Genomic DNA, 144179 nt, shown 5'->3' with positions numbered 1-144179 from the left:
GCAGGTTATGCTGGACTGTTTTTTTTTTACACCATGTCCCATTTGAAGCCCCCCTGATGCACCCTTAGAGTAGAAACTCCAAAAAAGTGACCCCAATTTAGAAACTACATGATAGGATGGCAGTATTGTTGGTACTAGTTTAGGGTACATATGATTTTTGGTTGCTCTATATTACACTTTTTGTGAGGCAAGGTAACAAGAAATAGCTGTTTTGGCACAATTTTTATTTTTTGTTTACAACATTCATCTGACAGGTTAGCTCATGTGATATTTTTATAGACCAAGTTGTCACGGATGCGGCGATACCTAATATGTATACATTTTTTTGAAACCCCAAAAAATCATGTTTTAGTGTCTCAATATTCTGAGAGCCATATTTTTTTTCAGTTTTTGGGCAATTATCTTAGGTAGGGTCTCAATTTTTGCGTGATTAGATGACTGTTTGATTGGCACTATTTTGGGGTGCATATGACTTTTTGATCGCTTGCTATTACACTTTTTGTGATGTAAGGTGACAAAAAATAGATTATTTAGCACAGTTTTTATTTAAACTTTTTTACGGTGTTCATCTGGGGGGTTAGGTCATGCAATATTTTTAGAGAGCCGGTCGATACGGACGTGGCGATACCTAATATGTATACTTTTTTTTATTTATGTCAATTTTACACAATAACAGCTTTTTTATAACGAAAAAAAATTATGTTTAGTGTCTCCATATTCTGAGCCATAGTATTCTTATTTTTTTGGTAATTGTCTCAGATAGGGGCTCATTTTTTTCGGGATGAGGTGACGGTTAGATTGGTACTATTTTGGTGGGCAAACACCTTTTTGATCTATAGAAAGAAACTGAATCCAGCTCACCTCTCTGGTATAATGTGTAGTCCCGGCTCCAGAGGCCCTAGGGGAGTGTTCCCTTGGCAGGCTGCAGGTAAATAGTAAAAGACGGGTCCTGGAGACAAGCGGAGTCCTCTTATCACTCTTCTTTATTGTTCATATAAATTTTGACAGACATCATCACCCCCTCATAGCAAGACGTTGACGCGTTTCGGGTAGACACCCTTAATCGTAACGTTATGCCAAGTGTAGCTCCACTATTTAAAAGAGTTGGAATCCACTGCCCCCCAGCTGCGGGGAGGGAGTCTCCAGCTCTATAGGTTGCCACATACAAGAACACACCTCTTCGTTTTCTCAATTGGGTCCACCTTTGATTGTTAGCACACTGTGCAGGTTTGGCAATGGGTAAATTAACCCTAAAGGTACCATTAAATCCAATTCTTTAATCCAAAACCGCACAGTGTGAACATACCATCGCTGGTGGAGAGGTATATAATAATATAAAATACAAATATGTTACATAAAACAAAAACGAACAAAATATGGCCTTCAGCAGTTAAAATAATTATTGTTTGTAACATCAAGCGGAAAACAGTTAAATTGCCAACATTATAGATTTTGGCAGTGTGTACATAAATAAATGAACAAGTCGGTGTTCCCTAAAACACACCGCAAGCGATCATAGAGCGAAACATGTATATAACACTATTCCGTGCCCATACATCAGGACACTATAGGTGTGTCACATGGACACCTAGTCTGGCCATTCCGCAGTGGACAGAAAAACCGCCCTGTGTGGATAGGAACTGGTAGAATGATGAGCAGAGATGTGCACAAAACTAAACTAAACTATCACAGCGTGTTCAACATTTAATAGTTGGACACAACCTTATGTATAAAATCATCATTATTATATCCATTAGATTAGGGTAATATAGGCTATCCACTTGGTTAATATTTCACTGGTATACATAAGTTAGTTCTTTTTTCAAATTCAGACCCGCTGGGACTCTGGTCGCTAACCTAAAAATCCAGAAGGCTTCCCTAAGGAGGATTTTTTTCCGGTGATCACCACCTCTCCTGGGAGCCAGAACTCTCTCAATGGCAAATGCTCTAAAAAATGACACCTTACGTGCATGTTTCTGTATGAAATGTCGTGCCACATTTGAGATATTTAAAATGCCAGGGTTGCTGATGTAGTTTAGGTGTTCAAGAATTCGATTTTTAAACTTGCGGGATGTGCTGCCCACATACATTATATCACAATGAGTACATTTTATAACATAGATAACACCTTCCGTATTGCAATTTATATAGCTGCGGATGGGAAATCTGTGCGTGTGATCTGAATTTTCAAATGTTTTTGTAGGCAGTACATATTCACAAGTTTTACAGGGGTTGCCCCCACATTTGGTGAATCCTTTATAGATGAGCCAATTTTGTTTAAAACTGACTCGTGTGCCAGTGGTGGTGAATAGAGATGGGGACAGCGAGCAGGACAGAGTGGTTGCCTTTCTTGACACAATTCTGCATCCTGATTTAAGGGCTTGATATAAAATGTTGTCCTCATATAATATGGGTAAACATTTATTTATTACAGAGCTAATTGCATTGAATTCGCTACTGTAAGTTAAAGATAGAGTAGGAATTCTGTTCTGGTCGCTGTCCCCACCCCCCACATCGCCAGCAGCACGCCCATTATCAGACCTATCAACTGGCTTTCCAAATAGCATATCTTTCCTTCTTTTTTGTAATGCGAGGTCTCTCCCTCTATTAATCATCCAAGCTGGATAATTCCTATCCTTCAGTCTCTTCTCCACCTTACTGAATTCTTCTTCCAGTCTGTCTTTATCACTGCAATTTCTAACTGTGCGTGTAAACTCACCCACAGGAATTGCTCTTATGGTATGGATGGGATGGTGGCTTTTGGCGTTCAATATGGAGTTGCCAGCCACTTCCTTCCTATACGTGATGGTGTGCACCACCTCATCAGGATCCCCGCGGAGTGCCAAATCAAGGAAATTTATATGTGAAGTATGTGCAGAGCACACAAATTGCAAATTATAGTCATTATTGTTTAGATATGTCTGGAGGTCTGGGACGGCAGACACACCGCCGGCCCATATTATGAGCACGTCATCGATGTATCTGCCGTACCAGACCAAACCAGACATAAACGGGTTGTTAACATTATAGATGTATTTTTCCTCCCAATATGACATTGTTAAATTTGCCAGTGATGGTGAAAATTTGGCTCCCATTGACACGCCGCGGGTCTGCAGGTAGTGCACACCATCAAACATGAAATAGTTGTGTGTTAACAAGTAGCTGTTAAGTGTTATTAATCTGTCCAATGAGATATTGAGTGATGAGCAGAGATGTGTACTTTCCCTTGGTTTGAATTTTGCGCCCACAGGGCACTTTGATATGTTCTCCACCTTGCTGGATATTAATAAGTTTGTACGTAACATGACAGTGTCCCGACACTTTCATGATATCCCCTCTCCCCCTGACCCCCCACTCGACAAGACACATTATAAAGAGGCAAATTCCTTTAAGGATTTATTATTCAAAGAACAAGTGTCATTATGCTGTCTGGTGGGCCTTCAGGAGGAGCAGGGAATTAAAGATTTACCAGCACCACCTGCAAAGTTCCGTACACAAAATAGTAAATTCTATCCGATCATGTCTCGTACAGACAGTATGGATACTTTCCAGGAGGTGCTGGAGAAAGAACTACAGAATATTGAGACAGCAAGTAAGAGTGTCAAACATCGTGGCATTCTTACCCCGTCCCAAGTAAATGCCCTCCAAGAGCTAGAGCATAATGATTCCCTGATTATTAAAATGGCAGATAAAGGGGGAGCGGTGGTCATCATGGACAAAGAAACATACGGCAGTCAACTACGGGAGATGCTGGCTGACACATCCACATACAGTAAATTGCCCAATGATCCGCTACAAGGATATATGAAAAATTATATACTACTACTACAAAAGGGTCAAAATTTGGGCATTTTCAGTGATAGTGAATATAAGTACCTGTGTGTGGATGCCCCAGTCACACCCATTATGCATGCCCTGCCCAAAGTCCACAAAGGTGTCCACCCTCCCCCTCTTCGCCCTATAGTCTCTGGCATGGGCTCCCTAACAGAGCGCCTGGGTAGTTGGCTGGACAATGTTCTCCAGCCACTAGTCAGACGCACACCAGGGTTCCTTAAGGATACGGGAGATGTTCTAAGAGCAATGTTCGAGCTTACATGGGAAGCTAGTTATTGCTGGATTACAGCTGATGTAGTCTCTCTCTACCCTTCTATTCCCCACAGAATTGCTCTGCTGGCGATGGAATATCATCTCCATCGTTATACTGGCTTGGGTTCCATTCACATAGATTTTATATGTGAGTTGACCAGCTACTTGTTAACACACAACTATTTCATGTTTGATGGTGTGCACTACCTGCAGACCCGCGGCGTGTCAATGGGAGCCAAATTTTCACCATCACTGGCAAATTTAACAATGTCATATTGGGAGGAAAAATACATCTATAATGTTAACAACCCGTTTATGTCTGGTTTGGTCTGGTACGGCAGATACATCGATGACGTGCTCATAATATGGGCCGGCGGTGTGTCTGCCGTCCCAGACCTCCAGACATATCTAAACAATAATGACTATAATTTGCAATTTGTGTGCTCTGCACATACTTCACATATAAATTTCCTTGATTTGGCACTCCGCGGGGATCCTGGTGAGGTGGTGCACACCATCACGTATAGGAAGGAAGTGGCTGGCAACTCCATATTGAACGCCAAAAGCCACCATCCCATCCATACCATAAGAGCAATTCCTGTGGGTGAGTTTACACGCACAGTTAGAAATTGCAGTGATAAAGACAGACTGGAAGAAGAATTCAGTAAGGTGGAGAAGAGACTGAAGGATAGGAATTATCCAGCTTGGATGATTAATAGAGGGAGAGACCTCGCATTACAAAAAAGAAGGAAAGATATGCTATTTGGAAAGCCAGTTGATAGGTCTGATAATGGGCGTGCTGCTGGCGATGTGGGGGGTGGGGACAGCGACCAGAACAGAATTCCTACTCTATCTTTAACTTACAGTAGCGAATTCAATGCAATTAGCTCTGTAATAAAAAAATGTTTACCCATATTATATGAGGACAACATTTTATATCAAGCCCTTAAATCAGGATGCAGAATTGTGTCAAGAAAGGCAACCACTCTGTCCTGCTCGCTGTCCCCATCTCTATTCACCACCACTGGCACACGAGTCAGTTGTAAACAAAATTGGCTCATCTATAAAGGATTCACCAAATGTGGGGGCAACCCCTGTAAAACTTGTGAATATGTACTGCCTACAAAAACATTTGAAAATTCAGATCACACGCACAGATTTCCCATCCGCAGCTATATAAATTGCAATACGGAAGGTGTTATCTATGTTATAAAATGTACTCATTGTGATATAATGTATGTGGGCAGCACATCCCGCAAGTTTAAAAATCGAATTCTTGAACACCTAAACTACATCAGCAACCCTGGCATTTTAAATATCTCAAATGTGGCACGACATTTCATACAGAAACATGCACGTAAGGTGTCATTTTTTAGAGCATTTGCCATTGAGAGAGTTCTGGCTCCCAGGAGAGGTGGTGATCACCGGAAAAAAATCCTCCTTAGGGAAGCCTTCTGGATTTTTAGGTTAGCGACCAGAGTCCCAGCGGGTCTGAATTTGAAAAAAGAACTAACTTATGTATACCAGTGAAATATTAACCAAGTGGATAGCCTATATTACCCTAATCTAATGGATATAATAATGACCTTTTTGATCTGTCTGTGAAGGTTCTCATTTATCCAGGTCATGGTATATATCTGTAAAGAATAAATCAAGGCAACTGGACGTACTGTAGATTTCTTGAAAACGCTTCACTCGTTGGAAGAACGAGTGAAACGTTTTCAAGAAATCTACAGTACGTCCAGTTGCCTTGATTTATTCTTTACAGATACCTTTTTGATCGCTTGCTGTTGTGCTTTTTGTGATGTAAGATGACAAAAAAATTGTTTATTTAGCACAGTTTTTATTTTTTATGGTGTTCATCTGAGGGGTTAGGTCATGTGATATGTAGAGCCGGTCGATACGGACGCGGCGATACCTAATATGTATACTTTTTCTATTTTTTCCTATTTTTAACCAATTTTTTTTAAACTTTATTTTGGGGAAAATGAAGTTTTTGTTTATTTTTACTTGAAACTTAATTTTTTGGGGGGGGAAATAAATTTTTTCAACTTTTTTTTTCACTTTTTTTTGGGGGTCTCACTTTGGGACTTGAACTTTTGGGGGTCTAGTCTTTTACAATGCATTCCAATACTTCTGTATTGGAATGCATTGGCTGTATGAGTAATACAGTGAGTATTACTCATACAGCTTCCAGCCTGTGAGATCCAGGGGGCTGGATCTCACAGGCTCGTCACCAGAAGGCAGCGCAATGCCTTCCTTAGGCATTGCGCTGCCTTCCATACCATCGGGTCCCCCCTACAGCCGCATGGGGACCCGATGGCACCGCTGATCGCCGCCGCAAGCCGCAGTTCTGAATTGACCTGCGGTTTGCGGCGATCACCGACACGGAGGGGTCACGGGATCCCCCCCGCGCATTTAGCCAAGGTGCCTGCTCAATGATTTGAGCAGGCACCGGGTTCCGATCACCGCCCACCGGGCGGCGGTGATCGGAAATACACATGACGTACCGGTACATCATGTGTCCTTAAGTACCAGGACAACATGCCGTACCAGTACGTCATGTGTCCTGAAGAGGTTAAAGCAATAAGTGGTATTATGAAAAAATATCTACCGGTGCTAAACATTGATTTTGGCTTCTCTGAAGTCATCAAAGCTAAATCTCTAGCACAGATACTGTCCCCCATCTGTTTGTAGACAGGGCTGGTGGCTCTGCTCAGTCCACCTGGTTACAGTATAATGGCTCCTTCACCCAATGCACATTTGCTGTTCAGCGGTGCAGTTATATGTTCTAAAGCCTTCTTTGGCATGTGTTAGTGGCAAAAAAAAGGCTTATTAGCCGATGTTTCCTATTTATTTGATGTAACAGTATTTGATGTCAGACAGAGAAGTGCTAGGCCCTGCACAGAGGAGTGGCAGAGACCTAAATGTTTCTGGCGCAGACACAGGTGACAGCAGAATAAGGGAGTGTGGCAACAGGAGTCTCAGTGAGAGGCCTGAGCTCCTGGTGTCATCTAGTGGTCGTGTCTTGACCAGAACCCAGCGGTTCTTTAATGGTTGACTCGGTCATCCCAAGTGACATCAGACACCCCCGGCCAAGAGTCGGTGGGTTCATCAGACACAACCCTTAGTTGGCATGGCCCAGGAGCAGGCCCTGTGGCCTCACCTGTACTCAACCTGCCTCTGTCCTTTTCTGCTCCCTCAGCCAAAGAAGTATTATATGCTGTGGGCTCAGCCCCACTATACAGTTTTGTACAGATGTGTGCCCCCTAACAGTAGGTATGCCCAAATTGTGCCCCCTTAAAGTACTTATCCCTTCATAGTGCCCCTCTCACAGTAGTTATGCCCTCTATGAGTAATAATCCCCATTGTGCCTCCTTCACAGTAATAATGTCACTTATTAGTAGTAATGTCCATTGTCCCCCTTCACAGTAATAATGCCCATTGTGCCCCCTTAATAGTATTAATGCCCATTGTGCCCCCTTCACAGTAATAATGCCCTCTGTGTCCCCTCCACAGTAGAAATCCCCATTGTGCCCCCTTAATAGTAGTAATGCCCATTATGCCCCTTCACAGTAATAATGCCCTCTGTGCCCCTTCATAGTAGTAATGCCCATTGTGTCCCCTTCACATTAGCAATGTCCTCTGTGCCCCCTCCAGAGAAGAAATGCCCATTGTGCCGCTTCCATAGTAGAAATGCCCACTGTGCCCACTTCACGTTAGCAATGCCTATTGTGCTCCCTCCGGAGAAGAAATGCCCATTATGCCCCCTCCAGAGTACAAATGCCCATTGTGCCCCTTCCAGAGAAGAAATGCTCATTGCGCCCCCTTCACATTAGCAATGACCATTGTGCCCCCTCTGTGTTAAAAAACTAACAAAAAAACACAGTAACTACTCACCTTGTCCGTTTCCTGAAGCTCACAGTTCTCTCTCCTGCAGGCACAGATCACTCTGCTGCACTCTGTGGGTGGAGCTTATGCAGATTGCCGGGCTGAAGGCTCCACCCACACAGGCCAGCAGCGCGATCCGTGTCTGCATGCTGAATGGTGGAGTGGGGAGAAGTCTTCTTGCTTCACCATTCTGTGCGCCACCGGCCTGAAGGAGGGGAGGAGCGCGGGGAGCTGAGCGGTGAGTGACAGGACCCAGCTCCCTGCGCTTCAGCAATGAGCGCTTCTATCTGTATTGATGGAAGCGCTCATTGCTTATGGCACCTCCTGAGAGTGGCACCCAGGGCGGACCGCCCCCTGCCCCCCCCCCCTTAATACGCCACTTCTGCAGAGCGCTCCTTGAGAAGAAAGCAGAAGCACTGGCAAACTGTGTCTGCCCTCGCCTCGGCTCCCCCACTCTCACCAATCCAGGGACCCATCTTGCTCCAGACTCCTGTCACAGTGCAGGGGCAGGAGCTTTCATTCTTCCCTGTGCGGCGCTCCAGGAAGAAACACAGCTGATCGCACAATCAGCTGTGTTTCTGTCCAGCAGGACAGGGGGCCGCAATCCTTGGCTATGGGGGCTGCAGGTTGTGCTACCCTGGTTTAATAGAACAGGTTCTGTAGACATCTATGTGGAATCAGCTGATGACGGTGTAAAAGGAGTGCGCTTCTTCTTGGCGCTAACATCGACCTGTAAGGTTGTAACACTTGAGTTATTCGGTCAGTTTTGGTCCCGTGACTGCACAAATAAGTGAAGTGTGCAGTGATTCTAAGAGCGACGCCTGTCATCTGCATGTCATACTGACTCACAGTATTATTTCACTACCACAGCAGACTCCCTATGCGTGTCACTGCAAGGCACAGTGTTCTACACCACTATAAAGGCTCTCTGCAGCTAGGAAATAGCCATTCTTTAATGCGATTCACCGCAAATAAATTCGGATCGAACCGAATATTTTTGAAAAATTCGGCGAACCGGCCAAATCGAATTTTGGAGAAATGGCTTATAAGTTTAGAAGCAAATCTTTAAATTTTTCAGAAAATTTCTAAAACCCACTTTCAGGACCAGTTCAGGTCTAAAGTCACTTTGTGAGGCTTACATAATAGAAACCACCCAAAAATGACCCCATTTTACAAACTACACCCCTCAAGGTATTCAAAACAAACTAACCCTTTAGGTGTTCCACAAGAATTAATGGAAAACAGAGAGAAAGTTTCAAAATTTCACTTTTTTGGCAGATTTTCCATTTGAATCCATTTTTTACAGTTACAAAGCAAGGGTTAACAGCCAAACAAAACTCAATATTTATGGCCCTGATTCTGTAATTTACAGAAACACCCCATATGTGGTCGTAAACTGCTGTACGGGCACACGGCAGGGCGCAGAAGTAAAGGAATGCCATATGGTTTTTGGAAGGCAGATTTTGCTGGACACCATGTCCCATTTGAAGCCCCCTTGATGCACCCCTAGAGTAGAAACTACAAAAAGTTACCCCATTTTGGAAACTACGGGATAGGGTGGGAGTTTTGTTGGTACTATTTTAGGTTGCTCTATATTACACTTTTTGTGAAGCAAGGTAACAAGTAATAGCTGTTTTGGCACCATTTTTATTTTTTGTTATTTACAACATTCATCTGACAGGTTAGATCATGTGGTATTTTTATAGAGCAGGTTGTCACGGACGCAACAATACCAAATATGACAACTTTTTGGGGTTATTTGTTTCAGTTTTTGCTAACAAAGCATAAAAAAATAAATAAAGATTCTTTAGTGTCTCCACATTCTGAAAGCCATAGTTTTATTAATTTTTTAGGTGACTGTGCTGTTTAGGGACTATTTTTTTTTCGGATGAGATGACTATGATTGGCACTATTTTGGGGTGTGTATGACTTTTTGATCGCTTGCTATTACACTTTTTGTGATGTAAGGTGACAAAATGGCTTTTTAAATTTTTTTTTTTTTTACGGTGTTCATCTGAGCGGTTAGGTCATGTGATATTTTTATAGTGCAGGTTCTTACGGACACAGCGATACCTAATTTGTCTACTTTTTTTTATTTACTTAAGTTTTACACAATACCAGCATTTTTTAAACAAATAAAAATGATGTTTTAGTGTCTCCATATTCTGAGCCATATTTATTTATTTTTTTGGGCGATTGGCTTAGATAGGGGCTCATTTTTTACGGGATGAGGTGACGGTTAGATTGGTACTATTTTTTTTTTGATCACTTGGTGCGCCACTTTTTGTGATGTAAGGTGACAAAAAAGGTATTTATCGGACAGGGTGGATCATGTGATATATTTATATAGCCGGTCATTACGAACACAGCGATACCTAATGTGTTTTGCTTTTTTTTCTGTTTTTTATTATATAATAAGGGGAAAGGAGCGTTTTTTGTTGTTGTTTTTTTTAACTTTATTAATTTAATTACTTTATTAATCTTTAAAAAAAAAATTGGAAACTTTTTTTTCTTTACTTTATTTCTGATGTTCACTTTTGGGGGTCTGATCCCCTCTGCAATGCATTACAATACATCTGTATTGTAATGCATTGCCTGTTCGTGCACTACAGTGAGTAGTACACAAATATGTTGCCTAGGAGACCGGGCCTGAGGATGGATCTCCTCGGCGCCTGTAGAAGGCAGTTCCCGCTGCTGTGCAAGACATTGGGCTGCCTTCTGAGACATTGAGTCTCCGCTCCCTCAAACCGGTAGCGGCATAGAAGGGGTTAATACGCAGCGGTCGCCGATACGGGGGGGGGGGGTCACAGGACCCCCCTCAGCATTGACCCAGGGTCCCTTGCGGCGGTGATCGGAAATACACAGGGCGTACAGGTACGCCCTGTGTCCTTAAGTGCCAGGACATCAGGGCGTACCTGTAATAGGTTAAGAGGCATGTGCCACTTAACATATTTGGTACATCTTAGGCCAGTGTATTTTTTCTGACTTTATTAAATAAAGCAGTTTATTTTTTCATTTTGGAGACATTAACTACTTTTATGTATTTGGTATAAAAGCGCCAAAGTAAAATGTCTGCAGGAAGTTATGGAGTACAGCCCCCACCTCCAAAACCCTTGGCATTGTATGAAGCTGTATACAGTCTTGTGTGTGTAGTGTATATACAATGGTAGGCTTCTCACCATGCAAACCAAGCAAATGTTTGAGGCCCTAGAGAGCATGGTCTCCCTGCTGACCACAATGGAGATCAGTAGCTGAAGTTCCCAGGCCGCACTGCTTGCAGGCCAACAGGGTGAAACTTAGTGTCTGATGGAGGCAGAACTTAGTGATACAACAGGGGCCCCCAGACATACAGGTAACTCCAATAGTGTAACCAGCATCAGACTAAAGTCCTTGGGCCCACCAGAGGAAATTTTTTTTAGGTCATTTTTGGTTTCTTTTGGATGTTTTTTGACCTGTTGGATTCACAGCAATGCCATGGCTTACAGTAATTTTTATTAAACCCCTGAATTCAGCACGTCTTTGGTTTTCTCAGAAAAGCAGAAACCACTTACTGAGTTGTGCGAGTGACCAATTCCTCACCAAAATCCTCATACAAAGAGAAGAACAATAGCTGCACAGGAAGTTCACCTATACTAATAACATAGGGGCACATTTATTAAGACCGGATTCCTTGCTGTCTTACATTTAGACCATTTTCTACGCCTACACCAGTTGGAGAAAATGATGAATGAGACAGGCCCCTTCCCCACCATGCCCCCTTTTTTAGACCTGGCATGCGCGTGGAGAAGTCTGCGCCAGAAATATACCCAATTTAAGCGTATTTCGGTTTAATTAATGACCCCCATAGTTTGTAAAGCTGAAAAAAAAAATCTGTCCATCTAGTTCAGCCAATTATTCTGCAAGTTGATCCAGAGGAAGACAAGAAAACCCCATGAGGTTTTTTATTTAAAACAAATGTATTACTGCAGCATGGGTTACTAGTGCACCTGGGTGCTATACGCAAGGTTATGGTTGGGTGAGGGTTTATATACCTTTTGTAGAACCTCTCCAAAACCAATTCATGGCAAGATTTTTTTCGCTTCAGTCCCCAGGGGCTCAAATACAATATCACCCCACAGTATCCGAAAAAAACAAAACTAAATAGCAAACATTAGAAACTTGCAAAGTACAGATCAGGAAGTACTGGGAACTTATAGTGGCCCCATGTTGTAGGCAGGTCAAAATTGACAGAAGACCGTGCAGCCTAAGTAGGCAAGACCAAAATAAATAGGCAGGGAAAACAGAAGTATGGGGACGCCGGTCTCCTGTACCTTTGCTAATCTGTTCTTGGCAGCCTTTGAGGAAAAACACATTTTCACAGTTGCCAATCCATATGTTAAACATATCGGGATATTTCTTAGATACATCAATGATGTCTTCATTATAGGGGCTGGTGATAAGAATTTGTTCAACTCCTTTGTAAAACATCTTAATAATATCAACGACATGAACATGTGATTCACTAGTAGAATAGAGCAGCAAGAATTCGAGTTTTTAGATGTCCTAGTCAGTATGAAGCGCGGCAGTCTAGACACCACAGTATATAGGAAACCCACTTCTACAAATGCTCTATTACACTTTAAGAGTTTTCATCCCCCACATGTGCTGACTGCAGTTCCTTATGGCCAATTTTTGCGGTTAACAAGAATAATCACAAATACAGAAGTGTGAGAACAATGTAGAGAGACCTAAAGGTACGATTATTACAAAGAGGATATCCAGCGCAAATCATTGATAAAGCTTCTCAAAAAGCGCATACACAAAGGAAAAATGGCCTGACATCACGCAAGAAAAAGAAAAATATGATTGGAGAACAGTCTCCGAAAAACGCTAGAGCGGTGTTTACATTTGAATATTCTGCTATGACTATGACAGCGATTCTGAACAATTGGCATATGCTGCAAAGAGATCGTCTCTTGAGAGATAAAACGCAGAATATGCCAATTGTGAGCTTTAGGCGTAGTAAAACTATAGGAGATGTAGTCACTAATAGCATTTTGTCAGCTTGCAAACCAATTGGCTGGAGAGATGGGGGCCAAGGGGAAACTTTAGATGTGGACACTGCTCTATGTGTGATTCTGTGTGCAGAGGTGCATCCATTCATGTAGGAGGTATACAGCACGCAGTAAGAGAATTTTTTACTGTAACACTCATTATGTTGTATGTGTTATTCTCTGCCCATGTGGCCAATTTTATATAGGCAAAACCTATAGGCCCCTATATATTAGTTTCAGGGAACATAAGAAATCAATTGAAACTGGTATCGGAGCGACCGCCTCATTGAACATATACACTGTGCACATCAGGGAGATGAAAAGGTTTGAAAAAGTGTTGGCATAGAAGTAGTTAAACTACCCATGAGAGGAGGAGATAGGAAGCGTAAACAATTAGGCCCCTTTCACACGGGCGTTGCAGATTGGGGCCGGATGCGTTCAGGGAAAATGGTGCGATTTTGACACTAAAACAAGTCAGTTTTCACTGCGATTGCGTTCCATGTTTGCGTTTTTTCCGCGCGGGTGCAAAACATTGTAATGCTTTTTGCACGCGCGTGAGAAAAATCGGCATGTTTGGTACCCAGACCCGAACCCAGATTTCTTCACAAAAGTTTGGGTTTGGGTTAGGTGTAGTGTAGATTTTATTATTTTCCCTTATAACATGATTATAAGGGAAAATAATAGCATTCTGAATACAGAATGCATAGTACAATAGCGCTGGAGGGGGTTAAAAAAATAATAATAATTTAACTCACCTTAATCCACTTGATCGCGTAGCCCGGCATCTCTTCTATCTTCTTCTTTGAGGAATAGGACCTTTGATGACGTCACTGTGCTCATCACATGGTCCATCACATGATCTTTTACCATGGTGATGGATCACGTGATGGACCATGTGATGAGCGCAGTGACGTCATCAAAGGTCCTTTTCCTGTGCACAGCAAAGAAGAAGACAGAAGAGATTCCGGCTGCGCGATCAAGTGGATTAAGGTGAGTTAAATTATTATTATTTTTTTTTAACCCCTCCAGCCCTATTGTACTATGCATTCTGTATTAAGAATGCTATTATTTTCCCTTATAACCATGTTAGAAGGGAAAATAATAATGATCGGGTCCCCATCCCGACCATCTCCTAGCAACCATGCGTGAAAATCGCACCGTATCCGCACTTGCTTGCGGATGCTTGCGATTTTCACGCAGCCCCATTCACTTCTATGGGGCCTGCGTTGCGTATATAGAACATGCTGTGATTTTCACGCAACGCACAAGTGATGCGTAAAAATCACCGATCTTGTGCACAGCCCCATAGAAATGAATGGGTCCGGATTCAGTGCGGGTGCAATGCGTTCACATCACGCATTGCACCCGCACAGAAAACTAGCTCGTGTGAAAGGGGCCTTACAAAAAGAGGCTGAATGGATCATTAAAACGAATGCAATGGGACCATTGGGTCTGAATGATAAGAACGACCTGGCTGTCTTTATATAATGTTGTTTTTTAACATTGTATGTATTTGTGTTTGATACATTGACATGTAATTGTCTCCCCTGTTGACTGGTCACGTGGAGGAGCGAGTGTGGCATTTACTGCGCCCCTCAGCCACGTCACAGGAGGCTTGACAAAGCACTGTTTAGTGCAACGGCTGTTGCCTTGGATTGCTGTGCGGTGACCCGCATCTATTATGGTTTTTACCCAGAATAAAAGCTACTATCAATACAACAAATGGTGAGTGACGCTTTTACTTCATAATCTTCTTTTTGTGATTGCAATCAATATTTTCAATAGCAGAGCACCACCATAGTATTGCGTGAACAGCCGTGGCAAGTGTGAATCCGGTCAGAAGCTATACTGCACGGTGCAGTGCCGACTATGTTTCTCTTCTTCGGAAAACAGAAGTAGGTTGGGGCTTGCATTACCACAGTGCAGCACAAAATACCACCCCAGCAGAACGAAATATCAAAATGCAGCACAAAATACTACTTTAGCAGAACCAAATATCACAGTGCAGCACAAAATACTGCCTCCTTGAGCACAGTACTCAACCGCATCACTATCCCATCCTGAGGACAGTGATACAGTTTAGTTCAGTGCCCACATTAATTAATGCTGAGTGCATCAGATCGTTACATATGTACCTGGCCAACAGCCATGAGGAGGGCTTGGCTAGCCCACTTTGGCCCACTGGAAAATAGGGGGGCCAGCCATAGTGTACATAGACCAGCGTTGTATATGTATGGCGCACCGGGATGTGACTTGCCATCCAGCGCCGTACATGTATGACGCTCTGATCAGGTGGGTGCGCCCTTTCAATTAGCAGCAGGGGCCTGGCAGCCAAATACAGCGATTCCAGCGCACTAACCCCTTGTATGCTGTGGTCAATGCTGACTGCCAAATGTATGGGGTTTGCAGAGGGAGGGTGCTCTCTGTTTGACCCCATCAGGGTCCCTGCGCTGTGGTGGTGGTGGGGGGGGGGGGTCCCGAAGGCTGCTATTGCAACCCGATGCCTTACACAGGCATTGGAGCCTGCCAACTACGGAAGCCTATGAGACCCAGCCCCCAGAAAAAATTAAAAAATAAAAATAAAACATGGCTTTCAGAAAATGGCTTCTAAAAAACAAGATTTAAACATTTTCAAAAATGCTTTTGTTGTATAAAACTTAACAAAACAAAACAATAATAAAAATAGACATATTGGGTATCACCACATCTGTAATTGCCTGCTCTATAAAAAATATCACGTGATCTACTCCTTCAGGTGAAAGCTGTAAAAAAATAAAAATAAAAACTGTGCCAAAGCAGACATTTTTTGGTCACCTTGCCTCACAAAAAGTGTAATACCAAGTGATCAAAAAAATTGCGTATGTACCCTAAAATGGTACCAATGAAAACGTCACCACATCACACAAAAATGAGCCCCTACATAAGACAATCACTAAAAAAATAAAGTAAATATGGCTTTCAGAAAATGGTGACACAAAAACAAGTTTTTTTCTTTTCAAAAATCCACATTTATGGCATTTCAGTACTCAGTAGAACTCGCCTAATGATTAAAGAGGCATGATGTATCTCAGATGGCACAAGCTGGGCAGAGTATATTTGGCATAGAGTTGAGCGAACACCTGGATGTTCGGGTTCGAGAAGTTCGGCCGAACATCCCGGAAATGTTCGGGTTCGGGATCCGAACCCGATCCGAACTTCGTCCCGAACCCGAACCCCATTGAAGTCAATGGGGACCCGAACTTTTCGGCACTAAAACGGCTGTAAAACAGCCCAGGAAAGGGCTAGAGGGCTGCAAAAGGCAGCAACATGTAGGTAAATCCCCTGCAAACAAATGTGGATAGGGAAATTAATTAAAATAAAAATTAAATAAATAAAAATTAACCAAAATCAATTGGAGAGAGGTTCCATAGCAGAGAATCTGGCTTCCCGTCACCCACCACTGGAACAGTCCATTCTCAGATATTTAGGCCCCGGCACCCAGGCAGAGGAGAGAGGTCCCGTAACAGAGAATCTGTCTTCATGTCAGCAGAGAATTAGTCTGCATGTCATAGCAGAGAATGAGGCTTCACGTCAGCCACCACTGCAACAGTCCATTGGCATATATTTAGGCCTAGCACACAGGCAGAGGAGAGAGGTCCCGTAACAGAGAATCTGGCTTCATGTCAGCAGAGAATCAGTCTGCATGTCATAGCAGAGAATGAGGCTTCACGTCAGCCACCACTGCAACAGTCCATTGGCATATATTTAGGCCCAGCACACACACAGGCAGAGGAGAGAGGTCCCGTAACAGAGAATCTGTCTTCATGTCAGCAGAGAATTAGTCTGCATGTCATAGCAGAGAATGAGGCTTCACGTCACCCACCACTGCAACAGTCCATTGGCATATATTTAGGCCTAGCACACAGGCAGAGCAGAGAGGTCCCGTAACAGACAATCTGGCTTCATGACAGCAGAGAATCAGTCTGCATGTCATAGCAGAGAATGAGGCTTCACGTCACCCACCACTGCAACAGTCCATTGGCATATATTTAGGCCTAGCACACAGGCAGAGGAGAGAGGTCCCGTAACAGAGAATCTGTCTTCATGTCAGCAGAGAATCAGTCTGCATGTCATAGCAGAGAATGAGGCTTCACGTCAGCCACCACTGCAACAGTCCATTGGCATATATTTAGGCCCAGCACCCAGGCAGAGGAGGGAGGTCCCGTAACAGACAATCTGGCTTCATGTCAGCAGAGAATCAGTCTGCATGTCATAGCAGAGAATGAGGCTTCACGTCAGCCACCACTGCAACAGTCCATTGGCATATATTTAGGCCCAGCACACACACAGGCAGAGGAGAGAGGTCCCGTAACAGAGAATCTGGCTTCATGTCAGCAGAGAATCAGTCTGCATGTCATAGCAGAGAATGAGGCTTCACGTCAGCCACCACTGCAACAGTCCATTGGCATATATTTAGGCCCAGCACACACACAGGCAGAGGAGAGAGGTCCCGTAACAGAGAATCTGTCTTCATGTCAGCAGAGAATTAGTCTGCATGTCATAGCAGAGAATGAGGCTTCACGTCACCCACCACTGCAACAGTCCATTGGCATATATTTAGGCCTAGCACACAGGCAGAGCAGAGAGGTCCCGTAACAGACAATCTGGCTTCATGACAGCAGAGAATCAGTCTGCATGTCATAGCAGAGAATGAGGCTTCACGTCACCCACCACTGCAACAGTCCATTGGCATATATTTAGGCCTAGCACACAGGCAGAGCAGAGAGGTCCCGTAACAGACAATCTGGCTTCATGTCAGCAGAGAATCAGTCTGCATGTCATAGCAGAGAATGAGGCTTCACGTCACCCACCACTGCAACAGTCCATTGGCATATATTTAGGCCTAGCACACAGGCAGAGCAGAGAGGTCCCGTAACAGACAATCTGGCTTCATGACAGCAGAGAATCAGTCTGCATGTCATAGCAGAGAATGAGGCTTCACGTCACCCACCACTGCAACAGTCCATTGGCATATATTTAGGCCTAGCACACAGGCAGAGCAGAGAGGTCCCGTAACAGACAATCTGGCTTCATGTCAGCAGAGAATCAGTCTGCATGTCATAGCAGAGAATGAGGCTTCACGTCACCCACCACTGCAACAGTCCATTGGCATATATTTAGGCCTAGCACACAGGCAGAGCAGAGAGGTCCCGTAACAGACGATCTGGCTTCATGTCAGCAGAGAATCAGTCTGCATGTCATAGCAGAGAATCAGGCTTCACGTCAGCCACCACTGCAACAGTCCATTGTCATAAATTTAGGCCCAGCACCCAGGCAGAGGAGAGAGGTCCCGTAACAGACAATCTGGCTTCATGTCAGCAGAGAATTAGTCTGCATGTCATAGCAGAGAATCAGGCTTCATGTCAGCCACCACTGCAACAGTCCATTGGCATATATTTAGGCCTAGCACACAGGCAGAGGAGAGGTTCATTCAACTTTGGGTAGCATCGCAATATAATGGTAAAATGAAAATAAAAATAGGATTGAATGAGGAAGTGCCCTGGAGTCCAATAATATATGGTTATGGGGAGGTAGTTAATGTCTAATCTGGACAAGGGACGGACAGGTCCTGTGGGATCCATGCCTGGTTCATTTTTATGAACGTCAGCTTGTCCACATTGGCTGTAGACAGGCGGCTGCGTTTGTCTGTAATGACGCCCCCTGCCGTGCTGAATACACGTTCAGACAAAACGCTGGCTGCCGGGCAGGCCAGCACCTCCAAGGCATAAAAGGCTAGCTCTGGCCACGTGGACAATTTAGAGACCCAGAAGTTGAATGGGGCCGAACCATCAGTCAGTACGTGGAGGGGTGTGCACACGTACTGTTCCACCATGTTAGTGAAATGTTGCCTCCTGCTAACACGTTGCGTATCAGGTGGTGGTGCAGTTAGCTGTGGCGTGTTGACAAAAGTTTTCCACATCTCTGCCATGCTAACCCTGCCCTCAGAGGAGCTGGCCGTGACACAGCTGCCTTGGCGACCTCTTGCTCCTCCTCTGCCTTGGCCTTGGGCTTCCACTTGTTCCCCTGTGACATTTGGGAATGCTCTCAGTAGCGCGTCTACCAACGTGCGCTTGTACTCGCGCATCTTCCTATCACGCTCCAGTGCAGGAAGTAAGGTGGGCACATTGTCTTTGTAGCGTGGATCCAGCAGGGTGGCAACCCAGTAGTCCGCACAGGTTAAAATGTGGGCAACTCTGCTGTCGTTGCGCAGGCACTGCAGCATGTAGTCGCTCATGTGTGCCAGGCTGCCCAGGGGTAAGGACAAGCTGTCCTCTGTGGGAGGCGTATCGTCATCGTCCTGCCTTTCCCCCCAGCCACGCACCAGTGATGGACCCGAGCTGCGTTGGGTGCCACCCCGCTGTGACCATGCTTCATCCTCATCCTCCTCCACCTCCTCCTCATCCTCGTCCTCCTCGTCCTCCAGTAGTGGGCCCTGGCTGGCCACATTTGTACCTGGCCTCTGCTGTTGCAAAAAACCTCCCTCTGAGTCACTTCGAAGAGACTGGCCTGAAAGTGCTAAAAATGACCCCTCTTCCTCATCCTCCTCCTCCTCCTCCTGGGCCACCTCCTGTTCCATCATCGCCCTAAGTGTTTTCTCAAGGAGACATAGAAGTGGTATTGTAACGCTGATAACGGTGTCATCGCCACTGGCCATGTTGGTGGAGTACTCGAAACAGCGCAACAGGGCACACAGGTCTCGCATGGAGGCCCAGTCATTGGTGGTGAAGTGGTGCTGTTCTGTAGTGCGACTGACCCGTGCGTGCTGCAGCTGAAACTCCACTATGGCCTGCTGCTGCTCGCACAGTCTGTCCAGCATGTGCAAGGTGGAGTTCCACCTGGTGGGCACGTCGCATATGAGGCGGTGAGCGGGAAGGCCGAAGTTACGCTGTAGCGCAGACAGGCGAGCAGCGGCAGGATGTGAACGCCGGAAGCGCGAACAGACGGCCCGCACTTTATGCAGCAGCTCTGACATGTCGGGGTAGTTGTGAATGAACTTCTGCACCACCAAATTCAGCACATGCGCCAAGCAAGGGATGTGCGTCAAATTGGCTAGTCCCAGAGCTGCAACGAGATTTCACCCATTATCACACACCACCAGGCCGGGCTTGAGGCTCACCGGCAGCAACCACTCGTCGGTCTGTTGTTCAATACCCCGCCACAACTCCTGTGCGGTGTGGGGCCTGTCCCCCAAACATATGAGTTTCAGAATGGCCTGCTGACGTTTACCCCGGGCTGTGCTGAAGTTGGTGGTGAAGGTGTGTGGCTGACTGGATGAGCAGGTGGAAGAAGAGGAGGAGGAAGCCGAGAAGGAGGAGGTGGCAACAGGAGGCAAAGAATGTTGCCCTGCGATCCTTGGCGGCGGCAGGACGTGCGCCAAACAGCTCTCCGCCTGGGGCCCAGCTGCCACTACATTTACCCAGTGTGCAGTTAGGGAGATATAGCGTCCCTGGCCGTGCTTACTGGTCCACGTATCTGTGGTTAGGTGGACCTTGCTACAGATGGCGTTGCGCAGTGCACACTTGATTTTATCGGATACTTGGTTGTGCAGGGAAGGCACGGCTCTCTTGGAGAAGTAGTGCCGGCTGGGAACAACATACTGTGGGACAGCAAGCGACATGAGCTGTTTGAAGCTGTCTGTGTCCACCAGCCTAAATGACAGCATTTCATAGGCCAGTAGTTTAGAAATGCTGGCATTCAGGGCCAGGGATCGAGGGTGGCTAGGTGGGAATTTACGCTTTCTATCAAATGTTTGTGAGATGGAGAGCTGAACGCTGGCGTGTGACATGGTTGAGACGCTTGGTGACGGAGGGGGTGGTGGTGGTGTTGGTGGTACATCCCCTGTTTGCTGGGCGGCAGGTGCCAACGTTCCTCCAGAGGCGGAGGAAGAGGCCGAGGCGGCAGCAGCAGAATAGGCCGAGGCGGCAGCAGCAGAAGAGGTAGCAGGGGGAGCCTGAGTGACTTCCTTGGTTTTAAGGTGTTTACTCCACTGCAGTTCATGCTTTGCATGCAGGTGCCTGGTCATGCAGGTTGTGCTCAGGTTCAGAACGTTAATGCCTCGCTTCAGGCTCTGATGGCACAGCGTGCAAACCACTCGGGTCTTGTCGTCAGCACATTGTTTGAAGAAGTGCCATGCCAGGGAACTCCTTGAAGCTGCCTTTGGGGTGCTCGGTCCCAGATGGCGGCGGTCAGTAGCAGGCGGAGTCTCTTGGCGGCGGGTGTTCTGCTTTTGCCCACTGCTCCCTCTTTTGCTACGCTGTTGGCTCGGTCTCACCACTGCCTCTTCCTCCGAACTGTGAAAGTCAGTGGCACGACCTTCATTCCATGTGGGGTCTAGGACCTCATCGTCCCCTGCATCGTCTTCCACCCAGTCTTGATCCCTGACCTCCTGTTCAGTCTGCACACTGCAGAAAGACGCAGCAGTTGGCACCTGTGTTTCGTCATCATCAGAGACATGCTGAGGTGGTATTCCCATGTCCTCATCATCAGGAAACATAAGTGGTTGTGCGTCAGTGCATTCTATGTCTTTCACCGCTGGGGAAGGGCTAGGTGGATGCCCTTGGGAAACCCTGCCAGCGGAGTCTTCAAACAGCATAAGAGACTGCTGCATAACTTGAGGCTGAGACAGTTTCCCTGGTATGCATGGGGGTGATGTGACAGACTGATGGGGTTGGTTTTCAGGCGCCATCTGTGCGCTTTCTGCAGAAGACTGGGTGGGAGATAATGTGAACGTGCTGGATCCACTGTCGGCCACCCAATTGACTAATGCCTGTACCTGCTCAGGCCTTACCATCCTTAGAACGGCATTGGGCCCCACCATATATCGCTGTAAATTCTGGCGGCTACTGGGACCTGAGGTAGTTGGTACACTAGGACGTGTGGATGTGGCAGAACGGCCACGTCCTCTCCCAGCACCAGAGGGTCCACTAACACCACCACGACCATGTCCACGTCCGCGTCCCTTACTAGATGTTTTTCTCATTGTTATGGTTCACCACAACAACAAATATATTATTTGGCCCAATGTATTGTATTCAAATTCAGCGGGATATAAATTTGAGGCCTAGTATTTAGGCGCTGGGTGACCGGTATGGATTTAGTGACAGAATTAGACTTGGAAATGCACAGAAGCGTGTGTGTGAAGTTATTCTGAATGACCCAATGTGCACCTTGAATATTATATACCCTTTTTGGGATAGATTTCAAATAGCTCTGATATAGCAGGAACCACTAAATTATGAAATTGCTAAATTGGGAATTGTACTTCAACCCAGAACAAAAAATGTGCTTTGACGGGCACTAAATAACTTTCCCAGCTACAACAGTACAGCGGTGGGTAACGAGAGATTTAGAGGGATTTAAATTTGAGGCCTAGTATTTAGGCGCTGGGTGACAGGTATGGGTTTAGTGACAGAATTAGACTTGGAAATACACAGTAGCGGGTGTGTGTGAAGTTATTCTGAATGACCCAATGTGCACCTTCAATATTATATACCCTTTTTGGGATAGATTTCAAATAGCTCTGATATAGCAGGAACCACTAAATTATGAAATTGCTAAATTGGGAATTGTACTTCAACCCAGAACAAAAAATGTGCTTTGACGGACACTAAATATCTTGCCCAGCAACAACAGTACAGCGGTGGGTAACGAGAGATTTAGAGGGATTTAAATTTGAGGCCTAGTATTTAGGCGCTGGGTCACCGGTATGGATTTAGTGACAGAATTAGACTTGGAAATGCACAGAAGCGTGTGTGTGAAGTTATTCTGAATGACCCTATGTGCACCTTCAATATTATATACCCTTTTAGGGATAGATTTCAAATAGCTCTGATATAGCAGAAACCACTAAATTATGAAATTGCTAAATTGGGAATTGTACTTCAACCCAGAACAAAAAATGTGCTTTGACGGACACTAAATATCTTGCCCAGCAACAACAGTACAGCGGTGGGTAACGAGAGATTTAGAGGGATTTAAATTTGAGGCCTAGTATTTAGGCGCTGGGTGACAGGTATGGGTTTAGTGACAGAATTAGACTTGGAAATACACAGTAGCGGGTGTGTGTGAAGTTATTCTGAATGACCCAATGTGCACCTTCAATATTATATACCCTTTTTGGGATAGATTTCAAATAGCTCTGATATAGCAGGAACCACTAAATTATGAAATTGCTAAATTGGGAATTGTACTTCAACCCAGAACAAAAAATGTGCTTTGACGGACACTAAATATCTTGCCCAGCAACAACAGTACAGCGGTGGGTAACGAGAGATTTAGAGGGATTTAAATTTGAGGCCTAGTATTTAGGCGCTGGGTCACCGGTATGGATTTAGTGACAGAATTAGACTTGGAAATGCACAGAAGCGTGTGTGTGAAGTTATTCTGAATGACCCTATGTGCACCTTCAATATTATATACCCTTTTAGGGATAGATTTCAAATAGCTCTGATATAGCAGAAACCACTAAATTATGAAATTGCTAAATTGGGAATTGTACTTCAACCCAGAACAAAAAATGTGCTTTGACGGACACTAAATATCTTGCCCAGCAACAACAGTACAGCGGTGGGTAACGAGAGATTTAGAGGGATTTAAATTTGAGGCCTAGTATTTAGGCGCTGGGTCACCGGTATGGATTTAGTGACAGAATTAGACTTGGAAATGCACAGAAGCGTGTGTGTGAAGTTATTCTGAATGACCCTATGTGCACCTTCAATATTATATACCCTTTTAGGGATAGATTTCAAATAGCTCTGATATAGCAGAAACCACTAAATTATGAAATTGCTAAATTGGGAATTGTACTTCAACCCAGAACAAAAAATGTGCTTTGACGGACACTAAATATCTTGCCCAGCAACAACAGTACAGTGGTGGGTAACGAGAGATTTAGAGGGATTTAAATTTGAGGCCTAGTATTTAGGCGCTGGGTCACCGGTATGGATTTAGTGACAGAATTAGACTTGGAAATGCACAGAAGCGTGTGTGTGAAGTTATTCTGAATGACCCTATGTGCACCTTCAATATTATATACCCTTTTAGGGATAGATTTCAAATAGCTCTGATATAGCAGAAACCACTAAATTATGAAATTGCTAAATTGGGAATTGTACTTCAACCCAGAACAAAAAATGTGCTTTGACGGACACTAAATATCTTGCCCAGCAACAACAGTACAGCGGTGGGTAACGAGAGATTTAGAGGGATTTAAATTTGAGGCCTAGTATTTAGGCGCTGGGTGACAGGTATGGGTTTAGTGACAGAATTAGACTTGGAAATACACAGTAGCGGGTGTGTGTGAAGTTATTCTGAATGACCCAATGTGCACCTTCAATATTATATACCCTTTTTGGGATAGATTTCAAATAGCTCTGATATAGCAGGAACCACTAAATTATGAAATTGCTAAATTGGGAATTGTATTTCAACCCAGAACAAGAAATGTGCTTGAACGGACACTAAATAACTCGCCCAGCTACAGCACTAGGGACAGATTTAGCTGGATATAAATTTGAGGCCTAGTATTTAGGCGCTGGGTGACCGGTATGGATTTAGTGACAGAATTAGACTGGGATATGGCCAAAAAATGAACAGACTATTGCTGGTTAAATGCACTTGGTGTGACAGCTTCACCCTGATGTAGGCTTTAGCCAAAAAACAACCACACCATTGAGGGTTAAATGCACTTGGTGACAGGCGCAGCTTGCCCCTGATTTTGTATATGGCCAAAAAATGAACAGACTATTGCTGGTTAAATGCACTTGGTGTGACAGCTTCACCCTGATGTAGGCTTTAGCCAAAAAACAACCACACCATTGAGGGTTAAATGCACTTGGTGACAGGCGCAGCTTGCCCCTGATTTTGTATATGGCCAAAAAATGAACAGACTATTGCTGGTTAAATGCACTTGGTGTGACAGCTTCACCCTGATGTAGGCTTTAGCCAAAAAACAACCACACCATTGAGGGTTAAATGCACTTGGTGACAGGCGCAGCTTGCCCCTGATTTTGTATATGGCCAAAAAATGAACAGACTATTGCTGGTTAAATGCACTTGGTGTGACAGCTTCACCCTGATGTAGGCTTTAGCCAAAAAACAACCACACCATTGAGGGTTAAATGCACTTGGTCGCAGCTTGTGCTGGCGCACCACAAGACACAAAATGGCCGCCGATCACCCCAGAAAAATGAGACTGACAAACGGTCTGTGCAGCCTAAAAACAGTGAGCAATTGAGGATCAGCAGCTCAATGATCCACAGCTGCAGATCGATCAGTTAATCAAGTCCTTTGGAGGAGTTAATCTGCCTAATCTCGCCCTACTGTCGCAGCCGCAACCTCTCCCTACGCTAATCAGAGCAGAGTGACGGGCGGCGCTATGTGACTCCAGCTTAAATAGAGGCTGGGTCACATGGTGCTCTGGCCAATCACAGCCATGCCAATAGTAGGCATGGCTGTGATGGCCTCTTGGGGCAAGTAGTATGACGCTTGTTGATTGGCTGCTTTGCAGCCTTTCAAAAAGCGCCAAGAAAGCGTCACAAAAGCGCGAAGAAAGCGACGAACACCGAACCCGAACCCGGACTTTTACGAAAATGTCCGGGTTCGGGTCCGTGTCACGGACACCCCAAAATTCGGTACGAACCCGAACTATACAGTTCGAGTTCGCTCATCCCTAATTTGGCATAGATGTGGAAAAATTTTAATTTTCACTTTGCACCATCTGCTGTGAATTAATTTTTGCAAAACACCTGTGGGGTTACAATGCTCCCTACACCCCTTGGTAAATTCTGTGACAGATGTCTTTTCTATAATTGGGTCATTTCTAGGGGGTTTCTTTTTTTATTTCACCGCAGAGCCTCTGCAGTAGTCGGACAACCCTATATAAATCATCAAACTAGATCTCAAATATTCATGGTGTTCTTTCTCTTCGGAGCCCGTAAAGCACTTTATGACCACATATGGCAGGAGAAAATGGTTAACAAATTATGGGGTACTTTTTCTCCTGCTACCCCTTGTTAAAATAAAAAAATTGAGAATAAAGCACATTTTATTGAAATAAATAAAAACATTTCATTTTCACAGCCAAGTGTTTCTCAATTTTGTGAAATGTCTGTGGGGTCAAGGCACTCAGTACACCCCTCTATACATTTTTTGAAGGGAGTAGTTTCTTGAGTGAAGGTTTTCACTATAGGGGTACCTCAGAATCTCTTGTGACATAGTATTAAATGTGTAATAGTCAACAAAAACCGTTCCAGAGAAATCTGTCCTCGAAAAGCCATATGGCGCTTCTTCCCTTCTGATTCCTGCCATGTGCCCCTACAGCAGTTTACGACCACATATGGGGTGTTGCCATATCCAAGAGAAAATTCATAACAAATTATGGGGTGCTTTTTCTCGTTATCCATTGTGAAAATTAAATATTTGGGACAAAAGCAAAATTTTATTGGAAGAAATTAAAATTAGTTTTTTCACAGCCAAGTGTTTCTAAATTCTGCAAAACACCTGTGGGGGTCAAAAGACTCAGAACACCCCTTACTAAATTCCATGAGGGGTGCAGTTTCCAAAGTGGGGTCACTTTTTGGGAGATTTTGATGCCCGAAAACCATTTTAACAAAATCTTCCCTCCAAAAACCATATGATGCTTCTCCCTATTTGACTCCTGTCATGTGCCCATAGAGCAGTTTACAAACACATATGAAGTGTTTATGTATAACGTGTTAAGTAAAGAATGGCAAGAAAAAGATAACTAGATTTTCAATAGATGTCAATGGCTTTTGTAACGCGGTAACCAAGATAACACTGTGCCATGTGTTATCAGAATCAATTTTTGCTTGGAAAGAATGGAAAATAACATTACTCACCTCATCCACTTGCTCAGGCAGAGGCAGTCCTCTCCTTTCCCCGATTGAAAAAGACCTGCTAAAGGGCCTGCACTGACCGTCATGATGTCATTGCGCACTACCAGCGTAATCACGCCGTGAGATTATCACGTGATCTTGCTAAGAGCGCGTGGTGACGTCATCACACTCAGTGCAGGTCCTTCTGCAGGTCTTTTTTAATAAAAGAGAAGCGGACTGCTTCTGCGCAAGCAAATGGATGAGGTGAGTGTTTTTTTTTAAAGTTTTGTTTTAAACCAAAAGGCCATATTGCACTAGCGTAGTACTGTTTCTAACGGCCGTTAGACGGGGTAACCCATGTATAAGCAGCCATCAAAAACAGTCCCATTGATTGATAGGCTGAATGGGGTTTTAACATAACGATTTGTGACAAATTAATTTGTAACTAATCAAATACTTTGTCAAACTTTGGTGAAGCTGCTGAATCAATTTTTCTAAACTTCGTTCATCTCTAGTCAATGCGGTAATTAGGGAGAGGTCAGCCATGGGAGGTCAGAATACACAATAGCTGCACACCTTTGCAAGAACTAAAGTAGGAGCCTTATTGATCGGACACCATTCCATAGGGCAAGGTGTCATATTTGCAACAGGGAACAATGTAATAGGCTGGGGTTAGATTCTCCCATGTGTTCAGTGGCTCTTTAAGAGCTGGGAAGCGGACAATCACCTTGTGGGAGTATACACCAGCCAGAGCAGGTGGAAGGAGGCAGGGATAGTTTTGATAGAAAATATAGCTAGATAGGTGAGTATTCCAGTGGCCATGGCCGCTGGGAGAGGGGAGATGCCAGCAGGCGTGGACTTCTGCGATTATACTATCGAAGATTTTATCATTTTTTGGAGATCTGTGATATGAATGTACCCTATATACCCTGTATTACTTTCTCCATATAGCAACTGATTCACAAGACAAGGCTTTCTTCATAGGTAACATTGAACATCTCCCTTGTCCGTCCTGATGGGTCCATATCTCAATCTAAAAGAATAAAGTCTTATCTGAGAATAACAAAAAGTTTCAAAAATTACTTTGTTAAGGTGCTTTAAAATTCTGAGCTGCTATATGGATGTCTGATATTTTTTGTGTCTAATCATAAAACCATAAAGGAAAACCATAAACAGCTTTCGACAGACGGAAATTATGCTGGACAAGAAGCGTAGTTATATACTTGAGTAGTTCTGCATTTGTTTCTTCTTTCCTCCCACGTAAGACATGGAGCATCTACAATCAATAAGGTTTCTGTTGAGTCTGGTTCTCTTGTACACAGGAGCTGCATCCTCAGGTAAGTGTCAGGACAGATCTCAATACCTGGAAGAGATATGGGTGGGGGAGTTGGGGGAGTAGAAAGTTGTGACAGTTTCTTAAGAAGTTGACTAGAGTGAACATACACTGCAGTCAGTAATAGTGCTGATTCATCCGGGATGATTTGTGAAAACGTCTTCGCGATCAAATATTCGCGATATGCGCATTAGCGGCGGACCCCATTGTATTAAATGGCAGGCGAACCTGAAAAACCTTCAGGTCATATTTGCAGCCACCAAATACTTATTAGAAGTGCACAAATAGTCCCACAACATGGACAATGACATACTAGAGGGGGATTAATGGCAAAAATTCCCACAAAAAATATGTATTTTAATCAGGGGCCATTTTTATGCGTCTTAAAGGGAAACTCTCAAAAATGTGCCCTGCTGGAGCCACGGCAGTACAGGCCCCAAACATTAGGCATTCACCTGACAGAAAAGAACAAGTGATTATGTGGCTGGAGGTACATTAGGCAGTCACTGGATATCAATTTTACTGTAGGCCACTGGAGTAGAGGCCCCAAAAATTAGGAATTAACCTGACAGAAAAGGCCTTTTTTGCCACTGAATATACATAAGACAAGGACCATTCTTTGTTCTGGTGGTAGCTGTTATTTGTGGGCTGGCATGAGGAAATTCAATTACACGTGGTCATCACAGGTATTGAATTCCTCAGAGATCCATGCCTCATTCATTTTTAGAAATGTGAGGTAGTCCACACTGTCGTGAGCTAGGCAAGTGCGCTTATCGGTCACGATCCCCCCCGCTGCGCTGAACTTCCTTTTGGACAGGACACTTGACGAGGGGCAAGCCCAGAGTTCCATGGCAAATTGTGCCAGCTAGCCACAGGTCAAGCCTGCACACCCAGTAGTCCAGGGGTTCCTCGCTTCTCAGAGTGTCCACATCGGCCGTTAACCCGATGTAGTCGGACACTTGTCGGCCTAGGCGTTCCCTGAGGCTGGATCTGGAGGGCGGCTGTTGATGGGTTGCAGTGGCGTACCTACCATATAGGTAGACCACGCAGCTGCTATGGGGCCCGTGAGGAAGAGAGGCCCGCAGCGGAGGAGAGGCACAGGTCCTGCAGGATGTAGCAAAGAAACTGCACCAAAAATGGTGTAGTTCCTAGTTTTGAAAGGTACATCTGCCACGACCTATGATGACATCATCACAGGTCCTTCAACCCCTAACAGCAAGTATTAGAAGTTCACAATCAGCTCTGCATTGATCCATACAGACTGGAATGGAATGGTAAGAGAGGCCCTCCACTTCTCATCATTTACCCCCCCCCCCCCCCTCCATGCCCTGTTTATACTCATTGCTCACTCATGTATAATACTTCAGACAGATACAGTGACCACTACTGCTTCATGTACCTCACACACACAGTGACCATAATGTATAACTGACCACATATTTCTGTAAACAATGCATCTATAGTATTATACCTTGTATGTCTCACATCAATACACTGCTCTGTGTGTGTGTATATATATATATATATATATATATATATATATATATATATACACACATACACTGCATATATTACACAGTATTATAGATGCAATATGTACAGATATAAAGTATATCCAGTAGTGTACTGATATGTGAGGTACGAGGTATAATAGATGTAGTGTGTACAGATATATAGTATATACAGCAGTGTACTGATATGTGAGGTAGGAGGTATAATAGATGCAGTGTGTACAGGTATATAGTATATCCAGTAGTGTACTGATATGTGAGGTACGAGGTATAATAGATGTAGTGTGTACAGATATATAGTATCTACAGCAGTGTACTGATATGTGAGGTAGGAGGTATAATAGATGCAGTGTGTACAGGTATAGAGTAAATACAGCAGTGTATTGACGTGAGGTATGAGGTATAAATTACAGGTCGTACCTCATATATCAGTCCACTGCTGTATATACTATATATACTATATATACTATATATCTGTACACACTGCATCTATTATACCTCGTACCTCACATATCAGTACACTGCTGTATATACTATATATACTATATATCTATACACACTGCATCTATCATACCCCGTACCTCACATATCAGTACACTGCTGTATATACTATATACCTGTGCACACTGCATATATTATACCCCGTACCTCACATATCAGTACACTGCTGTATATACTATATACCTGTGCACACTGCATCTATTATACCTCGTACCTCACATATCAGTACACTGCTGTATATACTATATACCTGTGCACACTGCATCTATTATACCTCGTACCTCACATATCAGTACACTACTGTATATACTATATACCTGTGCACACTGCATCTATTATACCTCGTACCTCACATAACAGTACACTGCTGTATATACTATATACCTGTGCACACTGCATCTATTATACCTCGTACCTCACATATCAGTACACTGCTGTATACTCTATACATCTGTACACACTGCATCTATTATACCTATTTTGTGTGCCAGGGCTGTTTTGTGATCCCAATCCGGCCCTGAAGGCATAAATTATAAAACGCAGCAGCAAGAATAGTTCATGGAACAAAGAGAGAGGCCTGGAATGGGTAGTGGGAGGGGCTATAAATGGGGAATGGGGGCCCAATTTCAATTCTTGCTATGGGGCCCAGTGATTTCTATGTACGCCCCTGATGGGTTGGCTGCAAAAATGATCTCATATCCGAAGTGACCAACACATCTTCAAACTAAATACAGGTATATCGCACCCCTCAATCAGTATTTTGTGGAAGCAGGTATATAGAACTTAATCACTGAAGGTATATTGGCAATTGATCCTTGCTAACGTATATAATGTATCACTGAGGGCAAGTACCTAAAACTTATTTATAATCACAATAAAATAAAATTACAACTTGGATAAAGCTTCCTAATTGGTGCATAGAAAGCTATCATCGGCAAACAAAGGGCAGTAAAAGGCTGAGAAACTGGGATACAGGGAATAAACTATCCCTAAACTTTCCCTCCACAGCTGCTCAGCCCAGAGATACACCTAATGGTAGGTGTACTCTGTCCGCGTACCTAGGACTGAACTGTCCTTGAAAAGACCCGATTACAAGATGTAATTACAATATGTACATACTCAGATTGGGTCACTGTCACTAGTGGGGTACCTCAGGGGTCAGTATTGGGCCCTATTCTCTTCAATATATTTATTAATAATCTTGTAGAAGGCTTGCATAGTAAAATATCAATTTTCGCAGATGACACTAAACTGTGTAAAGTAATTAACACGGAAGAGGACAGTATACTGCTACAGAGGGATCTGGATAGATTGGAGGCTTGGGCAGATAAGTGGCAGATGAGGTTTAACACTGACAAATGTAAGGTTATGCACATGGGAAGGAACAATGCAAGTCACCCGTACTTATTAAATGGTAAAACACTCGGTAACACTGACATGGAAAAAGATCTAGGAATTTTAATAAACAGCAAACTAAGCTGCAAAAACCAGTGTCAGGCAGCTGCTGCCAAGGCCAATAAGATAATGGGTTGCATCAAAAGGGGAATAGATGCCTGTGATGAGAACATAGTCCTACCACTTTACACATCACTAGTCAGACCACACATGGAGTACTGTGTACAGTTCTGGGCTCCAGTGAACAAAGCAGACATAGCAGAGCTGGAGAGGGTCCAGAGGAGGGCAACTAAAGTAATAACTGGAATGGGGCAACTACAGTACCCTGAAAGATTATCAAAATCAGGGTTATTCACTTTAGAAAAAAAACGACTGAGGGGAGATCTAATTACTATGTATAAATATATGAGGGGTCAGTACAGAGATCTCTCCCATCAGCTATTTATCCCCAGGACTGTGACTGTGACGAGGGGACATCCTCTGCGTCTGGAGGAGAGAAGGTTTGTATACAAACATAGAAGAGGATTCTTTACGGTAAGAGCAGTGAGACTATGGAACTCTCTGCCTGAGGAGGTGGTGATGGTGAGTACAATAACGGAATTCAAGAGGGGCCTGGATGTATTTCTGGAGCGTAATAATATTACTGGCTATAGCTACTAGAGAGGGGTCGTGATCCAGGGAGTTATTCTGATGCCTGATTGGAGTCGGGAAGGAATTTTTATTCCCCTAAAGTGAGGAAAATTGGCTTCTACCTCACAGGTTTTTTTTGCCTTCCTCTGGATCAACTTGCAGGATGACAGGCCGAACTGGATGGACAAATGTCTTTTTTCGGCCTTATGTACTATATTACTATGTATCTTAATTTCAAATTGGGATACATCTTGTAATTACATCTTTTAATAGGGTCTTTTCAAGGACATTTCAGTGCCGCTAATCACTGCCGATTAGAGCAATCGCAAATATATTGGAGCACTTGACTCTATCTGCATATAAAGCTATTGTAATGTTCTGCCGTGCCAACAATTTTCTCCAGTCTTAGGAGAAACTCATAAAACTTCTAGCAGCTCAAAAATGTTTGTTAAAGTGACCCACGATTTTTCACATTCAATAAAATAATCTCGAATTCTCGAATATATGACAAATATTCTCCGGTATCTCAGCAGAACCGCACACAACTGCTGCACAATATAAATGCACTATAATATACTTTCTATGTTAGAAGGTATATTATAAGTATATCACACCCCTCAGTAAGTCACACCTATCGATAGCACACCTATACCAGTCCTTAAAAGGACTTTTGTGGCCCTATTAGCTAGCGTTTGGTGTCCGTAACAGCCTGTCCCTGCTCCACACAGCAACCTCTCCCTACACTGGCAAAACACAGAATGTAAAATGGCGGCCAGAACGGATTCTGTTATAGGGTAGAGTTGTGTCCATGTACTGAAACGTCTTAATTGACTGTCCTGTCCCACCTGATGGATGTGTCATGGGTAAAATTTTGGCGCAATGCAAAAGAATATGGCGCATGCGAACATTGCGGTGAAACGACCGCAGAGCGAACCGCAAGGCCATCTCTAGTCAGTAACTTGCTGCAAATGGTGTCCTAATTTTACATTCTTGGATGACGAGACATTTTATGCTTTGCCGTCTTGGACAAAAAAGTTTCTTATCTGATGGGGCAGATGGTGTTTATGTCCTTCGGGACCCTGCCATTTTTCACCTTAAGGACCAGGCCATTTTTTTAAAATCTGACGTGTCACTTAATGTTGTGATAACTTTAAAAAGCTTTTACTTATCCAAGCCATTCTGAGATTGTTTTCTCGTCACATATTGTACTTCATTACAGTGGTACATTTAAGTCAAAATATTTAATTTTTATTTATATAAAAATACTAAATTTACAAAAAATTGGGAAAAATTCTCCATTTTAAAATTTACAATTTCTCTGCTTTTAAAGCAGATAGTGATACCTCCTAAAATAGTTATTTCTTTACATTTTCCATATGTCTACTTCATGTGTGGATCATTTTGAAATGACATTTTCTTGTTTTTGAGATGCTAGAAGGCTTAGAAGTTTAGAAGCAAATCCCAATTTTTAGGACAATTTTAGGTCTGAAGTCACTTTGTGGGGCTTACATATTAGAAACCAACCATGAATGGCCCCATTTTAGAAACTACACCCCTCAAGGTATTTACAAACTTTGTTACCCTTTAGGTGTTCAACAAGAATTAAAGGAAAATGGAGATGGAATTTCAGAATTTCACTTTTTTGGCAGATTTTACATTTTAATGAATTTTTTCCGCTAACAAAGCAAGGGTTATAAGCCAAAAAAACTCAATATTTATTGTCCCGATTCTGAAGTTTACAGAAACACTCCATATGTGGTCATAAACTGCTGTACGGGCACACGGCAGGGCGCAGAAGAAAAGGAATGTTTTTTGGAGGGCAGATTTCACTGGGATAATTTTAAACTGCCATGTCACATTTGAAGACCCCCTGATGCACCCCTAGAGTAGAAACTCCAAAAAAAGACACAATTTTGTAAACTACGGGATAGGTTGGCAGTTTTTTTTTTTACTATTTTAGGGTACATATGATTTTTGGTTACTCTATATTAAACTTTTTGTGAGGCAAGGTAACAAAAAATAGCTGTTTTGGCACCGTTTTTATTATTTGTTATTTACAATGTTTATCTGACAGGTTAGATCATGTGGTATTTTTATAGAGCAGTTTGCTATGGAAGCAACAATACCAAGTATGACTACTTTTTTGGTTGTTTGTTTCAGTTTCACATAATAAAGCATTTTTGAAAAAAATGATTTTTTTAGTGTCTCCATATTCTGAAAGCCATACTTATTTATTTATTTTTTGGGTGACTGTCTTATGTATGGGCGGTTTGATTAGTACTATTTTAGGGTGCATATGACTTTTTGATCGCTTGGTATTACACTTTTTGTGATGTAAGGTGAGAAAAAATTGCTTTTTTGACAGAGTTTTTATTTTTTATTTTTTACGGTGTTCATGTGATATTTTTATACAGCAGATTCTTACGGACGCTGCGATACCTAATATGTGTACTTTTTTATTTTTTTAAAGTTTTACAGAATAACAGCATTTTTTTAAACAAAAAAATCATGTTTTAGTGTCTCCATATTCTGAGAGCCATAGTTTTTTTTATTTTTTGGGCAATTGTCTAAGGTAGGGTCTCATTTTTGCTGGATGAGATAATGGTTTGATTGGTATGATTTTGGGGTGCATATGACTTTTTGATCGCTTGGTATTACACTTTTTGTGATGTAAGGTGACAAAAAATAGCTTTTTTTTTTACATTTTTTTTTTTACAGTGTTCACTTGAGGCGTTAGTTCACGTGATATTTTTATACAGCAGTTTGGTATGGACGTGGCAATACATAATATGTATACTTTTATTTATTTATTTATTTATTTAGGTTTTACACAATAAAAGCATTCTCCATAATCTGAGAACCATAGTTTTCGTTATTTTTTTGCCCGATTGCGTTATGTAGGAGCTCATTTTTTGTGGGATAAGGTGACGGTTTGATTGGCACTATTTTGGGGGTATATGCCTTTTTGATAGCTTGGTGTTGCACTTTTTGTGACGTAAGGCAACAAAAAAATTATTGTTTTATCAGGTTTTTTTTTGTGTGATATTTTTGTAGAGCTGGTCGTTATGGACACGGCAATACCCAATATGTCTGGCTTTCTTTTTCAATTTTTTTTTTTACAATTTTATGTTTTATTTTGGGAAATTTTATTTATTTATTTTTTGCTTGAAACTTTTTTATTATTATTATGAAAAACACTTTTTACTTTTTTTAAATTTTAATGTTTGTCCCACTCTAGGACTTCAACTTCTGGGGTCTGATCCCCTCTGCAATGCTTTACAATACAACCTGTATTGTAATGCATTGGCTGTCAGCTTTTATGCTGACAGCCTGCCTGGATCTTACAGGCTTCCGTAGAAGGCAAGCTCTGATTCCTATGGAAGGCATCGGGATTGCCTTCCCTGCCACTGCAGCGTGGGGGCCCGATGGGGAAGCGGAGGGGCACCCACACCCTCCGCAAACCCTCTGTATGCCGCGGTCAGCTTTGACCGCTGCATACAAGGGGTTAACACGCCAGCATCTGTGTTTTCAACTATGCCGGCATATGCAGCAGAGACCTGACTGTCAGTGACTTCCGGGTCCGTGCCGCTGATCGGGCGGGCGCAACTCCTGCACCCGCCCAATCAGCCTGCCGTACATGTACGGCGCTGGTCCTTAAGTGACGTCCAGCTGTGATGTACATGTACGGCAAGGGTCTAAAGGGGTTAAACACACACCGTGTTATGGTAACAAATAAAAATAAAAAACAACAGTAGTTTGTTGAGGGACCAAGTGTCTGGAGAACCCCTGACTGTATAGGGAGGGGGATGAGGGACTGATGGATTCCCCCACCCCCTCCCCTTTTGTTCCCCCCTTCTCTTTTATGGGGTAGTTTAGGGCCCCCTTTTTTCCGGGTTTCCGTGTTGCAGGAAGGGTTAATATGGCAGCAGGTGGATAGGGGGATAAAGGGTTAATAGTGCAGGCAGTGGGAGACAGAAGAGAGGCAGTGGAGGGAGGGCCGAGGGACAGGAAGGGGAGGGGAAATTTGTGGATATAAACCCCTTCCTTCCCTCGGTACTTCCTCTTGACGGCATGGGAAGTGCTGGTTCCGCCCGCCCTCCCTTTGTATACCGGGATTGTGGTTGTTGTACTTTGTTGTTCATGTTCTCTTTCTTTTATTGAGGTTCGAGGGCTTCGGGCAGTTTTGAAGTCACAGCTGGCGGCAAGGTTATAACAAAACGGATCGTAAGAAGTGATATTGGGCGTACGTGCACTCTGGGAGCAGAGGTTGGCACATCGCAGCGGAGAAATGATTAATGGGGGAGGATGGTATGACGATTATTGCCGTGTAATCTGTAGCTGTGGCCGATCATCACCCAGTAAAGAGTTGATTAAGTTAAAGATGGTGTCCGTGTGGCTATTCGACGAGTTGATGAGCAAAGGGTCCCGAGGGTCTGGTTCTCCCCCTTCCCTCCCCATTCCTGGGTTTCCCCCGGGTACCAGCAGTCCAAAAATGATGCTTCGACGGGGATCAGAATACCTGCCCATACAACACGCACAAGTGTTGATTGTGAGAAAAAAAGGTGGCTTGTTTTGGGAGCAGGAGCAATGCAGAGTGGATATGGAATGGGTACGGTACAGATGTAGTGGCGTGCGGCAGCAGAAGCAGCATAGCATGGAACATACAAGGCATTAGGTTGGCTGTCTATGCATAGTAGTAGTAGTAGTAGTAGTGGCAAATGTGTAGCACTAATAGTGGTGACAGTGGCAACAGCGAGGAGCAGCAGCTAAGGTGGCAGCAGAAGCTGTACAGAACATATTGGCAGGCAGGCAGGAGCAGTGGCATGATGGAGGCGATAGCTTGATGGAGGCAGCAGTAGTTGCATGGAACATGAGGGTAGGTAGGCAACATGAAGGTAGGCAGCACGGCAGGCAGGTAGACAGCAAGAGTGGAAAGATGGGGCACCCTCATCAAGGCGAGATCTATTTATCGGCTTCAGCCAGAGGTGTGTGAAAATCCTCCTGAAACCATGCTGGGTTCATTTTGACAAGAGTGATGCTTTAGACACCGGCGGTGGCAACACCCCCCTGAAGCACTGAAAACCCTCTCCAAGATGACACGTGAGTAGGGATGAGCGAACTCGAACTGTATAGTTCGGGTTCGTACCGAATTTTGGGGTGTCCGTGACACGGACCCAAACCCGGACATTTTCGTAAAAGTCCGGGTTCGGGTTCGGTGTTCGTCGCTTTCTTGGCGCTTTTGTGACGCTTTCTTGGCGCTTTTTGAAAGGCTGCAAAGCAGCCAATCAACAAGCGTCATACTACTTGCCCCAAGAGGCCGTCACAGCCATGCCTACTATTGGCATGGCTGTGATTGGCCAGAGCACCATGTGACCCAGCCTCTATTTAAGCTGGAGTCACATAGCGCCGCCCGTCACTCTGCTCTGATTAGCGTAGGGAGAGGTTGCGGCTGCGACAGTAGGGCGAGATTAGGCAGATTAACTCCTCCAAAGGACTTGATTAATTGATCGATCTGCAGCTGTGCATCATTGAGCTGCTGAAATTCAATTGCTCACTGTTTTTAGGCTGCCCAGACCGTTTGTCAGTCACTTTTTTCTGGGGTGATCGGCGGCCATTTTGTGTCTTGTGCGGTGCTGCGACCAAGTGCATTTAACCCTCAATGGTGTGGTTGTTTTTTGGCTAAAGCCTACATCAGGGTGAAGCTGTCACACCAAGTGCATTTAACCAGCAATAGTCTGTTAATTTTTTGGCCATATACTAAATCAGGGGCAAGCTGCGCCCGTCACCAAGTGCATTTAACCAGCAATAGTCTGTTCATTTTTTGGCCATATACTACATCAGGGGCAAGCTGCGCCCGTCACCAAGTGCATTTAACCCTCAGTAGTGTGGTTGGTCAAGCTGTCACACCAAGTGCATTTAACCAGCAATAGTGTGGTTATTTTTTGGCCATATCCCAGTCTAATTCTGTCACTAAATCCATACCGGTCACCCAGCGCCTAAATACTAGGCCTCAAATTTATATCCCGCTAAATCTGTCGTTACCGCTGTACTGTTGTGGCTGGGCAAGTTATTTAGTGTCCGTTAAAGCACATTTTTTGTTCAGGGTTGAAATACAATTCCCAATTTAGCAATTTCATAATTTAGTGGTTTCTGCTATATCAGAGCTATTTGAAATCTATCCGTAAAAGGGTATATAATATTCAAGGTGCACATAGGGTCATTCAGAATAACTTCACACACACGCTACTGTGCATTTCCAAGTCTAATTCTGTTAGTAAATCCATACCGGTCACCCAGCGCCTAAATACTAGGCCTCAAATTTATATCCCGCTACATCTGTCGTTACCGCTGTACTGTTGTGGCTGGGCAAGTTATTTAGTGTCCGTCAAAGCACATTTTTTGTTCTGGGTTGAAATACAATTCCCAATTTAGCAATTTCATAATTTAGTGGTTTCTGCTATATCAGAGCTATTTGAAATCTATCCCTAAAAGGGTATATAATATTCAAGGTGCACATAGGGTCATTCAGAATAACTTCACACACACGCTTCTGTGCATTTCCAAGTCTAATTCTGTCACTAAATCCATACCGGTCACCCAGCGCCTAAATACTAGGCCTCAAATTTATATCCCGCTGAATTTGAATACAATACATTGGGCCAAATAATATTTTTGTTGTTGTGGTGAACCATAACAATGAGAAAAACATCTAGTAAGGGACGCGGACGTGGACATGGTCGTGGTGGTGTTAGTGGACCCTCTGGTGCTGGGAGAGGACGTGGCCGTTCTGCCACATCCACACGTCCTAGTGTACCAACTACCTCAGGTCCCAGTAGCCGCCAGAATTTACAGCGATATATGGTGGGGCCCAATGCCGTTCTAAGGATGGTAAGGCCTGAGCAGGTACAGGCATTAGTCAATTGGGTGGCCGACACTGGATCCAGCACGTTCACATTATCTCCCACCCAGTCTTCTGCAGAAAGCGCACAGATGGCGCCTGAAAACCAACCCCATCAGTCTGTCACATCACCCCCATGCATACCAGGGAAACTGTCTCAGCCTCAAGTTATGCAGCAGTCTCTTATGCTGTTTGAAGACTCCGCTGGCAGGGTTTCCCAAGGGCATCCACCTAGCCCTTCCCCAGCGGTGAAAGACATAGAATGCACTGACGCACAACCACTTATGTTTCCTGATGATAAGGACATGGGAATACCACCTCAGCATGTCTCTGATGATGACGAAACACAGGTGCCAACTGCTGCGTCTTTCTGCAGTGTGCAGACTGAACAGGAGGTCAGGGATCAAGACTGGGTGGAAGACGATGCAGGGGACGATGAGGTCCTAGACCCCACATGGAATGAAGGTCGTGCCACTGACTTTCACAGTTCGGAGGAAGAGGCAGTGGTGAGACCGAGCCAACAGCGTAGCAAAAGAGGGAGCAGTGGGCAAAAGCAGAACACCCGCCGCCAAGAGACTCCGCCTGCTACTAACCGCCGCCATCTGGGACCGAGCACCCCAAAGGCAGCTTCAAGGAGTTCCCTGGCATGGCACTTCTTCAAACAATGTGCTGACGACAAGACCCGAGTGGTTTGCACGCTGTGCCATCAGAGCCTGAAGCGAGGCATTAACGTTCTGAACCTGAGCACAACCTGCATGACCAGGCACCTGCATGCAAAGCATGAACTGCAGTGGAGTAAACACCTTAAAACCAAGGAAGTCACTCAGGCTCCCCCTGCTACCTCTTCTGCTGCTGCCGCCTCGGCCTCTTCCTCTGCCTCTGGAGGAACGTTGGCACCTGCCGCCTCGGCCTCTTCTGCTGCTGCCGCCTCGGCCTCTTCCTCCGCCTCTGGAGGAACGTTGACACCTGCCGCCCAGCAAACAGGGGATGTACCACCAACACCACCACCACCTCCGTCACCAAGCGTCTCAACCATGTCACACGGCAGCGTTCAGCTCTCCATCTCACAAACATTTGAGAGAAAGCGTAAATTCCCACCTAGCCACCCTCGATCCCTGGCCCTGAATGCCAGCATTTCTAAACTACTGGCCTATGAAATGCTGTCATTTAGGCTGGTGGACACAGACAGCTTCAAACAGCTCATGTCGCTTGCTGTCCCACAGTATGTTGTTCCCAGCCGCCACTACTTCTCCAAGAGAGCCGTGCCTTCCCTGCACAACCAAGTATCCGATAAAATCAAGTGTGCACTGCGCAACGCCATCTGTAGCAAGGTCCACCTAACCACAGATACGTGGACCAGTAAGCACGGCCAGGGACGCTATATCTCCCTAACTGCACACTGGGTAAATGTAGTGGCAGCTGGGCCCCAGGCGGAGAGCTGTTTAGCGCACGTCCTTCCGCCGCCAAGGATCGCAGGGCAACATTCTTTGCCTCCTGTTGCCACCTCCTCCTTCTCGGCTTCCTCCTCCTCTTCTTCCACCTGCTCATCCAGTCAGCCACACACCTTCACCACCAACTTCAGCACAGCCCGGGGTAAACGTCAGCAGGCCATTCTGAAACTCATATGTTTGGGGGACAGGCCCCACACCGCACAGGAGTTGTGGCGGGGTATAGAACAACAGACCGACGAGTGGTTGCTGCCGGTGAGCCTCAAGCCCGGCCTGGTGGTGTGCGATAATGGGCGAAATCTCGTTGCAGTTCTGGGACTAGCCAATTTGACGCACATCCCTTGCTTGGCGCATGTGCTGAATTTGGTGGTGCAGAAGTTCATTCACAACTACCCCGACATGTCAGAGCTGCTGCATAAAGTGCGGGCCGTCTGTTCGCGCTTCCGGCGTTCACATCCTGCTGCTGCTCGTCTGTCTGCGCTACAGCGTAACTTCGGCCTTCCCGCTCACCGCCTCATATGCGACGTGCCCACCAGGTGGAACTCCACCTTGCACATGCTGGACAGACTGTGCGAGCAGCAGCAGGCCATAGTGGAGTTTCAGCTGCAGCACGCACGGGTCAGTCGCACTACAGAACAGCACCACTTCACCACCAATGACTGGGCCTCCATGCGAGACCTGTGTGCCCTGTTTCGAGTACTCCACCAACATGGCCAGTGGCGATGACGCCGTTATCAGCGTTACAATACCACTTCTATGTCTCCTTGAGAAAACACTTAGGGCGATGATGGAAGAGGAGGTGGCCCAGGAGGAGGAGGAGGAGGAGGAGGAGGAAGAGGGGTCATTTTTAGCACTTTCAGGCCAGTCTCTTCGAAGTGACTCAGAGGGAGGTTTTTGGCAACAGCAGAGGCCAGGTACAAATATGGCCAGACAGGGCCCACTACTGGAGGACGAGGATGAGGAGGAGGTGGAGGGGGATGAGGATGAAGCATGGTCACAGCGGGGTGGCACCCAACGCAGCTCGGGTCCATCACTGGTGCGTGGCTGGGGGGAAAGGCAGGACAATGACGATACGCCTCCCACAGAGGACAGCTTGTCCTTACCCCTGGGCAGCCTGGCACACATGAGCGACTACATGCTGCAGTGCCTGCGCAACGACAGCAGAGTTGCCCACATTTTAACCTGTGCGGACTACTGGGTTGCCACCCTGCTGGATCCACGCTACAAAGACAATGTGCCCACCTTACTTCCTGCACTGGAGCGTGATAGGAAGATGCGCGAGTACAAGCGCACGTTGGTAGACGCGCTACTGAGAGCATTCCCAAATGTCACAGGGGAACAAGTGGAAGCCCAAGGCCAAGGCAGAGGAGGAGCAAGAGGTCGCCAAGGCAGCTGTGTCACGGCCAGCTCCTCTGAGGGCAGGGTTAGCATGGCAGAGATGTGGAAAACTTTTGTCAACACGCCACAGCTAACTGCACCACCACCTGATACGCAACGTGTTACCAGGAGGCAACATTTCACTAACATGGTGGAACAGTACGTGTGCACACCCCTCCACGTACTGACTGATGGTTCGGCCCCATTCAACTTCTGGGTCTCTAAATTGTCCACGTGGCCAGAGCTAGCCTTTTATGCCTTGGAGGTGCTGGCCTGCCCGGCGGCCAGCGTTTTGTCTGAACGTGTATTCAGCACGGCAGGGGGCGTCATTACAGACAAACGCAGCCGCCTGTCTACAGCCAATGTGGACAAGCTGACGTTCATAAAAATGAACCAGGCATGGATCCCACAGGACCTGTCCATCCCTTGTCCAGATTAGACATTAACTACCTCCCCTTAACCATATATTATTGGACTCCAGGGCACTTCCTCATTCAATCCTATTTTTATTTTCATTTTACCATTATATTGCGAGGCTACCCAAAGTTGAATGAACCTCTCCTCTGTCTGGGTGCCGGGGCCTAAATATATGCCAATGGACTGTTCCAATGTTGGGTGACGTGAAGCCTGATTCTCTGCTATGACATGCAGACTAATTCTCTGCTGACATGAAGCCAGATTCTCTGTTACGGGACCTCTCTCCTCTGCCTGGGTGCTGGGCCTAAATATCTGACAATGGACTGTTGCAGTGGTGGCTGACGTGAAGCCTGATTTTCTGCTATGACATGCAGACTGATTCTCTGCTGACATGAAGCCAGATCCTCTGTTACGGGACCTCTCTCCTCTGCCTGGGTGCTGGGCCTAAATATATGCCAATGGACTGTTGCAGTGGTGGCTGACGTGAAGCCTCATTCTCTGCTATGACATGCAGACTAATTCTCTGCTGACATGAAGCCAGATTGTCTGTTACGGGACCTCTCTCCTCTGCCTGGGTGCTGGGCCTAAATTTATGAAAATGGACTCTTACAGTGGTGGGTGACGTGAAGCCTGATTCTCTGCTATGACATGAAGACTGATTCTCTGCTATGACATGAAGACTGATTCTCTGCTGACATGAAGCCAGATTGTCTGTTACGGGACCTCTCTCCTCTGCCTGGGTGCTGGGCCTAAATATCTGACAATGGACTGTTGCATTGGTGGCTGACGTGAAGCCTGATTCTCTGCTATGACATGCAGACTAATTCTCTGCTGACATGAAGCCAGATCCTCTGTTACGGGACCTCTCTCCTCTGCCTGGGTGCTGGGCCTAAATTTATGAAAATGGACTCTTACAGTGGTGGCTGACGTGAAGCCTGATTCTCTGCTATGACATGCAGACTGATTCTCTGCTGACATGAAGCCAGATCCTCTGTTACGGGACCTCTCTCCTCTGCCTGGGTGCCTGGGCCTAAATATCTGACAATGGACTGTTGCATTGGTGGCTGACGTGAAGCCTGATTCTCTGCTATGACATGCAGACTAATTCTCTGCTGACATGAAGCCAGATTGTCTGTTACGGGACCTCTCTCCTCTGCCTGGGTGCTGGGCCTAAATTTATGAAAATGGACTGTTGCAGTGGTGGGTGACGTGAAGCCTGATTCTCTGCTATGACATGAAGACTGATTCTCTGCTGACATGAAGCCAGATTGTCTGTTACGGGACCTCTCTCCTCTGCCTGGGTGCCGGGGCCTAAATATCTGAGAATGGACTGTTCCAGTGGTGGGTGACGGGAAGCCAGATTCTCTGCTATGGGACCTCTCTCCAATTGATTTTGGTTAATTTTTATTTATTGAATTTTTATTTTAATTCATTTCCCTATCCACATTTGTTTGCAGGGGATTTACCTACATGTTGCTGCCTTTTGCAGCCCTCTAGCCCTTTCCTGGGCTGTTTTACAGCCGTTTTAGTGCCGAAAAGTTCTGGTCCCCATTGACTTCAATGGGGTTCGGGTTCGGGACGAAGTTCGGATCGGGTTCGGATCCCAAACCCGAACATTTTCGGGAAGTTCGGCCGAACTTCTCGAACCCGAACATCCAGGTGTTCGCTCAACTCTACACGTGTGGCTTGGCAAGAAAGACGAAGGAGAGCGTGCTGTGCTAGTTTGGGCCACTGTTCTAGTCTTTCTGCACAGAAGTTTATGGGGTCAGGGAACATGGTATGCATTGGAGACAGGCCAGAGTGTAGGTAGGCCAGAATCTGGGCCCTGAGATGACTGGACTGAACCTGGTGCGGCACGTGAAAAAAACCTAAGTTGAGAAGACTGAACTGGCTGCTGCTTCGGCTTCTGCTACTTGTGGTGTCGGGAGGGGGGAGACGATGCAGGGGGCAGAGAGAGGCCAGAAGCCAGATGAGACAGTTCTTTTAGGCTCTGCCCCCCACTGAGATGATTATCATCATCATCCTCTTGCTCCTCTACCTCCTCATCCTCTTCTTACAATGGCAGCTATTCATCCTCATACTCCTCCTCCATGGCAGTTTCTCCCTGTGGGTCCCAAAGGCTATAGGGTGGACAACAAGATGCATCAGCTGTTCTTCTTCCGTTGTTGTTCCCTGCTGCATGAGCATCAGCATCTGTTCTAAGATAAATATGAGGGGAATGAGATCGTTCATGCTGCAGTTGTCCTTTCTAACAAACCTTGCGGCCTCTTTGAAGGGCTTCAGAACGCAACAGACATCTTGTTAGTCTGCCTGATGTGGGAGCCAGGCCAAAAGGACCTGACCTGGTTGCTGGGGTGCTGAAAAAAAAATAAAGACCCAATGAGCAGTAAAACACATGTACTTGCGGTATGGGAATTATGTGTGAGGTCACGGTGTGAGCAATATGTGGGCCGAGGTAAATACAGTTCTGGTTACTCACGGTTTGTCGTCCCTGGGCAGGCTTGCATAAGTGAAAAGGAGAATGGCACAAGGATTCTCTGGGGCACACTCTGGTGTATGGGACACTGGCCAGATGTGGGTTTATGGTGCCCTTGGTGGTCTGTATTAATGTGCCAGTGGCAATGTCCCTTGTAATCGTGATGCCATTACCTTTTGTATGGAGATACAACCATTTACTACAGTGTTAATAGAGGAACTGAGTCTGAGACAAGCAGCTGCTGTTTCCACTCAAAAGGGAACTTTACTGAAGATGACTTTTGATAACAGTTCATCCAATGAATTAAACAGTCTCAATACAGAGATAAACCTGCTGCTAGTCCTCTGCTGACAGGTGTAGATCCCTCTCTAGATATGAGATCAGGAGATGGTAGCCTTACTGTTAATAGAGCTCAGGAATGGTCATGGTTATCTGGATTTAGGCTTGTGAAGTCGCCAAAGGCTGAGGTATCCTTCATGGTGGAGTCCAAAGTTTCTGAGGCACTCAGAAGAGGTGTCCAATAACCCTTTGGGGTCTCCTTTCTTTAGTACGCTAATAGGTCAAGTTCAAGTACTTCAGCTCTGGGCTGAGATATGGCTGACAAAATGAGGATGACAGGCTGCATACACTGCTAGACTGTGCTCAACTGCCACTCTAGTCTCAACAGAAAGTTGTCTGGAAACTAGACTGAACAGGAACTTTTCTGCAAACTAGACTGAACTTGTCTCATCTAGCTAGGCCTGAGCTGGACTATATTATATATATGGGAGGTGTTATCTCCCCCTAGTGGTGAGCTCAATGTAAATGCATGCTAATACACCTGTTAGCAGGGATGATGCATAAGGACATATTGCAGCTTAACAACAGGCTATAAAAAGGCATATAAAGTACAATACAACAACTTTGCAGTACCCATGAGGGTAGTGGGACGCTGCATACTGTCCCTACATGTAAAATTTGCTCTAGGTGTCCACCGTTAGTGATGAGCGGGAAGTGCCATATTCGATTTCGCGATATTTCGCGAATATTCGAATGAATATTCGTGTTATATTCGTCGAAATCGAATATTCGTAATTATTCCAATTATCGCGAATAATATACGATTTTTTTTTCGCGTATTGCGATTATTTATCTTGATAGTATAAGGCAACATTCCTATGCTAATTGACTATGGCTTGGCTAATATGTGTATTTTACGAAATTTCGTGATTTGCTCTAACTTCGTCTCTTAGAATATTACGAATATTCTAAAAGACGAAGTTAGAGCAATATTACGAAATTTCGTAAAATACACATATAGATTGTAATTTAGCTAATATCCCTTTTTTTTCCTCTAATTTTTTTTTGCCTCTTCTGAACTTAATTTTTGTAAAATATGTACACTATTAAAAAATATTACTATAGCAGTATATTAGCTTAAATACAATCTATGTGTATTTTACGAAATTTCGTAATATTGCTCTAACTTCGTCTTTTAGAATATTCGTAATATTCTAAAAGACGAAGTTAGAGCAATATCAAGAACATTTGCAAAAGTCGAAATTGCGATGCGAGTAATATAATACGAAATAATCGCATGAAGATTTCAACTTAGCACTGCTATATTCCATATTCTAGCCTAGTATGGAATATAGCAGTGCTAACTTAGCACAGCTATATTCCATATTAGGCTAGAATATGGAATATAGCAGTGCTAAGTTGAAATCTTCATGCGATTATTTCGTATTATATTACTCGCATCGCAATTTGCGAAATTTCGTAAAATACACATATAGATTAGATTGTAATTTAGCTAATATGGAATATAGCAGTAAGTTGAAAACGCCACTGACTGGAGCAGCCAGGAAGCCAGGAATCCAAAGGACAGGTAAGAACAACTTTAGAGAAGTGGGAAAGAAAAAAATATAATAATAATAAAAAAAAAACGAATATTCGAATTCGCGAATATATAGAACGATATTCTAAATATTCGCGAAATCTCGAAATTGCGATATTCGAGAAAAAAATTCGCAATTCGAATATTCGCGCTCAACACTATCCACCGTCTTGCCGCACAGTGACAATTGCTTGGAGTGGCCCATGTTCTCCACCACATAAGGTTACAAGGTAAGGATGGCTTTTTGGGAGAAATAATGGCAGCTAGATATTCCCCAGCTCCCTAAAGGCAACAGACTTGACTAAATGGTATGGCAGTGACTGCACTTCCAGCAACTTGGCCAGGTGAGAATTAAGCTTGCTCACCAGTGAATTACTGGGCATGTACTGTTGTTTCCTGGCCATGATTCAGTTATCAATGGCTGAAGATGGATGCTGGGAGAAGGAGTGAACTCTTGTTAGCTGGCGGCCACCTCTTTGCCCAAGGGATGGGGTGATGCCACGTCATGTGGTTTAATAGAGCTGTCGTGCCTATGTTTGTGTTTGCCTGCCCATGGCTTATTTTAATCTTGAAAAGCTAGCACAGGGCAATGCTTCCGTCTTTCGGCAACCTGGAGAAAAACTGCAGACGGGAGATACTCGCTCAGAGCTAGAGGCAGCTGAACTTGGCTGAGCTCTGGCTCATTTTGAGCCTAACCCATCCACAGAACCAGCAGCATCACCAGATCCCAATGCAAGCAAAGCCCTGGCTGTTCTTTGGGGAGTACGTCATCTTTGCTCTTTTTTGTGTGCTGTTTCTGCTGTTTCCACCCTCTTTTGATGTTACCTTGTCCTCAGCACTACGATCTGGCTCCCAGCATTGGAGTCCTCATCCTCCCTGCCCCTTTTATCAGTATGTGAGATATCATGGTGGACCCTCCCCTACTGTGCATTTTGCTCAACTGCCACTGTCACTACCCCAACTGCCAATACCGTTTCTACGGGTGCCACCATAACCACCACCAACACAGCTATGCATGGGATCTCCAGCCTTCTCCTGAACCTCCTCCTCAGGGCAATACAAAACCTGACTGCTCTCACACAAGTCGTCAACAGAGAGACTCTCTTGTCTGGCGTAGAGTGTGGTGGGGTTTTCTTGCCACTTTTTAGTAAAAAGGAAGGCACCCCATCAGGAAGGACTCTACTGAAAGCCTTCTCTGGGACTGAAAGGAGGAGGAACTGGAGGAATGCTGTGACCCCTGGCTCCAAGGCACGGTGTCATCCTGCTGTGACTGAGAGGAGGAGTGAGTCATCCAATCCACAATCTCATCCTATAATATTGCAGCTTTCCAAAGGCACAAGGACAACTGCGGCCATCTACTACTACTACAATTTCTGTCTGGATAGCTGGTCCTGCTACTAGCAACTTTCTGTGTCTGGGTCTTTTGTTTAGACCCTTCTATATTACTGACATTTTGGCCCTAAATGTACACAGTCAAAAAAAGTATGGAGTGATTTGCAAATCTGCTTTCTGGAAGTTAAACACAGTGAGGTGCAATACAATGTCCTAATATATAAAATATATATTATAATAGGCGTATTTCTGGCACAGATTGCGGCGCAGATTCTTTGCGCCGCATTCTCCGAATTTTCCGCACTCGCGCCCAGTCTAATAAAGTCTAATCATTTTCTACGACTGTTTTAGGTGTATAAAAACATCGAAATCGAGGCCATCAAGGAAGCTGGCGTAGATTTAGAAGTGGATCAGTTGAAGTCATGTAGAGGCCAGCGCCTCTATATAACTTCAGCGGATCCACCGCCAGCACAGGGGCTTATGAAGACCAGCGTCTAAAATGCCTGTCCTAATAAATGACCCCCTATAATTGTATTAACCTCTCCACTTGTGCACTTTGGCTTGTGTTATTCTGCTGTTGTTGACATGTGGCTCCTGAAACACTGTTGCATATACATCTTATAGATAACTGACATAATACATCAAAATGTGATGACACGGATTACACGTGTATTGGTGTGTACCGCTGTCGGCTGCCCTTGTAGGGTGATATCTCCTGATTCAGAGGTGTGGTAATGTCTAATCATTCGTTCTCTGTGTATATATATCCTGTATTTGGCCATTCTTTACTGCACTCCTGACGAAGCTCCAGGTGCGATACATAATAATTTTAATTACGGAATATGCCGCACCATGTGAAACATCTGTTTGCCAAATATGTGCATACTATTTAACCCCTTCCCACAATGCTCTATGGGAAACCAATATGCAACTAGGTATCTACCGAGAAAGAGAACCATCTCGCCATCTTTACCTATTGACTCCCTATGAGTCAAGATCTGACTTTCCAACAAGCCTTGGGATTTGACAAGGGAATATAGCCAACCCAGATATCTATCCCTAGACAGCTGTTTTGGGGTGCTTGCCAGTAGGTGGCGTTGGTGAGATGGTTCTCTTTCTTGGGCGATACCTCTTTGCCTCTGCCCCATGGACACAGATTTTTTTGTGATGCATTTCCTGCTGTTTTTGTCATCCATTGGCATTTTTTTTTAATTGCTAATTTTGGGCATAGAGCAGGCATGTCCAAAGTGCGGCCCTCCAGCTGTTGCAAAACTACAACTCCCAGCATGCCCTAATAGCTGTAAGCTATCCAGGCATGCTGGGAGTTGTAGTTTTGCAACAGCTGGAGGGCCGCACTTTGGACATGCCTGGCATAAAGGGTTTTTTCACGTATTTTCCCATTGACTTCTCTGCAAACCTTGAAAGAAAAAAAGTGCAAGTAAAATGTTGTGTGATTAACGGGAATATGTAACTGGTTTGACCATATTAAGCTGTCATCATTGCCATGTTTAATAAAATACCTTATTTCCTGCGGTGGTCTTCTTTCTTCTCTTCATGGTTTCATTTTGTTAAAAAAGCGATCTTTGTGTTATGCAAATGAACCCCGAAGGTGCCCAGAGGGGCGTTATTCATCACCTTATGAGCCCAGTAACGCCCCCCTGCAGTGCCTAGCCCGCCTTAATTTAGAGCCCAAGCACGCCTCCTCGTTATGAACTATCGTCCCACAGCCTAGTTCAACGGCGCCACCCCCACCGCTACGTCAACTAATTCATTCAAGCTACGCACTTGGAATCTTCATTTCGTCCTCCGGAAATCTCGCGCAGGCGCAGTACCGCCTACTGCCTGTGCCTGTGCGATCCAATAGCTCCTGAGTAGAGTTGAGCGGACACCTGGATGTTCGGGTTCGAGAAGTTCGGCCGAACTTCCGGAAAATTTTCGGGTTCGGGATCCGAACCCGATCCGAACTTCGTCCCGAACCCCATTGAAGTCAATGGGGACCCGAACTTTTCGGCACTAAAAAGGCTGTAAAACAGCCCAGGAAAGGGCTAGAGGGCTGCAAAATGCAGCAACATGTAGGTAAATCCCCTGCAAACAAATGTGGATAGGGAAATTAATTAAAATAAAAATTAAATAAATAAAAATTAACCAAAATCAATTGGAGAGAGGTCCCATAGCAGAGAATCTGGCTTCACGTCACCCACCACTGGAACAGTCCATTCTCAGATATTTAGTCCCAGGCACCCAGGCAGAGGAGAGAGGTCCCTTAACAGAGATTCTGGCTTCATGTCAGCAGAGAATCAGTCTGCATGTCATAGCAGAGAATCAGGCTTCACGTCAGCCACCACTGCAACAGTCCATTGGCATATATTTAGGCCCAGCACCCAGGCAGAGGAGAGAGGTCCCGTAACAGACAATCTGTCTTCATGTCAGCAGAGAATCAGTCTGCATGTCATAGCAGAGAATCAGGCTTCACGTCAGCCACCACTGCAACAGTCCATTTTTATAAATTTAGGCCAAGCACCCAGGCAGAGGAGAGAGGTTCGTAACACAGAATCTGGCTTCATGTCAGCAGAGAATCAGTCTTCATATCATAGCAGAGAATCAGGCTTCACGTCACCCACCACTGCATCAGTCCATTTTCATAAATTTAGGCCCAGCACCCAGGCAGAGGAGAGAGGTCCCGTAACAGACAATCTGGCTTCATGTCAGCAGAGAATCAGTCTTCATATCATAGCAGAGAATCAGGCTTCATGTCACCCACCACTGCAACAGTCCATTTTCATAAATTTAGGCCCAGCACCCAGGCAGAGGAGAGAGGTCCCGTAACAGACAATCTGGCTTCATGTCAGCAGAGAATCAGTCTTCATACCATAGCAGAGAATCAGGCTTCACGTCAGCCACCAATGCAACAGTCCATTGTCAGATATTTAGGCCCAGCACCCAGGCAGAGGAGAGAGGTCCCGTAACAGACAATCTGGCTTCATGTCAGCAGAGAATCAGTCTTCATATCATAGCAGAGAATCAGGCTTCACGTCACCCACCACTGCAACAGTCCATTTTCATAAATTTAGGCCCAGCACCCAGGCAGAGGAGAGAGGTCCCGTAACAGAGGATCTGGCTTCATGTCAGCAGAGAATCAGTCTGCATGTCCTAGCAGAGAATCAGGCTTCACGTCAGCCACCACTGCAACAGTCCATTGTCAGATATTTAGGCCCAGCACCCAGGCAGAGGAGAGAGGTCCCGTAACAGAGAATCTGGCTTCATGTCAGCAGAGAATTAGTCTGCATGTCATAGCAGAAAATCAGGCTTCACGTCACCCAACATTGGAACAGTCCATTGGCATATATTTAGGCCCCGGCACCCAGACAGAGAAGAGGTTCATTCAACTTTGGGTAGCCTCGCAATATAATGGTAAAATGAAAATAAAAATAGGATTGAATGAGGAAGTGCCCTGGAGTACAATAATATATGTTTAAGGGGAGGTAGTTAATGTCTAATCTGCACAAGGGATGGACAGGTCCTGTGGGATCCATGCCTGGTTCATTTTTATGAACGTCAGCTTGTCCACATTGGCTGTAGACAGGCGGCTGCGTTTGTCTGTAATGACGCCCCCTGCCGTGCTGAATACACGTCCAGACAAAACGCTGGCCGCCGGGCAGGCCAGCACCTCCAAGGCATAAAAGGCTAGCTCTGGCCACGTGGACAATTTAGAGACCCAGAAGTTGAATGGGGCCGAACCATCAGTCAGTACGTGGAGGGGTGTGCACACGTACTGTTCCACCATGTTAGTGAAATGTTGCCTCCTGCTAACACGTTGTGTATCAGGTGGTGGTGCAGTTAGCTGTGGCGTGTTGACAAAACTTTTCCACATCTCTGCCATGCTAACCCTGCCCTCAGAGGAGCTGGCCGTGACACAGCTGCCTTGGCGACCTCTTGCTCCTCCTCTGCCTTGGCCTTGGGCTTCCACTTGTTCCCCTGTGACATTTGGGAATGCTCTAAGTAGCGCGTCTACCAACGTGCGCTTGTACTCGCGCATCTTCCTATCACGCTCCAGTGCAGGAAGTAAGGTGGGCACATTGTCTTTGTAGCGTGGATCCAGCAGGGTGGCAACCCAGTAGTCCGCACAGGTTAAAATGTGGGCAACTCTGCTGTCGTTGCGCAGGCACTGCAGCATGTAGTCGCTCATGTGTGCCAGGCTGCCCAGGGGTAAGGACAAGATGTCCTCTGTGGGAGGTGTATCGTCATCGTCCTGCCTTTCCCCCCAGCCACGCACCAGTGATGGGCCCGAGCTGCGTTGGGTGCCACCCCGCTGTGACCATGCTTCATCCTCATCCTCCTTCACCTCCTCCTCATCCTCGTCCTCCTCGTCCTCCAGTAGTGGGCCCTGGCTGGCCACATTTGTACCTGGCCTCTGCTGTTGCAAAAAAACTCCCTCTGAGTCACTTCGAAGAGACTGGCCTGAAAGTGCTAAAAATGACCCCTCTTCCTCCTCCTTCTCCTCCTCCTCCTGGGCCACCTCCTCTTCCATCATCGCCCTAAGTGTTTTCTCAAGGAGACAAAGAAGTGGTATTGTAACGCTGATAACGGCGTCATCGCCACTGGCCATGTTGGTGGAGTACTCGAAACAGCGCAACAGGGCACACAGGTCTCGCATGGAGGCCCAGTCATTGGTGGTGAAGTGGTGCTGTTCTGTAGTGCGACTGACCCGTGCGTGCTGCAGCTGAAACTCCACTATGGCCTGCTGCTGCTCGCACAGTCTGTCCAGCATGTGCAAGGTGGAGTACCACCTGGTGGGTACGTCGCATATGAGGCGGTGAGCGGGAAGGCCGAAGTTACGCTGTAGCGCAGACAGGCGAGCAGCGGCAGGATGTGAACGCCGGAAGCGCGAACAGACGGCCCGCACTTTATGCAGCAGCTCTGACATGTCGGGGTAGTTGTGAATGAACTTCTGCACCACCAAATTCAGCACATGCGCCAGGCAAGGGATGTGCGTCAAACCGGCTAGTCCCAGAGCTGCAACGAGATTTCGCCCATTATCGCACACCACCAGGCCGGGCTTGAGGCTCACCGGCAGCAACCACTCGTCGGTCTGTTGTTCTATACCCCGCCACAACTCCTGTGCGGTGTGGGGCCTGTCCCCCAAACATATGAGTTTCAGAATGGCCTGCTGACGTTTACCCCGGGCTGTGCTGAAGTTGGTGGTGAAGGTGTGTGGCTGACTGGATGAGCAGGTGGAAGAAGAGGAGGAGGAAGCCGAGAAGTAGGCGGTGGCAACAGGAGGCAAAGAATGTTGCCCTGCGATCCTTGGCGGCGGAAAGACGTGCGCCAAACAGCTCTCCGCCTGGGGCCCAGCTGCCACTACATTTACCCAGTGTGCAGTTAGGGAGATATAGCGTCCCTGGCCGTGCTTACTGGTCCACGTATCTGTGGTTAGGTGGACCTTGCTATAGATGGCGTTGCGCAGTGCACACTTGATTTTATCGGATACTTGGTTGTGCAGGGAAGGCACGGCTCTCTTGGAGAAGTAGTGGCGGCTGGGAACAACATACTGTGGGACAGCAAGCGACATGAGCTGTTTGAAGCTGTCTGTGTCCACCAGCCTAAATGACAGCATTTCATAGGCCAGTAGTTTAGAAATGCTGGCATTCAGGGCCAGGGATCGAGGGTGGCTAGGTGGGAATTTACGCTTTCTCTCAAATGTTTGTGAGATGGAGAACTGAACGCTGCCGTGTGACATGCTTGAGACGCTTGGTGACGGAGGTGGAGGTGGTGTTGGTGGTACATCCCCTGTTTGCTGGGCGGCAGGTGCCAACGTTCCTCCAGAGGCGGAGGAAGAGGCCGAGGCAGCAGCAGCAGAAGAGGCCGAGGCGGCAGCAGCAGAAGAGGTAGCAGGGGGAGCCTGAGTGACTTCCTTGTTTTTAAGGTGTTTACTCCACTGCAGTATATGCTTTGCATGCAGGTGCCTGGTCATGCAGGTTGTGCTAAGGTTCAGAACGTTAATGCCTCGCTTTAGGCTCTGATGGCACAGCGTGCAAACCACTCGGGTCTTGTCGTCAGCACATTGTTTGAAGAAGTGCCATGCCAGGGAACTCCTTGAAGCTGCCTTTGGTGTGCTCGGTCCCAGATGGCGGCGGTCAGTAGCAGGCGGAGTCTCTTGGCGGCGGGTGTTCTGCTTTTGCCCACTGCTCCCTCTTTTGCTACGCTGTTGGCTCGGTCTCACCACTGCCTCTTCCTCCGAAATGTGAAAGTCAGTGGCACGACCTGCATTCCATGTGGGATCTAGGACCTCATCGTCCCCTGCATCGTCTTCCACCCAGTCTTCCTCCCTGACCTCCTGTTCAGTCTGCACACTGCAGAAAGACGCAGCAGTTGGCACCTGTGTTTCGTCATCATCAGAGACATGCTGAGGTGGTATTCCCATGTCCTCATCATCAGGAAACATAAGTGGTTGTGCGTCAGTGCAGTCTATGTCTTCCACCACTGGGGAAGGGCTAGGTGGATGCCCTTGGGAAACCCTGCCAGCAGAGTCTTCAAACAGCATAAGAGACTGCTGCATAACTTGAGGCTCAGACAGTTTCCCTGATATGCATGGGGGTGATGTGACAGACTGATGGGGTTGGTTTTCAGGCGCCATCTGTGCGCTTTCTGCAGAAGACTGGGTGGGAGATAATGTGAACGTGCTGGATCCACTGTCGGCCACCCAATTGACTAATGCCTGTACCTGCTCAGGCCTTACCATCCTTAGAACGGCATTGGGCCCCACCATATATCGCTGTAAATTCTGGCGGCTACTGGGACCTGAGGTAGTTGGTACACTAGGACGTGTGGATGTGGCAGAACGGCCACGTCCTCTCCCAGCACCAGAGGGTCCACTAACACCACCACGACCATGTCCACGTCCACGTCCCTTACTAGATGTTTTCCTCATTGTTATCGTTCACCACAACAACAAAAATATTATTTGGCCCAATGTATTGTATTCAAATTCAGCTGAATATAAATTTGAGGCCTAGTATTTAGGCGCTGGGTGACAGGTATAGATTTACTGACGGAATTAGACTTGGAAATGCACAGTAGCGTGTGTGTGAAGTTATTCTGAATGACCCTATGTGCACCTTGAATATTATATACCCTTTTAGGGATAGATTTAAAATAGCTCTGATATAGCAGAAACCACTAAATTAGGAAATTGCTAAATTGGGAATTGTATTTCAACCCAGAACAAAAAATGTGCTTTGACGGACACTAAATAACTTGCCCAGCCAGAACAGTACAGCGGTAACGAGAGATTTAGCGGGATATAAATTTGAGGCCTAGTATTTAGGCGCTGGGTGACAGGTATAGATTTACTGACGGAATTAGACTTGGAAATGCACAGTAGCGTGTGTGTGAAGTTATTCTGAATGACCCTATGTGCACCTTGAATATTATCTACCCTTTTAGGGATATATTTAAAGTAGGCCTGATACAGCAGAAACCACTAAATTAGGAAATTGCTAAATTGGGAATTGTATTTCAACCCAGAACAAAAAATGTGCTTTGACGGACACTAAATAACTTGCCCAGCCACAACAGGACACCAGTAACGACAGATTTAGCGGAATATAAATTTGAGGCCTAGTATTTAGGCGCTGGGTGACAGGTATAGATTTACTGATGGAATTAGACTTGGAAATGCACAGTAGCGTGTGTGTGAAGTTATTCTGAATGACCCTATGTGCACCTTGAATATTATATACCCTTTTAGGGATGTATTTAAAGTAGGCCTGATAAAGCAGAAACCACTAAATTAGGAAATTGCTAAATTGGGAATTGTATTTCAACCCAGAACAAAAAATGTGCTTTGACGGACACTAAATAACTTGCCCAGCCAGAACAGTACACCAGTAACGACAGATTTAGCGGAATATAAATTTGAGGCCTAGTATTTAGGCGCTGGGTGACAGGTATAGATTTACTGACAGAATTAGACTTGGAAATGCACAGTAGCGTGTGTGTGAAGTTATTCTGAATGACCCTATGTGCACCTTGAATATTATATACCCTTTTAGGGATGTATTTAAAGTAGGCCTGATACAGCAGAAACCACTAAATTAGGAAATTGCTAAATTGGGAATTGTATTTCAACCCAGAACAAAAAATGTGCTTTGACGGACACTAAATAACTTGCCCAGCCAGAACAGTACAGCAGTAACGACAGATTTAGCGGGATATAAATTTGAGGCCTAGTATTTAGGTGCTGGGTGACAGGTAAAGATTTACTGACAGAATTAGACTGGGATATGGCCAAAAAATAACCACACTATTGCTGGTTAAATGCACTTGGTGTGACAGCTTGACCAACCACACTACTGAGGGTTAAATGCACTTGGTGACGGGCGCAGCTTGCCCCTGATGTAGAATAACCCACACTATTGCTGGTTAAATGCACTTGGTGTGACAGCTTGACCAACCACACTACTGAGGGTTAAATGCACTTGGTGACGGGCGCAGCTTGCCCCTGATGTAGTATATGGCCAAAAAATAAACAGACTATTGCTGGTTAAATGCACTTGGTGTGACAGCTTCACCCTGATGTAGGCTTTAGCCAAAAAACAACCACACCATTGAGGGTTAAATGCACTTGGTGACAGGCGCAGCTTGCCCCTGATGTAGTATATGGCCAAAAAATAAACAGACTATTGCTGGTTAAATGCACTTGGTGTGACAGCTTCACCCTGATGTACGCTTTAGCCAAAAAACAATCACACCATTGAGGGTTAAATGCACTTGGTCGCAGCTTGTGCTGGCGCACCACAAGACACAAAATGGCCGCCGATCACCCCAGAAAAAAGTGACTGACAAACGGTCTGGGCAGCCTAAAAACAGTGAGCAATTGAATTTCAGCAGCTCAATGATGCACAGCTGCAGATCGATCGATTAATCAAGTCCTTTGGAGGAGTTAATCTGCCTAATCTCGCCCTACTGTCGCAGCCGCAACCTCTCCCTACGCTAATCAGAGCAGAGTGACGGGCGGCGCTATGTGACTCCAGCTTAAATAGAGGCTGGGTCACATGGTGCTCTGGCCAATCACAGCCATGCCAATAGTAGGCATGGCTGTGATGGCCTCTTGGGGCAAGTAGTATGACGCTTGTTGATTGGCTGCTTTGCAGCCTTTCAAAAAGCGCCAAGAAAGCGACGAACACCGAACCCGAACCCGGACTTTTACGAAAATGTCCGGGTTCGGGTCCGTGTCACGGACACCCCAAAATTCGGTACGAACCCGAACTATACAGTTCGAGTTCGCTCATCCCTACTCCTGAGGGCAACAGCGATAAAAAGATGTCACTGGGCTCGGTGCATGCCAAGTGACACTTTTGAGGCTGCTGCCCTCATGAGCTATTGGATCACACAGGCACAGGCGCGAGATTTCCGGCATAATACAAAAATCGCTTTTTTAACAAAATGAAACCATGAAGAAAAGAAAGAAGACCACTGCAGGAAATAAGGTATTTTATTAAACATGGCAATGGTGACAGCTTAATATGGTCAAACCAGATGACAGATTCCATTTAAAAAAGGCAACCAACCAAAAAAGACTTTAAAAAAAACAAACACACATGAAGCCAAATAAACACTTACCCAAAGTGTAGGAAATAAATTGTCATATATGGATAAGGACTGCCCATATTTTCATCTCACCAACATTATTTTCTTACTTTCAGATGTGGTGCGGGTGAGAAGAGGTCGGCCGGTTGTCCTGCAATGTGAGGCTGGAGACACAATGATATCAGTTATCTGGAAGCTTGATCTATATAATTCATCCTGTGTAATAGGATACAAAATAGAGGGATACAATAAAATCCCATCATACAGCTCCTGCAGTACAAGGATGAGAAGTTACGGATTATCACTGAGGATCAGTAATGCTGAAGTATCTGATGAAGGGCTGTATGCTTGTAAGGATGCAAATACCATAGACACAGTCTTCACATACAAAGTACTACAAGTATTAGGTGAGTAGGAGCTTGTACTATTACATTTATTATGAGCTGATACTTAGGTGTCCCTATAGACCAGGGGTTGGCAGCCGCTGGCAAGTGTGCCAAAGATGGCACGCAGGCAACATTTCTCTGGCATGCAGAGCGCTGCTCTTTTAATAAACTAAGAAATGGCAGATGTACCACGCAGGGCACATTTCTTAGGCACACCTGTTGTGCCAGCCACCAGAGCAGACTCATGGGCTGGCTGGCTGCGTATCGGTACTGCTGTACACCAGTATCGGATGGTACAGTCAGATGAAAGGTGATTAATTTGGGGTAGGGTGAGCATGATGGGACAGTGTCTTGGCACACTGATGCTTTCTGTAAACAGTGCTCTGGTTTCTGAAGATATCTTTGGAGTGTTGGTCTCACAGGAGAATTGGATAGGAGTCCTAGGAGAAGGAGCTCTCACATGTGCTTCCTCTCTGTTCACGGTCTACACTGGAACGCCCCTTCCTGGCAGGAAGTAGGACCAGCCCACTCCTACCAAGAGAGGAAGAACAGGGTGGTTAACCCTGTTCCTGCCAACCATTGGTAACCATCACCTACATTCTGGTGGTGTTAGAAATTATCTCATCCTTGCTGGTGGGGTGCTCTGTGGGGCTCTCATTTTGTAATATTTCTCCACAGTGATTGTCGCTTTTGTGTTGTATTTTTGCTAAAATATTATTCTAAAAAAAATATCAAAATCATTTTCTTTAAAGTTCCTGGTCTCCACCAAAATTGTTTAATGGACACACGCAATGTAAATACCAGCGGAAAAATCTGCTGCAGTTTCCGCTGCAAAAACTGTATGACAAACCAGAACAAAACTGTGTGTATTCTCATCCATTTTGATGGTGCTGTGCAATATTGTGGATTTGCCTCAGGTAAATGCAAATCCGCAGCTAATCATTCATGTGTGACCCCAACCTAAAACTGCCCTAAATAAATTGATGACAATTGTCTGAGTTCCAGGTCTTTACCAAACTCATGTAAAATTCTCTTGTCTTCAAAAAATTGATAACGGGTAGGTTCACGTGTGACTGATTAGCTACAGAATTTCTACAACAGAAATTCTGCAGCATTTTTACCTGTACTCTGCAGCACCAATTAGGGTTGAGCGAACCCGAACTGTAAAGTTCGGGTTCATACCGAACTTTAGGATTTTTGGACCCCGGACCTGAACCCGAACATTTCAGTAAAAGTTTGGGTTCAGATTCCGTGTTCGGTGATTTCTCAGCGCTTTTTGAAAGGCTGCAGAGCAGCCAATCAACAAGCGTTTAACTCTGTGCCCTTAGTAGCCATCACAGCCATGCCTACTAATGGCATGGCTGTAATTGGCCAGTGCAGCATGTGACCCAGCCTCTATATAAGCTGGAGTCGCGTAGCGCTGGACGTCACTCTGCTGTTACCAATGTAGGGAGAGGATGCTGCTGGTGATTTCAGGGTGAGAATAGGAGAGAATCTGTAATCAAAACGTGAATCTAACTCAGCGATCTACATACATTGTGTTGTGTGGGTGCAGGGCACAATTTTTTTATCCTGCTCTGAGCCCAGTGACTGAAAATAAACAACTTTTTTAAGTCAGTTAGGTGGGCGGCGGCGGTGGACAATTTATGCAAGCTCACTGCACCAGCACTGCATCTGAGCTTTTGGGACATTGAAAATCACCATTTTTTTTATAGCAATTTACAACATCTGGTGCATTTGCAGACTTTGTCAGTGTGCAATTTAAGCTAGAAATACAGCCATCATTTTCAGTTTTTTGGGCCAAATTCCACTATTTTTCTGGCCTTGCAGCATTAGCACGTGTGAAATTCCAGGGTTATATACTGCTGTCATATTCAGTTATTAAACAAACACCCATTTGGGCAAAAAAAAATTAGTTGGCAGCCTTTGCTGCAGATGTTATTGTGAGATACCACCTTTACATACTGTCTTTCTATTCAGTTATTTGAAATAAAGCCATTTTGGGTACAATTCTTTGATAGTGTCCTAGTGTGTGAGATACACCCTTTAAATACAGGGGTTCTATTCAGGTATTTGAAATGCAACCATTTTGGGCAAACAAAAATAAAGAAGGCCTAGTGTGGATCAGAAAGTGTGAAACATACCCTGTATATACAGGGGTTCTATTAAGGTATTTGAAATACAGCCATTTTGAGCAAATAAAATTAAAAGAAGGCCTAGTCTGGTTCAGGACGTGTGAGATACACCCTTTAAATACAGGGGTTTGATTCTTTTATTAATAAAACACCTTTTTTTGTGCAAAATACACAATTTGTCAGGCCTTGCAGCATCAGCACGTTTGAAATTCCAGGGTTATATACTGCTGTCATATTCAGTTATTAAACAAACACCCGTTTGGGCAAAAAAAAAGTTTATTTTGCAGCCTTTACATAGTGTGGTTCTATTCAGGTATTTGAAATACCTCCATTTGGTGCACAAGTCTTTAATTGAGGCCTAGTTTGGTTCAGGGCATGTGAGATACACCCTATACAGGGCTTATATTCTTCTATTAATATAACACCCTTTTTGGGGCAAAATACACAATTTTTAAGGCAGCATCAAGACGTTTGAAATTCCAGGGTTATATACTGCTGCCATATTCAGTTATTAAACAAACACCGTTTGGGCAAAAAAAGTTTAATTTGCAGCCTTTGCTGCATATGTCATTGTGAGATACACCCTTTTATATATTTGGGTAATATTCAGATATTTGAAATACCGCCATTTGGTGCACAAATCTTTAATTGAGGCCTAGTCTGGTTCAGGGCGTTTGAGATACACCCTTTAATACAGGGGTTCTATTCAGGTATTTGAAATACCGCCATTTGGTGCACAAGTCTTTAATTGAGGCCTAGTTTGGTTCAGGGCGTGTGAGATACACCCTGTATATACAGGGCTGATATTCTTCCATTAATAAAACACCCTTTTTGGGGCAAAATACAAATTTTTTTAGGCCTTGCAGCATCAAGGCGTTTGAAATTCCAGGGTTATATACTGCTGTCATATTCAGTTATTAAACTAACACCCGTTTGGGCAAAAATAAGTTTATTTTGCAGCCTTTGCTGCATATGTCATTGTGAGATACAGCCTTTACATAGTGTGGTTCTATTCAGGTATTTGAAAAACCGCCATTTGGTGCACAAATCTTTAACCACTTCAGTCCCGCTAGCTGAAACCCCCTTAATGACCAGGCCACTTTTTACACTTCTGCACTACACTACTTTCACCGTTTATTGCTCGGTCATGCAACTTACCACCCAAATGAATTTTACCTCCTTTTCTTCTCACTAATAGAGCTTTCATTTGGTGGTATTTCATCGCTGCTGACATTTTTACTTTTTTGTTATTAATCGAAATTTAACGATTTTTCTGCAAAAAAATGACATTTTTCACTTTCAGCTGTAAAATTTTGCAAAAAAAACGACATCCATATATAAATTTTTCGCTAAATTTATTGTTCTACATGTCTTTGATAAAAAAAAAAATGGTTTGGGTAAAAGTTATAGCGTTTACAAACTATGGTACAAAAATGTGAATTTCCGCTTTTTGAAGCAGCTCTGACTTTCTGAGCACCTGTCATGTTTCCTAAGGTTCTACAATGCCCAGACAGTAGAAAACCCCCACAAATGACCCCATTTCGGAAAGTAGACACCCTAAGGTATTCGCTGATGGGCATAGTGAGTTCATAGAACTTTTTATTTTTTGTCACAAGTTAGCGGAAAATGATGATTTTTTTTTATTTTTTCTTACAAAGTCTCATATTCCACTAACTTGCGACAAAAAATAAAAAATTCTAGGAACTCGCCATGCCCCTCACGGAATACCTTGGGGTGTCTTCTTTCCAAAATGGGGTCACTTGTGGGGTAGTTATACTGCCCTGGCAATTTAGGGGCCCAAATGTGTGAGAAGTACTTTGCAATCAAAATGTGTAAAAAATGGCCTGCGAAATCCGAAAGGTGCACTTTGGAATATGTGCCCCTTTGCCCACCTTGGCTGCAAAAAAGTGTCACACATCTGGTATCGCCGTACTCAGGAGAAGTTGGGGAATGTGTTTTGGGGTGTCATTTTACATATACCCATGCTGGGTGAGAGAAATATCTTGGCAAAAGACAACTTTTCCAATTTTCTTATACAAAGTTGGCATTTGACCAAGATATTTTTCTCAGCCAGCATAGGTATATGTAAAATGACACACCAAAACACATTCCCCAACTTCTCCTGAGTACGGCGATACCAGATGTGTGACACTTTTTTGCAGCCAAGGTGGGCAAAGGGGCACATATTCCAAAGTGCACCTTTCGGATTTCGCAGGCCATTTTTTACACATTTTGATTGCAAACTACTTCTCACACATTTGGGCCCCTAAATTGCCAGGGCAGTATAACTACGCCACAAGTGACCCCATTTTGGAAAGAAGACACCCCAAGGTATTCCGTGAGGGGCATGGCAAGTTCCTCGAATTTTTTATTTTTTGTCGCAAGTTAGTGGAATATGAGACTTTGTAAGTAAAAAAGAAAAAAAAAAAGAAAAATCATCATTTTCCGCTAACTTGTGACAAAAAATAAAAGATTCTAGGAACTCGCCATGCCCCTCACGGAATACCTTGGGGTGTCTTCTTTCCAAAATGGGGTCACTTGTGGCGTAGTTATACTGCCCTGGCAATTTAGGGGCCCAAATGTGTGAGAAGTACCTTGCAATCAAAATGTGTAAAAAATGACCGGTGAAATCCGAAAGGTGCACTTTGGAATATGTGCCCCTTTGCCCACCTTGGCTGCAAAAAAGTGTCACACATCTGGTATCGCCGTACTCAGGAGAAGTTGGGCAATGTGTTTTGGGGTGTCATTTTACATATACCCATGCTGGGTGAGAGAAATATCTTGGCAAATGACAACTTTTCCCATTTTTTTATACAAAGTTGAAATTTGACCAAGATATTTTTCTCACCCAGCATGGGTATATGTAAAATGACACCCCAAAACACATTGCCCAACTTCTCCTGAGTACGGCGATACCAGATGTGTGACACTTTTTTGCAGCCTAGATGCGCAAAGGTGCCCAAATTCCTTTTAGGAGGGCATTTTTAGACATTTGGATCTCAGACTTCTTCTCACACTTTCGGGCCCCTAAAAAGCCAGGGCAGTATAAATACCCCACATGTGACCCCACTTTGGAAAGAAGACACCCCAAGGTATTCAATGAGGGGCCTGGCGAGTTCATAGAATTTTTATTTTTTTTGCATAAGTTAGCGGAAATTGATTTTTTTTTTGATTTTTTCTCACAAAGTCTCACTTTCCGCTAACTTAGGACAAAAATTTCAATCTTTCATGGACTCAATATGCCCCTCACGGAATACCTTGGGGTGTCTTCTTTCCGAAATGGGGTCACATGTGGGGTATTTATACTGCCCTGGCTTTTTAGGGGCCCTAAAGCGTGAGAAGAAGTCTGGAATATAAATGTCAAAAAATGTTTACGCATTTGGATTCCGTGAGGGGTACGGTGAGTTCATGTGAGATTTTATTTTTTGACACAAGTTAGTGGAATATGAGACTTTGTAAGAAAAAACAAACAAAAAAAAATAATATATTTCCGCTAACTTGGGCCAAAAAAATGTCTGAATGGAGCCTTACAGGGGGGTGATCAATGACAGGGGGGTGATCAGGGAGTCTGTATGGGGTGATCAGTGGTTCATAAAGGGTTAATAAGTGACGGGGGGGTGTAGTGTAGTGTAGTGGTGTTTGGTGCTACTTTAGTGAGCTGCCTGAGTCCTCTGGTGGTCGATCCAAACAAAAGGGACCACCAGAGGACCAGGTAGCAGGTATATTAGACGCTGTTATCAAAACAGCATCTAATATACCTGTTAGGGGTTAAAAAAATCACATCTCCAGCCTGCCAGCGAACGATCGCCGCTGGCAGGCTGGAGATCCACTCGCTTACCTTCCGTTCCTGTGAGCGCGCGCGCCTGTGTGCGCGCGTTCACAGGAAATCTCGGCTCTCGCGGGAGGACGCGTATATGCGTCCATCCAGAAGAGCAGGGCCGCCGCCAGGACGCAATCCTGCGTACGGCGGTCCTGAGGCGGTTAATTGAGGCCTAGTGTGAGTCAGGTCGTGTGAGATACACCCTTTAAATACAGGGGTTCTATTCAGGTATTTGAAATGCAGCCATTTTGGGCAAACAAATTTAATTGAGGCCTAGTCTGGTTCTGGGCGTGTGAGATACACCCTGTACATACTGTTGTTCTATTATTATTTTTTTTAATCGGGTACATTTTTAGTATTTTGTAAAAATAAACAATATCATTTTACTAAGTTCTTGTGTCATATATTATATTATAAAGCGCAGGCTTGCACTATGATGTGTACAGCGGCCAGAGGAAGCGCGATCCTGCGAGCGAAACGGCCGTCGCCGCTTGCTACAGTGTGTCCGCCCCAGGATCCTATATGCACTACCTTCTTAGGAAGTTTCCTAATAAAGCTGCAACATTATTTCAACTCTAGTGAGTGCCGCGATTTTTCTTCTTCGTTTCTCTCCATGAAAAGAACTATTGACCTGACTTCTTTGTCGCTGAGCACCACAAAGCGGAGTATATATAACCACAGCACCGGCTTCCTATATTCTGAGGCTGTATCAGTGAAGGCAGTGCCGCCTTGTTTTTACTATTCTACATATATTATGTTCAACACAGGGCAAAAATACTCATTGTACAAAACAGGATAGTCAATAAACAGGATCCTTAACATAAAGATCCAACAACCAAACAGTATATGGAGAAATCCGGCCCCTTCTTCCCCACATTTCGGACACTTGGAGTCAGATCTATATCCCACCTTCCATAAGAAGATTGGAGTTCTATATACCCTGTGTATCATATAGAGTTGAGACAGTCTAGCCGCTTCGCTAGAGGTTAGAGTAGGAATCTGTGCAAGGACTTCTTCCCATTGGCTGTCTGAGATGGGGCCCATATCCCTCTCCCACTTCAACTTAACTTTGAGCGGATATTTTTTCAGCTGCTCATATAGCAAAGTATTATAAGCATCCGAAATAGCCCCTTTTACAGGACCTAGTGCTATCAGTTTTTTAAGCATGAGATGTGATACAAATTGTAGGGGGCGCATTTTATCCTGCAAACTGATAGCGTGCCTTAACTGAAGGTATTTATGGAAATGGGTAGACACTAGGCCATATTCAGTGCAAAGTTGTGCAAATTGTTTTAGGATACCTTGTGAATATAGTTGACCTAAATTCCATAGTCCTTTACGTTCCCAATCATAAAATCCCTGCAGTTGGGACAATTCTATTAAAAGAGGGTTATTCCAAACAGGAGACAGCCAATGTGGACAAGCTCACGTTCATTAAAATGAACCAGGCTTGGATCCCTCAGGACTTATCCGTACCTTGTGCAGAATAGACATGTATACCGGCACTAACCAGCCATAGTTATACTGCAGCGCAATTGCTTATTCTTGTATTTTGGATATTTCTCAATCTTTTAGAGTGTACCCTAATTTAAAAAATATATATTAAAACCAAAAACCTGTGTTGCCTACCTCGTCCTCCTCCACTGCCGCTTCCACCTACACTGCTACGTCTACCGCCTTCTCAAACTCCTACTCCATATGGAACTCCACCTCCTAAATCAATTTTTTTATTTATTTATTTGTATGTATTTTATTTTATATAATTTCACTACTTTGTCAGTTACATTTTTGGGTGAAATTCACCAATTTTGTGTGTATAGTACCACTGCTATACCTAGTAGACAGTTAAAAAAAATAAAAAACAATTGTCAGTTACATTTTCAGTTGAAATTCAACAATTTTGGGGTGTGAATTACCACTGCTATATCTAGTAGACCGGTAAAAAAATTAAAATAAAATTGGCAGTTAAATTATCTGGTGAAATTCGGCAATTTTTTGGTGTGATGTACCACTGCTATACCTATTAGACTGGTAAAAAAAAACAAAAAAAAAAACATTTGTCAGTTACATTTTAGGGTCAAATTCACCAATTTTTGGGTGTAATATACCCCTCCTCTACCTAGTTGACAGCTTAATAAATTTCAATAATTTTTATTTTACATTTTTGGGTGACAATAAACATTTTTTTTCTGTCATAGACCCCTGCTCTACCAAGTAGACATTTTAATACATTTCTGTAATTTTTCTTACATTCTTGGGTTGACATTATACAATTTTAGACGTGAATAAACACCTGCTCTGCATAGGTGACAGGGAATAACATTTATAAATTCTTCAGTAATTAATGCGCGCCACATACATACATTCAATGCTTAAACTTTTAAAAGTTGTCACACTTTTATGCTTTAAGAATTTGTCCCATAATTCAACTCTATAATTAAAAATTAGAAAAAATTAATCCTCCTTTGAATGTGGTCTCTCTTTCTCATGCTCCCTCTCCGGCGTGGAACCCTTATTCCCCGCCACCCATGATCACCATGGTAGGCACAGAAAAGAACATCGAAAGTTGATAGAGCAGATATCAAATTGGATCGTGAACATCACGGGGACGTGCGACATGGTGGGGCAGTAAGTATGCACAAGCCTACACAAACTGACTGACAGGGGTCAGCCCCTGCAACTTCTGGGTCTCCAAATTGGGCACATGGCCTGAGCTGGCCCTTTACCCCTTGGAGCTGCTGGCCTGCCCTGCAGCCAGTGTATTGTCTGAACGTGTGTTTAGCATGACTGGAGGGGGTTATCACAGGTTATATTTCCCAATGTTTTGGGGTGTACCCTAATAAAAAAAAATAATAATATGAAACCAAAAAGCAATGTAGGCTACCTCCTCCTCCTCCACCGCTGCTTCCACCTACACCACCACATCCACCGCCTCCTCAACCTCCTACTCCATATGGACCTCATCCTCCTAGATCAAGATTATTATTTTAAATTTTTACGTATTTTATGTTATCTAAAGTCATTTCCCTATCCACATATGCTTGCAGAGCACTTGCTATGCTCTTAACCACATTCTGATGCAATTTGCAGCCCTCTAGCCCTTTCCATGACATTTTTACAGCCATTTTAGTGCTCAAAAGTTCGTCTCGCCATTGACTTCAATGGGGTTCGGGGTCAAGTTCGGGTCTTTTTTCTGAAGTTCGGCCGAACCCGTTGAACCCGAACATCCAGGTGTCCGCTCAATTCTAGCACCAATGCATCAAATGGTATGTTTTTGTCTTTGATGCAGATTTTACTCTTTGCGCTGGAAATAGTGAAATCCACAATGAAGATCACTGGTATAAATTGACATGCTATGGATTTAAACTCTGAACTATGGGTCAGTTTCTACTGCTACATGTGGAGGAGAATTTCTTCAACTGATTCACTTTGCTGAGTCTGTAGAACACTGCAGATTTGCAGCAGGAAATCCTGCAACAGCAAATCTCTACCGCAGCTAATCAGACTTGTGGATATAGCCGAAAATGATCTTCAAAATCCTTGTCTTCACCAAAATATATGAAAATTGTCTCCTCATCAAGTTCCACATGGTCATCTCCAAAACTGTTTACAATTGTCTTAAAAAAATACTAATGACATTATTTTTCCAGTTCCATCTTGTTTTCCTGTTATTCCCCAAAATCAGTTCTCTCTCTGGTGTGCTTGTCTGTACCAAACCATCTCTGCTTGCAAGCTCTACTTTATCCGATCAATATTTTTTTTCAACATAAAAAAAAAAAATATTATTGTCTTCCATTATTTATAAAAAAAACTATATCTCTGCCTTGTACACTCATGTGACAGATAATGTGTTCTGCTCTTTGGAATTAACAATGTGGGGGCAAGGTGAATGCCACCTTTGACGTGCGGAGCAGTTGTTACAGACAGGGATAGTGCATTTTTACATGTTTACACCCTTGGCATTTATCCACCTCCTCCCTCCCTTGCTCTGCAGATGCTTGCTGCCAGTGTGTATGACCAGGAGGCCATAGACCTTACAGGGAAATTTCCCGGTGGACCGATGCCTAGGGAGCCATCTGGGTCCTCCTCATGGCTATCTAGTAGAAGCTTTTGGGGATGTATTTTATGCTGCTGGTGACAGTATTTTGTGATGGACTGTAGTATTTGGCTCTGTTGGGGTGGTATAATGTGCCACAATATGATATTGCTGGCCCTGCCTTCCATCAATTTGGACCTGACCATAAAACCACTCTTAGTAATTTTTTCCAGGGCCACTTTAAGCTCCCAGTCCGCCACTGCCCATCTCCTCCCCCTGCTGTTTCTGTTTATCCACCAGTGAAGCTGCATCTGCCAATTCAATTGCTGAACATGATGAAACACTTTTTTTTTCAACTGCTGTACCAACCTTATGCACATCAGCAAATGGATATTCACTGCCTGAACAACCAGGTTCAGTCCTACCTGGACTGTATCCTTTCTCTTGTACACACCCTGTTCTCTGACCCCATATACTTCTGGGGAGGCAGAATGGAACTTTGACTGGTAATGGCCCAGTTTGCTAATGTTGTACTGTCTCCAGTGCACTGACAAAGAAGGTATTCAGCGCGGCTGGTGGAGCCACACCCACTTAGGCAAAATTACCCTCTGCAAGTGTACAAAACATTACCTCTGTCAAATTGATCAAATCAGGTAAGGCTATGTCAGGGCTTTAATATGCCTCTGGGTGAGGCCAATGAATAGAGCTGCCATTGCTGATAGTGTGTTACTGTGGTAGCCCTTACCCACCACCCTCCGGCTTCACCAGAATGGAACTTGTTTCTGCTTTTCTCACCAAGTCCCTGCAGCTGCCTCTGTCCAATGGCCAGGGCCCTCTGTCCCTCCTCTACCCTCCAGCAGCAGGCCTGCACACCAGAGTTCTGTGTCTTCTGTTGCAGGCCATAGCCTGTCCTTCCTTCCATCTCGCTTGTCTCCTAGTGCAAACGCACGGTCCCCAAAAATTAAATGGTCAGCACTTGCACCCTATGGCTGGACACCTGTGGGTATTTGAGCAATAGCTTGATCTAGCTGGCTAATCCCTGCCTAAGTTGTGATGTTTTATTTGGCTGCCCATGTACCGATCTCTGCCTGATTCCTGACTTTGACTCTCTGATGCCTAACCTGACCTATGCCTGATTACCTTTTTGATCTTTTCTGCCTGCCCTGACTTTAGAATAGTTTCACGGATTTTCAAAAACTCTGCCTGCCCTGACCTCAACCTGTTAGTGATCACATGGTCACCCCCATAAGTTAGCTGAAAAACACACCAGGACTACTCCAGGAGGTTATGGCCTGGTGGTTCTCCTGCAGCAAAGTCCAAATTCCTGTATTACCTGTATTACGGGTTAAAGGGCGAATACCAGTAAACTACCAGGTTAATGCCATTATGTTTAGCCCAAAGAGAAACTGGTTGGTTGACACAGTGTAACCCACTGATTGTAACACAGTGTAACCCACTGATTTTAACAAGGTGGCTATTTATCACAAGCCCAATGATGCTATTGCCACCGACTGCCAGTCCCTTGTGTTCCATACTGTATTGTTACTTCTGCAGTTGACACTATTACTATCCCTAAATGGCCACACTTCTGCCTTGTCCATGAGATTCCATATCCACACTGTTCTGCTGCTGCTCCAAATTAAAGAGAAAATTTTTGGACACTTGTTCAGAACAAGCCACTGTATCTTTCAATACTAGTTTGTGTGTATAAACACTGGCAGGCATCTGCCCCTAATAAGAGACAATTTTTAGATGTATGTATTTTTATTTAAAAAAGCATAACAAATGTGATGGGCCGTGAATTTTTGAATACTATAGGGTAGATTTATCAAAACCAGTGTAAAGGAAAACTGGCTTAGTTTCCTGCAGCAAGCAATCACATCCCACCTTTCATTTTTCAGAGCTCCTTTGGAACATGAAAGGTAGAGTCCTGAGAGATATGAAAGTTTCAGATACCAATTTTCAGGTCATTTGGAGTCCTTTTAGTTTGAGTCAAATTTATACATAGCCAAATGTAATTTTTGACCCACTGTGTTTACAACCATCAAGATTTCTGTGCCTTATTGTGAAGAAAATAAGGACTACTGTTGCTTACAACTTTCTGTGATCATTCTTAAGGGAATTCTATAACTTACACATGGACACAAAATGGATTTCAACAGTCAGGGTGTCATGATTCAGGTGTGGCCGATTCAGATTTGAATTAGGGCTAATTCTAGTGTGAACTTAGTGCCCCCATGTATTCACCATTTCACAATTTTACAGGGATCCTCCCCTGCAGGAAAAACACCAAGTCACTACCTCTTTGAGTAGCTTCTGTTCAGTGACCTTTGACCATGGAGGTCAAGAGAAACTGATGCATAACACTAAGGGGGCCAAAAAAATCTAGTTAGGAACAAGCTGAGCTCAATGTAGTACCTCAGACCTGGGGTTACTGCAAATTTTATATTGTTGTACATTATATATTCTATTGTTTGCTTTTGGTCGTAGTTCCCAGCATAGAATTGACGGCAAAGGTTGGCAAGGAAGAAGGATAACCACTCTGTTCCTCCCATCTTGTTAGGCATGGGCTGGCCCTGCTCCCTGCCAATAGGTGGAGTTACTGAGTAACCTCAGGGAGGAGAGGAAGCACAATGCCTGATCTTCTGCTCCTGTTACAAATCCTCCAGAGGATTACTCCAAGCCTTGAGGTTCCAGCCAGCACTGTGAACTGCTACCAGCAGCAAGACACTGCTGCAAGGAATGGGATTACATCCAAGCCACTCATCACCAAAGTACTACTAGACCAGTATCATCTAAGTGCGTAAATGCCACCAACCAACCTGGCCTCATATCCTTGCTGGTCACCAGGAGGATTTGCACTTGAAATACATAACGTAGCAGCAGGTTTCAAGTTCTATCTTGTACTTAGTAAAAAAAATGACTTTGTTATGTTTAACTCTGTCCTCCTTCTTTAGTTCTATAATTCCACATCACTGATCCCCAGGGAGCAATGACCTGAGGGAATTTACCATGATACAACCCTTCATTGGGACTATTACCACTTCTATCCTCTACATGAGATCCTCAGGGGGTCGCTGCATTAGGACAGGCAGAGTTCATACAATCCAGTTAATAGGCCAAATATCAGGATGGGCAGCTCAGGATCAATACAAGAATCACGCAGAGGTCAGGTCAGGCAGCAAAGGTTCAAATCCAGTTAACAGGCAGAGATTAGGAATAAAGATAAAATTCTATACAGTCTACCTTCACAGTGAACTCGCAAGCTACAATTCCTATTGCTGACGCATTCTCCCAAAAAAGAAATTGCCCTAAATAGAGAAGGCTCAGCCATAGGCTGGCAAATTAGGATGCTTGTGCCGGCCCTTTGAGGGAACACTGCACTCTACTGGTCGGGAAAGGCACTGCATGGAAGGAGAAGGCTTCAGCCAGTGTGGAGTGTATGGAGAAGAGCTACTCCAGCAGATGGACCTGCTGGGAAAGAGCAGAGAGAGACTAGCAGTCTTGGACCACCAGGAAAACAGAGCGGGTGGACAGGTTCTGGCAGCCATGCCTGCTGGGAGCAGGGAAATGCTGGAGGGCATGGACCACAAGTGTCACACAGGGACCAATTTTGAACTTAAAGCGACCCTAAAAATTTTTTTCTAAAACTGGCCCCGTGTTGTAGGTTGGGCTAAATTTGCCCCAGGCATGGCCAACAAAGGCAAAAATAAGAAGAGCGCTATTATATCATGCGACGAGGCAGAGGGTGTGGCTTGTTCATGGACTGTGAAGTGATGCCTGTGTGGCAGGCGCAGCACTATGAAGTGCCTTTTGTGCTGTAGAATTTTGATATCTCTAACGTTTTAGTCCAACCAGAATGTCTGTTACTCTGCTTTAATTCTTCTAGCGCCGTTCTATGGAAACAGTAGGTTTAAAGAGCACACCAAATGCTTGAAATAACTTTATTAACTTCAACTTTTCTTCATATATCACTGCCGCCTCCACAGCAGATAGTCCATGTACAAAACACGTGTTAAATAAAGTATCATAAAATGGCGGTATGCATAAGATGGTCGTTCAACTGTTCAATCTTATCATTCAACATAAAATGGTGGATATATTTCTCTCTTCAGTATCTGTACTCTCACTTTAAGTTATTTAAGCACTTTATGATCTCTCTGAGAGGTATACAGTGGGATGCGAATGTTTGGGCAACCTTGTTAATCGTCATGATTTTCCTGTATAAATTGTTGGTTGTAACGATAAAAAATGTCAGTAAGGCCCCATGCACACTGCCGTGTTTCACAGCCGTGTGCGGGCCGTGGAACCGCGGCCTGGATCCCTCCTGAGAGCAGGAGCGCACGGCGTCACTGGTTGCTATGACGCCGTGCGCTCCCTGCTGCCGCCGCAATACAGTAATACACTGGTATGATCTATACCAGTGTATTACTGTACTGTGCCGGCAGCAGGGAGCGCACGGCGTCATAGCAACCAGTGACGCCGTGCGCTCCTGCTCTCAGGAGGGATCCAGGCCGCGGTTCCACGGCCCGCACACGGCTGTGAAACACGGCAGTGTGCATGGGGCCTTAAATATATCATATAGGAGGCACACACAGTGATATTTGAGAAGTGAAATTAAGTTTATTGAGTTTACAGAAAGTGTGCTATAATTGTTTAAACAAAATTAGGCAGGTGCATAAATTTGGGCACCACAAAAAAAGAAATGAAATCAATATTTAGTAGATCCTCTTTTTGCAGAAATTCTGGTTGAAGGTATTTTGGACCATTCCTCTTTACAAAACATCTTTAGTTCATTCAGGTTTGATGGCTTCCGAGCATGGACAGCTCTCTGTAAGTCACACCACAGATTTTGAATTATATTCAGGTCTGTGGACTGAGATGGCCATTCCAGAACGTTGTACTTGTTCCTCTGGATAAATGCCTTAGTGGATTTTGAGCAGTTTTTAGGGCCATTGTCTTGTTGAAAGATCCAGCCCCGGCGCAGCTTCAGCTTTGTCACGGATTCCTGGACATTGGTCTCCAGAATCTGCTGATACTGAGTGGAATCCATGCGTCCCTCAACTTTGACAAGATTCCCAGTCCCTGCACTGGCCACACAGCCCCACAGCATGATGGAACCACCACCATATTTTACTGTAGGTAGCAGGTGTTTTTCTTGGAATGCTGTGTTCTTTTTCCTCCATGCATAGCGCCTCTTGTTATGGCCAAACAACTAAATTTTAGTTTCATCAGTCCACAGCACCTAATTCCAAAATGAAGCTGGCTTGTCCAAATGTGCTTTAGCCGACCTCCAGCGGCACTTTTTGTGCTGTGGGTGGAGAAAAGGCTTCCTCTGCATCCCTCTCGCATACAGCATCTCCTTGTGTAAAGTGTGCTGAATGGTTGAACGATGCACAGTGACTCCATCTGCAGCAAGATGATGTTGTAGGTCTTTGGTGCTGGTCTGTGGGTTGACTCTGACTGTTCTCAACATTCGTCGCTCCTGTCTATCCGAGATTTTTCTTGGTCTGCCACTTCGAGCCTTAACTTGAACTGAGCCTGTGGTCTTCCATTTCCTCAATATGTTCCTAACTGTGGAAACAGACGGCGGAAATCTCTGAGACAGCTTTCTGTATCCTTCCCCTAAACCATGATGGTGAACAATCTTTGTCTTCAGGTCATTTGAGAGTTGTTTTGAGACCCCCATGTTGCTACTCTTCAGAGAAAATTAAAAGAGGAGGGAAACTTACAATTGACCCCCTTAAATACTCTTTCTCATAATTGGATTCACCTGTGTATGTAGGTCAGGGGTCACTGAGCTTACCAAGCCAATTTGAGTTCCAATAATTAGTTATAACGGTTTTGGAATCAATAAAATGACAACAACAGAGACCACATGTAGCACCTGCCTAATTGTGTTTAAACAATTATAGCACACTTTCTGTAAATCCAATAAACTTCATTTCACTTCTCAAATATCACTGTGTGTATCTCCTATATGATAGATTTAACTGACATTTTTTATCGTAACAATCAACGATTTATACAGGAAAATCATGACGATTAACAAGGTTCCCCAAACTTTTGCATCCCACTGTATCTGAGGTTTAACCAATAATTCTACTTGCTCAACTTGGTTTGCCGTTTGCAGTATGCAGTTAGCAGTAACTATTTGCAGATTGGTTGCTTAGTTTGCTTCCTATGGCTCAGTATGATCTGGTATGAGCAGTTTGCAGTTTGTTGGAACTGTAAACACATAACTAGCTCAGTATACAGTTCTAATTTATAATACTAACAATAGAAACATTATATAACAGTTCTAAATACCTATTTTGGCCTCTTGCTTCCATAAAACTCAGCTCTTATTGGAGTGAATGTCTTTCAGCTCCTCTCCTCTGGTTTAATGATTTTAGCAGCTTCTGCTAGTGAATTTCCCACACAGGCTCAGTGTGAGGCTGGATGTGATTGGTCAAGACTCCTGCTCAGTAACAACAGTTTAACTCTATGCTTTCTGTTGTTTCTTCTGTGTCATTGAGCTTACCTTACATTCATTTTACTGAATCTTAGAGGCATATTACCTTTTCTGCTTCATTGAACACAATATATAACTGTTACATGACATCCAAAACATGAAGTCACTGTAAATAACGCTGCTTTGGTCTTTAACATATAAACATAGGAACTGTATTACATTATTAGCAGGTTTAGCTATATATACATATAAGTCATATTAGAAACCTAGGACAGGTCTTAGCTGGCCAGCTACAGTCTGTATGGTTGAAGAGCAGAACTGGTAACTCAAAAACTGGTTGTCACGGTCATGGTCGTGACTCCTGAACCGCAGGCTTTTGCCTGCGGTTTGGTTTGGTTGTTCAACCATAGGTGAGGGCCGCTACTATGTTGCCTCACTTGTGGTTGCCGCGGGCAACAAGTTGTTATTTTGTATGTCGCAGCATAGCAGCCTGAGCTGGTGCTAGGCAGCTTGCTGCAAAGTGCATGCGGTTGCACCTGACAACCTATCTTTGTTAGGTGTGTCTTTTGTATGTCTGGTGTGCACAGGGTTTTAGTTATGTGTGCACTTTCCCCTTTAAGTGGCTTCCATCCCTTGCCTGGTGTAGGAAGGGTTAACTCCCTCTTTGTGTGAACACTGGGTGTGGGTGTGGCTACAGGGGCTATTTAACCTCAGTTGAGACCTGATGTCTGAGGCGTACTCCAGCCTTGTAGTAAGCTGGAGGCACCCTCCTGGTCTCTAATACCATCTGCCAGTGAGGGCCACCCTTGTGGTCATAAAATGTTATACATGATGTTTAGTTGATGTTCTTTTCTCTTTCATATTTTATGCACCTATGGATCTGGGTTCCTGTGTGTTTGTGTGTGTGTGCTGCGTCCATTTATGTTTGGGTGTGGACACTAGCTTGTATTGCACAGGATCCAGTCTGTGTGTCTGTGGCAGGTAGGTGTGGAAGTACTCTTCATCCTCCTGCCATATCCATAGGCTGTTCATGTTCCTATCCCCTTGCAGCTTGGCCACTTTAGACTCCTGTTTCTCTGTGTCAAGGAGGAACGGGCTGTCTACTCAGCTCCTAGCTGAGGGATCTGCGGAGGGTGAGTTGGGATCCGAGGTTCCTGAGCATGAGCCCTCCTACCTTCAAGGTCGGCTCATGTAGCTAGGAGTCAGGGTCAGATTAGGGATGCTCTAGGAGGTGACCTGCTCCCTAATTCTGTGGTCCTGGCCAAGTAGCGACCTACCATCTTCTGGCATCGCACGGCTGAGGGTTTTCCCCGTCCTCAGCCGTGACACTGGTGTACTGAATAGTTATTGGGGCAGACTGCCTCATGACTTCTTCATTGGAGAGTCAATGACCAAGCTTGCCCTGTTACCGACAGATTGGGTGGCAGCTCATTTTTATGTTTAATTAAACCTTCAGCACTCATTGGTAATTGATAGCCTTAATTTTCAGCTGAGCCGTCAACATTTCTAAAATTAAACAGTGACGGATCTCCAGAGTGCGGAGCCGTTGGTGGGAATCCACCTGCAGAAATCTCCTGGATCCCACATTCAGATGACATAACCACTACAATACTGGAAGAGCCGGACCAGACGAGGACAGTGATCAGCACCATCCATACAGAAAGCCTGAATGAGACATCAGTGATGTGTGTCGTATCTCATCCAATGTTTCTGACTCCATGGACAGGAGTCATATCACTGACTGGTAAAGGTATGAGATTGTGAGTCTATATGTCACTCCATGAAATATTTTATGCCATGATTCCACACACAAAAAATGATAGAGGAGGAAGAGAAAAAAGTTGTTCCTTTTGGATTTTTTTCTGAATGTCGCCAATCTGTAAAACAATGAAGGAGGTTTTATAAAACTTTCATATACGAGTCTTAGGAGCAGGGAGGTATTTACAGTTTACTCTGTCCTAGGCAACAAGGCTGAATATGGACCATTTAAAGATCCATTTACACTCCATAACTATCACCTTCTGAGGAATCACAACGATAATTGGTTATGGTCAATGATTGCAAAGGAGAAGATCAACAATAAATCATTCTTTAGCATCAATTGCGATGCCGTAAAAATGAATGTTATTGGTGCCACAATTGATAAATGTTAATATCGCTCATAGTGATATTTATACAAGTTATTGCAGAATAGGGCTGTATACAAAGATCATCCATACCCCAAATAGTAATAATTACAATGACTAAATATTACCACCATGCTGTGACTAAAAAACACTGCCATACAGTGACCGGATAACACCACCATACAGTGACTGGATAACACCTCCATACAGTGACCTGATAACACCACTACATATACTATACAGTCGAGTCCTATTATTCTGACCTCCAGCTAATATCCAGAGTAACCACTGTGTGCAGCACAGACAGCAGCTAGACAGGCTGGGAGTGACTCAATAAGGTCCTGGTAGGTTGTCACAGGTATCTGGAGCCATGATGTCTACAGTTTATCCCACAGCTGCTAGAGGGGGCATGGGGGAGGATCCATAGAGAGAACATGAAGATAGAGGTGATCCCACAAATGCACAGTTGGGTCCAAGTCTGGGAAATTAGGGGGCCAGGGTTGTACTTGGAAGTCTTGGTCATGCTCTTTCAACCAATGTCAGACATTTGTAGTGTGTGACATTTCACATTGTCTGAATGGAAGATCCCATCTGCCCCAGGGGAAGACAATAAGCATGGATGGGTGTACGCGATCTGCAAAATCAGTTGAGAGTGCCTTCTACATGAATGAGTGGCCTAGAGAATGGCCCAAAAATATTCCCCAGACCATAACGCTGCCACCACCAGCTTGAGTTCTTCCAGCAATGGTTGCAGGGTGTTTCTTCTCTGATGTTAAGAATTACTGAGACCCTTTAGTGTGACTACTGATGTACACGTAATTGACATACAGCAGTTACCCTCGGGTTACGTTGGTATCCTGGTTGTTCACTCTACTACGTTTGTTTCATTATTTCTCCTAAAAATAAACTAAAAATACGGCCTGTCTTCTGATGCCGGTCCACTATAGTTATTGCCCGACTGTAAGACTAGCCAAGAAAAATCTGAGTGGAGTCAACTGGAAATGAATTAGAGCTACTTACCGAGTGAAGCTGTTAAAAAAACTGTTTATATCATATACCCGTCCCCTGGTGGACCTCACTGTTCATGTCTTGATCGGTAACTTTCTTATTTTTGCTTCTAGGCTTTAAACTTCGACTTGACAACATCGTGAGACTAATTGTCACCATAATTGTCACCATACTCCTAGCAGGACATCTTCTGTACCTAAAAATCAAGCGCCAGGTACCAGCACTGCTATTGTACATTATACTAATATAATGGCAGCACATCCCACAGATCTTTCTGTGTATTAGCTTACAGTACAATAAGCAGAAACATTCTGGACAAAAGCAATTATCACTTGACTCTCCATCAGTCCCATACACCTTGAATGGAGCACCAGGGCAGGTGTAACCAAGTTAATCAGGGGACACAGAGCAGCTATCCCTTATACGTTGATAGGTGATAATTGGCTATGCCTGGAATACCCCTTTAATCCCTATGTACAAAGAATGATAATGGTGATAGAGCTTACATTATTTTACAAATTGACTTTGCATTGACTGTTCTAACTTACTGCATATTATATCATTACAAATATATAAAGTGTATATATATATATATATATATATATATGCAGACAAAAATAACTGGCAGCACCACCTAAAAAGCAATGGCAGGTGGGTGCAAAGTCCAAGTACGGTAACTGGATCTTACCCAATTCAATATAATGAAAAAATTGGACTGCACTCCAGACGGTTCCTTATAGTAAAACGAGTGAAGTTTATTCACACATGTGATAGCAGCAAAAAAGCGACGTTTCGGCTCAACATGAGCCTTTTTCAAGCGCTTGAAAAAATGCTCATGTTGAGCCGAAACGTCGCTTTTTTGCTGCTATCACATGTGTGAATAAACTTCACTCGTTTTACTATAAGGAACCGTCTGGAGTGCAGTCCAATTTTTTCATTATATATATATATATATATATATATATATATATATACAGTACAGACCAAAAGTTTGGACACACCTTCTCATTCAAAGAGTTTTCTTTATTTTCATGTCTATGAAAATTGTAGATTCACACTGAAGGCATCAAAACTATGAATTAACACATGTGGAATTATATACATAACAAAAAAGTGTGAAACAACTGAAATTATGTCATATTCTAGGTTCTTCAAAGTAGACCCTTTTTGCTTTGATTACTGCTTTGCACACTCTTGGCATTCTCTTGATGAGCTTCAAGAGGTAGTCACCTGAAATGGTCTTCAAACAGTCTTGAAGGAGTTCCCAGAGATGCTTAGCACTTGTTGGCCCTTTTGCCTTCACTCTGCGGTCCAGCTCACCACAAACCATCTCGATTGGGTTCAGGTCCGGTGACTATGGAGGCCAGGTGATCTGGCGCAGCACCCCATCACTCTCCTTCATGGTCAAATAGCCCTTACACAGCCTGGAGGTGTGTTTGGGGTCATTGTCCTGTTGAAAAATAAATGATGGTCCAACTAAACGCAAACCGGATGGAATAGCATGCCGCTGCAAGATGCTGTGGTAGCCATGTTGGTTCAGTATGCCTTCAATTTTGAATACATCCCCAACAGTGTCACCAGCAAAGCACCCCCACACCATCACACCTCGTCCTCCATGCTTCATGGTGGGAACCAGGCATGTAGAGTCCATCCGTTCACCTTTTCTGCGTCGCACAAAGACACGGTGGTTGGAACCAAAAACCTCAAATTTGGACTCATCAGACCAAAGCACAGATTTCCACTGGTCTAATGTCCATTCCTTGTGTTCTTTAGCCCAAACAAGTCTCTTCTGCTTGTTGCCTGTCCTTAGCAGTGGTTTCCTAGCAGATATTCTACCATGAAGGCCTGATTCACACAGTCTCCTCTTAACAGTTGTTCTAGAGATGTGTCTGCTGCTAGAACTCTGTGTGGCATTGGCCTGGTCTCTAATCTGAGCTGCTGTTAACCTGCGATTTCTGAGGCTGGTGACTCGGATGAACTTATCCTCCACAGCAGAGGTGACTCTTGGTCTTCCTTTCCTGGGGAAGTCCGCATGTGAGCCAGTTTCTTTGTAGCGCTTGATGGTTTTTGTGACTGCACTTGGGGACACTTTCAAAGTTTTCCCTATTTCTCGGACTGACTGACCTTCATTTCTTAAAGTAATGATGACCACTTGTTTTTCTTTACTTAGCTGCTTTTTTCTTGGCAGAATAAAAATTCTAACAGTCTATTCAGTAGGACTATCAGCTGTGTATCCACCTGACTTCTCCACAACGCAACTGATGGCCCCAACCCCATTTATAAGGCAAGAAATCCCACTTATTAAACCTGACAAGGCACACCTGTGAAGTGACAACCATTTCAGGTGACTACCTCTTGAAGCTCATCAAGAGAATGCCAAGAGTGTGCAAAGCAGTAATCAAAGCAAAAGGTGGCTACTTTGAAGAACCTAGAATATGACATATTTTCAGTTGTTTCACACTTTTTTGTTATGTATATAATTCCACATTTGTTAATTCATAGTTTTGATGCCTTCAGTGTGAATCTACAATTTTCATAGTCATGAAAATAAAGAAAACTCTTTGAATGAGAAGGTGTGTCCAAACTTTTGGTCTGTACTGTGAATATATAGCATTTTAACTAGAAGAACAATTAAAGTGAATATAATTAACACATTGTAGTGAACGTACCACACTACCACACTGTTCTGCCTGTGGGGGAGCAGTGATCCTTTCTGTTTGCATGCAGTGCTCTGTTCTATCTGTGGGGGCGCAGTGATCCCTTCTGTTTGGATGCAGTGCTATGTTCTTCCTATGGGGGAACAGTGATCCTTTCTGGTTGTATGCATTGCTCTGTTCTGCCTGTGGGGGAGCAGTGATCCCTTCTTTTAGGATGCAGTGCTCTGTTCTATCTGTGGGGGAGCAGTGATACCTTCTGTTTGGATGCTGTGCTCTGTTCTGCCTGTGGGGGAGTAGTGATCATTTTTGATTGGATGCAGTGCTCTGTTCTGTATGTGGGGGGGGGGGGGGGGCTGATCCTTTCTGGTTGGATGCGGTGCTCTGTTCTGCCTATGGGGGGGGGGGGGTAGTAGTGATCCTTTCTGGTTGGATGCAGTGCTATGTTCAGCCATCTGTTCAGCCACGCTCTTCCAAACAGATGTGTAACATAAAGTTCCTGAAAACTAGTTCAAATTCTATCAAAGTCTCTCACATGCCTATTTTATCAGTAATGTCTTATTAATGTATATAGGAACCACTGGGGCCCCTTGAGTTACCAGGGCTTGGTGCAGAGAATGGGTGTGGCATTGGCCCTGATGAGATGTTGTATTACAGTGTTCTCCCTTGGAATTAGTGGAAAGTTGGTTTGAAGAATAAGGTCATAATTAAATTAATAAAAGTCTCTCTTAACTTAGTGCAGAATAAAATGTATAGCACATCCAGCAGCATGAAGTACAAAGTGTAGTTTCTGGCACTAGATGAGAAGGTATGGTGGCTGGCTGTGTGACAATTTAATGGCACTTGCAGGCACTTGTGGATATACTGTAGGTGTCCAATGTGATACAGGCTTGATGTTAGCCTGGCCTAGATGTTAGCTAGATGATGGGTGTCTGAATCATAGTCCCTCATTGGCAGCAGTGTCTGTAAAGCTGTGATCCTGCCGATCACTCTGCTGTCTTGTCACACTGACGCTTTCTGTAAGCTGTGTTCTGAATTTTGATGATCTCTGTAGAGTGTTGGCCTCACAGGGGAATTGGGGTCCTAGGAGTATGAGCTCTGACACGTGCTTCCTCTCCCTTTGCTGTCTACTCTGGAATTCCCCCTCCTGGCAGGAAGTAGGACCAGCCCACTCCTACCAAGAGGGGAGTAGCTCTGTTACTGCCAACCATTTCCAACCATTACCACCCCTGCTGGACTAAACGGGAACAACATAACATAACAATACATTACAATACACAATAAAACATTTGCAGATACCCCCAGGTCGAGGATACTGCATTTGCTACCTCTGAGGCAGGTATTGCTACCAAGGACGCCAGGAAATTTCGGGCCAAATTTACATTGGGTTTGTTTTTTTTTCTGGGGAAGGAAGGGAATTTCTTCATACTTTGAGTTTTGTTCATTTATTTTAACAAATTGTTTCTGTCATTTTTAAAATAAAATGCATTTTACACAGTGTTTTATGCATTTCTACATTATACTGTATGCCCTCATAAAGTATAATTTCCCTTTACGTACACAGACTAATGCCCCCTTATGTGCCTCATACGGTAAATGCCCCCTTATGTGCCTCATACGGTAAATGCCCCCTTATGTACCCACATACAGTATAATGCCCTCTTATGAACCCCCACACAGCATAATGCTCTCACATGATATAATGCCCCATTATTTGCCCCATAGAGTGTAATGGCTCCATATGTGCCCTACACGCAAAATAATGTCCCCTTATGTGCCCCAACACAGTATATACCCCCATACGTATGTGCCCTCACAAAGTACAAACCGGATTCCCAAAAAGTTGGGACACTATACAAATCGTGAATAAAAACTGAATGCAATGATGTGGAGATGGCAAATGTCAATATTTTATTTGTAATAGAACGTAGATGACAGATCAAACGTTTAATCCGAGTAAATGTATCATTTTAAAGGAAAAATACATTGATTCAAAATTTCACGGTGTCAACAAATCCCCAAAAAGTTGGGACAAGTAGCAATAAGAGGCTGGAAAAAGTAAATTTGAGCATAACGAAGAGCTGGAAGACCAATTAACACTAATTAGGTCAATTGGCAACATGATTGGGTATAAAAAGAGCTTCTCAGAGTGGCAGTGTCTCTCAGAAGCCAAGATGGGTAGAGGATCACCAATTCTCACAATGTTGCGCAGAAAGATAGTGGAGCAATATCAGAAAGGTGTTACCCAGCGAAAAATTGCAAAGACTTTGCATCTATCATCATCAACTGTGTATAACATCATCCGAAGATTCAGAGAATCTGGAACAATCTCTGTGCGTAAGGGTCAAGGCCGTAAAACCATACTGGATGCCCGTGATCTCCGGGCCCTTAAACGACACTGCACCACAAACAGGAATGCTACTGTAAAGGAAATCACAGAATGGGCTCAGGAATACTTCCAGAAACCATTGTCAGTGAACACAATCCACCATGCCATCCGCCGTTGCCAGCTGAAACTCTACAGTGCAAAGAAGAAGCCATTTCTAAGCAAGATCCACAAGCTCAGGCGTTTTCACTAAGCCAGGGATCATTTAAAATGGAGTGTGGCAAAATGGAAGACTGTTCTGTGGTCAGACGAGTCACGATTCGAAATTCTTTTTGGAAATCTGGGACGCAATGTCATCCGGACCAAAGAGGACAAGGACAACCCAAGTTGTTATCAACGCTCAGTTCAGAAGCCTGCATCTCTGATGGTATGGGGTTGCATGAGTGCGTGTGGCATGGGCAGCTTGCATGTCTGGAAAGGCACCATCAATGCAGAAAAATATATTCAGGTTCTAGAACAACATCTGCTCCCATCCAGACGTCATCTCTTTCAGGGAAGACCCTGCATTTTTCAACAAGATAATGCCAGACCACATTCTGCATCAATCACAACATCATGGCTGCGTAGGAAAAGGATCCGGGTACTGAAATGGCCAGTCTGCAGTCTAGATCTTTCACCTATAGAGAACATTTGGCGCATCATAAAGAGGAAGGTGCAACAAAGAAGGCCCAAGACGATTGAACAGTTAGAGGCCTGTATTAGACAAGAATGGGAGAGCATTCCTATTTCTAAACTTGAGAAACTGGTCTCCTCGGTCCCCAGACGTCTGTTGAGTGTTGTAAGAAGGGGAGATGCCACACAGTGGTGAAAATGGCCTTGTCTCAACTTTTTGGGGATTTGTTGACACCATGAAATTCTGATTCAACATATTTTTCCCTTAAAATTGTACATTTTCTGTTTAAACTTTTGTTCCGTGATTTATGTTCTATTCTGAGTATAATATTAGAAGTTGGCACCTCCACATCATTGCATTTAGTTTTTATTCACGATTTGTATAGTGTCCCAACTTTTTGGGAATCCGGTTTGTACGATGCTCAGTAATATACCCCCAAAGTGAATACTCAGCCACTTTCTCATAATGTTGAATACAATGGTGGAGCGGGGAGTCAACCATTCCCTGATTCACCATTCACCCTGCGACTGATGGTTTAGTGCAGGCAGGCGCGATGCAATAAAATCATCTCACTAGCTTGCCTAGCCACTGGACAGACCAGATCTCCAAATATGGATATGTTCTGATCTGTCCAGTGGTTTAGCACACCAGCCGTGATGACATCACTGTCTTGCGGCTGCCTGCACTAAACCATCAGTCGCCGGGTGAATAGTGGAGCAGGGAGTTGACGACTCCCTGTTCCATCATCGGATTTAACTGTATCTGCGACCTGAAAATGCAGTTGAAACAGATGCTGCTCTATGCGGCCTCAGGTTGTAAATACGGGCTCGATGGCAACCCTATTTGTTATGTCCCAGCCTCCCTACAGTATAATGACTTGCAGATCATCCTGAGTATATTTATCAGGCACTTTCTTTCTCTTAATGGTTTCTTTTGCTGCTTTTATGTATTTTTCTACTATGCACCGCGCTTTACCTCCATGTCCAATATATCATAAAAATCAAGAATATTTTCACCTCTATGTTCTATAATCACTTGTTAAATATAACAATGTTTGACTGATGTCTTCTTCATCTTTAAGAAAGAAAATATTCCTGGAAAAGAAAGTATTGAAGCCTGAAGAGAAGGAATATGGAATGACCAGGTGTCAAGGGATTAGATTACCCCGGATGTAGATTATGTGCTTTTGTCTGATTCTTCTTTCATGTTTTTTTTCAGCAAATTTTTGTATTTTAATTCAGTAAAGATCTATAAAGTTTTATGAGGGTTTGGTCATTCAATGCCTTATCATTGCTCAGGAACCAATATGTTTTCAGTACAGATGAGCAAAGTTTTCAAAAATTCAATTCATATACTTCACCGAATAAAAAATAAATAAATTTGATCCGAATTAATTCGTGACAAAGTACGTTAAAAAAACCTGCTATTTCCTGGCTGCTGAGAGCCTGTACATCGGTGTGCATTGAAGAAACATGCATATCTAGTCCGCTGTGGTAGTGAAACAATGATGTGCGTCAGTATAACTTAGAATCACTGCAGACTTCACTTATTAGGGCAGTTACGCAGCCAAAACTGACCAAATAACTCAAGTGTGAACTCAGCCTTACAGGTCGATGTTAGCACCAGGTATAAAGAACCGAGCAGCGGCCCACGATCCTACTGTAGAGTGAAAGACAACAAACAGTAAAAGCACACATGAGAAACTAGTCAGCCGTGTACAATACCCTGCTGTTGTGCAGTCCACCCTGCAATAAATTACTAGGTATGGGCTTCAAAATCCATATATAACCTACAAAGAAAACGAGCCGGCGATATACCCATAAAGTATAATAATATGACATATAATTAAAAATTTAAACTAAATTTAAATCCAAAACATTACTTCGGTTTATACAGCCAGTCAATGATCAACAGAATATAACACCATTATCATCTGGGTGTGGCCAGAGATGGGAATGTTTTGGATTTAGTTATATGTATTTTAGTTTTAATGTGTATTTTTGAGTAATTCCCAGTAGTCATTTCTGTGGGTCAGAGATGCCATTTTTTTCGTGAACACGGTAAAATCTGTAGTATCGGAGGCTGTAATTTCACCCCAATTACATAAATAAGGATTAATAGAATTACTTATGGAAAATAAAAATGTGAACCCCCCAAAATCAGTAGTGTCAGACCGCAATTTCACCCCAATTAGACAATCAAGTATTAATGGAATTACTTATGCATAAAAGAACGTAAACCCCCACCACTACCACCACCAAATCTGTAGTATCGGACACCGATTTCCCCCTAATTACAGAATCAAGGATTAATGGAATAATTTATGTACAAAAGAATGCGAACGCCCTGTAGTAATAGATCACTTTTAACCCCAATTAGTGCAGCAATGTGTAATAGAATAGCTCCATTACCCAGGCTTTGCACAATATTTTTGGCCCCTGCACTCTCCCTATAGTGTGGATACAGTCTCCCTATTATCTCCCTACACTGTCTCAGTACTGTCCCTGAACTGTTGAAAACTACAGTAATATTTTTCAAATAAAGTCTTTCCTAGTCACTTTCCCTAGCACTTGTCAAATCTGTCCCTTTACTCAGTTCACAGGGCAATGGCAGAGATCGGGCAGGATGAGACTTTTTATAGGGCTGTGACATCACAGGGGCTGGCTATCTTCTGATTGGCTGGATGCACAGCATTATGGGTGATCCCTTTGTCACAACCAGACAGCTGAGAAGCTCTGACAGAGGCCTTTCAGAACCTCCTCTTTGAGTTTCTGTGTTGTGGTATTCAGCTCCTCCTCTCCTTAGTCTCTCTCAGCTGTCATGTGTTGGACTAATTGCTTCCCTTTAAATTCTTCCCCAGAAGGCTTTTCTGGGCGGCTTATATTTCTTCCTGGAGTATGTGTGCATGCCCATCTGGTTCTCCTCTCCTCTACAAAGTTAAGTGTTAACTGTTATCTGTTATTTTCGTTTTGCTGGATCCCAGGTGACCCTGACTCCCTCCGTGTCTGGTGTAGGGAGCCGGTGGTCGTGTCCCCTCACTATTGTAGGGTGCTCAGGGGTATATAGTCAAGGTACGTGGATATGCATACCTCCACCATTCGGATCTATGCATAGGCTAAGCAGCCAGGGAAAGTGCCAGGTCTTCTACAGGGGTCTCCCTTTTGTTCCTTAGCTGTTGGATCCAGCGAGTCATTTATGCATGTTGTTTTGCCTTGTTACCTGTACACATTCCGTGACATTATAAGCCGCCAAAACCGTCTTAAGCATGGATCCGGTTTCACTTTTGGCTGAACGCTTCCAGGGTCTTTCATTGGAGGTAGCTGACCTCCGTAAGACTTTTTCTCAGCTTCAAGTGACCGGTTCAGCTGGCGTTCATGGAGCTTGTTCTGAGCCTAAGATCTCGCTCCCGGATACGTTCTCCGGGGGTAGTGAGAATTTTGTGCGTTTTAGAGAGGCTTGCAAACTCCATTTTCGCCTTCTTCCCCTTTCCTCTGGAAATGAGGAACGGAGGGTGGGGATCATTATATCGCTGCTCAGAGGTAACGCTCAGTCCTGGGCCTTTTCGCTGCCGGAGGGGGCACGGCCTCTCCGTTCAGTGGATGAATTCTTTTTAGCCCTGGGTCAGATATATGATGATCCGGATCGTATTGCTCTGGCGGAGTCTAGACTACGTCTCTTATGCCAGGGTAAACAATCCGCAGAAATATACTGCTCAGAATTTCGGAGATGGGCAGCTGATACTGGTTGGAATGATGCTGCACTCCGAAGTCAATTTTGCCATGGTCTTTCAGAGGGATTGAAAGATGCATTTGCCTTTCATGAAAGGCCTATTTCTTTGGACTCTGCTATGTCTCAGGCCGTTCGTATTGACAGGCGTCTTAGAGAGAGAGGAGAGAGCTCTCCTTCATGTCATACTCGGTCCCAGGACTGTGCAGCGGTCCCATTCTGTGCGCAGGGGTCTCAGTCGCTGTCAGCCCCTTCTGAGCAGGCGCTTATGCAGCTGGGGTTGATTGCTTCTGACAATAGAAGATTCAGCTCGCATGGGAGGGTTTGTTTTTGTTGTGGAGGTATTAATCATTTGGCAAATATTTGTCCCTCTAGGAGATTCAGGCAGTTCTCTGGGTATAATAAAGAAACAAAGAGGAAAAAATCTTTGAAAAATGTTCCGTCTGTTACTATTGGCAGGGTTGAGGCGGAAATTGAAGGTTTTCCGTTTGCTTGTAGTTCCCGTTTTGTCCTGCCGGCTAGGGTGGCGCTAGAGAGCAAGAACATTTTTTGTGAGATTTTTGTGGATAGTGGAGCAGCGGTCAATCTCATTGATAATCAATTTGCGATAACTCATGGTTTCCAGGTGTGCGCTTTGAGAAAGGATATTCCTGTTTTTGCTATCGATTCCGCTCCACTTTCTCAGAAATCATTAAAGGGCATAGTTCACAATATCCGTTTGATTGTGAGTGATGCTCATGTTGAGGATGTGTCATGTTTCGTCCTTAGCGGTTTGCCCACCCCTCTGGTGTTGGGGCTGCCCTGGCTCACAAATCATAACCCCACCATTGATTGGCAAGCGAAGCAAATAAATGGTTGGAGTGACTTTTGCAGAGAGAATTGCCTCATGACATCTGTTTCTGAGGTTGCTACTAAGACTATACCATCTTTTCTCTCTGAATTTTCGGATGTCTTCTCTGAGAGTGGAGTTCAGGATTTGCCCCCGCACAGGGAGTGCGATTGCCCTATTAATCTCATCCCAGATGCCAAGCTGCCTAAATCTCGTTTATACAATCTTTCCCAACCTGAGAGGATCGCTATGCGTGCTTATATCTCTGAGAGTCTGAGAAAGGGACACATACGACCCTCGAAGTCACCTGTTGCCGCTGTTTTTTTCTTTGTTAAGAAAAAAGATGGTTCTTTAAGACCTTGTCTGGATTTCAGGGAGCTGAACAATATCACAATTCGTGACCCTTATCCGCTTCCTCTGATCCCGGACCTATTTAACCAGGTTGTTGGGGCTAAAGTCTTTTCCAAATTAGATTTAAGAGGGGCATACAACCTGGTCAGGGTCAGAGAAGGGGACGAATGGAAGACGGCCTTCAATACCCCTGAGGGCCATTTTGAAAACTTGGTTATGCCTTTTGGTTTGATGAATGCCCCAGCCGTTTTTCAGCATTTCGTGAACAGCATTTTTTATCATTTGATGGGAAAATTTGTATTGGTGTATTTGGATGACATTTTGATTTTTTCTCCCGATTTCAAAACTCATAAGGAACATTTACGTCAGGTCTTGCTCATTCTGCGGGAGAATAAATTATATGCGAAACTGGAAAAATGTGTGTTTGCGGTTCCAGAAATTCAATTTCTGGGGTTTCTTCTCTCCGCTTCTGGTTTTCGCATGGACCCCGAGAAGGTCCGCGATGTGCTTGAGTGGGAGCTTCCTGAGAATCAAAAGGCGCTGATGCGTTTTTTGGGCTTTGCCAATTATTACAGGAAGTTCATTTTGAATTATTCTTCTATTGTTAAACCACTCACTGATATGACCAGAAAGGGGGTAGATTTTTCTTCTTGGTCAGTAGAGGCGCGTAAGGCTTTTTCTGATATCAAGGAGAGTTTTGCTTCCGCTCCCATCTTGGTGCAACCTGATGTTTCGTTACCCTTCATAGTTGAGGTTGATGCTTCTGAGGTGGGTGTGGGGGCGGTCTTGTCTCAGGGTTCCTCTCCTGCCAATTGGCGACCGTGTGCCTTTTTCTCAAGAAAACTCTCCTCCGCAGAGAGAAATTACGATGTGGGAGATAGGGAATTGTTGGCCATCAAGTTGGCTTTTGAGGAATGGCGCCATTGGCTAGAGGGAGCCAGACACCCTATTACCGTATTTACTGACCATAAAAATCTGGCCTACTTGGAGTCAGCCAAGCGTCTGAACCCGAGACAGGCCAGATGGTCGTTGTTCTTTTCTAGGTTTAATTTTGTTGTCACGTTCCGCCCTGGAGTTAAGAATGTGAAGGCAGATGCCCCGTCACGTTGTTTTCCGGGAGGCGGGAATTTTGAAGACCCGGGTCCCATTTTGGCTGAAGGTGTGGTGGTCTCTGCTCTTTTTCCTGAATTGGAGGCAGAGGTGCAGGCAGCCCAGTCAGAGGCTCCTGATCTTTGTCCTCCTGGGAGGTTGTTTGTGCCTCTCGCTTTAAGACACAAGATTTTTAAAGAACACCACGATACGGTCCTTGCTGGGCACCCGGGGCTAAGAGCCACACTGGATCTCATCGCTCGGAGATTCTGGTGGCCTGCGCTTCGTAAGTCGGTTGAGGGTTTTGTGGCAGCCTGCGAGACTTGCGCTCGTGCCAAAGTCCCTCATTCACGGCCATCAGGTCCTCTCCTTCCCTTACCCATTCCTTCCCGTCCTTGGACACATCTGTCCATGGACTTCATAACGGACCTGCCTCGTTCCTCGGGGAAGACTGTGATTCTGGTGGTGGTGGACCGTTTTAGCAAAATGGTGCATTTCATCCCTTTTCCTGGTTTGCCCAATGCTAAGACGCTGGCGCAGGCATTTGTTGATCACATTGTCAAATTGCACGGTATTCCTTCAGACATAGTCTCTGATAGGGGCACGCAGTTTGTTTCCAGATTCTGGAAGGCTTTCTGTTCTCGCTTGGGGGTTCGGTTGTCATTCTCTTCTGCTTTCCACCCGCAGTCGAATGGTCAGACAGAGCGCGTCAATCAGAATCTGGAGACATATCTGCGTTGTTTTGTGGCGGAGAATCAAGAGGATTGGTGTTCTTTTTTGTCCCTTGCTGAGTTTGCTTTAAATAACCGTCGTCAGGAGTCCTCTGATAAGTCACCATTTTTTGGTGCATATGGGTTTCATCCACAGTTTGGGACTTTCTCGGGAGAGAGGTCTTCTGGTTTACCTGATGAGGACAGATTCTCCTCGTCTTTGTCATCTATTTGGCAAAAGATTCAAGATAATCTAAAGAGCATGAGTGAGAGATATAAGCGTGTGGCTGATAAGAGACGTCTGCTTGGTCCGGACCTGAATGTTGGTGATCTGGTGTGGTTGTCTACCAAGAATATCAAAATGAAGGTTCCCTCCTGGAAGTTGGGTCCTAGGTTTATTGGGCCTTACAAAATCCTGTCTGTCATCAATCCTGTTGCATACCGTCTTGATCTTCCTCAGACTTGGAAGATCCATAATGTTTTTCATAAGTCCTTATTGAAACCTTATGTTCAACCCATTGTACCCTCGCCTTTGCCTCCTCCTCCGATTATGGTTGATGGGAATCTTGAATTTCAGGTCTCTGGGATTGTGGATTCTCGTCTTGTCCGCGGTTCTCTTCAGTACCTTGTTCACTGGGAGGGGTATGGTCCTGAGGAGAGGATGTGGGTCCCAGTGACAGACATTAAAGCCTCTCGTCTCATCAGGGCTTTCCATAGGTCCCATCCTGAGAAGGTGGGTTCTGAGTGTCCGGAGTCCACTCGTAGAGGGAGGGGTACTGTCACAACCAGACAGCTGAGAAGCTCTGACAGAGGCCTTTCAGAACCTCCTCTTTGAGTTTCTGTGTTGTGGTATTCAGCTCCTCCTCTCCTTAGCCTCTCTCAGCTGTCATGTGTTGGACTAATTGCTTCCCTTTAAATTCTTCCCCAGAAGGCTTTTCTGGGCGGCTTATATTTCTTCCTGGAGTATGTGTGCATGCCCATCTGGTTCTCCTCTCCTCTACAAAGTTAAGTGTTAACTGTTATCTGTTATTTTCGGTTTGCTGGATCCCAGGTGACCCTGACTCCCTCCGTGTCTGGTGTAGGGAGCCGGTGGTCGTGTCCCCTCACTATTGTAGGGTGCTCAGGGGTTATATAGTCAAGGTACGTGGATATGCATACCTCCACCATTCGGATCTATGCATAGGCTAAGCAGCCAGGGAAAGTGCCAGGTCTTCTACAGGGGTCTCCCTTTTGTTCCTTAGCTGTTGGATCCAGCGAGTCATTTATGCATGTTGTTTTGCCTTGTTACCTGTACACATTCCGTGACACCCTTATTCCTAAGCTTTGCTTTCACTTTGTAACATGTGCAGCAGTCATTTTAGAAAAAATCCAATTTGTTACCTCGAATCACCAGGAAATTCGCATTCGTGACAAATCAAATTTTTCCTGAAATTCAGATTGAATTCCACTTCGTCAACTTTGATTCGCTCAACACTAGTTTTCAGTAACCATCTTGATTTCTCGCCTTGCATGCGGCATCTTGAAATACAACAGTATGTTGTTCCAGTATGTGTACCGTATATTTGGTACTCTACTAGAAAATAAAATAAAAAAACACCTTGGAAATTTAAAGTGGTTATCCAGTGACAAATATTGATGGCCTATCTCCAAGAGATCCATTGAAGTAAATGAGGCTGGGCTGCAATACCAAGCACAGCTGCTGTACTATGGACAGCAGTGTGCTTGGGAGAGGTGCCGGGAGTCAGCTGCTCTCACCACAGCTCCGGTTAGCGAGACGGCTCAGTGTCACAGCTGATCATCGGGGGTGTCAGGACTTGGATCCCCCGTCGATCTGATGATGATGACCTATCCTGAGGATAGGTCATATTACATATTACTGGATAACCCCTTTAATTTGATTGAGCTGAGATTGACAAAGTATAAACTGCTAGTGGTGCTCAGTCAATGATCACACAACCAGGATGGTGCCCCCTTTATTTTGAGTTCTGCAGCAGGTATATGATGAGGCAGAGTCACATTAATACTAGGTGACATACAGTATCCTCTTGCTGCCATATGGGCTGACACTCTGGCATGGTAGTGGTCATACAGATGCTGGGTTTCATCCTTTCAAGCTCTTTGGAGCCATAGTTGAACCAAAGTGGTTGTTGGCTCCTGTGCATTACCTCATCCAGTCCCAGACATTCTTGATGGGGGAGAGATCTGGTGATCAAGCTGGTCAGAGGAGCTTCTGGATATCCTGAAGAGCGTGTTGTGTAGCGCAGGCAGTGTGTGGCAACGATGTCTTGTTGGAACACTATGTCTTCTGAGTAAATAAAAATGGCAGTATAACTGGTTCCATAATGTCCTGGAAATTGTGCAGAATTCTGATCCAGAGTCACAATATATTGCTAAAGAAAGCAACAAAATATATTTCTGTGTAAATGTATGCATTTACTGTATTTTTTGTATGTACATGGTAATTAATAGTCTGAAGGATCCACCACCTAAGTAGACACTAAATAGATCTGCTGCTCCTCCCTTTAAAGGATAACTGTCACACTTAGACCCTAATTTCAATTTTCATATATGTAGTTACTAATAACATGATATTCCAGAATCAGTTACTATTAGACTGACTTGCCCCATATTTAATAAGATTCAGCCCTTAGCAACCAGTCTGCATAAAACTGCAATCTCACTATTCAGTTAAGATGGCCGCCACTGCCCTCCCCCTGAGGCTAATCCCGTCTGCCCTAACTAGCCAGTAACAATTGCCCCCCAAAAGTGTCAGTAACCAGAGCCCTCCCCCTAAAGGGTTAATGTCCTGCAGCACAAAGGGGTCCTCTTACCACATGTTGCTTTCATTTATACACTGAGCAGACAGCAGATCTCCCTTCCCTGCTCTGCGCTGATTCGGCTCTGCATTGTCCCAGTCTGCTGAGTGAGGGAGCGTCTGCCAAGCACAGGGACAGGGAGAAGTGCACACAGCCCAGGCACTGTTATCAGCTGCTGGGGAGGACCTGGCTTTAATCATTTACTTACATTCCCTGTCTGTCTGTAATCTGACCTTGCACGCTGCCTGATTATGTGTCCTTCCTCCTTCAACACATAGACAGACCCTGCATAGCAACCTGATTTTAAGCACAGATAAAAATAGGCAGTAGAGGGAACAAAACTGTGGAATTAAGGGGTAATTGAATACACACTGAAAAGTTTAAATTGGGCCACCAAGGAGATATTAATCTCCACAATCCAATACTCCAAAAAACTGTTATACTTTAAGGGAGAAGGTTTAGAACATTCCAGAGCAGTCTAATCAGGGAGTCTAGCCTAAGTAGGGCTAGGAGAAGGAAGCCCATATTTGTTGTTAACAATTTAGCTCAATCTGGACCTCGTACCACCCTGGAAACAGCCAGAAGATCTCCAGAAAGTGGACCAGATGCAAGAGAGAGGTTTAGAGAAAGACTAGTAGAGATAACCAGTCTTAAAGGACTTATTGACTCTACAGCATCTTTGAACATCTCCACATGCCAAGGTAGATTTTGTGGAACTGTACTGTAAGTACAGCCACCTGTTCAAAGAATGCGACAGTAGTGTTTCTCTGCAGTGAGGGAAAACTGGCCCAGTTGCTTAAGTCAGAATCGGCTAGTGAAGTGCAGAATAACGAAGACTACTTGAAAGAGACACCTTTTGGCTTATCAGCTATCTAAGCAGCCATGAAATCATTAACACCTGTGGAGGCTGCATTCAGTGCACCATCTTACCAATATATTGCATGTAGGAACTTTTCTGATCTGTTTGCATTACAATTCTTAAGTAAAGGACTGTTTTTCTTCACAACTACCTCATCATTGCTTTCTGGCCTACTTCTAAACCACAAAGTGTTGTAAAACCATTAACACCAAGGGCACCTCAATTGCCATTAGGCAGAAGAACCCCATAACCAAGTCCAAAGAGCTTCAGAACCATAAGTACTACTTCAACAGCACCAAATCAAGAAAGCCATAAAATATAACATTCTACTGAAAGTTATGGAGTACCTACCCCTCCCCCCCCCCCCAGAGAACATAGAGCTGATGAGATCTGCGTACATAATCATGTGTGTAAATACAGTTCACCACAAAAACTAAACAAATCCCTCTGTTTAGCAGGAAAAAAAAAAAAACTTTATGGGTGGACAATGTATGATTGTATTTGGATTGTATGGGGGGGGTCCCTTTGCCCTGCATCATCCTGTCCAGGATTCCTTGCCGTTCTCTATGCTGAAGATAGATCCTCATGACATTGGATGGATGTTTTGGGTTGTTGTCCTGCTGCAGAATACATTTGGATCCAATCACATGATTCTCTGATGGTATGGCATGTGTGGAGACTCGCTCTGGTAGGCAGGTTAGCGGACGCAGTATAGAAGCAACAACAAAGTCTTTACCTTAAACAGTTCAGTGTTTATTCACACTTGGCAGGTTAACAAAACATAAACAAAGTTACCTTAGGTTAAATCCTGGTGTTCCATTCACACCTTGCTCACCTGGCTGGAAAACAGCCCAGCTGCACATGTTGGGAGGAAAATACCTGCTTTCCCATACAAAACCCCTTGCTGTGTCACATACCCCTCCTTTCTTCAACCCTGAGGGGGTGAACACATGCCAAACAGCGCACCCGGGACAGGGCATACACATTTCCCTGCAACCAGCCTGCCCTGTGTTCTACTGTGGCTCGTCGTCGAGCCTCTGGTACCCGGCAAAGTTTTAGCCGGACTTTCACCTGAGGCTCAGTGACAATGGGTTACGGAAGGGTGTTTAGGGAGGTCAGAGAATACATCAGTGTTTCAACTAACGAACTCCTTGACCCCCTGATTCTGTTTTGTCGAAAGGTGTCAGCAATTTTTCTGTGGCAGCCGCTTCCCCTGTCGCAGACAGAGGGACCGGAATCTCTTCTCCTAGATAAACCTGCCGCGGGCTGTTCTCTGTAGAGGTCTCCCTAACCTTCCAAGGTTTTAGTAAATTGACATGGTAGACCTGCTCTGGCTTTCGCCAACCTGGCTGTCGTACCTTGTCATTTACGTCTCCAACTTCCTCTAGTGTCTTGTAGGGCCCCTTCCACCTAGCGCAGAACTTCCTGTCCACAGGCAGCCCCCAAACCAAAACCGGATCTCCCAGTCTAAAGTTACGGACCCCAGATGCTCGATTATAGGTCCGACTCTGGGCTTGCTGAGCTATCTTCCTATGCTCCATACCTATCCTATTCCATGGGGTTGTCTCCCCCTCATCCACCGGACCCACCGTAGGCCCCTCCGCCTTGGGTTTCCTGTGTTCTAACACCTCAACTGGGCCAAGCCTCGCTACTGGAGCTTTCCCTATCTCTCAGAGATCAGTATGTACAACGGCCGGCCACAGGGCTGGCAACAACGGAAAGTCTCTTCCTATTATCACTTTATAGTTCATGCTTGTGGTTATGTACACCAGAGCAGTGGGGTACTCTTTTGAATCTCCATGTATGCTGAGCATGCCGACTTTCCAGCCTGTAAACTCGGTGGGTTGCACCAGGGAAGCCCTCACAAGGGTCACCCGACTCCCTGAGCCAGCAGAGCCACCACGGGAGTGACTCCCACCTCCACCTAACACAAAGGTTCGTTATTGAGAGTTTCTGACACACCGACCCTTCTGGCATACCATGACTGTTGATACCCAAAGTTTACATCCATAGGTGCGACCAGGTGGGGACAGTGGCCGTACATGACACCGACAGCAGATTGGGTTCCAATCCCCAAAGGGAACATTCTGTGTGGTCTTTCTCAGCTCAGGCCACCAGGTCTGGGGTGAGGATTTTCTGGATTTTGTTACACCCTTCCCCAAAGTTCCCCCTGGAGTTCCTCAGTAGCCCCGTACCGTTCAACCAGGTCCACCATCTCCAGGGCACTAGTAGGAAATGTCTGGCCAACCCAGCGCTGTAGGGGTGGTGGCAATGTCCTCCAGAATTTGTCAGCTACAATGCGGTCCAGCATAGCAGTGGGACTCAGTACGTCAAGCAGTAGCCATTTTTTCAAGAGATGCAGCAAATTATAATACTGGGGTCTCCCTGGCTCAGCTGGGTTAAACTCCCACTGATGCATCCGCTGGTCCCGGACCAACACATTCACCCTCAGTCTCGCCAGGATCTCACCCTTGACCTTATAGTAGTCTGCCGCTTGCTGGTCCAGTAAATCAAAGTAAACCTGTTCGGGTCCTGATGCCAGTGACGGAGCGATGACCTCAGCCCACTGGTCTCGGGGTAGACTCTCCCTCACAGCCACCTTCTCGAACACTGCAAGGTAGGTTTCGACGTCATCCATCGGTGCCATCTTGGGGATCGCCTTGCGGACCGCTTTCCGGGCATCCTGGAATTCCTGAGATACTCCTGTCTTCTCTAAGGCCATCACGTGTTGCAGAAGCCGCTGGTTCATTTCTTGCTGTCGCTGATTAGCCTCTAGCAGTTGTCTGTTAGTGTCCTGCTGCTGCGAGTATGGCCTCTTTCACACTTGCGTTGTCCGGATCCGGCGTGTACTCCACTTGCCGGAATTACACGCCGGATCCGGAATAACGCAAGTGTACTGAAAGCATTTGAAGACGTCTTCAAAATGCTTTCAGTGTTACTATGGCACCCAGGACGCTATTAAAGTCCTGGTTGCCATAGTAGTAGTGGGGAGCGGGGGAGCGGTATACTTACAGTCCGCGCGGCTCCCGGGGCGCTCCAGAGTGACGTCAGAGTGCCCCATGAGCATGGATGACGTGTCATGCGATCACGTCATCCATGCGCCTGGGGCGCCCTGACGTCACTCTGAAGCGCCCCGGGAGCCGCACGGATGGTAAGTATGCTGCTCCCCCGCTCCCCGCTACACTTTACCATGGCTGCCAGGACTTTAGCGTCCCGGCAGCCATGGTAACCACTCTAAAAAAGCTAAACGTCGGATCCGGCAATGCGCCGAAACGACGTTTAGCTTAAGGCCGGATCCGGATCAATGCCTTTCAATGGGCTTTAATTCCGGATCCGGCCTTGCGGCAAGTCTTCAGTTTTTTTGGCCGGAGCAAAAAGCGCAGCATGCTGCGGTATTTTCTCCGGCCAAAAAACGTTCCGTTCTGGAACTGAAGACATCCTGATGCATCCTGAATGGATTTCACTCCATTCAGAATGCATTAGGATAATTCTGATCAGGATTCTTCCGGCATAGAGCCCCGACAACGGAACTCTATGCCGGAAGACAATAACGCAGGTGTGAAAGAGCCCTTAGCCTCCATGAGGGCTTTCACGACCCCCTCCATTTTGTCAGGGGACACAGTCGTAACCTTGCCAGCTTGATACAAGACATACACCTGTGCCTGAAAAAAAAACTAAAACTTTTTGGCCTTCAGGCCAGCCTCACTGCGTGTGCCCACTCCAAGTAACCAATTGTGGGGATTCGCTCTGGTAGGCAGGTTAGCAGACGCAGTATAGAGGCAACAACAAAGTCTTTTACTTAAAGGGAACCTGTCAGCGGGATTTTGTGTATAGAGCTGAGGACATTGGTTGCTAGATGGCCGCTAGCACATCCACAATACCCAGTCCCCATAGCTCTGTGTGCTTTTATTGTGGGAAAAAAACGGATTTGATACATATGCAAATTAACCTGAGATAAGTCCTGTCCCTGACTCATCTCACATACAGGACTCATCTCAGGGTAATTTGCATATGTATCAAATAGTTTTTTTTACACAATAAAAGCACACAGAGCTATGGGGACTGGGTATTGCGGATGTGCTAGCGGCCATCTAGCAACCCATGTCCTCAGCTCTATACACAAAATCCCGCTGACAGGTTCCCTTTAAACAGTTCAGTGTTTATTTACACTTGGCAGGTTAACAAAATATAAACAAAGTCACCTTAGGTTAAATCCTGGTGTTCCGTTCACACCTTGCTGCAGGTACCGCATAAGAAGGTCAAGTCCTGGTGTTCACTTCACACAATGCTGCGGGTACCACATAAAGAGTCCCAGTCCTGGATGTTGTTCCCTTGTCCTCCCAGACAGGTCGCAGGCATGCATCCAGCTACAAGCCTCATACACAGACACAGACCTGGCTCTGAGCCCAGCTGCCTATTAAAGAACAACCAGGTGCTGCCAAAACCCTGACCAGCACTTAAACTCTGGTCCGGTATTTGCGCTCACCTGGCTGGAAATCAGCCCAGCTGCATATGTTGGGAGGAAAATACCTGCCTTCCCATACAAAACCCCTCGCTGTGTCACACATGATAGATACGTATCTGTTTGTACTTTCTCAGCATAGAGGTCACTATGAATCCTGACCTGATCCCCAACTCCATTTGCTGAAATGCCAAAAACGTGAAAGCAACCTCCACTATGCTTCACTGTTCCTGCAGATCTTCATTATTGTACCGCTCTCCAAGTTTTTGGAAAACCAACTGTCTTCTGCTACAACCAAATAATTCACATTTTGACATTTGGAGCACAGAAAAATGGCAGCTGGTGCTCTGGACTGAGGAGTCAAAATTTGAAGTTTTTTTTTGTCTTCCGATCATTTTTGTTGAACCAGAAGCATGAATTCTAAAATTCCACTATCTGTCAAAATTCTATGTATTCTTGGTATCACACACTCAGAAAAACAGGAAGCGGAGCACAAGGTGTTGGGTTGTGGACAGTTCCTGTCCACATTTCTCAGACAGAGAATAATTGTGGCTTTTCTATTCATTTATTAACCCATTCACATTTTACAAGTTTCTTCCTTCAATATAAACAATAGACAGGCATTTTATTGTGGGATAAGTTGTATTTTTTAATGATGCCATTTTGGGTTACATAGAATTTATTAATTGCATTTTATAAATTTTTGTGTGTGTGTGTGTGTAGGGGGGTGGGTGTAAAAAACTGTTTTGTTTTTTTAACCAGGGTGGGACAAAAAAGCACCCCTGGCAAACAAATCCCACAAGCCCACATACAACATCACCCCCCCCCCCCCACCCTCAATATCATGAAAAATACCAGCATGCAATTGCATTGATTAGCCAAGCCCTTCATTACTCTCTTTCATATATCAATATCATCAACACAGAGCTGTGAAGTAAGTAAAGATCTAGAATTGTTATCTCATGAATTTACTATGACAGACATGTCAGGAGAGGTGACAGCATCTCTATAAATCTAGTCAATAATAAGAGACATCCTCTGTTTTTGGAGTCATTTTCATTTCTTTTGTTCTCCATCTGGCCCGGATTGAGTTGACGACTTCTGAAAACTGAAAATCTTCCGCAGAGAAATATTTGGGCCTTTGCTTCTGCCACCATCATGAGCCCCTATAGCAACACCAAGATCAAAACCACAGTAGCGAGAAAAGAGCATCACAAAATCAGGCTGTTTACAGAACAGTTCTTGGAATGAATCGTTAATATGGCAGTTCTTTGAGGTGACCTTGTATATGTTTAATAAGATTACTTTTAAGGACACTTTCACACAGTAGTATTTTGGTGAGTATTCTGCACCGGCATTTGGATGCCATAACCAGGAGTGGAACCTACAGAGAATAAAACCATAATGGAAACATTCCAATAGGGGAAGGCGCCATATACAGTTGCAAGAAAAAGTATGTGAACCCTTTGGAATGATATGGATTTCTGCACAAATCGGTCATAAAATGTGATCTGATCTTCATCTAAGTCACAACAATAGACAATCACAGTCTGCTTAAACTAATAACACACAAAGAATAGTCGCTGCTCACAATTAAGGACGACGCTCTGAATGTGGCAGATGAAGAACTGGGGGAGGACATCTTACAGGGTGATACCCAGACCACCCACAGTTCGTCTTCTCAGCACGAATTGGACCGTGAAGAGGAGGAGGAGATGGAGACTGTTGCCTCTGCAAATGAGGCTAGTACCCATGGAACTTTAATTCCATCTGTTCAGCGTGGATGGGCCGAAGAGGAGGAGGAGGAAGAGGAAATGGAGAGTCACCCTGATGTTGACATCTTGCCTGTTGGTACTCTGGCACACATGGCTGAATTCATGATAGACTGCCTTACCCACGACCCTCGCGTTATACACATTTTAGATAACACGGATTACTGGGTCTTTACCCTTCTTGACCCCCGCTACAAAAACTTTTCATCTCTCATTCCTGTGGTGGAAAGTACGAGTAAAATGGTGCAATACCAGAAGGTACTTGTTGAGAGATTGCTCCGGAATTTTCCATCTGACAACGCTGGCGGCAGAGTCAGTACTTCTTTAGGCAACCGGGGAAGAGAGACAATGGGAACACACAGCAGTTCCAACAAAGGCAGGGCAACACTCTCCAAGGCATGGGACATTTTCATGACACCCCGCCAGCAACCTCACCATGAAGCACGGCCTAGTGGTACAAGGAGGGAAAGGTTTTGGAAAATGGTGAAGGAATACAGAGCAGACCGTGTCAGCATCCTAAATGATCAATTACTGGGTGTTTCAAGCTGGACACATGGCACGAACCTCCGCTCTACTCCATGGAGGTGTTGACCTGCCCTGCCGCCAGCGTTTTGTCTGAGCATGTATTTAGTGCTGCTGGTGGCATCATAACAGATTAGAGTATCCGTTTGTCCACTGGCAATGCTGACAGGCTGACTCAGATAAAAATGAACAAGGTCTGAATTGCCCCTGACTACTCCACTCCACCAGAGGAACGCTGAGCTAATGAGGAACAAACATGCAATTTAAATGTATGCTTTACAATGTACTCAATCCACAAGATTCAGATGCACCCTTTTCCCCTCAAAAAAAGGGTATATGGTATGTTTGAATCTTGTTTATTCATCCTCCTCCTCCTGTTCCATACAGTATATATGCCCTCAGTACAATGTTTCATACGGTCTGCTCACCTGTAGGCCCTCACTCTAATATTTTATATGGTCTGCTCACCTGTAGGCCCTCACTACAATGTTTTATGAGGGTTCGCTCACCTTCAGGCCCTCATCTCCAATGTTTCATACGGTCTGCTCAGCTGTGGGCCCTCACTACAATACTTTATGGGGTTTGCTCAACTTCAGGCCCTCACCTCCAATGTTTCATACGGTCTGCTCAGCTGTAGGTCCTCACTACAATGTTTTATGGGGTTTGCTCACCTTCAGGCCCTCACGTCCAATGTTTCATACTGTCTGCTAACCTGTAGGCCCTCACCTCCAATGTTTCATACGGTCTGCTCACCTGTAGGCCCTCGCTATAATGTTTTATGGGGTTTGCTCACCGTCAGGCCCTCACCTCAAATGTTTCATACAGTCTGCTCAGCTGTAGGGCCTCACTACAATGTTTTATGGGGTTTGCTCACCATAAGGCCCTCACTACAATGTTTTATGGTGTTCGCTCACCTGTAGGCCCTCATGTCACGGATATAGTAGGGGAGAACACCAAAAGACAACAAGAAGGAAGGGGAAAGACACTAGGCCTCACCGCTAGGGAAGGAAAAGGGTTACCACCTATAAATCCCTGCTCCTGGCCCTAACTCCTATTCGTATGGGCACCTCTCAATGGTAGAGATACCCATACACAGGGACCTAGAAAGCTCTGGTGACCCTAGGATGAAGATTGGTTATACCTGCTCACAACGTAGTGTGTGGCGGTATATAATCACACCCAAAATAGACTGAATTGTATATGTGAATGGGAATTATTAAAATATAACGTTTACTAAGTCCTTTAAAATTACAAGTGGGTGAAAAAACAACGATTATTACAACGATAATTATACAGAACTGCCGCAGACAACCGAGATTTACAAATACCTCTACGGATGTGTTTCACGTTGAGATAAAAAATGGTTTGATCTTACCACATCTAGTGGATGCTTCAGCCTGCGGTCCGTGGTTCAGGTATTCAGTGGTTGCCTGAATCTGTGTGACCTGGGTGCTGATGTCTTAGGCGGTGTGAAAACTCCTGTATCACCCTATTGTGTCTTTCCTACCTACAAAAATGGGCTGGGAGCTGTATAAACACCTGCCTAGCACACATGGAGCACTCGCCCCGACAGGGGCGACCCCATACCGAACCTGACCCTCGGTAGGGGCCTAATCCTATTGATACCCTAATTGCGCAGCCCTACATGCCATGTTTCGGTCTCAATGTCCAGACCTCATCAGGGGACTTCAACGATGTTTTCAAGGGTAACTAGAAACAAATTACAAATATGTCTTAATTATAGATTACTAAATACGCTGAGTAATAACTGTAAATACGTATATTAGAAACTCAGGTTAGAAGAAGAAGGTATTGTTTAGCCTCGTGCTTCCACTGTGGACATTCAATGGATGCCCTAAAGATAATGACAGAGCAGAGACCACCCGTTCCTTCCCTGGTGAAGGAACTAGCGTCTTCCTGAGGCCTAGTAAACAACCGGGGGGGGGGGGGGGGGGGATACAAAACACAACAAGCGGAACACTTAACTTCTGAGGATGATGGATGAACAGGACTCCAACAAGAACCACACTCCAGCTCTTCCAAAACCAAATGAAGCTATCCCAAGCAAGAAGTGATGGGTAAAGTCAGACTAAATAGGGATGGGTAAAGGTCACATGATCCACACCTGAACAGGAGGTGTGGACATACTAGCAACACACAGACAAAGTGAAACCAAAAGAGGCTGTCAGATCACTAATGCGCAGACAATCTTTCAGACCTTCTGAGACCTGATACAGATGTGACACCTCAGCTCTAATGTTACATACGGTCTGCTCAGCTGTAGGCCCTCATTACAATGTTTGATACGGTCTGCTCAGCTGTAGGCCCTCACTACAATGCTTTATGGGGTTTGCTCACCTTCAGGCCTTCACCTCCAATGTTTCATACGGTCTGCTCACCTGTAGGCCCTCACTCCAATGTTTCATACGGTCTGCTCATCTGTAGGCCCTCACCTCCAATGTTTCATACAGTTTGCTCACCTGTAGGCCCTCACTACAATGTTTTATGGGGTTTGCTCACTTTCAGGCCCTCACCTCTAATGTTTCATACAGTCTGCTCAGCTGTAGGCCTTCACTACATTGTTTTATGGGGTTCGCTCACCTGTAGGCCCTCACCTCCAAAGTTTCACACGGTCTGCTCAGCTGTAGGCCCTCGACTCCAATGTTTCATACGGTCTGCTCACCTGTAGGCTCTCACTACAATGTTTTATGGGGTTTGCTCACCATAAGGCCCTCACTACAATGTTTTATGGGGTTCGCTCACCTGTAGGCCCTCAACCATAATGTTTAAGAGGGTCAGCTAAGCAGCAGGCCCTCACCCGTAATCTTTTAGAGGGTAACCAGCAGGCCCTTGCTCCTAATGTTTTTTGAGGGTCAGCAGCAGGCTATTATTAATAATTTTTAAAGGGTGTGTATGATGCCCTCCTTTATGTGTAATAAAAGGTGCATTGAAGTGCCTGTTCCTGGTAATTTTTGGCAGTCCTTTACTTAGTGATGTATGAGTGTAGGAGTCCCACTACCTGAACAATTGTAGCACCATGTGAATGAGGCCCTCCTTTATGTGATATAGAGGCTGTATCTCTTTTTCCTTGTATTTTTTGGCAGCACTTACACTGTATATAAGATTGAATCTACAGGAAAAAATGTTTCCTAACAATTTTTCCTCTAAAATGGATTTTGTTTTTGTGGGGGCAGGGTTTTGGGCGTTTTTTGTCAGTCTGTAAAAGTGGCATACAACTCTGACAACATGGTACCCAGCAGCAACATTGGTGTCCAAGATTCATCCAGACATGGTCCCCCTGCTGTTCCTGATCGATTTCAGAGGTGTTTCCATCACTTTCAGACCTTTTCCTATGAACCAGGCACCCTCCCTTCATCCGAGCAGGGGGTGCCTGGTCGCCTCCCATTGACTTCCATTATACTCGGGTGCTCAGGCCGAGCGCACAAATACTTGCGATGTGTTCAGGACCGAACACCCGAACACATAAAACACTTTGGTGCTCGCTCATCACTAGTTAGAGATAGATTAGTCCATGCATGCACTAGGCCCTTTATGTGCTGGGAAAAGCAGACTAAGGCCTCTTTCACACGGGCGTCTATGTTTTTGCCCGGAGAAGAGGCGGGTGCGTTGCGGGAAAAAGCAAGATTTTTCCGCGCGAGTGCAAAACATTGTAATGCGTTTTGCACTCGCGTGAGAAAAATCGTGCATGTTTGGTACCCAAACCCGAACTTCTTCACAGAAGTTCGGGCTTGGGATCGGTGTTCTGTAGATTGTATTATTTTCCATTATAACATGGTTATAAGGGAAAATAATAGCATTCTGAATACAGAATGCACAGTAAAACGGCGCTGGAGGGGTTAAAGAAATAAAATAAAACATTTAACTCACCTTAGTCCACTTGAACGCGAAGCCCGGCATCACCTTGTGTCTCCTTTGTTAATAGGTAAAGGACCTTTGATGACGTCACTCCGGTCATCACATGGTCTTTTACCATGGTGAATCACCATGGTAAAAGATCATGTGACGTACCATGTGATGACCATAGTGACGTCATCAAAGGTCCTTTACCTGTATTTAATGCTCACCACAGGTCCTATTCAACAAAGGAGACACAAGGAGATGCCAGGCTTCGCGTTCAAGTGGACTAAGGTGAGTTAAATTTTTTTTAAAAAAAATTTAACCCCTCAAGCGCTGTTTTACTATGCATTCTGTATTCAGAATGCTATTATCTTCCCTTATAACCATGTTATAAGGGAAAATAATAATGATCGGGTCTCCATCCCGATCGTCTCCTAGCAACCGTGCGTGAAAATCGCACCGCATCCGCACTTGCTTGCGGATGCTATTCGATTTTCACGCACCCCATTCACTTCTATGGGGCCTGCGTCGCGTGAAAATCGCACAATATAGAGCATGCTGCGATTTTCACCGCTCATGTGCACAGCCCCATAGAAATGAATGGGTCAGTATTCAGTGCGGGTGCAATACGTTCACCGCACGTATCGCACCCGCACGGAAAACTCGCCCGTGTGAAAGGGACCTAAGAGTGCTTTGTGGGAGCATGAACCACCCAGAGCGATCGAAGGAGGCACGGACAGAGATGATTGGCATAGAATCTGGCAGCCATGACCATCAGGAGAGGGGAGACACCTGTGGACATGGAGTGCTGGCATTGCTCTATTAAAGTTTTTATCTCTTTTGGGGATTTGTCATATGAAAATTTCCAATGTTGCTTTTACTATCACAATGTACATAGATTTACATAGGACTGACAATCGAGGCTTTGTTCATAGTTCATTCTTATATTTCCTGAACACCCCCTTGTCCTGCTGGACCTATATCCCACAATCTAAATGAATAAAGTCATATCTGAAAATGTCAAAAAGTTCCAGAAATGACTTTGTTAATGTGCTTTAAAACTTGAAGCCTCTTTATAGAAGTCTGATGGTTTTTGTGAGTAGCTTCACCACATAATATAACCATAAATGTGCTGGACAGGAAGCTTGGTCATATAAGTAGTTCTATGTGTTTCTTCTTTCTTCCCACGTAAGAAGTAAGACATGGAGCATCTACGATCGGTGAGGTTTCTGTTGAGTCTGGTTCTCTTGTACCCAGGAGCTGTATCCTCAGGTAAGTGTCTCTACAGATGAGAATACAGGGAAGAGATGTGGGAGGGGGAGAAAGTTGTGACAGTTTCTTAAAAGGTTAACTGGAGTGGACATACACTGTTGTAAAGCCTGTATTAAGCTGTCCAATTTTTCGGCAGATGATCGCTTAAAAGCTTTTGCATGAACGCTCGTTAGCGATCATCTTGCAGTTTAATACGGCCACCGATTGCCTTTACATTTAGAGGCGGCGGTGGATCCGCCAAAGTTATGTAGAAGCCTGTGCCTCCTCATAACTCCAGTCGATCCACCGCCAGTGCGAGGGCTTTATTAAGACTTAGGGCCAGATTTATCACTGACTCTGACAGCTCACTCCACTTTCACATATGGCTAAAGTCAGTTTTAGCCAAGTCAGATTTATGATCGGCCCTTTAAGACTGTAATAAATGTGGTTTGTCATTAGCTCAGGTCAGAATAATGGAGTGAAAAAGTCCCAAAAAATGTGCAAACGCTAAAATTGCGCACAAATTTGCGACTTTTTTCTGCTCTGCACTATGCTCGCCAGTTTTCTGAAAGTGGGCGTGTTTTCTTATGTAAATGATCAGATTTACTATTGGGACTATTTAAAAAGTCGCAAAAAAGTTGCAATTTCACTCCAGTGAGGACCATGCTTATCTTATGAGACTTTTTAATAGAACATGCGACTTTTTCGTAAAGATGTGCGACTTTTGTAAAGCTGCTTACTGACGGATAAACTGCTACCGTCAAACCACATTTATTACAGTCTTAAAGGGCTGATCATAAATCTGACTTGGCTAAAACTGACTTTAGCCATATGTGACAGTGGAGTGAGCTGTCAGAGTCGTGATAAATCTGGCCCTTAGTCTTTATTAAGTCGTAATAAATGACCCCCTATATTTGTATCGGCCTTTCCAGCTGGGCACTTTGGCTTGTTTTTGTACTTTTAAATTGACTTTTAACCATTTTTATTGCCCTTTTAATTCACCTTCTTTATGATATGATGTTGGTTTATGATATTGTTTCTTGTGTATACTTTGTTTCATGTGGTCGTCCCGCTCAATTTCTTAGCCTTTTTGGTTGGTGCTAACATGGTTAGGGACATTACCGATACGCGGCTCATCGAACACTACCGTATATACCTCCCATAGCTCCCTGACATCTTACATCAGAGTGCGATGACACGGATCCCACCTGTATAGATTTGTACTGCTGCATGTGAAGCTCTGGGTGCGAGACGTAATAATTTTAATGATGGAAGTTTCTTTGTGGTTCCCAGGGGCGTTGCTAGGGTCTCAAAAGATCCTGGGGCCCAAGCACCAATGCATATGGCCCAATTCTCTAAGTTGAACAACCGCATCCCCCCCCCCCCCCCTGAAACACTAGCACTGAAGACATTTTCCTGCACTTGCTATACAGCAGCACGTACCTCTCACATCCAGGGCCTCCAGGTGACGTCTCCTCCGATGTAAATCTTCTCTGTCATGATCTTCTCCATTCGGTCTGGACACTTCTCTCAGCCGCCTCGTCTCTGCAGAGTGTGACACACAGACATCTTAGCTTACTTACTTTTCTGTACCCACAAATACTATCCTGAAGAAAAATGAGTGCCCCCCATAGTAACAGTACTCCTCATAGTCCCACCAATAGTAATTCCCTTCTAGAATGCTCTCATTAGTAATACTGCCCCCTACTGGACCCAATAGTGATAATGCTCCACAAGAGTGCCTCCATTAGTAGAAGAGCCCTCCAGTATTAATAATACCCTCACAGAGCCCCCTGTATAAATAAGGCCTCCTATTGTTCCCCCTGTGGCAATAAAGCTCTCTACAGACCCCTCAGTAGTAATAAGGCCCCCATAGTGCTCTTAGTAGAAATAATGCGGATCCCTCCTATAGAGCCCCGAGTAGTAATAAGAACGCCTAATGTCCCCTGGATTTAAAATCTCAGCACCTCCGCCATACAGTCCCATGTAAATAACAGTATTTCTGTCCCTCCGCCACAGAGCCCCATATAAATACCATCACACCATCTCCAGCCCCCTCCAATATACAGTCCCATGTAAATAACATCCCTCTCTATCTACAGCCCCTTCCAACATACAGTCCCATGGATATAACATCACCCCCTCCCCAGCCGCCTTCAAGATACAGTCCCATGTAAATAACATCATCTCCTCAATATTCAGTCCCATATAAATAACATCACTCTCTCCCCCAGACACCTTCAACATACAGTCTTATGTAAATAAAACCACCCCCGCCCCAGCCACCTCCAACATGCAGTCCCATGTAAATAGCATTACCCCTTAACATTCAATCCCATGTAAATATCTCTCCCTATCATAGCTGCCTTCAACATGCAGTCCCATATAAATAATATTACCCCTCAACATACAGTCCCATGTAAATAACATCATTCTACCCCAGCCATTTCCAAAATTTCAGTCCCATGTAATTAACATCACTCCACCTCACTGGCCCATGTAAATAACTTTCCTCCCTTCAGCCCTAACATACAGTCCCAGTTAAATAACTACAACTCCCAACATTGCTCTGCCTCTCACACTGAGTAATCTTCACTTACCTCTCCTCATGTAGCAAATCTCACCACAGCCTCTTCCCAAGACTTCACTGCTGAGCCGTCCTCTCCTGCACTGGTCACATGATGGTGACATCATCCCAGGTCCTTTTCAGCTACTGCCTTTAGAACTAATCACATGACCTGTGAGGTCATCACAGGTCCTTCAGCTCTTGCGGTGCATTAGATTCAATTGTATTGCCATACTGAGGACGGCAATACAGTTATATCTAACAGGCAGGCAGGAAATTCGGGGCCTGGGACAAAACATCAGGGGCCCAGGCCCTGAATGTTTTTACCTAGCAACGCTCCTGGCGGTAGTCAAAATACATCACAGCCACATGTGACACCCGTTTGCCAAATTGACATGTACTATTTAACCCCTTCTTTCTCAATAACGTGCCGCTGTGTCACTGAGCTCAGTTAGTAAAAGCTCAGCACCTTAGTACGTCATGGCGATTGCATGGGCTCAGACGCTGAGCCCGCACCATTGCTTGGAGGTGCCAGCTGTATGGCATCCAGGTCTTACTGTCGGAATGGCAGTCAATAAAAATGATAGTCTGCCCTGCAAAAAAACAAGCCCCCACACAGTTTCATAAGCAGAAAAGTAAAAAACAAAACAAAAAAAAAACACTGAGGCATCCTTTTAGCTCAGTGTTGTGAAGTAACTTGCCCTGCTGTGTGATTAGGACAGGTTTTGTGTGTACTGATAGGATGGTGGCCATTTTATTTCCTCTGATGATTGTTCCCTAGATAAAATGAGCCATCATAACTAATGATGGGGGTATTACTATTGTGTATTTTAATTACTGTGTTTTCATGCATTTTAAATGCAATTTTATGTAATGTTTTGTATATCACCTGTGTTATGTCATCTTATTCAGCAGGAGAAGGTATTGTGTGGCAATGGCTGGCTATAGCAGAACTTAAAGGGGTTGTCTCACTTCAGCAAGTGGATAACAATATATTAGTAAGTGCTTTATATTAGCTTCCTCAGCATGATAAATGCCATTTGCTGAAGTAAGACAACCCCTTTAACCATCCTCCAACCACTCTTCTCCTGGTAGAGTGGGCTGGTCCGACCAGGAGGGAGAAGTCTAGACTAGTTCAGTAATCTAGAAAGAGAGTGAGGCAGAGAGAGGAAGAGAGGTCCTTTCCAGATAGTGGGGTAGTGAGGAAGCGGCTCATAGAGCACCCACTTCCAAGAACCATATGGTTCCCCTCTAAGGGAAGTTCACCCAAATTATCGCTCTCCTGCCATAGAGTGAGAAAACTGCTCATAGAGCACTAACTAGAGCAATAACTGAAGAAAGGAGTCAAATAATATAATATGAGGGACTGCGGTTAAAGACACCTTCATTACCAAACAACCACTAGGCCAGCAACATCTAAGTGCAGAATTGCAGCCATCGACCTACTCAGCTGGTGCCAGGAGGGAACTGCACTAAAGCCTACTACTACTGTATGTATTTCAAGTTCGTTGTTGCACTTTGTAAAAAGGATTTTATTATGTTCAACTCTAGAGGTATGGTAGGACCCCATGACACAACTACACTACCTCAGGGCCACTATCACTTCTATCCTCTACACGAGCTTCCACAGGGCTCGCTGAAGATGTATTACAACTCTTATTTGGTGCACAGTAAACAGAGACTTAAGTTAAATTCTATAGTTGCAATGGTATTGTAGTATTTCTATTTTTTTTTTTGTTTAAAACTGATAAGTGGCTTATATTTCTGTTCCTTGGTTTATTCATATCTATCTACATTGCATGTTCCATTATTGATGTTTACAGTCCATGTGTTTGCTGTGCGGTTCTCATGCGTTTTTTTATGAAAACTTCTATGTTCTCATACGGTTTCTTATACAAACATCTATGTACCCTATATGTTTCCTTGTTGGTGTTTGGACGGTCCTTGCGTTTGTTATGTGTTTCTCCTGCGATTTTTTATATAGACATCACAAATGACATCATAATACTTGTCTTCTCTGAAAAATAAAATCCAATAAAATAAACAAAGTCGGCAGTCTTTTTCTTTCTTATTTTAGATTTAAGTGTTTGTTGTCATTCTATTAGTAATTGATCTTTGATTCAGGTTTTGATTCCTGTTTTTCATTGGCTTAGTGTGTGCTATATTGCTTTGTTGTTTTTGGATGTTAATTGTTAGTTGAATCCCGTTATTTTAAGGGTGTGAGTATATCTGCGTACCCCGTGTGTTTCCTTGTTGGTGTTTCACTGGTCCATAATTTTATTGTGCGGTTTCTATGCGTTTTTTACACATGTAGGTATGACATTTTTGACAATGTTTTCTGAGGACAATGTTTTCTGAAGACAAGGATGTTTCAGAGTTGGACTTTCCTATTCTATTCTTCAGATTTTGTTTAATTTTTTTTTGATTTGCTGTTAGATGAAGTGAGAATGGTGGATGTATGTGGGAGGGAGAGGGACCTTAATAGGAGAGGAGATAGAGGTGCTGGTAAACAGCCGGACCTCTATTTCACTTTCCCAGAAAGACACCACCCTGATTTATAGAAATCCGAATATTTCTAATTCAGCGTTTAAGCCTGCAGGTATTAGGGTATCAAATTCGTGGATTCTCTTGGATTCATTTCGTGACATGTTTATATGATTAGTACCAAAAATTAAACCGCCACTTATAGTACATATGCGGTGGTATCTATTTACACCCAAATATAAGGATACATTTTGTAAACTGGAATTCATTAAAACATAACCTTTACTTGGTCATTTAAAATATGTTTCACACTGGGTGAGAGACGTCAATAACAACAACAAACAACCTCCACTATATCACATAATTACCAGTGAATACGTAAAAAATGGGTGGATCTCACCTCATCCAAGCAGGATCCACAATCGCGGAGGGGGGTCTCGGCAGTTGGTGGTGCCTGTGACCAGTGTGACCAGGGTGCTGATGTCGTGATGGCAGTGTGTCCACTCCTACTTTGCCCTATTCTGGCTTTCCTGCCTACCTAGGGGTAGGGGGCTGATCTTATCACCTGCCTACCACACATGGAGCACCCGCCCCGACAGGGGCGACCCCACACCGAACCTTACCCTCGGTATGGGTCTAGTATTCTATACAGCCCTATTACAATGCCCTACATGCCATGTTTCCGTCTTTCATTACAGACATCATCAGGGGACTTCACATGTATTCAAGGGCAATCAAAGATCAGGGTGATTTTAGCCTGCAATCAACAGGATAGTGGGTAATTCTTATCCTCTCTGGAACATGGGAAGTGTCCCATGTCAGTCCATGTCTCACCCAAGATAACAATGATGTTATAACAATGAACCCCCCTCCGCGATTGTGGATCCTGCTTGGATGAGGTGAGATCCATCCATTTTTTACGTATTCACTGGTAATTATGTGATATAGTGGAGGTTGTTTGTTGTTGTTATTGACGTCTCTCACCCAGTGTGAAACATATTTTAAATGACCAAGTAAAGGTTATGTTTTAATGAATTCCAGTTTACAAAATTTATCCGCATGTTTATATGATTTCCTCCTCTCCAGGATTTATTGATTTTTTCGAAGGCTGTAAATTTCAAAGATGAGGGATCACTGTTATGGTGGGTTTTATAGTGTTTAGATAGTGTGTGTTGTTCGTGTCCCTTTTTGATATTGGATATGTGTTCCGATATTCTTTTTTCAGCTGCCTTTTTGTTCTTCCAATGTATTGCTTGCGGCATGGGCATTCCAGTAGATATAGAACATTGGTTGTGTTGCATGTTAGGCATTCTTCTATTTGTAATTTGAACGGATTTTGGGTTGAACAGACTTGAGTTGTCTTTTTGGGGAATTTGGTCTGTCTGCAATTGCTGCAACGCCCACACCTAAAAAAGCCCTTCAGGGAAAGCCAATTATTGTGTGTATTTTTTATTTTTTGTTTTATTGTAGGAGCTACTTTTAATCCTAAGTTGGGGGCTTTGGTGTATATGTTTACACTATTAGTGTCAGGGGCACTATTTGCTGAATGCAGTTATTTTTTAGGGCACTGTGTGCCAATAATTCTTGAAGGGGTACTATTTTGTACTAGTATTTTCAGGGGCACTGTTTCTGCAGCATAGTATTGGAGAGCACAGTGGGCACAGTATAGGGGGTGGCAGGATGGGGTGTTCAGAAGGTGGGAGGATGATAGAAAAGTAGGAAACTAAGATGTCTGTTTGTAAAACTCTGCAGACAGAAAATAAGGCTAAAATAAGTCATCATGGTTTGGTCTGAATGGAGAAGATGAGGAAAGAGAATGTCTACATCAGAGGAAATGTCACTGGATGTAAGATGTATGGGTCACAGTTAGTGTTGAGGGAATCGAATGGACTTCGATCTGATTTTCAGAGAAAACTTTATTCCTAGCAAAGCGGAATTTCCTCATGCTTTGTGGTAGAGAATCGATTTTCCCTGAATGGCGGTAAAATATTAAAAAAATTATACTTAACTCATCTGTTTGAGTGTGAAGAGCCGTCCGCCGTCATCTTGATTAAAGATCTCACACAATAAATTTACTTATGAAGAGATGGGCTAAATATCAGTACCATTCGTGTTTTTCTACCTACTCATGTGGAGTCAGCGTTTATATTCATCATAAGGTAGACTTCCTCCCACTTGATCAGAAAACGGACGATAGGGGTAGATATGTATTCCTTCACTGCCAATGGAATGGTATAGTTTGCATTTTAGCTTTTGTTTATATACCCCAGCCATTCTCCTTATATGTTATTCACGGCCTGGTTGAGTTTGCACATTCCAGGGGTAAATGCCCCATATTAATAATGGGAGATTTTAACAATGTTATGAATATTAAGCTAGATAGATTTTCAGTAATTTCAAATGATAAATATTATACAAATCAACAAACACTTCTTAATCGGATATCTCAGGAATTGTCATTAACAGATGTATGGAGGTAATCAATGATAATAAGCGGGCGTTTTCATGTTTTAGCCGTGGAGGGAAAATAATGTCAAGAATAGACATGGCACTAGCTAGCCTGGAATTGATACGCAGATAGCGGGTATGAGGTATGAGGCTAATAGTATTTCAGATCACTCTCCTATTAGCCTAACATTTAAAAAAAAATCTTATGCCAAAAAGCCGTGAGTTCCGGTTAAATCTGCACTGGTTAAACTTAATGAATAAGGATGAAAGCATTAGTGCTGATATCGAGGAGTATTGGCAACTGAATTTAGGGTCCACGCAAATAGGGTACGTATGGGATGCTTTTAAAGCATATCTGCGCGGAATCCTGGTTGGCAAAATTAAGGGGCTGAAATGTGAATTTGCAAAAAAGAAGAGGGAACTGGGAGATAAAATAAAGGAAATAGAGAAAGAACTCCTGATAAATGACCTACCTGAATTGGTGGATCAGCTGGAAGAGGCTAAAAGTACACTAAAAAATTATCTGGCGGATAAGGCACAACAAAAAGTGTTTTTTGAGGGGGCACGTTACTTTAGGGAGTCTGGGAAACCAGGTAGATTGTTGTCCACACTTATACAGAATCAAAAGGAGGGTGGCAGAATTAAGAGGGTTGAGAGGAGAGATGGGGGGATGACATCCAATCAGGGAGAAATTGTGCAAGGATCTGTACTCCTCGGAGAGAGTAGGGGGGGGGGGTGGAGAAATAGGACTCTTTCTGGATGGTGAATCACTCCCTAGGCTTTCGGAGGAGGATAGGGAATTTTTGAATGGCCCTATTAAATTGGAGGAACTACGGGAAATGGTTAAATCTATTAATGGCAACTCTACACCCGGGTTGGATGGCCTCCCCTTGAGATATACAGAAGATATGGAGAGTTTATTCTCCAAGTCCTCTTACAGGTCCTTAATGAATCAATGGATAAGGGGGAACTCCCCGCATCTTTATCCGAGGCTGTTATAACTTTGATAGGGAAAAAGGGGAAGGATGAAAGTAAGGTGGATTCATATCGCCTCATCTCTCTTCTCAACACCAACTTTAAAATATGTGCCAAATTGTTGGCAAATCGCCTGAAAAGAGTTATAGGAAAAATAATTCACCCAGACCAATTAGGGTTTGTGCCAAAACGACAAGCCCAAACAAACATCCGACGGGCTTTGCTGAATATCCAGATGAGTTGGGAGGGGGCCCACTCCATCCTGTCTTTGGATGCAGAAAAAGCGTTTGACAGGATGGAGTGGGCATACCTCTGGAGGATAATGAAGGAAATGAACTTGGGGGAAAAATTCATTAGCTGGGTACAACTGCTATACCGCTATTCGAAAGTGAGGATAAAAATCAATGGCGAGATATCAGAGCCGGTAACATTATATAGAGGTACTAGGCAGGGGTGCCCCCTATCCCTATTATTGTTTGCTATATTTATTGAACCCCTGGCCTGTAAGGTCCGGACGGATTACAAAATTAAGGGGTTTGGGGGAAGGGGCGTAGCGGACAAAATATGCTTATATGCAGATGACGTCTTGGTCTTTCTGGAAGGGGGGGAGTCAGCGTTGCCCTACCTGATGGAGATAGTAGACCAATTTGGACAAATTTCAGGGTTTAGGGTAAATTGGACAAAATCAGTGCTGCTCCCAATTGGATATGAAATAGCGCGAAAGGATATAAATGTCAAAATATTGAAACCTACAGAATCATTTGAATATCTTGGAATAAAAATTAGCTCCAGGATTCCTAAATATATAGATCTCAACATTCCCCTTAGCACACACTTATTCCAGCTCACCTCCCTGGTCATTGAATGCAGTCCCAGTTCCAGAAGCCTGGGGTGTGACCCCGCCGCAATCAGCACAAAATTGAAAGGAAAATAACGGCTCCGGATTCTCATAGAGGTCCTCTAAAAACGTCTTCTTTATTCAAACATATACAGTGGGATGCAAAAGTTTGGGCAACCTTGTTAATAGTCATGATTTTCCTGTATAAATCATTGGTTGTTACAATAAAAAATGTCAGTTAAATATATCATATAGGAAAACACACACAGTGATATTTGAGAAGTGAAATGAAGTTTATTGGATTTACAGAAAGTGTGCTATAATTGTTTAAACAAAATTAGGCAGGTGCATACATTTGGTCACTGTTGTTTGTCATTTTATTGATTACAAAACCTTTAGAACTAATTATTGGAACTCAAATTGGCTTGGTAAGCTCAGTGACCCCTGACCGACATACACAGGTGAATCCAATTATGAGAAAGAGTATTTAAGGGGGTCAATTGTAAGTTTCCCTCCGCTTTTAATTTTCTCTGAAGAGTAGCAACATGGGGGTCTCAAAACAACTCTCAAATGACCTGAAGACAAAGATTGTTCCCCATCATGGTTTAGGGGAAGGATACAGAAAGCTGTCTCAGAGATTTCAGCTGTCTGTTTCCACAGTTAGGAACATATTGAGGACATGGAAGACCACAGGCTCAGTTCAAGTTAAGGCTCAAAGTGGCAGACCAAGAAAAATCTCGGATAGACAGAAGCGACGAATGGTGAGAACAGTCAGAGTCAACCCACAGACCAGCACCAAAGACCTACAACATCATCTTGCTGCAGATGGAGTCACTATGCATCGTTCGACCATTTGGCGCACTTTGCACAAGGAGATGCTGTATGCGAGAGGGATGCAGAGGAAGCCTTTTCTCCGCCCACAGCACAAAAGGTGCCGCTTGAGGTGGGCTAAAGCACATTTGGACAAGCCAGCTTCATTTTGGAATAAGGTGCTGTGGACTGATGAAACTAAAATTTAGTTATATGGCCATAACAAGGGGCGTTATGCATGGAGGAAAAAGAACACAGCATTCCAAGAAAAACACCTGCTACCTACAGTAAAATATGGTGGTGGTTCCATCATGCTGTGGGGCTGTGTGGCCAGTGCAGGGACTGGGAATCTTGTCAAAGTTGAGGGACGCATGGATTCCACTCAGTATCAGCAGATTCTGGAGACCAATGTCCAGGAATCAGTGACAAAGCTGAAGCTGCGTCGGGGCTGGATCTTTCAACAAGACAACGACCCTAAACACTGCTCAAAATCCACTAAGGCATTTATGCAGAGGAACAAGTACAACGTTCTGGAATGGCCATCTCAGTCCCCAGACCTGAATATAATTGAAAATCTGTGGTGTGACTTAAAGAGAGCTGTCCATGCTTGGAAGCCATCAAACCTGAATGAACTAAAGATGTTTTGTAAAGAGGAATGGTCCAAAATACCTTCAAACAGAATCCAGACTCTCATTGGAACCTACAGGAGGCGTTTAGAGGCTGTGATTTCTTCAAAAGGAGGATCTACTAAATATTGATTTCATTTCTTTTTTGTGGTGCCCAAATTTATGCACCTGCCTAATTTTATTTAAACAATTATAGCACATTTTCTGTAAATCCAATAAACTTCATTTCACTTCTCAAATATCACTGTGTGTATCTCCTATATGATATATTTAACTGACATTTTTTATCGTAACAACCAACGATTTATACAGGAAAATCATGACGATTAACAAGGTTGCCCAAACTTTCGCATCCCACTGTAGTTTACAGCAGATACATCCACCCGGTATACAGACAGTTGATGCGTTTCGGATTAGAATCCTTAGTCGTAACAACGTAACACCATGAAGTACAAGAATTTGTACGTATCTCTCAAATCTCCTCCCCAAAAAAATTCAGGGAGGGGAAATAACCTTATTGGTTGCTTCATTGGGTTAACACCCTTTACTCAATCACATAGAACCTGTGTTTCACACTGCACCCTGGCCTCTTAACCCTTGGTGATCCACAAAACCTTGATGAGGTCCATATGGGGAAAATACATCAGGAACCGCACAGTGTGAACCACTCGGTAAGCCAAATAATAAATAATAAACAATAGACAATATACAAAGTGACAAAGTGACAAATATTGGCCTTGTTCACATGCTATACCATTTTCTAATGGATAAAATTATATATATTATGTTAAGAGATCCTTGCAATATATTCACAGAGAATGCATGAAGATTGAAAAGAAAAGAACGCCATGCGCAATCTTGTGGAAACCATGCGCTTACATGAAAAAATATATATAAAATATATAAAAACTGTAATATATAGAAAGATGACAGAATGAGAGGAATCTAGAAAGCATGTATATACATGTAAAGCAACGCCTGAATTATAGGATTGGAGTGATTATTGATAAATATACATTAGCTCCCTTTTTAAATTCAGACCAGCAGGAACCCTACTATTCAATCTGTAGATCCAGAATGCCTCCCGCAGGAGGAGTTTTTTTACGATGGTCCCCTCCTCTTTGGGGGGCAGAGACCCTCTCTATTCCATACGCAATAAAACTGCTGACTTTCCGGGCATGTACCTGCACGAAGTGTCTTGCCGCATTTGAAATACCCAAAGCATTAGGATTGCTGATGTAGTTCAAATGTTCCAAGAGTCTGTTTTTAAGTTTGCGCATGGTACTGCCTATGTACATTAAATCACACTCTGTGCAACAAATGACGTATACAACCCCCACTGAATTACAATTGATGTAATTTTTGACTGGAAAGCTGCATGAGTGGTCTGAAGAATCTAAGGATTGGACGGGGTTAACATAATTACAGCATTTACATGGATTGCTTCCACATTTTGTGAACCCTCTATACCTAAGCCAGCTGGATCCCCCTCCATTTCGTTTCAATGGAGTGCTGGATGTGAACATGGACGGAGACAGTGAATTGGACAGGATGGGGGCCCTCCTGGGCACTATTTTACAGCCCGGTTTTAATGCTTTATATAGAATCATATCATCGTATAGAATTGGGAGGCACCCTTTGACAATAGAACAGATTTTATTATATTCCTTGCTATAAGTTATAGATAGAACCAGAATATTACTCTGTCCCCTGTCGCCGTGTCCGTTCACACCCAGCACCTGTTTCATATTACCAGCTTTTTTCTCTTTGGACCCAAAAAGCATGTTGTTTCTGTCTTTCTGGGAAGCTATATTTCTGCCTCTCTGTAACATCCAATCTGGATAATTCCTGGCTTTCAGCCTCTTGTCTACCTCCTTACATTCTTCTTCTAAATACATCCGTACGCTGCAATTCCTTGCAGCCCGTTTGTATTCCCCCACAGGGATCGCCCTAATTACATGCACGGGGTGGTGACTTCTGGCATTCAGTATGGAGTTACCTGCTATGTTTTTCCTATAGGTACGTGTGTGCACTATCTCACCAGGACAACCGTGGAGTGCCAAGTCCAAAAAATTGGGGGATCCAGCTGGCTTAGGTATAGAGGGTTCACAAAATGTGGAAGCAATCCATGTAAATGCTGTAATTATGTGACCCCCGTCCAATCCTTAGATTCTTCAGACCACTCATGCAGCTTTCCAGTCAAAAATTACATCAATTGTAATTCAGTGGGGGTTGTATACGTCATTTGTTGCACAGAGTGTGATTTAATGTACATAGGCAGTACCATGCGCAAACTTAAAAACAGACTCTTGGAACATTTGAACTACATCAGCAATCCTAATGCTTTGGGTATTTCAAATGCGGCAAGACACTTCGTGCAGGTACATGCCCGGAAAGTCAGCAGTTTTATTGCGTATGGAATAGAGAGGGTCTCTGCCCCCCAAAGAGGAGGGGACCATCGTAAAAAACTCCTCCTGCGGGAGGCATTCTGGATCTACAGATTGAATAGTAGAGTTCCTGCTGGTCTGAATTTAAAAAGGGAGCTAATGTATATTTATCAATAATCACTCCAATCCTATAATTCAGACGTTGCTTTAGGCTACATGCACACGACCGTATTTTGTTTCAGTGTCCGATCAGTTTTTTTTGCGGATAGGATGCAGACCCATTCATTTCAATGGCTCCGCAAAAAACAAGGGCAGCACACAGTGTGCTGTCCGCATCAGTATGTCCGTTCCGTTGCTCCGCTAAAAAAATAGTGCATGTCCTATTTTTTTCTAGTTTGCGGACAAGGATAGGCATTATTACAATGGATCCGCAAAAAAAACAGATCCGCAAAAAAAAACGGATGCCATACGTAACATCATCCCTTTTTTTTTGCGGACCGCAAAACACATACGGTCGTGTGCATGTAGCCTTACATGTATATACATGCTTTCTAGATTCCTCTCATTCTGTCATCTTTCTATATATTACAGTTTTTATATATTTTATATTTTTTTTTTCATGTATGCGCATGGTTTCCACAAGATTGCGCATGGCGTTCTTTTCTTTTCAATCTTCATGCATTCTCTATGAATATATTGCAAGGATCTCTTAACATAATATATATAATTTTATCCATTAGAAAATAGTATAGCATGTGAACAAGGCCAATATTTGTCACTTTGTCACTTTGTATATTGTCTATTGTTTATTATTTATTATTTGGCTTACCGAGTGGTTCACACTGTGCGGTTCCTGATGTATTTTCCCCATATGGACCTCATCAAGGTTTTGTGGATCACCAAGGGTTAAGAGGCCAGGGTGCAGTGTGAAACACAGGTTCTATGTGATTGAGTAAAGGGTGTTAACCCAATGAAGCAACCAATAAGGTTATTTCCCCTCCCTGAATTTTGGGGAGGAGATTTGAGAGATACGTACAAATTCTTGTACTTCATGGTGTTACGTTGTTACGACTAAGGAATCTAATCCGAAATGCATCAACTGTCTGTATACCGGGTGGATGTATCTGCTGTAAACTATATGTTTGAATAAAGAAGAAGTTTTTAGAGGACCTCTATGAGAATCCGGAGCCGTTCTTTTCCTTTCCATTTTGTGCTCAACATTTCCCCTCTGCTTAAAAGGGTTAAAAATAAAATAAGTACCTGGCAAAAATTATTGATGCGACAGGCCGATCGAATTGCCATTATTAAAATGGTCTTGTTACCTCAGATTCTGTATGTTTTTTCTTCGTGCCCTGTGTGGATAGGGGACCATTTTTATAATATATTGGAGGGATTGATTAATGACCTCATATGGGGGAGAAAAAGGGTTAGATTGAAACAAAAATATTTATGGTTAAATGAAGAAGATGGTGGCTTGTCCGTCCCTTGCTTTCGAGGCTACTATTATGCATCCCAGCTACAGTGGTTAATGATGGAGCACGACAGACTGCAATGCTATTTGGTGGGTGAGTTCAAAAGTCTCCAATATAACATCTTTGGTTTTCTAGAATCTGGGATTTTAAAAATTAAGGGTAGGAAGTGCCCACTTAGTTATATGATGCACTTAATATGGGTTAATGTAAAAAAATTATTGGGTATAAATCACTCATTAAGGTTTACCCCCATATGGGGAAATATAAACCTAGGGGAGTTTCAGAGATTGGATGACTTTGCTTTTTGGGATAAAAATGGTATCAAGTTTGTTTCACAGATTGCGGTCAAGGGGAAGTTGAAGACATTAGAGGAAATGGGGGTTAGAACTGAGTTAGAGCCCCTTACAAGGTTTAGATATTTTCGATTGAAGCACGCTTTTGATGCAACAGAGAATATAGACTATTTAATCACAAAACATTCAGAATTCACTGAATTCTGTTATCACAGTAATATAGCCAAAATATCAATTTCACAGATATATAAAAATATAAAGAGAGGGTTGGGGAGTGTAATTAAATTTAAAAGTGAAAGCAAATGGGCACTAGTAGTGGATTCTAATACTTTAGACTGGAGATGTTTATATAAAAGTATAAAATGGGGCACTATATCGAGACATTTCCGGCTGATACAGTTTTTTATCCTTCACCGCACCTATATAACTCCCTGGGTGCTGAGTAGGATGTATAAAACGAAGGACTCTAGATGCTGGAAATGCAAAATTGATAACGCAAATTTTATCCACTTGATCTGGTACTGTCCTCTCATGCAGGCTTTTTGGACCCAAGTTTTGAAAGAGCTTACCAGTAGCACGGCGCCACTAGAGATTTCGATAGGCGTGCTTGTATATAATAGAGGAATTGGTTTGGAAAAAAAATGTGAGCTTAAATGCGAAAAGGATTAATGTTGGCGAGGGTGGTAGTGGCTAGAGAGTGGGGGGCGGACAGACCACCAAATGTTGAGGAGTGGAAGAACTTATGGGCAAGGGTGCAGAGATATGAAGATGCCTTCAAGATAAAAGAAAGTAATAGGGATAGCAAACAGATAGAAGGAAAAAATTAAATTAAAGAAATAAATGAAGGATGATTGAAATCCCTGATATGAGGTCACAAAGCCAACTTTCCCTGTGGGGGTGGGTTGGGGCGTATATTTTTTTTTATATCTCTTTTATGTGAAATGAAATAACAATAACAACAAGGATAGAAATATGATGCTATTAATGATAAGTATGTAATATTTATTGTTTGTGTATATTTTTGTTTGTGTATTGTATTTCATTGTTTATATTGAAAAAAAAAAAAAAAGATCTCACACAAAATCCTATGCACGGTGACATATGATGTCATCACAGGCCACGCAAGATTTTGCGCTAGATATTCAAGCAAGATGGCGGCGGCCTACTCTATGCGATCAAATGGATGAGGTAAGTATAGTTTTATTTTTTTTACAATGTAATATTGCTGAGATAAGCTATAAACGCGGCATCTAAGGGGTACAATGATGGGGAGCAGCACAATCGGAGAAAGGCTAAGTGCACCGCTGCCACTACGCCGGTCTAATCGCACTCTAAAATACAGTTGAGCATGAGAAATGACCCCCAGTATGGAGATAAGGACTGTCCATAATTTTATCTCACCAACAATATCTTCTTACTTTCAGATGTGGTGCGGGTGAGAAGAGGTCGGCCGGTTGTCCTTCAGTGTGAGGCTGATCCTGGAGACACATTGCTATTAGTTATCTGGAAACTTCACCTATATAATTCCTCCTGTGTAATATCATATAGAATAGAGGAAGACAATACAAAGACATCACACAGCTCCTGCAGTACAAGGATGAGTATTGACCGATTATCACTGAGCATCAGTAACGCTGAAGTATCTGATGAAGGGAGTTATACTTGTCAGGTTGTAAATTCCAATGACACTTTCTTCACATACAAATTACTACAAGTATTAGGTGAGTTGTAAGGTTTATCATTTATAGGACCTCATTATGTTGTATGTCTGTACCATCCTGAGTTAGGTGTGTCAAGCAGAAGAAGTATCTGATGAAGGATATTATATTTGTGAGGTTATATATGCCATGAAAAAATTCTTCAGATACAAAGTACTACAAGTATTAGGTGATTAAGAACATATACTATTGATTTTACCATTAGGTTGATATTGAAGTGTTCATGTCATATATATAATAATAATATTTTATCCACTTCTATGAACATTTACCATTGCTTCAGTTTTTTCTATGCTTTTTTCCCATGAAATTTAAAGAGGTTGTCTCACCTCATGCATGCGACATGCCACCAATGGGACCTGCAGCTATCTCTAGAACGGAGCCCACAAAGTGAAGTAGAGAGCACTGCGCATGCTCGGCCGCCCTCCATTCATTGCTATGGCACTGCCAAAATTAGCAGTGCACTGACTCGGCTATTTCTGTCAGCCCCATAGGAGTGAATGGAGCTGTGGTTGCGCTTCCTAATCATTTCTATGGAACTTCGGCAAATAGCCGAGCGCGCTGTCTTAAAAGCTATATGCGTGTAGCCCAGCTGGTGTTTTCCTGCATTTCATGCAACAGTTTGACTAGCCGTAGCCACCTCAACAGAGCCAAAGGTAATCCATGGCATAAGTGTCAAAGGCAAAGGATACAACTCTTCCTGTCTACAGTGAAGATGCATAACCACTAGAGACGAGCAAAGTTTTAAAAAATTTGATTTGGTCGCTTTACCGAATTTTTCCCAAAAAATTTGCTTTGATCAGAATAAATTTGTCACGAAGCGCATTAAATCAGGTCTATCTCGGTCTGCAGTTGAAATTAAGTTAGAATGTATCTCTATTTACATCACTGTGCAGTGCATAGATAGTCCTTTCTGGTAGCAAAAGAGTTACTGTGCATCTGAATGACAATCAGGTCACATATATGACACATCATGGAGCAGGCCACCAACATTTCTACAGTAGCTAACCACCAGCTAAGCAAACAAAAAAAAAATATATGCAACGGCCTTCGTTAAAGGCAGCGTGCCCCTGCAGGTGTCCCAATGACTCTTTAATGGAACAAAATAAGGACATGGAGGCAGCACCATGGGTTAGCTGAAAACCACACCAGGACTACTCCAGGAGCTAGTGGCCTGGTGGTTCTCCTGCAGCAAAGTCCAAATTCCTGTATTATGGGTTAAAGGGTGAATACCAATAAACTACCAGGTTAACGCCCTTCAAAAGTGAAACTGGTTGGTTGACACAGTGATTGTAACACATTGGCTATTTATCACCAGCCCAATTATGCTATTGCCACTGACTGCCAGTTCCTTGTTTTCCATACTGCATTTCTACTTCTGCAGCTGACACTAGTACTATCCCTAAATGGCCACACTTCTGCCTTAGAAACACAGAATGTGTCGGCAGATAAGAACCATTTGCCCCGCTAATTTAAAACTATGTCCTCTTGTAGCAGTTTTTCTTCTTTTAAATATTCTCTCCTCTTTTACCTTGTTGATTCCCTTTATGTATTTAGCAGTTTCTATCATATCCCCTCTGTCTCGTCTTTCTTCCAAGCTATACATATTAAGGTCCTTTAATCTTTCCTGGTAAGTTTTATCCTGCAATCCATGTACTAGTTTAGTAGCTCTTCTCTATACTCTCTCCAAAGTATCAATATCCTTCTGGAGATATGGTCTCCAGTACAGAGCACAATGCTCCAAATGAGGTCTCACTAGTGCTCTGTAGAGCGGCATGAGCACCTCCCTCTTTCTACTGGTAATGCCTCTCCCTATACACCCAAGCATTCTGCTAGCATTTCCTGCTGCTCTGTGACATTGTCTGCCTACCTTTAAGTCTTCTGAAATAATGATCCCTAAATCCCTTTCCTCAGATACTGAGGTTAGGACTGTGTCACTGATTTTATATTCTGCTCTTGGGTTTTTACGTCCCAGGTGCATTATCTTGCACTTCTCAACACTAAATTTTAGTTGCCAGATTTCTGAGCATTCCTTTAGTTTTCCTAAATCCTTTTCCATTTGGTGTATCCCTCCAGGAACATCAACCCTGTTACAAATCTTTGTGTCATCAGCAAAAAGACAAACCTTACCATCGAGGCCTTCTGCAATTTCGCTGATAAAGATATAAACACTGGCAGGCATCTGCCCCTAATAAGAGACAATTTTTAGATATATTATTATTTTTTTATTTAAAAAAGCTAACAAATGTGATGGCCCGTGAATTTTTGAACACTGTAGGGTAGATTTATCAAAACCAGTGTAAAGGAAATCTGGCTTAGTTGCCCATAGCAAACAATCACATTTCACCTTTCATTTTTTAGAGCTCCTTTGGAAAATAAAAGGTAGAGTCCTGAGAGACCTGAAAGTGACAGATACCAATTTTCAGGTCATTTGGAGTCCTTTCAGTTTAAGTCAAATTTATACATATCCAAATCAAAATTTTTAACCACTGTGTTTACAACCATCAAGATTTCTGTGCCTCCTTGTGAAGAAAATAAGGACTACTGTTGCTCACTACTTTCTGTGATCATTCTTAAGGGAATTCTATGACTTACACATGGACACAAAATGGATTTTAACAGCCACGGTGTCATGATTCAAGTGTGTATGATTCATATTTGACTTAGGGCTACATCTAATGTGAACTTAGGTTCCCCCTAGTATTCACCATTTCACAATTTTACAGGGATCCTCCCCTGCAGGAAAAACACCAAGTCACTGACTCTTTGAGTAGCTTCTGTTCAGTGACCTTTGACCATGGAGGTCAAGAGAAACTGATGCATAACAATAAGGGGACAGACAAAATGTAGTTAGGAACAAGCTGAGGTCGGTGTAGTACCTCAGACCTGAGGTTACTACAAATTGTAAATTGTTGTGCACTATATATTCTATTGTTTGCTTCTGATTGTAGTTCCCAGCAAGGAAAGGACGGCAAAGGTTGGCAATGAAGAAGGATAACCACTCTGTTCCTCCCATCTTGTTAGGAGTGGGCTGGCCCTGCTACCTGCCAAGAGGTGGAGTTCCTGAGTAACCCCAAGGAGAAGAGGAAGCACAATGCCTGAGCTCCTGCTCCTGTTACAAATTCTCCAGATAGGATTACTCCAATTGTTCTCAAGCCTTGAGGTTCCAGCCAGCACTGTGAACTGCTACCAGCAGCAAGACACTGCTGCAAGGTATGGGATTACAGCCAAGCCACTCATCACCAAAGTACTAAAACACCAGTATCATCTAAGTGCGTAAATGCCACCAACCAACCTGCCTTCATATCCTTGCTTGTCCCAGAGAGGATTTTCACTTGAAATACATAACGTAGCAGCAGGCTTCAAGTTCTATGTTGTTCTTAGTATAAAAAAAAAAAAAAAAAGACTTTCTTATGTTTAACTCTGTCCTTCTTCAGTTCAATAATTCCACATCACTGATACCCAGGGAGCAATGACCTGAAGGAATTCACCATGATACAACCCTTCATCAGGGCTATTACCACTTCTATCCTCTACATGAGATCCTCAGGGGGTCGCTGCATTAGGACAGGCAGAGTTCATACAATCCAGTTAATAGGCTAAATATCAGGGTGGGCAGCTCAGGATCAATACAAGATTCAGGCAGAGGTCAGGTCAGACAGCAAAGGTTCAAATCCAGTTAAAAGGCAGAGATTAGGTATAAAGATCAAATTGTATACAATTTACCTTCACAGTAAGCTCGCAAGCTACAATGCCTATTGCTGAGGCATCCTCCCAAAAAAGAAATTGCCCTGAGAAGGCTCAGCCATAGGCTGGCGAATTAGAATTCTTGTGCTGGCCCTTTAAGAGCCTAAGGGGAAGACTTGGACTCTACTGGTGGAGAGAGGCACTGCATTGAAGGAGAAGGCTTCAGCCAGTGCGGAGTGTATGGAGAAGAACTACTCAAGCAGCTGGGCCTGCTGGGAAAGAGCAAAGAGAGACTGGCAGTCTTGGACCACCAGGAAAACAAAGCTGGTGGACAGGTTCTCGCAGCCATGACTGCTGGGAGCAGGGAAATGCTGGAGGGCATGGACCACCAGTGTCACACAGGGACCGATTGTGAACTTAAAGTGACCCTGGAAAAAAATTCTAAAAGTGGCCCTGTGTCGTAGATGGGTCTAATTTTTCCCCAGACATGGCCAATAAAGGCAAAAGAAAGAAGAGCGCTATTATATCATGTGACCAGGAAGAGGGTGTGGCTTGTTCATAGACAGTGCGCATTCTAAAGTGATGTCTGTATGGTTGAAGAGCAGAACTGGTAACTCAACAACTAGTGTACTGAATAGTTATTGGGGCAGACTGCCTCATGACATCATACCTTCTCCCTGTAGAGTCAATGACCAAGCCTCCCCTGTTACTAACAGATTGGGTGGAAGCTCATTTTTATGTATAATTAAACCTTCAACGCTCATTAGTAATCGATAGCCTTCATTTTCAGCTGAGCCGTCTACATTTCTAAAATTAAACAGTGATAGATCTCCAGAGTGCGGAGCCGTTGGTGGGAATCCACCTGCAGAAATCTCCTGGATCCCACATTCAGATGACATAACCACTACAATACTGGAAGAGCCGGACCAGACGAGGACAGTGATCAGTACCCTCCATACAGAAAGCCTGAATGAGACATCAGTGACGTGTGTCGTATCTCATCCAACGTTTCTGACTCCATGGACAGGAGTCATATCACTGACTGGTAAGGGTATATGATTGTGAGTCTATATGTCACTCCATGAAATATTTTATGCTATAATTTCACACAAAAAAATGATAGAGGAACAGAAAATAGTTGTTCCTTTATATTTTTTTCCGAATGTGAGTAAAGTTTAGGGGATCGGTGGGACATAGCAAGCGTACCCCACTCGTGTCTGTTTAATAATCTGTAAAACAATGAAGGAGGTTTTATAAAACTTTCATATACGAGTCTTAGGAGCAGGGAGGTATTTACAGTTCACGCTGCCCTAGGCACCAAGGCTGAATATGGACCATTTAAAGAACCATTTACACTCCATAACTATCACCTTCTGAGGAATCATAATGATAATTGGTTATGGTCAATGATTGCAAAAGAGAAGATCAACAATAAATCATTCTTTATCATCAACTGCGATGCTGTAAAAATGAATGTTATTGGTGCCACAATTGATTAATGTTAATACCGCTCATAGTGATATTTATACAAGTTATTGCAGAATAGGGTTGTATACAAATATGATCCATACCCCAAATAGTTATAATTACAATGACTAAATATTACCACCATGCTGTGACTAAATAACAAAAACATATAGTTACTGGATAACACCTTCATACAGTGACTGGATAATTCCACCATACAGTGACTGGAAAATACCACCATACAGTGACAGGATAACACCACCATACAGTGACTAGACAATACCACCATACAGTGACCTGATAACACCTACATACAGTGACTGGATAACACCTCCACACAGTGACTGGACAATACTGCCATACAGTGCTGGATAACACCTCCATACAGTGACTGGATAACACCTCCATACAGTGACTGAAAAACACCGCCATACAGTGACTGGATAACATCTCCATACAGTGACTGGATAACACCACCATACAATGACTGGACAATACTGCCATACAGTGACTGTATTAACACCGCCATACAGTGACTGGATAACATCACCATATAGTGACTGGATAACACCTCCATACAGTGACTGGATAATACCGCCATATAGTGAGTGGATAACACCACCATACAGTGACTGGATAACACCACCATACAGTGACTGTATAACACCGCCATATAGTGACTGGATAACACCTCCATACAGTGACTGGATAACACCACCATACAGTGACTGTATAACACCGCCATATAGTGACTGGATAACACCTCCATACAGTGACTGGACAATTCCACCATACAGTGACTGGATAATACCTCCATACAGTTACTGAATAACACCTCCATATAGTGACTGGATGATACCACCATACAGTGACTGGATAATACCTCCATACAGTGACTGGATAATACCTCCATACAGTGACTGAATAGCACCTCCATATAGTGACTGGATAATACCTCCATACAGTGACTGAATAACACCTCCATATAGTGACTGGATAACACCACCATACAGTGACCTGATAACACCTCCTGGAAAACACCAGTGACTGGAAAATACTGCCATACAGTAATTGGACAGTGACTGGATAACACCACCATACAGTGACTGGAAAATACCGCCATAAAGTGACTGGATAACACCACCATACAGTGTCTGGATAACACCACCATATAGTGACTGGATAACACCACCATACAGTGACTGGATAACACCACCATACAGTGTCTGGATAACACCACCATATAGTGACTGGATAACACCACCATACAGTGACTGGATAACACCACCATACAGTGACTGGATAACACCACCATACAGTGACTGGATAACACCACCATACAGTGACTGTATAACACCGCCATATAGTGACTGGATAACACCTCCATACAGTGACTGGATAACACCACCATACAGTGACTGTATAACACCGCCATATAGTGACTGGATAACACCTCCATACAGTGACTGGACAATTCCACCATACAGTGACTGGATAACACCACCATACAGTGTCTGGATAACACCACCATATAGTGACTGGATAACACCACCATACAGTGACTGGATAACACCACCATACAGTGTCTGGATAACACCACCATATAGTGACTGGATAACACCACCATACAGTGACTGGATAACACCACCATACAGTGACTGGATAACACCACCATACAGTGACTGGATAACACCACCATACAGTGACTGGATAACACCTCCATACAGAGACTAGATAACACCACCATACAGTGACTGGATAACACCTCCATACAGTGACTGGATAATACCACCATACAGTAATTTGATAACACCTCCATACAGTGACTGGATAACACCACCATACAGTGACTGGATAACACCACCATACAGTGACTGGATAACACCACCATACAGTGACTGGATAACACCTCCATACAGTGACCTGATAACACCACTACATATACTATAAAGTCGAGTCCTATTATTCTGACCTCCAGCTAATATCCAGAGTAACCACTGTGTGCAGCACAGACAGCAGCTAGACAGGCTGGGAGTGACTCAATAAGGTCCTGGTAGGTTGTCACAGGTATGTGGAGCCATGATGTCTACAGTTTATCCCACAGCTGCTGGAGGGGACATGGGGGAGGATCCATAGAGAGAACATGACGATAGAGGTGATCCCACAAATGCACAGTTGGGTCCAAGTCTGGGGAATTAGGGGGCCAGGGTTGTACTTGGAAGTCTTGGTCATGCTCTTCCAACCAATGTCAGATATTTTAAGCGTGTGACATTTCGCATTTTAGTGACTGGAAGTAGATATGGCCTTGCAGTTCGCCCGGCGGCCGTTTCGCAGTGAACTTTGCACGTTCACCGAACAGGCGAACATATGGTGATGTCCGCCGGCGCCATATTCTTTCCATTGTGCAGAACTTTGACCCATGACACATCCATCAGGTGGTACAGGACAGCCAATTGAGACATTTCAGCACATGGACGTACCCTTTACCCTATAAATTAACCTGATCTGGCCGCCATTTTACATTCTGTGTTTTGCCAGTGTAGGGAGAGGTTGCTGTGTGGAGCAGGGACAGGCTGTTAGGGACACCAAACGCTAGCTAGTAGGGCCACAAAAGCCCTTTTTTTTTATATTTAAATACTTTTAGTTTATTTTTTCCTTCATCATATATAAAAAGTTCAGAAACAAGACATAACATTAGACACTAATACAGCAGGGCATAAACAATGCTAATTCCTGTATATACACATACATTTGTTACTCGCTTATCCTTAAACATCAGGAATATGTCCCTGTCCTGTTTCTTTCCTCATATCATGTACAAAACGAGGAAACAAAAGAAAAACAATATAACCCCTCCCCTTCCCCCCCCCCCCCCCATGGTTGTCTTGATGGATACCACAGATTTTCATTCTCTCTTCCACATCCTCCATTTATTTATGGGTACCGACATATTCATATCTACATACCCTCCCACATAAGTTCTTCCATGCTTCGATGTTTGGTGGTGTGTCCGCCCCCCACTCCCTAGCCACTACTACTCGCGCCAGCATTAATCCTTTGGCCCATTTCCTTTCTATTTCTATATCGAGACCTATTTTCCTGATATATCCAAGCACCGCTGTAGCGATCTCCATTGGGACTGAGCACCCAGTTGATCTGGTCAGCTCCCGATAAACCTGAGACCAGTAATCCTGCATTAGGGGGCAGTGCCAGACCAAGTGGGTGAAATCCGCGTTATCCATCCTGCACTTCCAGCATCTAGCATCCCTTGTTTTATACATCCTACTCAACACCCATGGGGTGATATAGGTACGATGGACAATAAAGAACTGTATCAGTCGGAAATTACTCGATACCGTGCTTCTTTTTATACTTTTATAGATACATCTCCAATCTAGCGTGTTGGGGTCAACTTCTAGTGCCCATTTTTGTTCACTAATAAACTTTATCACTCCCCCTAAACCCCTTTTAATTATTTTATATATCTGTGATATTGATATTTTGGTCCCCTTATTGAGACAGCAAAATTCTACAAATTCTGAATATTTGGTGGTTAAGTACGATTTATTCTCAGTGCTGTCAAATGCGTGTTTTAACCGAAAATATCTAAAACGTGTAAGGGTATCTAATTTTATACTAAGTCCTAATTCTTCTAGTGTCCTAAGCTTTCCTTTTATCTCAATCTGTGAAATAAACTTAATACCATTTTTTTCCCAAAATACATAATCCTCTAACTTCTGAAACTCGCCTAAGTTTATATTCCCCCATAGTGGGGTAATCTTTAGTGAGTAATTTATCCCCAATAATTTTTTTACATTCACCCATCTCAAGTGCATCATATTACTAATCGGACACTTCTTACCCTTTATCTTTAATATCCTGGCTTCCAAGATACTAAAAATATTATATTGGAGACCTACAAACTCGCCCACTAGGTACTGGCGTAATCTGTCATCCTCTATCATTAACCATTGTAACTGGGATGCGTAATAGTAGCCTCTGAAGCAGGGCACGGACAAGCCACCATCTTCTTCATCAAGCCATAAGTATTTTTGTTTGAGCCTGACCCTTTTTTTCCCCCATATAAGATCATTTATCAAACCCTCCAATACATTGAAATGGTGGTCACCTATCCAGACAGGGCATGAGGATATTACATAGAGGACCTGCGGCAACAAAATCATTTTTATAATAGCTATACGGTCTACCTGTCTTATCAGTATTTTTTGCCAAATGCTTATTTTATTTTTAACCCTTTTAAGCAGAGGGGCAAGATTCAGTTCTGTATATTCCTGGATCCTCGCACTAATTTTGATTCCAAGGTATTCCAGTGCATCTGTGGGTTTCAATACTTTAACATTGATATCCATTCTCCTGGTTTCGTAGCCAATTGGGAGTAACACTGATTTCATCCAATTCACCCTGAAGCCGGAGATTTGACCAAATTGATTTACAGTTCGCATCAGGTATGGGACCGCCGACGCCCCCCCTTTCAAGAAAAACAGGACATCATCCGCGTATAGACACATTTTATCTGAGGCGCCCCTACTCCCAAATCCCCTGATGTTATCATCTGATCGTACCTTGCATGCTAACGGTTCGACAAAGATGGCGAACAGTAATGGTGAAAGGGGGCATCCCTGCCTGGTTCCCCTTTGCAACACCATTGATTCAGATATCTCTCCGTTGATTTTAATCCTTACTTTCGGGTGTTGGTACAGTAGTTGCACCCAGCCAATATATTTGTCCCCCAAATTTAGCTCACGCATTATGTTCCAGAGGTATGCCCACTCCACCCTGTCAAACGCTTTTTCTGCGTCCAGTGACAGGAGGGAGTGGGCACCCTCCCCGCCCATCTGGATATTAAGGAGGGCCCGACGGATATTCATTTGCGCCTGACGTTTCGGTATAAACCCCGATTGATCTGGATGTATTATCTTACCTATCACTTTTTTTAGGCGGTTTGCCAGCAATTTGGCGCATATTTTATAGTCCGTGTTGAGAAGAGAGATGGGGCGATACGAATCCACCTTACTCTCGTCTTTCCCCTTTTTCCCTATCAGGGTTATTACAGCCTCTGACAGGGAGGCCGGAAGTTCACCCCCGTCCATAGATTCCTTAAGGACCCGCAGGAGTACTGGGAGGATAACCTCCCCGTATCTTCTATATATCTCGAAGGGGAGACCATCCGGCCCGGGGCTAGAGTTACCCTTTATTGATTTCAAGGTATCACGTAGTTCCTCCTGTTCTATTGGACCATTCAAATACTCCCTATCCTCCTCGGAGAGAGTGGGGAGCGAGGCCCCCTCCAAAAAGAGTTTTATGTCTCCACCATCTCCCACTCCCTCCGAGGAGTAGAGGTCCCTGTAATATTTAACAAATTCCTGCTCAATTTCTCCAGGGCTGGATGTTATCACCCCGTCTCTCCTCTCAGCTCGCTTGATTCTACCATCCCCCCTCTGATTCTGTACGATAGTGGAAAGCAGTCTACCTGGTTTCCCAGATTCCCTGAAATATCGGGCCCCCTCAAAAAACACTCTTTGTTGTGCCTTATTCTCCAGATAATTTCTTTGAGAGATTTTAGACTCTTCTAACTCCGCCATCGTCTCAGGTGAACTATTAGCCTGGAGTTTATCCTCTAGTTTCTTTATTTTTTCGCCCAGCTCCCTCTCCTTTTTGGCGAATTCAGTTTTTAAGCCCTGAATTCTGCCAACGAGGATGCCCCGTAGGTATGCTTTAAATGCATCCCATACATAACCTATTTGTGCAGATCCAAGATTATTTTTCCAGTACTCCGCTATGTCGTCACTAATACTTTCATCTTTATTTATCAGGTTTAGCCAATGTGGGTTTAGCCGGAACACTCTACCCTTTGGTTTAACTATTGTTTTAAATGTCAGGCAGATTGGGGAGTGGTCTGAAATACTATTCGCCTCATACCTCATTTTCAATATCTGCTCTGCCAGTTCTGGGCTAGCTAATGCCATATCTATTCTTGACATGATTTTTCTCCCATAACCAAACCATGAGTACGCTCGCTTATCATCATACAGGTACCTCCATACATCTATTAACCGCAGTTCTTGTGATATTCTTTTGAGAAGTGTTGGTTGACTTATCCCATATTTATCATTTGGTATCAGAGAGTATCTATCTAAGCAGCTATTCATAACGGAGTTAAAGTCTCCCATTACCAGTATGGGGCATTTTCCTCGGGACTCAGCAAACTCCACTAAGCTATTAATAACACATAGTGAAAATGGTGGGGGTATATAAACAAAGGCTAGAACACACCGTCTCCCATTCCACTGACAGTGGAGGAAAACATATCTGCCCCTATCGTCGATCTTCTGATCTAGTGGGAGGTAGTCCACTTTGTGGTGGATATATACACTAACTCCACATGAGTAGGTAGAGAAACATGAATGATACTGGAACTTAGCCCATTTCCGAGTTAATAGGTATGTCTTATCCTTAGTGTTATGTGTCTCCGTTAGTCCCACAATTGCTGGGAGGTGTCTAGTAATTGTATCAAAAACCATAACCCTCTTAACCTTATCCCCCAGACCTCGAACATTCCATGTTATCATCCTACTCATGTGTGCCTTCCACCTGTGTTTTCCTTCTTATCTTCCTTAGTAATCCTATCAAGACAACCATCCCTCCCATAACCCCTCCTCCTGCCCCCCCACCCCTACCCCCTCCCTCCCCCCCCTGCTGGTTGGCGAAATGAAACATTTCCCCCTCCTCTTGCTCTGCGCCCCCTTCTCTCCCCCCCCCCACACCCCCCTCACCCACTCCGCTGGCCATCTCATGATCCTATTCCCTTGGAATCCATCCATTCAACGGCCTCCTCTGGTGATCCAAAAAAACTAACTTGATCATGGTATATTACGCGTAACTTAGTTGGGTATATCAGGGAATATTGTAACTGGGCGGCTGCTAACCTCCTCTTTACTTCTCTAAATTCACGTCTCTTTTCCTGCGTTGCTCTGGAGTAATCTGGGTATATTTCTATATTATGGCCATTGTACTCTATTATCTGCATCTTCCTTTTTGCCCTCATTATTACGTCTCTATCTCTGGAACTTAAGATTTTAACTAAAATGGCCCTGGGGGGACTCCCTTTTAGCGGTGGTCTTCCCGGGATTCTATGCGCTCTATCAACTAGAAACCATTTGGAGAGGGTACTTTTATCAAAACTATCCTCCAGCCACTGCTGGATAAACCCAGTTGTATCTTCACCTTCCACCCCCTCCGGAAATCCCACTAATCTCATATTTGATCTCCGGGATCTATCCTCTATTGAGGTAACTCTCTCTAGCAGGATTTTCTTTTCACCTTCTAAAACTTCTACTCTTTTTTTTGTCCCGTCAATATCTCTCCTCATCCCTCCTGAGGATATCTGCAGCTCTTTAACCTTTTCCCTCACTTTATTCATCTCTTCCTTAATCAAGGAGAGGTCAGCCTGAGCGGAAGCGATCTTAGTGGTCAGATCCTCTAAACTTTGATTTGACTGTTGTACCGCCCCTAGAATTTCTCCCAGTTTTTTATCAACTGAATTTATTCTTTCCTCCATCCCTTCTCCGTACCTTATCCTGCTCTCAGCCCCAGGGCCTTCGTCTGGAGCAGGTGAATCACCTCCCTCTTTCTGGGCCTCCTTATTCCCCCGTAATGCACTCCTACTTTTTGGGTTTGGGGGGGATTTAAGATATTTTTCTAGGCCAGTTACTGTACTGCTCCCTTTTCCCCCACTCGGTGAGGAGGTTCCCACCGATTTTCTGCTGTAATTTTTTGGAGGCATCTTTTCCTCTCCTCTCCTCCCTATCCTCTTCCTATTACAACCTCCCACACACAGAAAGGGGGAAAAGAAACAATCATGAACCACAAAAAAAAAAAAAAACACGCAGACAAAAAAGAAAAAATTTCCGATAGCTGCCGCGCCGTCAAACGGAAATATGGACAATAAAGGGAAAAAAAAACAAAACCAAAAAAAATATCCCCTCGATGGAGTCCAGAAAGTCAGCCAATAATCACAGTTCTATTTGCCAGGCTGTATCCAGAAAGTCAGCCAATAATCACAGTTCTATTTGCCAGGCTGTATCCAAAGAAAGAGGAGGAAAAAAAGAAATATTCTGTTTTATTCTTCCTGCCAAAACAGCGAATGATATCCGGCGGCTAGATACGGGCAATTTCCAGGAGAAGGGAGGACATAAACAAAAGGAGATCCGAGGGTCAAGTCATAAGATATGATTATCCTGCCACTTATACTGTTATACCGTCAGGTGCGCCGCACAGCGGTACATATTGTGTCAGTAGTCTCCCAGGTCGCCTGCTGTTCAAGACACTTAAGGGGGGCAAAATACCGTTTTCTGAGCGGGCACCAGTCCTGCCAGGAGTACCTGGCACCTTAGGACAGTTTGCGAACCTCCATATAATTCCGGGTGTATACCCACTCGCCGGCCCACCCGAAACAGCCGTGTGCCGGGTCAGCAGGGTAATTTTAGCGATATGCTGCACCCCCGATTTTCAGCACAACACTGCGGTATACAGCCTATTTTGTGGTATACAGCCGATTATCCCAAGTTCTCCCGGCAATTGTTACGGCAGAGAGGAAAGGGGGATAACACCCATCATCACACTGCCTTGTTCCCCTTCTTGTGTCTTCAGCCTCACCCCTCCAACAGAGCGCTGGGAGACCAACCAAGTGCCACGGCATACAGAGCTGTCTCTCAGCGAAGCTTAGCAATGCTTAGCCCTCTGCATAGGCTCCAATACGTCACTTCCGCATTCCCACAGGGTTACACAGTTACAATGTTGCCAGCTACTTCACCATACTTCAGTACACGGGTCTGTTCCTGCGGTCACGATCCTCCGAGGTTCCAAGCGCTGTCTCCCCTGCATCCCCCAGGTTGATTCAATGGATCACCGGCCAGGTCATATGGATCATTCAGCGGCATCCCCGTTCCATGCGTGCGCCTTCCATAGAGAGCCTCGCGCCGAGGCACCGGCAGCCTGCAGGCGGGAGGAGGGAGGGGGGAGGAGAAAGCGCGGCACGTCCTCACGTCATGCCGCTACGGCCCAACACTTTAGTTTGGCACAAAAGCCCTTTTAAGGACTGGTATAGGTGTGCTATCGATAGTTGTGATACAGAGGGGTGCGATATACTTATAATATACCTTCTAACATAGAAAATATATTATAGTGCATTTGTTTTGTGCAGCAGTTGTGTGCGGTTCTGCTGCGATACCGCAGCTATTTAAATGCTATTGGAACAACTAATTGCAACTGGTGTGCTATACCAGTTGCCCCCCAGAAAATCTGATTGAGGCAGGGGTGTGATATACCTATAATATAATTTAAAGCAGACTGCAAATGTATCTTCTGGAGCGAGCCATCCACCATGCACGGTTTCATCTTGTGCTCCCAGGACGCCGGCACATGGCTCCGCAGAGTGGGCTTTTTTTTACTTGTCAGCTGCTGATAATAGTGTTGCCATCTGCAGCCTGTGCTGTCAATGCATAAGTTGCGGTAAGCCCAACACTCACCTAGGGACGACCGCCTTAAGAAGGCACCTGGCCTCTCATCACGAGCCCAGTGGGAGCAACATCGTCAAAGCCCACAAAGCCACACTCCCGACGCTCCACGTCCTGCCTCTTCTACTTCTCCTCTCTCCTCTCATTTGTCCTTTACTCCCCCTTCCACCGTGCCGTCAGTCGCGTTCATCTGGCACAAGGCAGGCTTCCATGGCCCAAATGTTCAAGCGTAAAAAAAATGATGACGCCGGATAATCCTCTCGCCCAACTGGCAATGCCCAGGCTTGTCGGAATTGCTAGCCCGCCAACTACTGCCATATAAATTGGTGGACTCTGAGGCTTTTGGCCACTTTCAGCGGCAAGTGAATGTATCTCTGGCACACAGTGTAGGTCCCAAGATACATCTGACCACAGACACATGGTCTAGCAAACACAGGCAGGGAAGGTACATAACTTTTACTGCCCACTGGGTAAACCTTCTGACAGCCGTCAAGCATGTAACCCGTGGCACCCATGTGGATTTAGTGTTACCGCCACGGATTGCATTCAGGCCTGCCTCTTCTTCTCCTCCTCCTACTCCATCCTTGGCTGACTCCTCCTTTTCCACTGCTACCGCCTCTTCCGCTGCGCCCCCCCAAGCTCCCCAGAACCTATTCGACGTGCCAGGGGAGACGTTGCCATGCTGTGCTGCGGCTGTTGTGCCTGGAAGCCAAGAGCCACACCAGTCCTGCACTGCTTTCAGCTCTGCGGTCACAGGCCGATTAGTGCCTAACCCTGATCAATATGACAGTTGGTAAAGTGGTGTGCAACAACGGTGCAAATATACTGACCGCACTGAAACGGGGCAAAATGACACACGTCATTGCATGGCATACATCCTGAACTTAGTCGTGCAGCGATTTGTTGCCAAATACCCCAGGGTCCAGGACGTCTTGCGGCAGGCCAGGAAAATCTCTGGCCATTTTAGAAGATCTTACACGGCCATGGCTCGCCTTGCTGATGTTCAGCGGTGACACCACCTGCCCGTCAGACGTCTGATTTGTGACTGCCTGACGCGCTGGAACTCCACCTTGTATATGCTTGATAGGCTTCTCCAGCAGAAATGTACCGTTAACGACTAGCTGTACAAACTCTGCGGCAGAACAGGTAGTTGGGAGATTGTTTTTTTTTCACCGCGCCAGTGGCTTCTCATGCACGACCCATGCAGACTTCTGCGGCCATTTGATGAGATCACCAAACTGGTCAGTCGCAGCCAGGGCGCCATCAGTGACATTGTACCTTACGCCTTCTTTCTGGAGCGTGCATTAGGTCATGTCATTGATCAAGCCGTTGAGGAGCAGGAGCTGGAAGATAAGGAAGTTGGAATGCTGAATGAATTCCCACGGGGGGCTACTCCATCTGAGACAAGTCAGCAGGAGTCTGAAGAGGAGTCAGAGGAGGATGGTTCCGGGGCGGAGGAGGAGCAAGAAGAGCAAGCTTTAAACTTTTCTGGGATCCCTGGTGTTGGAGGAGACCGAGGACGACATTCTCCTGGGTGATGAGCAGGAGCCAGGCCGCTCCACCGCTTCCAATTTAGTGCAAATGGGGGCCTTCATGCTCCAGTGTTTGAAGAGGAACCCCCGTATAAAAAGCATAAAGGGAAAGGACCAGAACTGGGTGGCAACGTACTTAGACCTCCAGTACAAACACAAAATGGCAGACATGTTACCAGAATCACAGTGGGCTGTCAGAATGCAGCATTTCCAGGCCTTGTTGCAAGAGATGCTGCATTCTGCTGTTGCGGGCGCTGGCAGAGGAATTTCCACCCACAGAGAAACAGTTGCGAGTACCAATCCTACCGTGCATGCATGAAGAGGGCGGTTTGAAGATGTGTTGGTCACTTCGGAGATGAGATCATTCTTGCAGGCAACCCATCGACAGCCGCCCTCCGGATCCAGCCTCATGGAACGCCTAAATCGACAGGTGTGAGACTACATCGGGTTAACGGCCAATGTGGACCACTGGGTGTGCAGGCTTGACCTGTGGCCAGAGCTGGCACAATTTGCCATGGAACTTTTGGCTTGCTCCTAGTTGACAGTGATGAGCAGCAGGGGCAATATTCGAATTCGCAATATTTTGAGAATATTTGGGCGAATATTAATCAAATATTCGTGAATTTGAGAATTCATGATCTCGTCATTATTTTCTATTGCGAAAATTGCCAATCAAAAAATTAGCGATAAAATTTGCGATACGAAAATTCGCGATCAACACTGCTCCTATAGGCAACTTTCCTATTAGTTGCTAGGGATGTTGCTGAGTGACGATATTCGCGATAAATTTGCAATAAATTTGCAATAAATTCGTGATTAGAATATTGGTGAAAACGAATATATAGCACTATATTCAAAATATTTGCGAATTCTCAAAGTGGCGATATTCTCAATTAAAATTTGAGATTCGAATATTCGCGCTCAACACTACTGGTCGAGAGTCCTGTCCAAAAGGACGTTCAGCGCAGCAGAGGGGATCGTGACCGATAAGCACACTTGCCTAGCTCACGACAGTGTGGACTACCTCACGTTTCAAAAAATGAATGAGGCATAAATCTCAGAGGAATTCAACACCTGTGACGGCCACGTTTAATTGAATTTTCTCATGCCAGCCCACAAATATCCGCCACCACCCATAACAAATAATGTTCCCTGTCTTAGGTAAATACAGTGGCATAAAAGGTCTTTGCTGTCCGGTGAATGCATAATGTTTGGGACCTCGGAGGAATTCAACACCTGTGACGACCACATGTTATCGAATTTCAACAATTATCATTAGTTTTTTTTTCAAAGGGGGGGATTTCGCCATGTTTTTAATACAATTTTATATTTTTTGTTCTTTTAAACATATGTATTTGACATCTATTTGTACTGGCCTGCAGTAAAATTCATATCCAATGACCGTCTAATATACCTCTAGCCACATAATCACTTGATGTTTTCTGTCAGGTGAATGCCTAATTTTTGGGGCCTGTACTCCCGTAGCCTAAAATAACAATTTTCTAGGCTCCAGAAGGGCACATTTCTAAGAATTTGAATAGTAAATAAAAAGGGGCACACTCAGACTCAGATGGGGGCGCTAAATCAACAAAATTTGTACAATTTATTAAAACAAATACATATAAAAGATGGCAAATCCCCGAAAAATGGCGACCATACATAAAATAAAATAAATGGCCCTAACAAAAACAGCACCTATATACCCTGTACTGGCTGTATACCACTTGAGGAGCAAGTATTCAGTCTCCTGCACCCGTGTACAGCTGCTCCTCTGGCTGTCCAGCATAAAATTTATATCAACTTCGCACTATAATAAGTGCACCAGATGGTGAGTCCCATGTGCCAATACGCTATAATGTAAATAGCCGTTTGCGCTGTAGAGAAACGTGTAATAATTCATCCACTAACATCAATGGCTAGCCAGCTGCATAGGCACAAACTCCAAATGTAGTCCAGTTTATACACGTACTATGTTCATGATCAGTCAGGGTATATAGGTGCTGTTTTTGTTAGGGCCATTTATTTTATTTTATGTATAATCGCCATTTTTAGGGGATTTGCCATCTTTTATATGTATATGTTTTAATAAATTGTACAAATGTTGTTGATTTAGTGCCCCCATATGAGTCTGAGTGTGCCCCTTTTTATTTACTATTCACATTCTATTCTGTGCCTGAGGGTAAGCCATTTAGGTGAGCACCTTATCCATCTAAGGTGAGAGGTTGAGCTGCTGGGATTTTCTATTCAATTTCTAAGAATTTACCTTTAAGACTCATAAAAATGGCCCCTGATTAAAATACATATTTTTGGGGGGAATTTTTGCAATTGATCCACCTGTGGTATGTCACTGTCCATGTTGTGTACTTCTTGTAAGTATTTGGTGGCTGCAAATATGACCTGAAGGTTTTTCAGCTTCACCTGCCATCAAAGTGAATGGGGAACTTGCGGTTCGCAAACATTTGATCGCGTTCGCAATTTGTCCCGGCCGATGTTCGTCCATCACTAACTGGAAGATCCCATCCGCCCCAAAGGGAAGACAATCAGCATGGATCTGTGTACGTGATCTGCAAGAAGTATGTCATACCCAAATTAGTTGAGAGTGCCTTCCACATGGATGAGTGGCCTCGAGAATGCTCAAAAATATTCCCCAGACCATAACGCTGCCATCACCAACTTGAGTTCTTCCAGCAATGGTTGCAGAGTGTTTCTTCTCTGATGTTAAGAATTACTGAGACCCTTTAGTGTGACTACACGTAATTGACATACAGAAGTTACCCTCGGGTTACGTTGGTATCCTGTTTGTTTACTCTACTACGTTTGTTTCATTATTTTTTCTAAAAATAAACAAAAGATCTGGCCTGTCTTCTAAAGCCGGTCCACTATAGTCAGTGACCGACTGTAAGACTAGCCAAGAAAAATCAGAGTGGAGTCAACTGGAAATGAATTAGAGCTACTTACCGAGTGAAGCTGTTAAAAAACCTGTTCATATCACATACCTGTCCCCTGGCGGACCTCACTGTTCATGTCTCGATCGGTAACTTTCTTATGTTTGCTTCTAGGCTTTAAACTTCGTGAGACTAATTGTCACCATAATTGTCACCATACTCCTTGCAGGACATCTTCTGTACCTAAAAATCAAGCGCCAGGTAACAGCAAAGCTATTGTACAGTATACTAATATAATGGCAGCACATCCCACAGATCTTACTGTGTATTAGCTTACAGTACAATAAACAGGGACATTCTGGACAAAAGCAATTATCACTTGACTCTCTTCATCAGTCCCATACACCTTGAATGGAGTTAAACAGGGGACACAGAGAAGCTAGCCCTTATACGGTAGAAAGGTGATAATTGGTTATGCCTGGAATACCCCTTTAATGTACAAACAATGATAATGGTGATAGAGCTTACATTATTTTACAAATTTACTTTGCATTGACTGTTCTAACTCACTGCATATTATATTATTACAAATGTATACAGTATTGGATGCAGTGCTCTGTTCTGCCTGTGGTGGTGGTGGTGGGGAACTGATCCTTTCTGGTTGGATGCGGTGCTCTGTTCTGCCTGTGGGGGGAGCAGTGATCCTTTCTGGTTGGATGCAGTGCTCTGTTCAGCCATGCTCTTCTAAAGGGATGTGTACCATAAAGTTCCTGAAAACTAGTTAAAATTTTATAAAAGAGTCTCACGTGCCTATTTTATCAGTAATATCTTCTTAATGTATATAGGAACCACTGGGGCCCCTTCAGTTACCAGGGATTGGTGCAGAGAATGGGTGTGGCATTGGCACTGATGAGATGTTGTATTACAGTGTTCTCACTGGGATTCGGTGCAGTGGAAAGTTGGTTTGAAGAATCAAGTCATAAGCAAAAGAATAAAAGTCTTTCTTTACATAGTGTAGAATAAAATGTATAGCACATCCAGCAGCATGAAGTATAAAGTGTAGTTTCTGGCACCAGATGAGAAGGTACGGTGGCTAGCTGTGTGACAATTTAATGGCCCTTGCAGGCACTTGTGGATATACTGTAGGTGTTCAATGTGATACGGGCTTGATTTTAGCCTGGCCTGGATGTTAGCTAGATGATGGGTGTCTGAACCATAGTCCGTCATAGGCATCAGTGTCTGTAAAGCTGTGATCCTGCCGATCACTCTGCTGTCTTGTCACACTGACGCTTTCTGTAAGCTGTGTTCTGAATTTTGATGATCTCTGTGGAGTGTTGGCCTCACAGGAGAATTGGGGTCCTAGGAGTATGAGCTCTGACACGTGCTTCCTCTCCCTTTGCTGTCTACTCTGGAATTTCCCCTCCTGGCAGGAAGTAGGACCAGCCCACTCCTACCAAGAGTGGAGTAGCTCTGTTCCTGCCAACCATTTCCAACCATTACCTCCCCAGGGACGCCAGAAGATTTTGGGCCAAATTTACATTGGGTGTGTTTTTTTTCTGGGAAAGGAAGGGAATTTCTTCATACTTTGAGTTTTGATAATTTATTTTAACTAATTTTAATGCATTTTTACAGTGTTTTATGCATTTCTACATTATACTGTATGCCCCCATAAAGTATAATTTTCCTTTACGTACACAGACTAATGCCCCCTTATGTGCCTCATACGGTAAATGCCCCCTTATGTACCCACACACAGCATAATGCCCTCACATGATATAATGCCCCATTATTTGCCCCATAGAGTGTAATGGCTCCATATGTGCCCTACACGCAAAATAATGTCCCCTTATGTGCCCCCAACACAGCATATGCCCCCATACGTATGTGCCCTCACAAAGTACGATGCTCAATTATGTACCCCCAAAGTGAATACTCAGCCACTTTCTCATAAGGTTGAATACAATGGTGGAGCGGGGAGTCAACAGTTCCCTGCTCCACCATTCACCCTACGACTGATGGTTTAGTGCAGGCAGGTGCGATGCAATAAAATCGTCTCACTAGCTTGCCTAGCCACTGGACAGACCAGATCTCCAAATATGGATATGTTCTGGTCTGTCCAGTGGTTTAGCACACCAGCCGTGATGACATCACTGTCTTGCGGCTGCCTGCACTAAACCATCAGTCGCAGGGTGAATAGTGGAGCAGGGAGTTGACGACTCCCTGTTCCATCATCGGATTTAACTGTATCCACGACCTGAAGATGCAGTTGAAACAGATGCTGCTCTATCCGGCCTCAGGTTGTAAATATGGGCTTGAGGGCAACCCTATTTGTTATGTCCCAGCCTCCCTACAGTATAATGACTTGCAGATCATCCTGAGTATATTTATCAGGCACTTTCTTTCTCTTAATGGTTTCTTTTGCTGCTTTTATGTATTTTTCTACTATGCACCGCGCTTTACCTCCATGTCTAATATATCGTAAAAATCAAGAATATTTTCACCTCTGTGTTCTATAATCACTTGTTAAGTATAACAATGATTGACTGATGTCTTCTTCATCTTTAAGAAAGAAAATTTTCCTGGAAAAGAAAGTATTGAAGCCTGAAGAGAAGGAATATGGAATGACCAGGTGTCAAGGGATTAGATTACCTCGGATGTAGATTATGTGCTTTTGTCTGATTCTTCTTTCAAGTTTTTTTCAGTAACTTTTTGTATTTTTCTTCAGTAAAGATCTATAAAGTTTTATGAGGGTTTGGTCATTCAATGCCTTATCATTGGTCAGTAATAGAGTTGAGCGGACACCTGGATGTTCGGGTTCGACGGGTTCGGCCGAACTCTACAAAAAAGTTTGAGTTCGGGACCCGAACTTGACCCGGAACCTGAACCCCATTGAAGTCAATGGGGACCCGAACTTTCGAGCACTAAA

The 144179-nt window shown here is 44.1% G+C and overlaps 2 protein-coding genes across 3 annotated transcripts; both read left to right on the top strand.

The window, feature by feature from the left end:
• The first annotated feature begins 28151 nt into the window (after positions 1-28151).
• On the top strand, positions 28152-84489 carry LOC122931825 (cell surface glycoprotein CD200 receptor 1-like). Its single transcript, XM_044285882.1, has 5 exons — positions 28152-28221; positions 57783-58073; positions 75987-76247; positions 77745-77845; positions 84366-84489. The coding sequence occupies exons 1-5, from the start codon at positions 28152-28154 to the stop codon at positions 84402-84404; spliced, it is 762 nt and encodes a 253-aa protein (XP_044141817.1). The 3' UTR covers positions 84405-84489.
• Positions 84490-105454: 20965 nt separating this feature from the next.
• LOC122933152 (cell surface glycoprotein CD200 receptor 2-like) lies at positions 105455-143929 on the top strand. Of its 2 annotated transcripts, XM_044287968.1 has the most exons (5): positions 105455-105550; positions 121853-122149; positions 126624-126878; positions 141428-141514; positions 143820-143929. In XM_044287968.1, exons 1-5 carry the CDS (start codon positions 105481-105483, stop codon positions 143849-143851), a joined length of 741 nt encoding a protein of 246 aa, XP_044143903.1. In that variant the 5' UTR covers positions 105455-105480; the 3' UTR covers positions 143852-143929. The 2 variants fall into 2 exon arrangements, with proteins under 2 accessions (XP_044143903.1, XP_044143905.1); XM_044287970.1 differs by lacking the exon at positions 141428-141514 and having other exon boundaries at positions 143820-143891.
• The last annotated feature ends 250 nt before the right edge of the window (positions 143930-144179 follow it).

Source organism: Bufo gargarizans, chromosome 3, assembly GCF_014858855.1.
Source record: "Bufo gargarizans isolate SCDJY-AF-19 chromosome 3, ASM1485885v1, whole genome shotgun sequence".
Taxonomy (NCBI): Eukaryota; Metazoa; Chordata; class Amphibia; order Anura; family Bufonidae; genus Bufo; species Bufo gargarizans.
Note: the sequence above shows the minus strand (reverse complement) of the source record. Positions and strands in the feature narration are given on the sequence as shown.

Coding starts and splice junctions, on each gene's coding strand:
- LOC122931825 (XM_044285882.1), top strand. CDS start 28,152: ATGGAGCATCTACAATCAATAAGGTTTCTGTTGAGTCTGGTTCTCTTG. Junction 28,222..57,782: donor CACAGGAGCTGCATCCTCAG/GTAAGTGTCAGG, acceptor TCTTACTTTCAG/ATGTGGTGCGGGTGAGAAGA. Junction 58,074..75,986: donor CAAAGTACTACAAGTATTAG/GTGAGTAGGAGC, acceptor CTTAATTTTCAG/CTGAGCCGTCAACATTTCTA.
- LOC122933152 (XM_044287968.1), top strand. CDS start 105,481: ATGGAGCATCTACGATCGGTGAGGTTTCTGTTGAGTCTGGTTCTCTTG. Junction 126,879..141,427: donor AGGAGTCATATCACTGACTG/GTAAGGGTATAT, acceptor GTTTGCTTCTAG/GCTTTAAACTTCGTGAGACT. Junction 141,515..143,819: donor ACCTAAAAATCAAGCGCCAG/GTAACAGCAAAG, acceptor TTCATCTTTAAG/AAAGAAAATTTTCCTGGAAA.